Source organism: Pogoniulus pusillus, chromosome 11 (assembly GCF_015220805.1).
Source record: "Pogoniulus pusillus isolate bPogPus1 chromosome 11, bPogPus1.pri, whole genome shotgun sequence".
In the NCBI taxonomy this organism is placed as follows: Eukaryota; Metazoa; Chordata; class Aves; order Piciformes; family Lybiidae; genus Pogoniulus; species Pogoniulus pusillus.
The window spans coordinates 28411671-28533566 of record NC_087274.1 but is presented as its reverse complement, the minus strand read 5'-3'; the positions used below and the strand labels follow the sequence as shown (position 1 = coordinate 28533566).

The 121896-nt window shown below is 47.7% G+C and overlaps 2 protein-coding genes and 1 long non-coding RNA gene across 6 annotated transcripts; 2 read left to right on the top strand and 1 right to left on the bottom strand.

Annotated features, from left to right (window-relative positions):
* Positions 1 to 1128: 1128 nt before the first annotated feature.
* On the bottom strand, positions 1129 to 34272 carry ACOX3 (acyl-CoA oxidase 3, pristanoyl). Of its 3 annotated transcripts, XM_064151623.1 has the most exons (18): positions 34210 to 34272; positions 31075 to 31254; positions 29857 to 30090; positions 28930 to 29001; positions 24667 to 24756; positions 24048 to 24191; positions 23052 to 23140; positions 14997 to 15093; positions 14448 to 14630; positions 12645 to 12767; positions 11016 to 11136; positions 10447 to 10566; positions 9657 to 9770; positions 6717 to 6832; positions 5193 to 5367; positions 4225 to 4292; positions 2923 to 3009; positions 1129 to 1911 (listed from the first exon to the last, which is right to left on the bottom strand). In XM_064151623.1, exons 2-18 carry the CDS (start codon positions 31240 to 31242, stop codon positions 1792 to 1794), a joined length of 2121 nt encoding a protein of 706 aa, XP_064007693.1. In that variant the 5' UTR covers positions 31243 to 31254; positions 34210 to 34272; the 3' UTR covers positions 1129 to 1791. The 3 variants fall into 3 exon arrangements, with proteins under 3 accessions (XP_064007693.1, XP_064007694.1, XP_064007695.1); XM_064151624.1 differs by lacking the exon at positions 28930 to 29001; XM_064151625.1 differs by lacking the exon at positions 34210 to 34272 and having other exon boundaries at positions 29857 to 30085; positions 31075 to 31172.
* LOC135179615 (uncharacterized) lies at positions 13880 to 15917 on the top strand. 2 transcript variants are annotated; one of them, XR_010304054.1, is made up of 4 exons: positions 13880 to 13993; positions 14693 to 14844; positions 15136 to 15237; positions 15365 to 15917. It is a non-coding gene; the product is annotated as an uncharacterized LOC135179615 (long non-coding RNA). The 2 variants fall into 2 exon arrangements; XR_010304053.1 differs by having other exon boundaries at positions 14693 to 15237.
* A 21-nt stretch (positions 34273 to 34293) lies between the features above and the next one.
* Positions 34294 to 54130, top strand: TRMT44 (tRNA methyltransferase 44 homolog). The gene is made up of 11 exons (XM_064151622.1): positions 34294 to 34708; positions 37767 to 37884; positions 39499 to 39718; positions 40517 to 40585; positions 43083 to 43190; positions 44104 to 44175; positions 44921 to 45027; positions 46454 to 46637; positions 48482 to 48857; positions 50607 to 50723; positions 53893 to 54130. Exons 1-11 carry the CDS (start codon positions 34294 to 34296, stop codon positions 54126 to 54128), a joined length of 2022 nt encoding a protein of 673 aa, XP_064007692.1. The 3' UTR covers positions 54129 to 54130.
* Positions 54131 to 121896: the final 67766 nt, after the last annotated feature.

Sequence of the window (121896 nt, the reverse complement as noted above, 5' to 3'; positions counted from 1 at the left end):
TTTATTGTTTCCTCTTTTAACTTCCAAATTGAAGGGAGACTATTTATTTGGGTGTGTTTTACCTCTTCCTCCCTGCATCTAATTCCTTTGCTTTGGAAGAAAGGGGGAAGAGGGAAAGGTATCCTATAAATTGTTATTGGTTGTATTAACTGTATTTGAGTCTCTGGAAAGTTCAAAACAGAACTGAGACACATGGGATGATGACACCTGTTGGGCAGTATTAAAGCAGCAAACCAGTTCAATCAAATACTTTATACTGGGTTTTTTTTCCAGCAAAGAAGGCTCAACTTTTGACTGTTTCCTACAGCCCAACAGCTTGGCAAGGAGCTTTTCTTGGAACATGCTGAATTCTGGTGTCTCATTAGGAAAGAAGAAAGAGGAGAGGCAGAAAGCACACAGGCACCATTGTCTGCCTCTGGCAAAGAATCACCTGTTTAATGCTGGCCTTTCAATACAGTCTCCAACCAATAAACATTTCCTGAGCTCTGTCACATTTAGATGGAACCAAAGAAACCTCTACAAAACCACTTGGTCACACTGGGGAAGTCTGTAAAGACCTGCACATGTTCATATACTAACACTGCACCAACAGCTGGGATCAGAGCACTCCACAGGGACAAGGCTCTGACTCTGCTCAAGCAGAATTGAGCACTCAAGTACTGAACTTGCACTTATTTCATAGCCCAAATCATAATTCAGCCCTGGGTAGCCATAAACACCACCCAGTTTTTAGTTTATAAAGGAATCTCTTTGGCTTGAGAGGACTGCTCCCAACAGCAGGGGCAGCAGGACATTTAACATTGCTTCATCTCATAGATACAATGGATGGAAAACAAATTTGTCTTCCACAGCATATGTGAATCATAAACAGCTCTGGATTGTCAAAACCTTGTCAGTGTCTCTTCCATTTGTGGATACAAACACTTGATAGTTCATACAGCAGAACTGTCCCTCTATGTTCAATAGCTCCTGCCACTGACATACATCCTTATAAGGCCACATTTGCAATAATTCACTTGAATAAACTCAGACTCAAACCACAGAACAGTTTCTGTGTCACTGCATCCCAGGCTTGGTGCTGGTTTTTGCAGGGCTGGAAATGTTATAAGCAACAAGGACACAGAGAAGTCTCGCACGTTTGCATTGCCATAAGTGTTTGAAAGGAGAGGCATAAACAAGTTGTCTTCAATTAATTTTATCTGCAGAATCAAGACACAATTTAGACAGATTATCTCTAATCCCAGCCCTCCTCAGGAGTTGAAGACAGAGGCATCTGAAGAAAATCAGACCAGCTTCACAGACTTCAAAGAAGCTGCTGGAAATGATTCCCATCCCTTAACACAGGTTTAGCGCTGTTGGTGTTCTTGGTGCTGGGTTTGGTTTCTTTTTTATCTCCTTCTTTCAAATTCTCTTTTATTTTGCTTTTGTTCAGCTTATTCATAATCCCTGGTGGGAAATGGTTTTGAAGCATTTCACTTCTGCAACAGGACAGCAAAGGCTGATTGAACGTTGCTTTGATAGGGCCTCTGCGAAGCAGCAATCACAATGGGTCTTCAGTTTTATGCATTGAGCTGAGTCAACGTGAACAGTGCACAGATGTGCTGCTCTTGCTCCTGTCATTGTTATGTTAACAGTCCCTGAGATCAGCTTGGACTTGATTTCAAAGTTGTCTTACAACTTGGCACTTCTCTACAGAAGTCTCTTTCATTTTCAGTGCTTGACATGTGTTCTGCTTTCTCCTGATGTCTGCATCCATCTCAGGCCCATCCAGCCTCCTACAAGTTGTTTGGTTTACAATCTTGACCTCAGCCTGCCTGCCACAGGCTTATTAATACAAAACTCTGCCCACCATGAAGGTCTGCTCAGAGCTTTGCTGCCCTGAAGGATCTCTGTCCACATATTTTTATATAACTGCAAAATAACCATAATAAAAGAAGGATTAATTCATGCAGAAAATAAAACAAGCTTCTGCAAGACAAATGACCTGGCTTATTGGTTGAAATGGGATTGTGATTGACTTCCTAGATAACAAATGTGAATAATTATGTCCAGGCAAGAATAAGCAGAAAGATCAAGCACAAAGTTTCAAAGCACTGTAAACATCACACATCTGTGTAAATCATTTAGACCATCCTTGGCTTAGAAGCAGGAAACCAACAACCTCCCTCATTCTTGTTTTCAACATGACATGAGTTGTTTTATCAAAGGTAGAGATTTGGGAACAAGGTTATGTGAAGCTAAGCTTTGTTCCATCCAAACCTGAAGGCTGGCTCTGAATGTATGTCTGGTTTTACCTTTAGTTCAATACATTTCTGGAAAGCAAAATAACTTCTCTTCCAGATGGGACCCAACTGAACAGAGCACAAGGAATTCCCCTCTCATAAGCAGATTGATAACTCATCATCATTGCAATATGCAATTTTATGTGGAATGGTTAAAGAAATAGTGCAGAAGAAGTGGAATACTGCAGAAGTGTCACTGAAGCAACATCTGGCAGCTCAGAATGAAGTGAAGCTTAAAGCTTCAGAAAGCATTAGAGAAGCTGTGGAAAGGCAGGCCAGGAAGGCCACATTCTCAGCAGCCAAGCAACATTAACGTGCTCTAAAAGCAGTCAGTGATGCCAAGTGAAAGAGTCCTTCTTCTGAACCAATAAAGGGCTTGGCCCTTTATCATAGAACCAGAGACTGGTTTGGGTTGGAAAAGACCTTCAAGATCATCCAACCATTCTCTAACTCTATCACAGCTGCTGCTAAACCACGTCGCTCAGCAGCACATCTCTGCCTCTCTGAAACACCTGCAGGGACAGGGCTTCAACCAGCTCCCTGGGGAGACTCTCCAAGACTGTATCAGTCTTTCAGAACTGGAATCCAACAAGCATCTCCCAATGAGTAAATCTGCAAACTTGAAAACAGGTTTTCTTACCTCTCCGTTAGCTTTACCGATGGGAGAGTTGAGAATGAAATCAGGAGGAGCAAAGACATCAACCAAGGCAACTGCATCATCTTTCAGCTGTTTGAAAACAAAAGACATGCATGTGGTTAAGTTCTGTAGCTGTCTGTGGCTGCCTGGGGAATGCAGAGCAGGAGCATGGAGGTTGTTTTGATAAAATGCCTTCAGAGAGGTGTCTAGATCTAGTTTGCTTTTTTCCCCCTCCCAGAGTTAACAGCATTTAAAATGGTTTTCTCCTTTGCTCATGGCTTTTTAACCACTTTTTAATCAAGATGCCCATAAGCCCATGCATTTCTGAACTTTAAAAACACAGCACCCAAAGTCTTCCTTGAAATGTTGCTAACCTGAGAAGAACATCAGCCAGATGGAAAAATATTAAGGAAGAACCAAAAGCCCATGAGTTAACCCAGTAATGAAATGAACAGGACTGGACTGCAGTATTTCACTGGTTTCCCAATGAGAAATGCAAGGCTACAAATGGCAGTGTTAGCTTTGGTGGTTTTTCTTGGGTTTTGGTAAATAAACCACGACAGACTCAGGGTCACAGAATCACAGAAACATTCTGGTTGGAAAAGGCCCCTAGGATCATCAAATCCAACCATCATCCCTACTCTACAGAGTTCACCCTTAAACCATATCCTCAAGCACCACATCCAAATGACTTTTAAACACAGGCTCACAGGATGTTAGGGGCTGGAAGGGACCCAAGGAGATCATCCAGTCCAACCCCCCTGCCAGAGCAGGACCATACTATCTAACACAGATCACACAGGAACACATCCAGACAGGCATTGAGAGGCTCCAGAGAAGGAGACCCCACAACCTCTCTAGGGAGCCTGTTCCAGTGCTCTGGGACCCTCACAGTAAAGAAGTTCCCCCTTGTGTTGAGGCAGAACCTCTCTTGCTGCAACTTACACCCATTGCTCCTTGTCCTATCCCAGGGAGCAGTGAGCAGAGCCTGTCCCACCCCTCCTGGCCATCAGTATTCGACTCATCCAGGGTTGGTGACTCCAGCACCTCCCTGGGCAGCCTGACCACTCCTGCTGGGAAAGAATGTTTCCTAATGTCCAGTCTAAACCCACCCAGTCACAGTCTGAGGCCATTGCCTCTTGTTCAATGAGCTACTAAACTTTATAGGACGTTATTCAGAAACCAGTAATGTAATACTCTGTTAACTGATCATCAACTCAGGTACAGAACAGTTGGGACAGCTCTTCCTTAGTGTTTCTAAACTATGTCATTATTTCCTCCCAGCAGATACCAGTGGAAGCTCACCCTGCAGCACAGCTCCAGAATGGCATTCTGAATAAACTTCCCAGCGTGTTCACCTGCAGCATAGCCACCTGCAAACACAACACAGAGAAGTTTACACCAGGTAAGATTACACTGATCCAAGGGCTGGAGCATCTCTCCTATGAGGACAGACTGAGGGAGCTGAGGGTGTTCAGCCTGGAGAGGAAAAGACTCCAGGGGGACTTCAGAGCTGCCTTCCAGTACCTGAAGGAATCCTACAGGAAGGCTGCAGAGGGACTTTCCAGAAGGGTGTCTGGAGGCTAAAGAAGGGAGAATGGTTTGAAGCTGAGGGAGAGCAGGATTATACTGGATCTCAGGAAGAAGTTCTTCAGTACAGGGGTGGTGAGACACTGGAACAGGCTGCTCCAGGGACACTGTAGCTGCTTCCTCCCTGAGGGTGTTCATGGCCAGGATGGATGAGGCCTTGAGCAGCTGAGTCTAGTTGAAAGGTGCCCATGGTGGGGAGGTTGGAGTAGTTGATCTCTGAAGTCACTTCTAACTTGAGCCATTCTAGGATTTTATGACACAATATATCTACAGAGGAGTTTATCATCTCAGTATTTAAGAGACTAGACAGGTGCTCCTGTGCAACTGAAGTCATTGCTTCATTAATGAGTTGACTTCAAACCAATTAATTGAAGGCACTGGGAGCTGTTTGCATTAATAGCTACACTACAGCATCTTGCTGCCTAGCCCTCCTCCTCTACCCCCAGCACTGGACCACAGCAAAACTTGTGAGCTGTCCATCACCTCTGGGTTAAGTGAGAGCATTGTGATTACTTTGTCCCTCCAGATTCCTGCTCCAAAAAATGCTGTCCAGGATGAGTGTTTTTGATCACACAGGAAACAACAAAATGCTCTAACCTAAATCCTCATTAGGATCTCCACTGCTGCCAGGTCAGGACTTCTACAATGTGTTGTGCACAAAATAGTCAGAGGGCTTATCTCACCTTGATAGAGCACAGCCAGATGTTTGCTTAAAGACCAGAGTCCATAGAGAGCACTGAGATTCTTCAGCACTGGCTGCAGAGCAGGTGAGATGCTGGGGTCATGAGTGTAGTCATGGTACCTCTGCAGGGCTGTTTGCTCAATAAAGGCAATGGCTAAGGACCGACAGTAATACACCTGAGGAACAGGAAGGAAGGACAGTAAGTGACAAAATGCAAGGAGCCAGCCCTCAGCTGATGCAAAATGGCACTTGCCTGGTGAAGTCAGTGTTATCTGACTACACTCACACCAAAATAATCCAAGGATAGGCGAGGAGCCTCTTCCAGTTCTCTCACAGCAAAGCCGAGTATTATGCATTAGTCAGCCATGGGGCTGACAGGAAAGTGCTGCTTCATGCCCAGAAAGTTTTAAATCACTAAGTACATGTCTTTAAAGCACAGCTGGGAAATCAGTTTCAGATGTTTTTGAGGCATGCCATTTAAAATAAAGCATCCTGCTGTCCTGAAGATGAATGTAGGTAGAAGACCTAAGGTATAGCCTAGCTCAAAACCAGTTCTGTGCCCAAGTACCTGTCAATTTTAGCAGACTGGAGCATAAAAGAGGACCTCTATATTTCTGAGCAAAACACCCCCTTTAACACACAGGCCCTGGCACCAGCCTCCCAAGAGCTGCCCAACTGAGAGCCAATCATATCTGAATTTCTGGCAAGTCCCATTCTGAATCTGATCCTGAAGAGTTTCTCTTAAAGCCTGCTTCTGTGGTAAGAGCAGGGAAGGTTTCCTCGGCTCTGGCAGTGGTTTCACACAGCCCATCCCCTGCTGAAGCTAAGCTTCCTAGCTGCAGAGTTGACTATGGTGACTTCCTGGTGTGTTTTAATGAGCTTTGCAGATGAGGTTAATGACAGTGGCCACCTTCAGGGAACAGATCTCTCTTGTGACAAATGACAAGCATCCTTTCCTCATCTGTCAGCCAGTTTTGCTCAGAGAGGTAAGGGAAGAATTTGGGGAGCTTGGGGATAAACACAGAAATCTGGAGTGAAGCCATTCCTAGCTGTTAAAGTCTCTGGTGGGAGTCAATCTGCTCTCTCTGGATTGTCAAGGTTTCCTTTTCAGGTTCCAGTGCTGTCAGTCTGGTATCTGTCATGAGTGCTTTGCGCTGTAGAAATTAGACATGGAAATGACCCATTAGGTCATCTAGTTTACCTGCCTGCCAGAGCAGGATTCTTTCCTACAGTATGTATTTGGCCAGGACAACAGATGGAGATGGAATAACCAGCCAGTAGACTTAACAGCAGTAGATTTAGTCTTCAGAAGTTGTACTATCAAAATCACAGGCATCATCCAGCACAGGCATCCTGCTGTCACTGTTCTGCTACCATGGTCAACACAAAGCACTTGGGAGAGATGTTAGATTCTACTTGTTACTTAACTTGTTGCTTTGTACTTGGGCAAATCATACTTCTTGACACAAGAAATCAAAACTAACAGGAGGAAGATCAGTAAATAAAAATACTGAGTAAGTATTACCTGACAATTGTTTTTTGCCTCAAAGTCACCTCTCCCAGACTGCTTCTCCTTGCTCAGCTTCAGGTCGCTTTCTCGGAGCAGGTAGCAAACCAGCCACTGATATGCTGCTAAAGGAACTGGGGAAAACAGAACCCCCAAATCTTTAATGTTCACATTTATAAGGCAAGAAGTGCCACGCAGACTCTGCTGCAGGCTGAGTTTTCATTAACCAGAGAAGAAGAGTGGAAGTGTGAATTAATCAAACCACTAAACTGCTGCTAGTGCAGATGCCTGTCACTGCAAATGCAACCAATATCATCTGGGCAAGTCACTCAGACTGTAACTGTGCAGTGAAGACATCCCAAGCCTGATCATACACTAGTCCAGACTGAGCCCAAGGGACAGCCACAGCACAATTTCTATCCTGTTCTTTTCTTCAAGATCAGAGAATCAGAGAATCAACCAGGTTGGAAGAGACCTCCAAGACTGTCCAGCCCAACCTAGCACCCAGCCCAATCCAATCAAATAGACCATGGCACTAAGTGCCTCAGCCAGGCTTGGCTTCAACACCTCCAGGCACGGTGACTCCACCATCTCCCTGGGCAGCCCATTCCAATGGGAAATCACTCTCTCTGCCAACAACTTCCTGCTAACACCCAGCCTAGACCTCCCCTGGCACAACTTGACACTGTGTCCCCTTGTGCTGTTGTGAGTTGTGTGACAGAAGAGACCAATGCCACCTGGCTACAGCCTCCCTTCAGGGAGTTGTAGACAGCAATGAGGTCAGCCCTGAGCCTCCTCTTCTGCAGGCTGCACACCCCCAGCTCCCTCAGCCTCTCCTCACAGGGCTCTGCTCCAGGCCCCTCACCAGCTTTGTCACCCTTCCCCCAACATGTTCCAGTATCTGAGGAGCCCAGAACTGGACGCAGCACTCAAGGTGTGGCCTGACCAGTGCTGAGTCCAGGGGCAGAATAACCTCCCTTGTCCTGCTGGCCACACTGCTCCTGATCCAGGCCAGGATGCCATTTGCTCTCTTGGCCACCTGGGCACACTGCTGGCTCATCTTCAGCTACTCTCTACCAGCACCCCCAGCTCCCTCTCTGCCTGGTTGCTTTCCAGGCACTCTGTCCCCAGCCTGTAGTGCTGCTTGGGGTTGTTGCAGCCAAAGTGCAGAACCCTGCACTTGGCCTTGTTAAATCTCATCCCATTGGCCTCTGCCTTTGAGGACCTTGTGGCAGCACACGGCTCCTGGCACTGCAAAGTTGCTGGATGCCAATAGCCTGCTTTGTACATAAGGGTGTCATATTTATAGAGCAGCCTGGAGCCATGAAGGTAAAAAATACTTGTTAGGAACAAGTTCTGCACCATGAAGGTGCTGGAACACTGCAACAGGTTACCCAGGGAGGTGGCCAAGACATTCAAGGTCAGGCTCGACAGAGCTCTCAGCAACCTGATTTAGTGGAGGATGTCCCCTGCTGACTGCAGGGGAGTTGGACTACATGACCTTCAGAGGTCCCTTCCAACCCAAACCATTCTATGAGTCTATGATTCTAGTTCAGCATAAAGTCCTTGGCTGGATCCTACTTGCTTAAGATTTAATGTAGAATACTATTTAGGCAACTAGAACAAGGGGACACAGTCTCAAGTTGTGCCAGGGTAGGTATAGGCTGGATATTAGGAAGAAGTTCTTCACAGAGAGAGTGATTGGCATTGGAATGGGCTGCCCAGGGAGGTGGTGGAGGCACCGTCCCTGGGGGTCTTCAAGAAAAGCCTGACTGAGGCACTTAGTGCCATGGTCTAGTTGACTGGCTAGGGCTGGGTGCTAGGTTGGACTGGCTGAGCTTGGAGGTCTCTTCCAACCTGTTTGATTCTATGATTCTATGATTCTATGATTCACATGGCCTAAATGCAGCACCACAGTTAGCAGTCCATTTTCTAACAGAACAGAGCAATAAACAGATTCAGGCATTTTTAACACTACAGTCTGGGTCAGAAGGTTTTCCAAGAGAGCAAAGAGAATGATTTTAGGGATCAGATTGTGTTCTTTTGGGTTTCACAAGCTGGAGACATACAACAAAGAAGCAAGCAAGCAGCTGTTCTGATCTGGTCTTTTTTCTTACGAGCCTTTGTGTTTTGAAGTTATTCAGTCTGTCCCATAGCTGTTTTGATGCTGTCTCACTGGGTACTGCACATTGCTAGACAAAGATCAGCCTTTCTGCAATTATTTGGGCACTTAATAAAGATTCCTGAATGTTTAGGACTGTACACAATTGCTCCTTGTATATTAAGGCTGGAGTTTCTTTCCCCAGCATGTTCTCAGTTTCACACACTCCCTCTTGCTCAATTCCCTGTCACTGTCTCATTATCTGCTCATTTCTTTGTTAATTTGTGCCTCCAAGGGCCACTCTGTGCTGATAGTGATACAAAAAATGGGAATGGCATCTAATGTCACTCTTGATTTGATTAGAGCAGAGTGAGCCAGAAAATCTGCAAGGAATTTTCTTTCACCATTACTCATTTTTCCCCACGCAACCAAAAGCAACTACCCAAAGCAGACACATTGAATCCCTCTCAACCTGCTTCTAAATCACTGGCATGCTGTGTTGAGATAGATATTTTAGTGATAAGAAGTAGGTGTTACAGTGAGCAGTGGCAATTGATGCTCCTTGCAACAGTTTCACTTGCAAACAACAGCCACTGACAAACCCTCCAGATCACAAATGCAGTTTTAGAGGAACAAAAATGGAAATGCAAAATCCAGTGCATGCCCCATGCCAGAACTGAGGCTGGGGACAACAGGACACATTCTGAAACACCAACAATGCATGGTGCTAGTAAATGCAAGTGCCTGCAACACAAGTAAAACCACCAAATAGTATCATGACAAATATCTAGCAGAGGCTGAATCTCAGATCTCTGATTAAAGACTGCAGAAGTAGTGTAACAACAGCAGAAGGCTACCTGAGGAGTCCATGCATTCTTCAGCACTGCTGGCTGTGAATTTCCAGCCAAGGATATGATGGTAGTCTTGCAAAAAGTTGATTGTTCCAAAAGGGGATTCAAAAGAAGCTTTATCTGAAATATCAAAGAAAAGAGGAACTGGTTTATGAGAAAAGCAATCAGAGCCTTTGGAACCAAAAGCCTGCTACAAAGCCAAGACACGCTAAACAGGCCAGCTGCAATTAGGACGTCAAATATACTCCATCATGGCCTCCTCCAGCCAAATGAGGATGGCTGAACAAGAGCTGGAAGACTTCAGATCACTGCCTGTAGGCCCTGTAAGAGTCAGCTCCTATTGCTGTGTGTTCCAGTTTTGTGAGATCCTGGTGAAGCACACAGAACCAGAATGGTCTTCCTAGAGAGCTACAAAAGGTCCTGCTGGATACTGCTGCCAAGCCTGCTGATGAAGGTTGTTTCAAGCACAATAAGCAGAGGGGATCCTGACTTAGAATGGCTTTAGGAGCAGTTTCACTGAACCAACTCGCACTTCTCAGGCAGCAAGATACTACTCAGCCTGCTTAGGAATGGCAAAGCATCCAGCTGGCTTCTGCCAGATAATAGGAGAGAGAAGCTTTCCTGCAGCAAATATCAGTTCACTGTGAGAGTATCATATGATGGAGCCTGCAGCACATTTTGTATGCTCCACAAACCCATTAAATGACCCTCAATTGCTTCCAGGATGAAATTACCTCCTAATTCCATTAGCCACACATGACTGGACGCAGCAGAGGACTCCACAATGGAAGCTTACCTCTTATGCAGCTCATCCAGCTGATTAAATAGTTGCTGGTTTGCTGGATCAGGACGTTGTTGTCTCCCTCATACGTGCAGTTGGGATCGTTGTCGTTGCGGATCTCGCCCAGGCGATTCACTTGGCAAGAACAAGGACACAGTTTCACACACTGCTGGGCCTTCATGGAAGCTAGGAGGGACTAAATAACCATCCTGTGACTAGATGCAAGGGTGTGCTTATTTATTGGTACCAATGAGCTAGAAAGGTCACTGTTAAGCTTAAGAAAGTGAATATATTTGGGCATTCACCTTACAAGGGCAATTTTCATCTCTAAAGTCTCCACCCTTACTTTTGGAACTGGGACAGAGTCACATGGACAGCCTGTCTAAATGCCAGTGCAGATGCTGCATGGGGTTAGCTCTTTGGGCTATCAAGCAGAAAATGAGCTTTAAAAAGAGAGTCAAGAGGAAAAGGCCCTTTCTAAACACACTGCTAACATTCAGACACTGTGATGCAACAACACTCAAAGAACACCTCAATACAACCATTCCTCTTCTGACCAGTGTGTGCAGCTCTCTGTGACTTACTGGCAAGGTAACCATGTCCTCCACAAGCTTCTCTGCACTCCTGGGCTGCCTGCTGAGCAGTCCAAGATGACAGTGGTTTGCTGGCAGCAGATAAGGCATGAATCTCACGTCCCATATCAGCCTTTGTGGAAAACAAGTTACAAGTCACTAGCAACTTGAACACGAAGCAAGTCTGCAACCAGCCAAAGCCATAGCTGTGTACTGCTTTATAATGGAGAGAGGAGTAACTGGTAATACATAGAGGACATTTTCTGTGCAAGGGCAAAGCATGGGTTTTGCTGCCACAAAAAAAACACCCTGCCACAAAAAAAATACCCTGTCACAAATGAAAAGCCTCCCAAAAAACCCCACTTTTCTTATATGGGGCAAAAATGATTTATCTGAGACAATGGACATATCTTAGCTGTGCCAGCAGACATGGCGCAGTCACAGTTTTGCCTAAGACTGGTGACTGCACTGGAGACACCCAGAGATCAAAAACACCAGATTGAAAAAGTCAAACAGATTTTCATGTGGTTTGTGCAAAGAAGAGAAGCTGGGATCCCCAGCCATTAGTACACAAATCTTTCAGGAGCTATATTTGAGCTGAAAAAAGCTCTAAGCAAGAGCTGAGCAATATCCAGCCCATGTGTAGGTTCTAACAATTAATACTGTCAACATTTTGCAAGGTAAATAAAATGTCTGTGTCCTGGAGCTCTTTTGGTTGAGAATCAGCTCTTGCACAGACAGATCAGGTGAAAGGCCTGGAACACAGACCCTATGAGGAGAGGCTGAGGGAGCTGGGGGTGTGCAGCCTGCAGAAGAGGAGGCTCAGGGCAGACCTCATTGCTCTCTACAGCTACCTGAAGGGAGGCTGTAGCCAGGTGGGAGTTGGTCTCTTCTGCCAGGCAAGCAGCAATAGAACAAGTGGACACAGTGTCAAGTTGTGCCAGGGAAGGTCTAGGCTGGATGTGAGGAGGAAGTTGTTGTCAGAGAGAGTGATTGGCATTGGAATGGGCTGCCCAGGGAGGTGGTGGAGTCACCGTGCCTGGAGGTGTTGAAGCAAAGCCTGGCTGAGGCACTTAGTGCCATGGTCTAGATGACTGGCTAGGGCTGGGTGCTAGGTTGGACTGGCTGATCTTGGAGTTCTCTTCCCACCTGGTTGATTCTATGACTATTTGCTCTGTGGAGGGCTGATTTCCAGTGGTCTGTAGGTCAGAAATTCAGCACTAAAAGTCTTCACTTTGATTTTCCTCCAAACATATTTACCCTAGTGCATGAATATGAATTGCAAACACAAAGCTGACCCACAGAGTCTGTGCAGGAATTAAGAACAGCACCATGGCAGCAAGCCTTTGATACCTGTCCCCTGCAGAAGCTGAATTTGCATTATCATCATATATTTATGATAAAGAATCCTGCAAGGGCCCATAACTAAATCCCACAGCAATCAAGAAGTCTTCAACCACTCCACCAAAATTAATTTGGATGCTTTTCTGACTTCAGCTTCCATCAGTATCTCCCATAATTCTGAGACTTTGCTCTTGTATCCTTGTCAGATGCCCTAGAATTTCTAAGTGGGACCTTCATGCACCACTTCCCAGCCTACAATAGTTAAGAACCCCGTGAAGAACTGTGTGCACATCTCACCTGCCTCTGACTCCTTTGCTTTGTCAATAAGCCTGCATAAAATTCCACAAAGTTCTCAAAGAGGGATTTGGAGAAGTGATCTAAGGCATATGCAGCAGCTAGGTAAGGCAGCAGGCGCCATTGCTGGAATGGAAGGGAGAGGGAGTTTACTGCACATTTATTCTTTCATTATTTATTATTCTTTCTATTCCCTTTCTCCCCCATCTTCCTCATTTCCTCTCCATCTCCTTCCTTCCTTTTCCCCCATCTTCCTCTTTTCATCTCCATCCTTTTCCCACTTTCAGCACCACCTCCCCTTTCCCACCTTATCTGCCCCTTTCCCACCCCCATACTGCATTTGTCCCCAAACTCAGAGCACCTGTGTGCTGTTGGAGTCTCCTCCCACCCCAGGTGTGACCACTTTGCCCTCCCTGTCCACTCCCCTTTATAAGCAGCTCCAGGAAGGGCAGCAGCCCAAGTTTGCCCATCTGGGCAGAGGGATCCTCCTCCCGTCACCACAGGTAAGTCCCTGTGGTGTGCACCGGGTGTGTGGGAGTGGGATCCAAAAAGGCCGGGGGGCCTCGGTGGCCCCCCGGCTCGTTAGGCTAGGGACTCATGACTCATTCATTGATCCTCTGCAGCATTGCTCACGGGTGCTGGTTAGAGTTTAAGAATGTTGTGGTTTCAGTTGCTTCAGTTTCAGTTGCTTTCTTTTGGAACAACGTGGAGCCCACTGAATTTCTCATTCGGAGGAGACAGATCTCATCCAGCTGTAGCTCACCTGAACCATGGGAGACCCCAGGAGGAACAAACCTACCCAGGTTGGTATGAACTCTTCAGGGCAGGGTAGAACAATCATTAGACAGAAGCTTTTCTTACTTCAAGCAAACAACAAAAAGCCTAAGATAAATTCTGTGGTAAAAATGGCTTTAACTTAACCTTATCTCATACTTTATCAGATGTTACAGATATTGAGGGTGGCATTTTCTCCCTAGTTACAAGTGGTAGGACAAGAGGAAGTAGCCTCAAGTTGTGTTGGGGAGGTTTAGGTTGGAGCTTAGAAACAGAAAGGGTTCTCAAAGTCTGGGAACAGGTTCCCCAGGGAAGTGGGTGAATCCTCAGCCCTGGAGGTGTTTTAAAGAGGCAGAGATGTGGTGCTGAGGGACATGGTTTAGCACCAACCCTGGCAGAGTTACAGAATGGTTGGATGTCATCTTAAAGGTGATTCTATGATTCTGTGTTTTTTCTTATAGTGACCTACGTGGAGCTGTCTTACAACACTGAACCATCCCACTTGATCTACTGTCTTCAAACTGGAAGACTGAGACCCATGGAGAAGAGGACTCAACCATCTATAAACATAACACCTTGTAACTATACACAAGTCACAGTGGTTTTAGTTCCTGCTCATGATGAATGTGTGATAAACATTCTGTGAAAGCAGTGCAAAAGTTACCTGAAGCTCTGGGGCCAAACACCAGTGACACTTTTAAACCAGCCCAGTACTTTCCTGGAAGAACAGCAGGCAGCCTTGCTCTGAAGAGCTTACTGGTTTAGAAACAAATGTTTCTAGGCACTCAGAGAATTATGAACGTTTTGAGTTTTGCTATTCCAAGAACTTAGGTCAAAAGCTTGATCATGCCAGGAGAAGGTCCTGAGTTGGCATGAACCCCCCCCCACCCTCAGCTGCACTCTAATGACACTACAGGTGACACTGGTAACTTTAATTTCACTACCTTCAGTGTTGCTGTTTTGATCTGCAGTAGCTCTGAATCTGAGTTTTATTACATACAAGCCTGTAGATTTGAATTCTGAAGCATTCACCTGTGTTTGGTACTCCAGAACTGGGATTTCCTCATCCTCAGTTGGCCCAAATTGACGGCGGGCTGCTGAGAAGCGAATGGCTATGGACAAGGCAAGCTTTAAATTGGTGATGGAAATGGTTGTGATCATAATTCTGCCTGTGGACAGGGATCCCAGAGCTGCACTGAAACGCTCTTTGGCATCCTGAAAGCATAAAAGGCACAGACTGGATGATGAGGCTAACACTTTGTTTTCATCCCCTGCAGGGACACACCTCTGGTTGCATGAGCAGAAGCCTAGAGGACTGGCCAGTTTAATTTCTTATCAAGCATTCAGGCAAGACTCAAAGCAGGTTCTCCAAACCACTTTGGGGTCAGTGGGCTAGTGCAAAGAACAAGAAATCAGTAAAATCAGCAAGGTGAGTTGAGACACCTGAGAGACAATTAAAATCCCATCAAACTGACTGAATTCATCAACAGCCTTACTGAAGTCCAGGTTATCTGGTACTTCCCAGGCTCTATTCCTTGCACCTTTGTATCTTTATTAATGAATCAAAAACCTAATTCCTACCTGGACTGCACTTGAGTACTTCCCCTCAGCTGTGACATCTCCAGCTACATTCAGTATGTTCTCTTTTGGTATCCTGACCTTGTGGAACATGGCAAATCTGTTCAAACAAACACACAAGCAATGTCAAATCTACCCCCAGCACACAGGCTGAAGTTTCTACAGCACAAAAAAGAGGTCAGAGAAAAGGCACAGCAGTACATTGATCACATCAATGACCTGAAGGCAGAGCCTATCAAGCCAGGTAGGTATTCACTGGAGTATGCAAAGTTTTCAGACTCAATTTCCCACCTTGAACTCCATCTACTTCCTTATTTGGTGTGACTCTTTAGTTTGGTGTGTTTAAACACTATCTTTTCTTTTTCTTACAGACCTAAAACATATCACTGAATCTAGAAGACCATTTCAGCTTCCTAAGGGAAGTCATAGAATGGATGCATTCTGTTTGAGGAGAGAGACAGGCAAAGTTACTTAATGGAGACCTTATCCAGAGGCAGTTTGATGTTTGCAAAAACAGCCCAGCAACCTGAGCTGAACCCTCAATTATGCATGAGTTCAGCTAAGCTACTTAGCCTGAGATCTCAGCTACTGAAAAGCTTGGGAAGGTGAAGAGGAGGTGTTCAAGTACAGGCCATGCTCTTTTCAGTGGTGTCCTGTGATAGGATAAGGAGAAATGGATAGAAACTGGAACACAGGAGACTTCACCCTAATATGAGGAGAAACTTCTGTGAGGGTGCTGGAGCCCTGGAGCAGGCTGCCCAGAGTGGTTCTGGAATTGCTTTCTCTGGAGGCTTTCAAGACTCATCTGGACACATTCCTGTGTGACCTGCCCTGAGTGATCCTGCTCTGGTAGAGAAGTTTGACTCTATGATCTCTGCAAGTCCCTTCCAACTCATAACATTCTGTGACTCTACAAACAACTTCTTCCTGCTTAGAACCTAGCTGGGCTGTTGTGACTCCCACAGTTCTGCTGAGCCATGTGCTTTACTGAAGTGTTGCTCACTCCAGTCTGTAGACTGCTTTGGAACAGAGATGCTGCAGATTTTCATGAGTCTAAACCACAAATCTGTGAGTGTCACTCATGTTACTGCACTACAAGCAAGCACAGAGCTAAAACAGTGCCCTGAGAAGGGACTGAATGGTGAATTTCTTGTAGTTTAAACTCAGGCAGGGGTTTCCTGTTCCCTGCAATGTGGCATATTAGAAGAGCCAGGTAATATTTTCTAACTCATGGTGCTCTAGCCCCAGTAAAGAGAGAGGTTGTTACAACAGGCAGAATGTCCTGAGGATTCCTGTCCTTCAGAAGAAAAAGCTCTGAACTGCCTTACCCTAATGGGCAACAGAGCCTGGCCCAAGAGCAGTTACCATCAGCTCCACTCCCCAATATCTCAGTATCTAATAGCACTTGAAAAGCTGCATTTGTAATCAAACCAAATTCCATTTCCCTGCCAATGCAGCCTGATCTATTTAATAAGGCTCAGGAGAGCCAGGGCTTTCCCATTAATAAATTACATAAGGGCTGCATAGCTGCACGTGCTTTAGAACTGAGAGCTGTTTCCAGGGAAACAGAGCTGCATGCTGGATTTATCCAGCCTTAGAGATGCACAGTGTCTTCAGCCAGCCACAAAGCAGCTACTCACTGCAATTAACAGTGCTCATCAGTGCAGTAGGGAGTGCCACCTCCAGTGACACAACCACTTTGCTACAGGGGTTAATTCAGAATTCACAAAATCCTGCTTGCCATCTTTTTCATATCACTGAAAATGAAATAATCTCATGCAAAAGAAGATCTTTAGGTTCACTTTGCTTTCTCTGCTCCCTAAGTGAAATCTCATTCAAAAGAAGACCTTTTGGTTAAGTTTACTTTCTCTGCTCCCTAAGTGAAATAATCTCATTCAAAAGAAGATCTTTGGTTAAATTTACTTTTTCTACTCCTTACATGAAATAATCTCATTCAAAAGAAGACCTTTTGGTTAAATTTGCTTTCTCTGCTCCCTAAATGAAATAATCTCATTCAAAAAAAGACATTTTGGTTCAATTTACTTTCTCTGCTCCCTAAGTGAAATAATCTCATTCAAAAGAAGACCCTTTGGTTAAATTTACTTGCTCTGCTCCCTAAGTGAAATAATCTCATTCAAAAAAGGAATTTTGGTTCAATTTACTTTCTCTGCTCCCTAAATGAAATAATCTCATTCAAAAGAAGACCCTTTGGTTAAATTTACTTTCTCTGCTCCCTAAGTGAAATAATCTCATGCAAAAGAAGATCTTTTGGTTCAATTTACTTTCTCTGCTCCCTAAATGAAATAATCTCATTCAAAAGAAGACATTTTGGTTCAATTTACTTTCTCTGCTCCCTAAATGAAATAATCTCATTCAAAAGAAGACCCTTTGGTTAAATTTACTTTCTCTGCTCCCTAAGTGAAATAATCTCATTCAAAAGAAGACCCTTTGGTTAAATTTGCTTTCTCTGCTCCCTAAGTGAAATAATCTCATTCAAAAGAAGATCTTTGGTTAAATTTACTTTTTCTACTCCTTACATGAAATAATCTCATTCAAAAGAAGACCTTTTGGTTAAATTTACTTTCTCTGCTCCCTAAGTGAAATAATCTCATTCAAAAGAAGATCTTTGGTTAAATTTACTTTTTCTACTCCTTACATGAAATAATCTCATTCAAAAGAAGACCCTTTGGTTAAATTTGCTTTCTCTGCTCCCTAAGTGAAATAATCTCATTCAAAAGAAGATCTTTGGTTAAATTTACTTTTTCTACTCCTTACATGAAATAATCTCATTCAAAAGAAGACATTTTGGTTCAATTTACCTTTTCTGCTCCCTAAATGAAATAATCTCATTCAAAAGAAGACCTTTTGGTTAAATTTACTTTTTCTGCTCCCTAAGTGAAATAATCTCATGCAAAGGAAGATCTTCTGGTTCAATTTACTTTTTCTGCTCCCTAAATGAAATAATCTCATTCAAAAGAAGATCTTTTGGTTCAATTTACTTTCTCTGCTCCCTAAGTGAAATAATCTCATTCAAAAGAAGACCTTTGGGTTAAATTCACTTTCTCTGCTCCCTATCTCCCAAACAAACCCCACCACAAGTAAACATGTACAGTAAACCCCCGGTGGTATTGAGCAACAGCAGGTATCTTAGAAACAGCTTCAGCTTTTACATCAGAGTCACAAGGGGTTGGGCTGGCAGGGACCTTAAAGATCATTTCATTACAATGTCCATATCAGGGGTAGGGACACCCCTCACTACAGAGGTCCCTGCTCAACGATCTCTCTAACCTGGCTTTGAGCACTTCACAGGGCTGGTGCCTCCAGGACTTCTCAGGGAATCATCACCACATGGGGAAGAAGCTCCTGCTAATGTCTAATCAATCAGGTTTCTTCCTGCTTGAAGGCATCACCCCTCATCCTGTCACTCCAAGCCTCTGTAAAAACTCCCTCCTCAGCTCTCCTGTAGCCCTCTCCAGGCTGCTCTAAGGTCTCCCTGGAGCCTTCTTTTCTCCAGGCTGAGCAGTCTGAAGACTCAGGCTCTGCTCATAGGAGAGGGGGCTCCATTTTTTGTGATATGGCCCTGAACAGACAAATGTAGAGGAAGTTTTTGGCTGGCAAGAGTGAAACATCTTGTTGAAAGTTTCATCAGACTCTTTCTAACATTAAATATGTGGCTAATTCTTTACCCCATTTAAAAACTACTTAGAATTATTTTGATTAAAACCCACATTCCTCTCCTTGTGGTATCATTTCTTCACAATCAGTGAACCAGAACACAGGACTTAACAATCATTATATAACAACCTAGTTTCTTAAAAGCCAAATGAGTTCAAAGAACAGTTTAGATCCTTCCCTGATATTGTCTATTACAGATTTCCTTCATTTTCTGGACTACCACTACCAAAATAAACTCACTTAAGATGGCAAAACCTTGAAGAAGCAAAAGAGAGAGACAGAACTGGCAATTAAAAATCAGACATCTGCATAAAGTAGTAAGTTACAGGCCTATGAGCAGCATAAAAGCAGAACCTTACAAGACCTGGGAGTCAGACACCCTGGTGAGATCACTGCCAACTGCTGTTATGCTCCTTCTCTAACTGCTTTGCTGTTGGCAGTTGATAACCACACTGGCCAAGATGAACTTGAACCTATTAAAGAGAAATGCTCAGGTTTCGTGAAGTCACTGAGCACGTTATTAGCCCAGAAAGCAGAGTGGATAGCCATGAACCACATCTGGCAATGCATTCAGGGGGAAAGCTCCTTAAAGAATCACAGAAATCTCTTCCAGCAGTGGAGCTATAAAGACAGTCAGGGGGATATCAGGTACCAGCAGGGCTGGAAAATGGCTGCATTTCACTTGGTGATGACAAGACCATAGGGTTGAAAGCTACCCTGCGAGGGCCTCTTCTGTATAGCTAATGTGTGACTGAGATCAGGACCTCTCAGACAGAAAGACAGAGCTGTGACTTCAAATACACAGCACAGGGCTCTCCCAGCAATGTGCAAGTCTGCCTCATGAAGCTCACAGCTAAACCAACCCTATCCCACAGAGTTCTACCTCTATGAGCTCAGCAGACTGAAGCCTTTGCCTGCAGCAGCATTCTTAGAACCATTGCATTGTTTTGCTTGAAAAAGCCCTTTAAGCTCATCTAGTTCAACCCCTCTCTAACACTGCCAAGGCTGGGGCTAAACCATGTCCCTCAGCACCACAACTCAGCCTCTTTGAAACACCTCCAGGGATGGAAATTCAACCAGCTCCCTGGGCAGCCTGTTTCAGGCATTGAGAAGCCTTTCAATGAAGAAGCTTCTTCTAATATCCAGCCCTCGATGATCTCCTTGGGTCCCTTCCAACTCCTAACATCCTGTGAGCCCTACTCTTACAGCTGCCATGCATTTCAACTCAACCAGAGCTTTTGCAGTGGGTGGGTTTTTGCTTCAGTTACTTCTCTTCTGAGAGCTCAGCCCACAGCACATCTCAAAGCACTAGCAACAGGTGGACATTTTTATTTGTGCAAGTGAAGACTGAAGCACTTGCATCCCCTGCTGGAAGTCTGATTTATGCTCTGTCAACAAGACACAAACCCAGTTTAAACTCTCCATAAATAAAAGTGGAGTTCTGTTTTTAGCCACTGATGTACGATCACACAAATGGTTGTAAATGGCAGAGAGAAAGAAAAACACTTGAAAATGTTTTACTGTGATTTTGTCTGGGTAGCTGAAGTTACAAAGACCTGCAAACCCATGGGATTTTTGGACATTCCAATACAAAGCTCTGAGAATTATTTGGAAAGACAGCCCTAGAAGCAGCAGGACAGTCAACTGGATTTAGACTGCAAGAATTCCCACATCACTTCTGAAATTCCTTCTCTTACTGAAAACATCACACTCTGCACCAGCAGGAAATTAGCCTTCAGCCAAATGACCCAGGAGATTGATTCTTTTCCAGAGCCAGAAGAGACAGCCACCATCACCTACTCTGTTTCCTTACATAGCATAAGTCAATGTCATTTCCCAAGGGATCTCTGGAATTTCCTCCCTATGTCCTACATAAATGCTTAGGATCTCAACTCTCTGTACCCACACTGAAAATAGTAGCATTGACTTCCTGAAGTGCAGGCATAAAGCCTGACATCTGTGCCAGAGATGTCACATTCTGGTCTTCACTCTGACCATTTATCCTGACTTTCACTGCATGGAAACATTGCTGAATGACCAAAGTGTCTGTGACAGCTGAACCAGACTCCACAGAGGCATCCAACACCTGGCAAGGCATGCAGCAGAGAGTAGCGTCTGCAGATGCAGCTGAATGGAATGCTTCCTCACACAGCATGTTCCTGCACTGCAGGCTCTGCTTTCTCTGGGCTAAGATAGGATGTAAGATCACTCAACTACTACAGCTAAACTACTGCTACTGCTAAACTGCACAGGAGAAGACCCTGCTGAGGCAGTGGCTGCTGAAACACCTCCCTGTGAATCTTGGCAATTTGCAGATCATGCAACCAACAGCTCATACTCCAGAGTGGCACAGTTTGTTGGCACCACAAGCTATGAATCCTTTAAGTCTCCTGTGCCCATCCAGGCCTGCTGAGAAGCAAGGGGTACACAGCCTGACATTTTGGATGGCTCAGTGTAAGCATGAAGGTTGCAAGGTGAAAACCAGTTCTCTAGTTCTTGTGAACAGTGTTGGCATCTAGTCTGAGACCCTCCTGAAGAAACTTCCTGAGGTGTATATGGAACAGAGAACTTCCATTGCAGGAAGTCTATCTATTGGCATTGGGCTCCCTCATTCCTCCCTCTTAATTTGCAGCTGCTGTCTTAAACTTCAGCTTTCCTCATGCAGAAAATGTCTTAATCCACACTTAAGAGATGGAGATCCATGCCTGGAGCTCCTCAGGTACTGCTGTTAGCAGAAAATGGTACCTTTCTGAAGCAGCATATGCAAAGTAAGCAGAAAGGTTAAGATTAGGAAGTCCACACAGCTTTAAATGCTACGTGGTGGGACAGCTAAGATAAAGGACTCCACCTGACATGAAGATGGGAGGTCACTGGTATCTCTTCTTTCCAGTGTGTTATGTAGGTTCTCATTTCAGAGCTATTCACAGGAATGTGCAGCAATGTTATTTTAGGAAATGCCCCATTCCTCCCCCCCAACCAGATCAAAGGGCAAATGATTCCTTCAGTGCCATGGACTTGGATGTTCTGTGCCAAGCACAATCTTCTCCCTCCTCGTGTTCTGCACCAAAACATGCCGCAAATTGAGAATGAACAGCAGAGTATGAACGTTTCCACAGAAATATGGCTCATGCTGCTGTGCCATCTGGTGGCTACTAGACTGAAAAGGAGATACAGGCAAAAACCAGCCACCAAACTCCAAATATCTTTCATTTCCAGACCCCTTCTCACATTTCCCCTTAAAAACCTTCATTTTCTGTATTTCCTTTTTTTCTTTATTTTGTCTGTCTTCAGCTAACAAAGCATCCATAAGAATGAGCTATACAAACAAAAGCCAGTGCTATTTTTGGCACTACAAGCTATTTGTGACCTCACAGGCAACAAAACACAGCAGACCTCTGACCTTCTGGACAGCAAGTCCAGAACCCAAGATCCCTTAGGATGTCTGCACTTTGTTTACTGCAGTGGCATGGAACTGTCAGGAACTGAAGCAGCTGAAAAGGGTAGATTTGAGACAAAGAAGAGATTCTCCCTTACTATTTTAGGTCTCTGTCTTTACATAGAGCTACACCACCAATACAGGGGTGTGAATCATGATATAATTTTGAAAACATAGTTGTTTTAGTGCAGAATTCCACCTCAATTTCCTCACTGCCCCTCCTCCTCATCTATGAGACCCCACCCTGGAGTGTTTATTCCAAGTCTGGGGCCCCCTACACAAGAGAGACATGGACCTGGTGTAAAGTGTCTAAAAGAGGCCACTAAGGTGATCAGAGGTCTGGAGAACCTCTGCTGTGAAGACAGGCTTGGACAGCCTGGAGAAGAGAAGGCTCCACGGAGACCTTAGAGCTGCATTTCAATATCTGAAAAGGATCTACAGGAAGGCTGAGGAGAGACTATTTAGAAGGGCCTGTGGTGATAGGATGAGGGGCAATGGTTTGAAACTGGAGCAGGGCAGATTTAAGTTGGACATCAGCAGGAAGCTCTGCACAATGACAGTGGGGAAATACTGGAAGAGGCTGCTCAGAGAGGTCGTTGTGGTCTCATCTCTGGAGACATTCAAGATCATACTCAGTGTGTCTCTGGGCAGTCTGCTCTAGTGGGAGGTATCCCTGCTGCCTTTGAGGATCCTTTCCAACCCAGTGCACTCTGTGAATATTCAGAGGGCTATCAGTGACACCTCCTATTCCAAAAAGTGGGAGCAGCAGCAAGGTATAAAACTACTGCAATTCAAGATTTTCTAACCCGAGTTGCTGCTTGCTTTTTTAAATGTCAACTTAAACCCCCGAGTGAACAGCTCAGAAGCAACCCAGGAGTGACACAGATTGGCACCACTACAGTATGATATAGCCCCAAATGCCTCCTCCTCTAAGCAGATTCACTTACCCATTATCCAACCCATTCTGCCCAACTTTCTTCCCTATATCTCCTACCATCACACCTGGCATTGGCAGGAGAGTTTTTGTGTCTCGAATCTGCACGGAAAAGGAACAAAACAACATTTCAGTTGTGGAACACTGCAAGTTGTGGGTTGAACTTTTCAAAGAGTGACAATAAATATTCCCAACTTGTACTCTGTTCATAACAGTAAAAAAGCTCACTTCATTTAGATGTGACTTGCACTTGAGTATCCCTTTATGAGAAGTACTCTGGCAATGACACTAATTAGATGGCTCTATTAAATATGCCTTAACACTGATGACCGCTCTCATCAGACTAAACTGAGACCTTCCTCAGGTGCACACAGACATAGCAGGAAAAATCCTGAACTTTTATGTGCCAATCAGCTGAGAGATGTTCCCCAGTTTTATGACAAATCCTGTTCAGTTTGCACCTCGTTCAGTTTGCTGTGTACAACCTGCATTGCCAGGTTCTCTGATGCCTTTAAACTTCGAAACTGATCTCTGTGGTAGAAGCTTGCAGATGTCACGCAGCAGTTGGCACTGGGACTATTCAATTTACTCATCAACGACCTGGCTGAGGGCACAGAGAACACTGTCAGCCAGTTTGCTAAGGACATCAAACTGGGAGCACTGCTGACACACCCTCAGGCTGTGCTGACATTCAGCCAGACCTGGACGGCTGGAGGGTTGGGCAGGGAGAAACTGAATGAAATCCAACAAGGTTAAGGGTAGAGTCTGGCATCTGGAAAACAACCACCCCATGGATTAGGATAGGTTGGGGGCAGAGCTGGCTGGACCCTCACAAAATCAGTGAAGATTTAAAATCCAGTGCACTTTCTGCAACTGCAATGAATGCTGAAGGCATTAATTAATCTTCTGGTCAGATATAAGCGACAGCATAACAGAAAGTCTTTCATTTGAACCCACTCTCCCCTCACCCCTCAAAACAAGGAAAGATTAGCAGTATTTCTCCCCCTACCTGTACAATGAATGAATTCAACCCATGGCACTGGCCATCAGGGGTATAGAGCTGAGCATACACAACTGCATGTGTGGCATGCTTCCCCATGTTACCAGCCCAGACCTTCGCAGCTTCAAAGTCAGGAGTATGGATGATAAATTCCTGTAGCCAAGAGAGCAAACAGCACATTCTATAAATGATAAAAATCAGCACATGCCTATTTCCTTTTGTGTTTGTGCCCATGGAAGTGCTTTGCAAACATCCAGTGACTGCCAGGGTTTTATTCTGTACTCCACTCCCACAGCTGAGCTCCTTCTGTGTTCAACTTGGGAGAGAATATTTGTAGCCAGGACAAACTTAAGAGCTGCAAAAGCAGCAGGAATCCATTTGTTTGCCTTAGAAATAAATGAAAGGAAGAGAGAGTTGTCTGGGAACCAAGGCACTCAGGTTTCGTTTTCTTCAACCAGAGCTCCCCAAAAACATATTCCCCTCAAGGTATTTGACCTTTTCTTCTGCCTTTAAAGCTGAACTCAATTATTTTTTGATAATCAAAGAAATCCTTGAATCATTCTGTCCTGTTAGTAAGTAACCTGAGTCCAAGAGTGTCAGATACAATTCCTGTGCAGTGAGGACCAACCTGAGTGTTAGGATCAAAGGTGGCAGTAGTCCGGATGCCTTTGGTGTTGGTTCCATGGCTGAGTTCAGTCAGAGCAAAACATCCAAAAATCTAAGCAAGAAGATACAAGGCACAGTTCAAGACTTTGTTAGGGCAATTAAAACAGTTCAGATTTTCAAATGACTGCCAATGCAGCTAGTGGAAAGTCATTTGCAAGTGCAAGAAACCACAGTATCACAGTATCACAGTATCACCAAGGTTGGAAGAGACCTCACAGATCATCAAGTCCAACCCTTTACCACAGTGCCCAAGGCTAGACCATGGCACCAAGTGCCACATCCAACCTTGCCTTGAACTGCCCCAGGGACGACGACTCCACCACCTCCCCAGGCAGCCCATTCCAGTGCCTAATGACTCTCTCAGTGAAGAACTTTCTCCTCACCTCGAGCCGAAATTTCCCCTGGCGCAGCCTGAGGCTGTGTCCTCTTGTTCTGGAGCTGGCCACCTGAGAGAAGAGAGCAACCTCCTCCTGGCCACAACCACCCCTCAGGTAGTTGTAGACAGCAATAAGGTCACCCCTGAGCCTCCTCTTCTCCAGGCTAAACAACCCCAGCTCCCTAAGCCTCTCCTCGTAGGGCTTGTGCTCAAGGCCTCTCACCAGCCTCGTCGCCCTTCTCTGGACACGCTCAAGCATCTCAGTGTCCTTCCTAAACTGGGGGGCCCAGAACTGAACGCAGTACTCGAAGTGTGGTCTGACCAGTGCAGAGTACAGGGGCAGAATGACCTCCCTGCTCCTGCTGACCACACCACTCCTGATACAAGCCAGGATGCCACTGGCTCTCTTGGCCACCTGGGCACACTGCTGGCTCATGTTCAGGCGGGTATCAATCAGTACCCCCAGATCCCTCTCTGTCTGGCTGCTCTCCAGCCACTCCGACCCCAGCCTGTATCTCTGCATGGGGTTGTTGTGGCCAAAGTGCAGCACCCTGCACTTTGAGCTATTGAACCCCATCCCATTGGCCTCTGCCCATCTGTGCAGGCGGTCAAGGTCCCGCTGCAGAGCCCTTCTGCCCTCCAGCTCAGTCACATCTGCCCCCAGCTTAGTGTCATCTGCAAACTTGCTGATGACTGACTCGATGCCCTCATCCAGATCATCTATGAAGATGTTAAAGAGGATGGGGCCCAGCACTGATCCCTGAGGGACACCACTAGTGACTGGCCGCCAGCTGGATGTGGCACCATTCACCACCACTCTCTGGGTCCGGCCCTCCAGCCAGTTCCTAACCCAGCACAGAGTGTTACCATCCAAGCCGCGGGTTGACAGCTTAGCCAGCAGTTTGCTGTGGGGGACAGTGTCAAAGGCCTTGCTGAAGTCCAGGTAGACCACATCCACAGGCCTCCCCACATCCACCAAGCGGGTCACCTGATCATAGAAGGAGATCAGGTTAGAAAGGCAGGATCTGCCCTTCCTAAACCCATGCTGGCTGGACCTGAGATCTTTGCCATCCCTCAGGTGCGCAGTTATTGGCCCCAAGAGAACCTGCTCCATCAGTTTCCCTGGCACTGAGGTCAGGCTGACGGGTCTGTAGTTCCCAGGTTCCTCCATCCGACCCTTTTTGTGGATGGGGACCACGTTGGCCATTTTCCAGTCTCCTGGAACCTCTCCGGTGAGCCAGGACTGCTGGAAAATGATGGAGAGTGGCTTGGCCAGCTCAGCTGCCAGCTCTCTCAGCACCCTGGGATGGATCCCATCTGGTCCCATGGACTTGTGGGTGTCCAGATGGCTCAGCAGGTCCTGAACTAATTCCTCATGAATTTCCAGGGGAACACACTGCTCCCCGACCCCATCCCCCAGTTTAAGAGGCCATTTGCCTCCTCCTCCTCTCTCCTTACTGTTGAAAACTGAGGCAAAGAAGGCATTCAGGACCTCTGCCTTTGCTTCATCATCAGTTATAGTGTTCCCCTCCTGGTCCAGTAAGGAGTGGAGGGTCTTCTTGCCCTTCCTTTTAGCATTGATAAATTTATAAAAGTGTTTTTTGTTAAATTTCACGGAAGTGGCCAGCCTAAGTTCTAGCTGAGCCTTAGCCTCTCTAATTTTTCTCCTACATAGTCTGGCTACCTCCTTAAACACATCAGGAGAAGCCTTCCCCTCCTTCCAGAGGCGATACACCCTCTTTTTCTCCCCCACTTCCTTCAGGAGCTCTTTGCTCATCCAGGCTGGTCGCCTCCCCCTGCGGCTCATCTTTCGGCATGTGGGAACTGCCAGTTCCTGTGCCTTCAAGAGCTCCTGTTTAAAGTAAGTCCAACCATCCTGGACCCCTTTGTTCTCAAGAACTGCTGCCCAGGGGACATTGGAAATAAGTTCCTTGAGCAAATTGAAGTTTGCCCTCCTAAAGTCCAAGGTGTAGGTTTTGTTGAGGTGCCTCCCTACCTCCCTGTATATTGAAAACTCCACTAACTCGTGGTCGCTACACCCTAGGCAGCCTCCCACTATCACCAATCCAATAGGACCTTAAGGAGAGGACATCTTGCCTGCAGGAGGGTAACAGCTGCTATGTGACTTTGCTGATGTCTAATTCAGTCAGGCAGGTACAGATTGTTCCATCCACTGACCTATTTTTCAGCTCTATGGGTTGAAATAACCATTGGGTGGTGAAAATCAGCAAGTCTGCCTGCATTACAAGCAGTTCTGGGAACTCTTGAAGTTAGGAGGAAAACAAAATGAGGCTTTGTATCTTCAAAATTGCAAACAGCCTGCATTACTGAAGGGGATAAATTCTCCCTGCAACAGGCTGCCCAAGGCTGGGGTGGAATTCCCATTCCTGGAAGGGTTGCAAAGCCATGTAGATGTGGTGCTGCAGGACGTGCTTTAGTGGTGACCTGGCAGTGCTGGGCTAACAGTTGGACTTGGTGCCATGTTAGAGGTCTTTTCCAACCTAAACTATTCTGTCATCCTGTATCAGATCAACATATGCATACACCTGGCTTTCAGCAGCATTTGGGAACACCTCCTGCTTGAAGTCACACTGAAATGTGTGTGCTGGAATCCTTTACCCTAGACTTGTTTGGCAAACCTTTGAAAAGCAAGTGAGAAAAAAAAGAGACACATCGAAAAACCTCATCAGTGAGGCCTTATGCAGAATTATCCTGGCAAGCACTTGGCAAAAGCCTAATTCCCCTCAGGCTTTTGTGTAGATTAGGAGTCATTAAAATAATTTACCTGATATCTATCTTGGGCTATCAAATCAGAACCACATTCTTGTACTGCTGTCTACCAGCAGACAGATAAATGGTGTCAAAAACTCAATGATCAAGGGAGGTGGATGGCTGGCAAAGCAATGAAGAATAACAAAGAAAGCATGAAACTCAGTTTGTGTGTGTTCAGCACATTTCTCCTGCAAACAAAGAGGGAAAAGACCAGACTGTGAATGTTGTCTTAATGGCCAAGTGGCATTAACAGGAGGAACCGGCTGGAGTTGGTTCTTTCTGAATCAGACTGGCTGTGCTACTTCTTCAGGACACCTGGTCCTGAGTCCCTGCTGGACTCCAGGTGGTATTTCTGTGGCATTAAGGCATGATTAGTTCCTGTTTCATAGCACCAGAGTGGAATGTTACAGCATCAAGGCAAGAGCATGAGCGACACAGTGTATAAGACACGGTGTACATGTGGGAGCATCTGAGCATGCAAAACTTCACAGAATCACAGAATGTCAGGGGCTGGAAGGGACCTCAAAAGCTCATCCAGTCCAACCCCCCTGCCAGAGCAGCATCACCTATGCAAGATCACACAGGAATGCATCCAGACAGGTTCTGAATATCTCCAGAGAGAGAGACTCCACAACCCAACCCGCCCTGGTCATTCTGTTCCACTGTTCTGTTACCCTCAAACTGAAAAAAATCCTCCTCATGTTTCCATGGAACTTTCTATGCCTCAACTTCCACCTACTGCCCCTTGTCCTGTCATTGGGCATCAATGAGCAGAGCCTGGCTCCATCTTCCTGGCACTCACTCTACATATCTATAAATGCTGATGAGGTCACCTCTTAGTCTCCTCTTCTGCCAGCTAACTTGCTAGGATATACTTTTAAAGGCCTGTGAACAGAGACAAAACTGCTGTGGTGTCACCTACACTGCCTCTGGGGAGGAGTCCCCAAATTTTGCTGGCCTCTTAACTTGGGCAGTCTACAACAGATCCAGGAAGTGGCAGAATAGGTAGGAGTCAGGGCAGGCAGTGCCTGCAGGTAGTTTTGCCAGCTCTCTCAAGTTATCTACAAGTAACCTTACCTCCATGCTGTAAACCTTTTTAATGATGTCTGTGAATCTGTTAGAAGCACTCAGAATTGCACCTCCAAACACCTGTGAAAACAGAGAATTCTGAATGAAATCAGTGTTCCCATCAGAGAACTGACATTTTCACATCTTTGAGCTGTTAAAGACTTCACTGCAAACTCTTAAACTGCTTAATGAGCTCACTTTCAACTCTGTCTTAGTGATGTCCCTTTGCTTTGAGTAAAGCAAAACCTCAAGCCTATTCTACTTTGTTTTATTGCAGATGGACTGGGAACTGAAGATAGTTGCTTCAAGATCAGGCAAGAATACTGTTTGCAAAGGTACTTTCAGGTTTTCCAGATGGCTGTTCATGTAACAAACCTTTGATTCCCAGACCTTGCCCTGCCATGTGAATAGTACTGTTTCATTAGTTCAACTGATATTATTTAACCAGTGTTCTTTCTGAGACTCATCTAGGGAGCAGCTGATGAGCAGAATCCCAGCCACTGATGTCAGTAAGAAACTTCACACCAGTTTCTGTTCCTTCTGGATTCTGCCCTGACACAACACAGGGAAGTTTCTGATACCTCTATCTGTAGCAAAGACACAGGTACCAAATAAGACCCAACAATCAAGTTCTTTGAAAGGAGGCAGAGGGTTAGACAAAAGAGGGTGGAACTCTAACATGGAAATACTTTTCTGCAGCTCTGTCTGCATACTGTTCCACCTTGACTTTCCAAGTGGGATTCCAGTGGAGACAGGGCTTAAATGGCAAAGATCTCCTAACTACATCCCACTGCTCTGATTCTTATAAACAGAACAAAGGAATTTCAGTTTTGAAAAGAGAAGCTTGGAGATAGATCTTTAATTAAGCAGGCAGAGAGCAATGGAATTAACAGTACTGCAAGACATGTAAATTTCAATCTACCCTTTTGAACTTACCCCACAATGTAAGCAGTACTGGAGACATACAGACCAGTCATACATTCCTACACAGACTACCATAGTCAGTAACTTCAGTGGGTTCTCCATAGCCTCCTGTTGAGTAACAAAGTCATACTCAAAGAGCCTTTTCAAGCGCAGGAAAGTCAGCTCCTGGTATTTCTCACGGCACAGATCTTCTCCATGATGATGTGCAAAGAGGGGATCACTCTCCAGTGAAGAGAAGACTCTGTTCTTCAGGGAGAAATAAAGCTGCTATGAGAATGTTTATCTAAAAGCATTAACAGAGTTATGAGTATAGATCCAAATGGTTTGTTATCATATCTACAGTTCATGCAGCTACAACTGATGAAAGCTCTTCCATTACAAGGTAATAAATGACTCCATGTGAATGTAAGAGAACAGTGGGGTAATATTTGCCTGCTTTTGATAGCAGCTTCATTATTGCACTGTTATGAAGCTGCTGGCAGGATCTAAAAGGCAGTGGCCCTCAATCTGAGAATAAAGGTGAGGCTGCAGGGGATGCATTCACACAGAAATACACCATGGTGGTAAATCCATGGAGTACCACAACTGCTCTGTTCCCAGATGCAAGCAGAAATGTATTTCATGTAAGGAAAACATCTTTTGTAGCATTCAGTATGGGGATGTGTATCTCTTCATGCTTTCTTTTGGATCTTTTTTATATCAGGTGATATATTATGGCTTTTTTTTCTCACCCAGGACATCTGTGTCTTCACAATACCATTGATACATACATCGGTGAGGCTGAGGGGAAACCTCATTGACATCTGCAACTACCTGAAGGGACATTGTGGTGAGGCTGCTGCTGGTCTCTTCCACAGGTAGTTGGAGACAGAACAAAGGGGAATGGCCTTAAGCTGAGACTGGATAGGTTTACACTGGACATTAGGAAAAAGCAGGGAAAGAATGGTCAGGGACTGGAATGAGCTGCCCAGGGTGGTGGCTGAGTCCCCAACATTGGATGTATTTAAGAGTCATTTGGAAGTGGTGCTTGGGGATATGGTTTAAGGTGAATCTTGTGCAGTAGTGCTATAGGTTGGACTTTGTGGTTCTGAGGGGCTTTTCCCATCTGGATGTTTCTGTGATCTTCTTAATTGGCTTTCATGGAATTCCACGTAAATACTCTCCTTCTGGAAGTCATTTCCACTGGTGTCTCCCAAAGGAGAGTATGTTTACAGTCCTGGCAGGACTTACCTTAAGCTGAATGATATCTTCACCATCCAGTAGCACTGCCAGCTCTCTCCAGTCAAAGGAAGCCTTCTTACGATAGCTGCAAAGTGGCCCTTTAGGGAAATCTGGCAGCAAAGTTTCCCATGAGCTTTGGTTGCCAGGGGCTTCTTTCTGGTTCAGTGTCGATGCCATTGTCAACTAGAACTGCAGCAAACAAGCAAAGACACATCACAGATGTGCCATTAATAGGAAGAACTCAAAAGGGTTGCTAATTAAATCCATAGGCTTGTTCAAATGTATGAGTGCAGCAGTGCAAAGCCACCTAAAAGCTTACCCTTCCAGTCTTCTAATTCAGTTGGCTTCATGCAAGCTCAGGGTAAAAAAAAAAGCCTTTGGCCAAATGTAAATCAGTGACCTGATCTTGGTTATTAAAATATGAGCAAACCCTTTGGAAAGAAGCAAAATCTGAAATATCTGGGGATAGGGTTGGTTAATGTGTAATAAGAAAGGGGGAAGAGCTGAAAGACAGAAGCAAAATAACACCTTAAATAATAGAATGTGAATCACTGTTACCTCACTTCTAATAGAAATGAAATAAATATGTGTATAGAAGCACCCCAACATGCACACAAAGCCCTGTTCACTAGCAGGAGGTGCCTGTTTTATCTCCTAAGACTCATATTGCCACACTCAAGACTAAATTTTAAACAAAATAGAGTATGAACTTTGCAACCACACTTCATTTCCCCCTCCCTTAAGCTTCCATTTTCACTTCTGTTATTTGGTGGCTTATAACATTTTCAGTCTGTTTTCTCACTTAGCATTCTTTGCTGTGCTGAGCTGGCCTCAGTCTCTTGTGACCAAAAGCAGCAATGCCCCATCAAATCCGGTGGCATTTTGCTGTATGCACCTATGGGCCATGCAAGCACTCTGCAGAAGTTCACAGATCGAGCAGGATTTCAGGTTTGGGTCATCTCACTGTGTTACAGCCTGTCTCAAAGAGCAAAGCCCAGGTTGCTCCCCGCAGCAGGCATGGCAGTGCCCTCTGCTGCTGCCTGCTCACATCACACCCAGCAGCTTCTGTCACTTCAGGCAGGTGGCAGAGGCTTGGGTTACCCTTGTGAGGTGCCAAAGTGATAAGGGAAGGGCCGAGAAGCTGTCCACATTTTAACAACGGGACTGGAAGGAGCAGTCCTCAATGGCACTGTGAGGCCATCCCGGTCCAAGGGGTCAGTACTGGCTGTAAACATCATACATTTCAAGAGCTAACAGCTTCTCTTTCTACTGCTTTTGCCAATTCTTCTCACCATCTTGATAAATGTCACTGCTGTATTTCTTCTCCCTCCATTTAATCTTCTCGTGGAGGTAACTGGACAGAACAGACACAGCATAAGTGGACTGCAGGGTAGTGTTTGCCTGTGACTTCCAAATCTCTGCCAGGATGGGGCAGTTCCAGAATTGAGCAACAGGTTGGGAAAGAAAATAGAGGGGGTGAAAAAGGCATTGGGAAAGAAAATAGAGGGGGTGAAAAAGGCATTGAGAAAGAAAATAGAGGGGGTGAAAAAGGCATTGGGAAAGAAAATAGAGGGGGTGAAAAAGGCATTGAGAAAGAAAACAGAGGGGGTGAAAAAGGCATTGGGAAAGAAAATAGAGGGGGTGAAAAAGGCATTGAGAAAGAAAATAGAGGGGGTGAAAAAGGCATTGGGAAAGAAAATAGAGGGGGTGAAAAAGGCATTGGGAAAGAAAATAGAGGGGGTGAAAAAAGCATTGGGAAAGAAAATAGAGGGGGTGAAAAAGGCATTGAGAAAGAAAATAGAGGGGGTGAAAAAGGCATTGGGAAAGAAAATAGAGGGGGTGAAAAAGGCATTGAGAAAGAAAACAGAGGGGGTGAAAAAGGCATTGAGAAAGAATATTTCAACCTGAAGACAACCAAACAGATATTACTCTTCTAACTGGAGGGGAAAGAAGAGGTAATTCAGAGAGAAGTTCAAGGCTTCTGGCTCAGAACTGAGAGAACTGACATCAAAACACTGCAGCTGCTGCATCTGATTTTACTGACACTGCAGATCAGAAATGAGAAACCCTAAGGATCCTGTGCTTCCAAAACCGTTACAACTTCTGCCCTCACACAGTGCTCTGCTTCCGAGCAAAGAGATGCCAAACAAATCAGGAACTCAGCCCAGGCAGCCGCAGAAGTAAAGCAGCCAAGGATTGCCCTCAAGTATAACTCGGTGTCAGTTTCAGCCGCGGCAGTGTGCTAGCAGCCGCTGAAGGGTGACACTGCCCAGGCACTCGGTAGCTGTCAGGAACAACACCACCTTTATTCTGCCAGAAACACCCTAACGAGGAAGTGCAGAGCCTCGGGAAGAGGAAGCCAAGAGCTGGTGAGGGCTGTTGTCTGGAGAAAGAGAAGTTAAAGGCAGGGAACTAAACTGCTTGAGTCCTTGGAGGTTGAGAGAGATCTGACCTAGGGTAGGGCGCCCCTGCCCATGGCAGAGAGGTTGGAACTAGATGATCCTTGTGGTCCCTTCTGTCCTTGATTCTATGATTCTATGACCTTCTGGCTCTCCACAAGTCCCTGGAAGGAGGTTGGAGGAAGGGGATGTTAATCCCTGCTCCCCACTAGCAAGCGACAGGACGGGAGGTAATGGCCTTAAATTGCAGACAGGGAAGTTTAAGTTGGCTATTAGAAGAAGCTTCTTGACTGGAAAGGGTCTGAGATGCCAGGCTAGCCAGGGAGGTGCTGAATCCTCAACCCTGGAGATGCTTAAAGGGTGCTGTGGGACCCGGTTTAGCCCTACGCTTGGCGGAGTCAGGGAGCGCTTGGACTCTGATGCTGAAGGGCTTTTCCCACCAGAACAGCTCTATGATTCCGTCAGATTTCACTGCACCACGGCTACCTGAACGGCCAAAATGCAGCACGCCGCCGCCTTGCTGCCCAAGCACAGCACCCACGGCCACGCTTCCGCCGCCTCGGCAGCAGGTAGGCTCCGTTACTCTGCGGCTCCCGTTATTCAGCACCGCAGCAGCTCCTCCCCAGGCGGCAGCGGCCAGCTCTGCGGGGGAAGGCGCTGTCCCCCTGCCCCGCGGCGAGCCCCCGCGGCCGCCCAGCCGGGGGCTTCCCGAGCTCGATGCCGGCGGACGGGACGCGGTACGTACCTGCGGCCGCCGCCGTCCCCGCCTCAGGAACTGACGGGAGCAGCCTGCGACGCGCTCCGCCTCCTGTCCCTGCGCGGTGTCGGTATGGGGCCGGCGGGCACGGCTGCTGTCCGCGATGGCGGCGCCGCGCTGCCGCACGGCTTCTGGGCAGCGGTGCGCGTCTGGCTGGAGAAGCCGCAGGTGCTCAACAAGCGGCTGTGCGGCGCCGCTGTCGAAGCGGAGGGGACGGTGCTGCTCGGGGAGGACGGGGAAGCTGCTTCCTCTCTGGCCGCCGTCCCGGGAGGAGGGAGCGGTGAGGAGCGAGCGGTGTCTACCGAGCTGGACGGGCTCTGGAGGGAGGTGCAGAGCCAGCTGCCGGCGAGGGACGGGCGCCTGCCGCCCCCGCTCACACCCTGGAGTGGGCCGGGCCACGGCTCCGAGCTCCGCGCCGTGCTGAGGACGCTGCTGCCCCGGGGGCGGCCTGCCGGGTCCCCAGCCGCAAGGGAGCTGTCAGTGCAAGGTGAGAGGGAACCTGGCGCCGGGGCCGGGGGAGAGGGCGGGATGCCGACCCCTGCCTCTCCGGCAGGCCTGTCCCATCCGAGACTGCCTCGCCAATAAGTTAAACCCTCCTTTCTTTTGTCTTCCCCCTCCCTGCCTAGCTTGAGGGAGTGCTGGTGGATTTTTGTCTTATCTCACACTGATACTTTATCTTTCAGTTTTGCCTTTCATCTTTACCTTTCTTTGGTTTTCTGCAGGGAAGCATCAGTAGCTGAAATACAAATTCCAGAGGTCAAGCCGGTGTAGGACTCTGGTTTAAACAACTTCAGCAAAGTGTAGGTGAAGAAGAGCTGAAAGTGTTGTGTGAGGGGCTGCTGAGATAGGAAAAACACTTAGGGAAGCCAGGACCCTGCTCCCGAGGAAAAGCAATGTAGAAAAGGGATCACCTCTTCATCCTCCTTAAAAAGAAGGGGCAAGAAGGGCTGGCATCATGCAAGCTCCTGTCGTGGGTGAGATGCTCACACAAAAGCTGCTGCTTGTAGTGCAAACCTAGCTGCAGTCTTGTGTGGAGTGATGGAAGCCTTTGAAAAGAGCTCTGTACTGTCACTGGTGAGGCTGCGTTTTGGATGCTGGGATCAGTTTTGGGCCACTCACTCCAAGGACATTGAGCTGCTGGAGTGGGTCCAGAGAAGAGGAACAAAGCTGAACAGGGCTGGTGAGGAGCAGCTGAGGGACCTGGGGGTGTTTAGTCTGGAGAAGGGAAGCTGGAGAGGACATCTGATCAGTGTCTGTAAGTACCTGAGGGGTGGGTGTCAAGTGGCTGGGGCCAAGCTTTTTGTGGTGGTCAGCAGCAATAAGACAAGGAGCAGTGGATACAAACTGGAACATAGAAGGTTTCGCCTCAACATGAGGAGAAGCTTCTATACAGTGAGAGTGACAGAGCCCTGGAACAGGCTGCCCAGAGAGGTTGTGGAGTCTCCTTCTCTGGAGACTTTCAAATCCCACCTGGATGCATTCCTGTGTGGAATACTGTGCTAGTTTGGAGCTAGCTGGAATGTTTTGGTGAGAAGAACTAAGTTACAGGCTGTGAAAGGAAAACAGTGGTGATGTCTGCTTCCCTCATAGGCTTGCTGAGATGTATAAGAACAAGAGTCAAAACACAGATAAGGCACTCCTGCTGGGGAGCTCTGAGCTGCATCTCTCTCTCCAGCCTCACCCTCTGTTTCTCTGATTAATCCACTTTGCTTCCTAACCCCCTGGCCAAATCTCCATTCTTCCTTGGGACTGGGGTAAGGTTGAGAGGGGTAGGGGGAAGGTGGAAGGGTGGTTGGAAGCCCCTCCTGGGAACTCAGGTTTCTGGGAGGGCTGTTGTGTTCCTGTATTACCTTTTGCCTTGTCTATTTCTGTCTATAACTGTATATACTGTAACTATCTGCTTGGATATTGTGCTAGCTGTAAATAGAAGCTTCATTCAATTTCCAGAGCTGGCTGAGTCTAGTTTGGATGATTTCCAAAGTGTGGGGGGGCAGGGAACACCCAAACCATCACAACTACCTTGGGTGATCCTGCTTGGCAGTGGGGTTGGACTTGATGATCTCTGGAGATCACTTCCAGCCTCTAACATTCTGTGATTGTGTGACCTGAAGTTGTTCAGCCTGGAGAAGGGGAGGCTGATAGGAGACCTCATTGCTCACTACAACCAGAGAGCCAAGTGGAGCTTGGTCTCTCCTCCAAAGTAATAAGATGCTTGTTTTGATGGTATCTGAATGAGAACTTAATGCATTAGTCTGAAGAAATCATTGTCAGGGCTGGAAGGGGACCCCAAGGATCATCTATCTCCAACCCCCCTGCCATGGGCAGGGACACCTTACACTAGATCATGTTATTCAGAGCCTCATCCAACCTGGCCTTAAAAACTTCCAGGAATGGGACCTCCACCACCTCACTGGACAACCTGTCGCAGTGTCTCACCAACCTCATGGTGAAGAATTATTTCCTAACATCCAAATCAAAGAATAATTAAGAAGATTTTTGCATCTGATTTATGAGGTAGTAATGTATATGCCATGAAGAATGTCTTAGAGTCAATTTATTCCCTCTGTATTTCCTATAATGATGTTAACATTGAAAAAACAATCTTTTAACACATTGTGATAGTTTGAGCCTAGCTGAGATATTTTGGTGAGAAGAATTAGATGCTAGGCTGTGAAAAGGAAACAGTGGTGATGCCTGCTGCACTCATAGGCTTGCTGAGATGGATAAAAACAAGAACACTAACATAGATAACAGTCTCTGTGTGTCTCTGGGTGCCTGTACTTTTCTCCCTGGCCTGCTGTCTGTAACTAATCCTTCTGCTTTCTAACCCCCCTGGCCAATCCTCTGATCTCACCTTGCACATCAGGCAAAGCTTGGGATAAGGTAGAGGGGTGGAAAGAAGGTGTGTGGTAGCTTGAGCCTAGCTGAGATATTTTGGTGAGAAGAATTAGGTGCTAGGCTGTGAAAAGGAAACAATGGTGATGTCTGCTGCACTCATAGGCTTGCTGAGATGGATAAAAACAAGAACACAAATATAGATAAGGGAGTCACTTTCTGTCTCTTGGGGCTACATGAACTTCTCTCTAACCTAACCTGGCATTTGTGTGACTAATCCTTCTGCTTCCTGACCCCCCTGACCAACCCTCCAAACTCACCTTGAGCATAAGGCAAAGTCTGGGGTGAGGTAGAGGAGTGGGGAGAAGGTGGAAGGGTGGTTTGGAGCCCCTCCTGGGGACTCTGGTTTCTGGGAGGGCTGCTGTGTTTCTGCATTACCTTTTTAACTTGCCTGTTTCTGTCTATAGCTGCATAGATTGTAAATACCTGCTTGTAGCTTGTGCTAAGCTGTAAATATAAAGCTTCATTCTTCAATTTCCAGAGCTGGCTGAGTCTGGTCTGGGTGATTTCCCAAAGTGAAGGGGGGGGCAGGTAACACCCAAACCATCACACATGTGCTTACAAGGCTGTGTGCCATTTGTGTTTCACTGCAGTCACCTTGCTTTGCATGACGGAGTGATAAACCTGTCGCTGTTTGGATGTCTTTCCAGATGTTTCTAATGGAACTGTGACCTTTCTGCCTTTGGAAGAAAACAACGAAGGAAAGCACCTAATTAAAAAGTGCAACATGTATCAAATTCAACTTAAACACATAAAAGATGAGGAATGGTAAGTGGTGGGAGTGGGAGAGGAAGCAAACCCTGTGTTATTGCAAGGATGCTTGAGCGTTTGGGTTGGGTAATTTCCTGCTTAGTAATTGATGGTACTGATCTTAGTGAGGAGTGTTCATTAAAGGGAACATCTGTAATATCTAAACCAAAAAACCAAATCAGCTTCAATGTATACATTGGTTGTACAAAGTGTGTGGTCTAGAGGAAGGGTTTGGGTCACAGGAGCTAGCTTTGCCTGTGGGAAAGGTCAGCTTTTGTTAGTGAATGTAAGGGTGAAATTGGCATTCTGTGAACCCTCCTGAGCTTCAGTCACTGAAGTGTAGATCCTGAGCATCTGATGACACAGGTCTAATGAAATCTGAATAGAGATGATGAAATACTGAAGTGTGCCAACTGATGTATTTTCTGTCTCAATTTCCTAGGTATTTTAATGAAATCACTTTTCAAAGCCAGTGTTTGGACATCCTTATATTTATAAACATGTATTAAGACTGAGAGAGGATTTAATGAATGTTTATAAATATCTGAGGGCTGGGTATCAGGAGAAGGGGGGACAGGCTCTGCTCAATTGCTCTCTGGGATAGGACAAGGAGTAATGGATATAAGCTACAGCACAGGAGGTTCCACCTCAACACAAGGGGGAACTTCTTTACTGTAAGGCTCACAGAGCACTGGAGCAGACTGTGGAGTCTTCTTTTCTGGAGACTTTCAAGGTCTCTCTGGATGTGTTCCTGTGTGACCTGAGCTAGATTGTATTGTCCTGCTGTGGCAGGGGGTTTGGACTCGATGATCTCTTTGAGTCTCTTCCAATCCCTAACATTACAAGAGGGGTGTGGAGATGCTGGAGTTTGTCCAGAGAAGGGCCACTGGGATGCTCAGAGGGCTGGAGCAGCTCTCCTATGAGGACAGACTGAAAGAGTTAGGGCTGTGCAGTCTGGAGAAGAAGAGGCTCCCAGGTGACCTTCTTGTGACCTTCCAGGATCTGAAGGGGGGCTACAGAAAAGCTGGGAAGGGACTTTTCAGGCTCTCTTATAGTGACAGGACTGGGGGGAATGGAGAAAAGCTGGAGGTGGGGAGATTCAGAGTGGAGGTGAGGAGGAAGTTGTTGAGCATGAGAGTGGTGAGAGGCTGGAATGGGTTGCCCAGGGAGGTGGTTGAGGCCCCATCCCTGGAGGTGTTTAAGGCCAGGCTGGATGAGGCTGTGGTCAGTCTGCTCTAGGGTAGGGTATCCCTGCCCATGGTAGGGTGGGTTGGAACTAGGTGATCCTTGTGGTCCCTTCCAACCCTGACTGCTTCTATAATTCTATGATTCAAAACCAGGCTGTTCAGTGTGTGCAAGTCCCCAGTTAAGTGCAGCATGGGTTCCCATGCAGGGTATTTGAACTGGCAGATAATGAGCTGCTGAATGAAATTAAGGGGAGACTGAGCAATTTACTGAGTAAACTCAGTGTTTCCTTTCCCTTTTGTATATTATCCTCATTCTCCAATCTACCTTTTATACTTAGGCTGATTTTCTCCACTTCCTCATTGCCTTGTTTCTCTTTGAGGTAGCTGACACAGTGAAATACACTGTGTTTATAAAAAAGTTGATGTTTCTATTTTGTTTTTAAAGGTCTATCTCTATTGTAGCTCCATTTCCAGAAGACTGGTTTGCAGATGGAATTGCATACCCCCAACTAGCATGGCTTGGAAATAAGCTTTTGCCCAAACTGGTTAAATGGTCTGTGGAGCAGAAGAGCAATGAGTTTAAAAGTACACTCTCCCTCATTTCTGTAGCAAAGTACAGCCAAGTTTACCAAGAACTTAAAGAAAAATACAGAGATATGGTGAAGGTAAGTTTAGCAATAAATGCAGTGACAGAAACACAGAATGGCTCAGGCTGAAAGGGATCTCAGAGATCACCTGCTCCAACCTCTCCGTCGTGAGCAGGGACACCTCTCACCTGGACTTAGCTGTTCAAGGCCTCATCCAGCCTGGCCTTGAATGCCCCCAGGGAGGAGGCAGCCACAACCTTGCTGGGCAGCCTATTGCAGAGTCTCACCACCCTCGTACTGAAGAACTTCCTCAGGTCCAGTCTAACCCTGCTCTTCCTCAGCTTCAAACCATTCCCCTTTGTCCTGTCTTCAGAAACCCTTGTGAGATGTACCTCTGCAGCATTCCTGTAGGATCCCTTTAGGTACTGGAAGGCAGCTCTGAAGTCCCTCCTAAGGGAGCCCCCAGCTCCCTTAGCCTGTCTAATAGCAGAGATGCTTCAGCCTTTGGATCATCTTTGTAGGCTCCTCTGGACTTGCTTCAGCAGCTCCCTGCCCTTATGATGGGGGCCTCACCAGAGCAGAGAGATAATACTTCCATTTTCTATCTTCCTACTTCTCCTTTTGCTTCTGTGTGTTCTGTTGTGCCTGGATAATCCTGTGCTGCAAATAAAAACGTCCAGACTCTTAGGTTGTCAGTGTTGCCACAAAACAGGAGTCAAAGAATCGTTTTGCTTCTGAGTTAAGCACAAGGATACCTGCTCTGTTACAGAGCAGATGCAGCAGGAGCCTGCTGAAGTGTATCCAGATCACTGAGCATTTTGGAAGTAAGTCCAGATGGTGTTGAAACTAATTTTTCTCTGTTTTTTTTTTCTGAAGGTGTGGCCTGAAGTGACAGACCCTGAGAAATTTGTTTATGAAGATGTCGCCATTGCCACCTACTTGCTGGTAAGGAACTGCTTTGCCTAATCATAGCTAGAAGGTTCTGTTTCCTGTTAACAAAGCTGCTCTAAAGGCAATCAGCTTTTTCACTTTAGAGGTGTTTGGATGAGCCAAAGTTCTTACAGGCATATGAGGCAAAAGGAAGATGGGTAGATGTGGAAAAAGCTAGGTCTAATCTGTTCAGCAGTTGGTGAGGGATTTATGGGATACAGCCTGGAGTGCAAAAGTGCAATAATTGGTACATCCAAAAACATAAATGCAACCTGATAAACTGCAGGAAATCTGTGAGATTCTTAGCAATGTTGCAAATCCCATTTTTTCTCTGTGGATTTTTGTTATTCATCAACTGCACACTTAGCTTACTCTGAGTGTGTCCTCTCTAAATGCTCAATGAAGGAAGAAGACTTTGACAGTGATAGATTTATCCATGCACTGCTGACAAAATTATGAATCATAGAATCAACCAGGTTGGAAGAGACCTCCAAGCTCATCCAGTCCAACCTATCCCCCAGTCCTAGCCAGTCATCTAGACCATGGCACCAAGTGCCTCATCCATTTTTTTCTTGAACATAACTATGCAAAAGTAGCCCCTTGGGTACAGAGCAGGTTCTAGAACTGGGCTGAAAGCTTTGGGGTCCCTTTAGCTGAGGTAGAATTTGGCACAGCTGATGTTGCTAGGGAAGTTTTTTATGTTGCTGGGGAAGTTTTTGATGTTGTTAGGGTCGATTTAGGCTGGAGACTTGAAAGAAACTCTTGACAATGAGGTTGGTGAGACACTGGAATAGGTTGCCCAGGGAGGCTGTGGATGCCTCCTCCCTGGAGGTGTTCAAGGCCAGGTTCCATGAGGCCTTAAGCGACCTGGCCTGGTGGGATGTGTCCCTGCCCATGGCAGGGGTTTGGAACCTGGTGATTTTTAAGGTGCCTTCCAACCCAACCTGGTTTGTGACTATGAAGTTGCTGCTTGGTTCAGTAGGCAGAGATGTGAAGTGTCCCACTCTACGGCCACCTGATTGCAAAGGACATTTTGGGTTTCACTTGGAGCTCTGCTACCAGCTCTTTGTTTAGTGCAGTGGATAGAAACACTGCCATGGTGTGACTTGCAAGACTTCTTGAGTAAGTTTGCTTCCTACTTCCCTTGCTGCTTCTGCTCATCTTTTGCACCTTTGTTTTAGCAACTTAGTCTGCATTTCTGCAGGGTTCTGTAGCCTTGATTAATTTCAGCTTCCGGTGACTCAGAAGGGAGTGCAGGCTGTGCTTACCACTTAGAAAATTAGTTGTCTTATAGAATGGTCTAGGTAAAATCATAGAATGGTCTAGGTTGGAAGGGACCTCAAGGATCATCCAGCTCCACCCCCCTGCCACAGGCAGGGACACCTCCCACTAGAGCAGGTTGCTCAAGGCCTCATTCATCCAGCCTGGCCTTAAACACCTCCAGAGAGGAAGCAGCCTCAACCTCCCTGGGCAACCTGTGCCAGTGTCTCACCACCCTCACTGGAAAGAACTTCCTCCTAACATCCAGTCTAAATCTCCCCTCTGCCAGTTTGAACCCATTAGCCCTCATCTTGTCATTACAAGACCTTGTCAGTAGTCCCTCCCCAGCCTTCCTGTATGCCCCCTTCAGATACTGGAAGGCCACTGTAAGTGCTCCTGAAATCCTTCTCTTCTCCAGACTGAAGAGCCCCAACTCTCATAGTCTGTCCTCATAGCAGAGCTGCTGCAGCTCTCTGAGCATCTTCGTGGCCCTCTTCTGGACTGGCTCCAGCAGTTCCATGTCCCTCTTGTGTTGGGGGCTCCAGAACTGCTCGCAGTACTCCAGGTGGGGTCTGACAAGAGCAGAGCAAAGGGGAAGAGTCACCTCCCTTGCCCTGCTGGCCACACTGCTCGTGCTGCAGTCCAGAACACAGCAAGAACATGAGCTGCTGGCTCATGTTGAGCTTTCCATCAACCCAGACCCCCAAGTCCTTTTCCTCAGTGCTGCTCTCAGCCTGTATCTGTGCCTGGGATTGTGCTGACCCAGGTGCAGGACCTTACACTTGGCCTTGTTGAATGTCATGAGGTTGGCCTGGGCCCACCTCTTCAGCCTGTCCAGGTCCCTCAGCATGGCATCCCTGCCCTCTAACAAGTCAGCTGTGCCACACAGCTTGGTGTCACCTGCAAACTTGCTGAGGGTGCACTCGATTCCTCTGTCCATCTCACTGACAAAGATGTTACACAGCACTGGTCCCAGCACTGACCCCTGAGGGACACCACTTGTCACTGGCCTCCAGGTGGACATTGTGCCATTGATCACCACTCTCTGTCTTCTGCAGCTTGATTCCTGCCTCTCTCCATAAACACTTTCAGTCGGTTTTTATGGTTTTGTTTTTCTCCTCTCAGGTTTTCTCAGTGTACCTCCTCTGCATTCCTTCCCAGCCTTCTCCTCTCATTTCCAATAACCTTTGCTTCTTTCTTCCAGTGAAACTTGGGACCAGAAGTCTAAAATGTCTTTCTGTTCTTGTCTTAGGTTCTTTGGGAAGGTGAGAGAAAAGAAAAAGGCTTGACCAAGAAACAGTCATTTGTAGATCTTGGATGTGGAAATGGTCTCCTAGTGCATATTCTAAACAATGAAGGGGTAAATAGAATTGTTTTTTTAAAACAACAATTAGAAATAGTGTTCTTGTTATGTTTTCCTTTTATCTGTCATGCAGGTAGCCAAAATTCAGGTAGTTCATGCCACCTAAAATAAGATTTTTTTCATTCTAGTCCTCAGGAGAAAATGTAGCAACAGTGAAACTCAGTTTCTTGAGGCACAGTGTCTGAAACACCAACAAAGTAAGGGTCAGTGACTGAACTAAACTCATTGATGTTAGGCCTGCCTGTTCCACAGAATTTATCTTCCACTTTTGGGGAGGACATGATAAAATGTGTAGAGGGAATTAGCACTTTCTGTTTGATCAGTAGACATTGAGGCAGGTGGAGAAAGTCCCAAGTTCTCCTGACACAAGCTCTGTATCCTTGTGTGGCCAGAGGAATTCAATGTGATAGAAGATTCTGTTCCCCCTCTAGGTGTTTTTTGTACCCTGTTAGGCCATCACTGCTCTAACACTACCAGGCACTGACTGTCAGAAAGCTCTGTGAGAGCTTTGTGAAACTTCTGTAGCAATTGATTTTGATTTCTGTAGTTCTTGCTTTAGTTTCCAGTCCAATTTCTTCATCCCAGCAGTTCACACAGGAAAAAAGTGTTTGGACTCCAGCAGCCTCACTGACTTGGGTAGTTGAAAGGTGGTTCTCCAGCAAGGACAGCTTGGACTAGCACCCTTCTCTGAACCCCAAAATAGCAATTTTGCTTGTGTGGAGATGCAGATTTTCAAAAGCAGTCAAATTTCAAACCAGAGAGGTTCTTAATGAAGGGAAGAAGAATTTCTGCCTGTATTGGTGAAGTTGTGTTTCCTTAGTGTCTGAGTTTTATATGAAGGAATAATCAGTGTTTGGCAATTTCTGCTACAAGTGATACTTAAAAATGATACTTTTGTTCTTTATTTCAGCATCCAGGCAGAGGAATTGATGTGAGGAGGAGAAAAATATGGGACATGTATGGAGCAGGAACTCATTTAGAGGTATTAAGCAAATGTATGCCAATCTTACTGGTTTGTAGCTGTATCCTTATTTATTGCTTCAGGTTGTGTTGATGCAAGTGTGATCAGACTCAATGGGATACAGAGTTAGCTAAAGTTGCCTCTGGGTTTGGTTTAATGCCACCCATATATCTTGGGGGACTGTGAAGTCATTACAAGAGCAGTGCTGTGACATAGCCCTGCATGTCTGCAATATTCTTGCTCTTCAGTTGAGAAAACTGGGGTGTTGTAATGTGTTCTTTGGGGACCAGAGAATGCACACTCTCATGGGTACCCCACTCTGGGTACAGTTTCAACACTTTTATTATAGCTCAAATGCTAAATGCATAAAAATACTGGGAACTACAAAGCTTATAGCTGAAATGCTAAAATCACAGAGAGAAAGGTATGCCATAGAATCATAGCATCATCCAGTTCCAACCCCTGCCATAGGCAGGGACTTCCCTCACTAGAGCAGGTCACTCAAGGCCTCATCCAAGCTTTGAACACCTTCAGGGAGGGAGCAGCCACAGCCTCCCTGGGCAACCTGTGCCAGAGTCTCACCACTCTCACTAGAAAGAACCCTTTCCTAACATCTAGTTTGAATCTCCTCTCTTCCAGGAGAGGATGCCTGGATGCATTCCCATGCAAATTACCTCGGGTGATCCTGCTTTGACAGGGGGAGAGTTGGACTTGATCTCTGGAGATCCCTTACAGCCTCTAACATTCTGTGATTCTGTTTGTTTAGGAGTCCACAATCGTGCCAGGGGACACTCATCTCTTCCCAGAGACAGACTGGCTGATAGGGAACCATTCCGATGAGTTAACGCCGTGGATTCCTGTCATTGCAGCCAGGTATTGGTTGGAGGGGAGAGGAGTGGGAGGGAAGGAATTAAACAGAATCAGAATCACAGAATCAACCAGGTTGGAAGAGAACTCCAAGATCATCCAGTCCAACCTATCCCCCAGCCCTAGCCAGTCAACTAGACCATGGCACTAAGTGCCTCAGCCAGGCTTTCCTTGAACACCTCCAGGGACGGTGCCTCCACCACCTCCCTGGGCAGCCCATTCCAATGCCAGTCACTCTCCCTGTGAAGAACTTCCTCCTGACATCCAGCCTATACTTTCCCCAGCACAACTTGAGACTGTGTCCCCTTCTGTTGCTGCTTGCCTGGCAGAAGAGGCCAACCCCCACCTGGCTACAATGTCCCTTCAGGTAGTTGTAGACAGCAATGAGGTCTACCCTGAGCCTCCTCTTCTCCAGGCTAAACACCCCCAGCTCCCTCAGCCTCTCCTCATAGGCTTTGTGTTCCAGGCAACCAACCCAAAACATAGCTACCTGTGTGCACTTGGTGAAAACTTTTGCAGTCACACCTGGTGCCCTTGCAGGACTTGCTGCTTTTGAAGCCAGTGGATTGTTTTTACACTGTCCCAGCAAAGTACAGATGTTGTTGTTTACTTCCTCCTAGAATTCAGTAGAGCTTTTTTGTTTCTGAAGTTTGAAAAACTACATTGGTTTTTGCTGCTGAGATTTGAGTCTGTTGTTTGGAGGTTGTGGTGGGGTTTTGCTTGTTAGGGTGGGTTTTTTTCAAGTAAAACTGCTGCTGTATCTGCTTTTCCTTGAGCCATTGTGCTCTTCATAGCCAGTTGCAGTAGCCTGGCACAAGAATTTGCTGTAGTAAGTGCTTTATGAAACAGAGTTTTTGGACCCTTCAGTACAAGACATTGAGAGGCTGGAGCCGGTCCAGAGGAGGGCAGTGAAGCTGGTGAAGAATCCAGAGAACAGGCCTGGTGAGGAGTAGCTGAGAGAGCTGGGGTTGTTCAGCCTGAGGCTGAAGGGAGACCTCATTGCTCTCTACAACTCCCTGAAAGGAGGTTGGAGCCAGCTGGGAGTTGGTCTCCTCCGAAGTAACAAGACAAGATGAGAAGAAATAGTTTTGAGTTGCACCAGGGGAGATTTAGGTTGGAAATTTGGAAGGACTTCACCTAGAGGGCAGCCTATTCCATCCCTGAAGGTATTTAAAAGACATGCAGGTGTGGGGCTGGGGGATGTGGTTTAGTGGTGACTTGGCAGTGCTATGTTTATACTTGAGCTCGATGATCTTAAAGGTCTTTTCCAACCGAAGCTCTTCTGTGGTGATGCTGATGGGGGGAGATGCAAATGCCACTTAATGAAGTTCTGTCACTTAATAACCATTTCCATTGCTGCTTGTATCTGCTGGGTTGTTTTTTCAGTGTGTGCTGAACTTTGCACCCAGCAGGTTTTTAACCCTTCTTGTAGGTCTTCCTATTCATGTTGCTACTTCGTGCTGCCCTGTTGCTTCTTTGATTTCCATGGCAAGTACAGCCGAAGGCAGAGCAGGAAAACTCAGTACCGAGAGTATCTTGACTTTGTTGCTCAGGTGGGAGCTGTGTGTGGCTTTCAAGTGGAAGAAGATTGCCTTAGAATTCCATCAACTAAAAGGGTAATTTTGAGCTCCATAAAGCTTTGTCCTTTTTTGTGTTGTGGTTGGTTGGTTTTGTGCCTTTTTTAAAAGTTGCTACTTCTAAAGTTGCTATGTCTGAAACATAGAACTGTAGAACCCTGGGGTTGGAAGAGACCTTGGAGACCATTGTTGTCCCACAGCTCACCTAGAGCTGCAATCTCACCACTACTACTAACCTACTGCCACTAAACCATGTCCCTCAGCACCACATCCATGTGTCTTTTCAACACCTCCAGGGATGGGGGCTCCACCACCTTCACCACTGTTGGAACAAGCAGCCTGTTCCAATGCCTGAGAACCTCTTCTGGGAAAAAAGTTTCCTATTATCCAAACTGAACCTTGCCTGGCACTTTTCCTCTTGTCCTGTCATTTGTTGCTTTTGAGAAGACTTCCACCTGGCTCCAACAGTATTTCAGGGAGATGTAGAGTGCAATGAGGTCTCCCCTCAGTCTCTTCCTCCCCAGACCAAGTAATCCCAGTTCCCTCAGCTGCTCCTCACAAGACCAGAGAAGGGTGGCAAAGCTGGAGAAGGTTCTGGAGAACAGGTCTGGTGAGGAACAGCTGAGGGAACTGGGATTGTTTAGCCTGGAGAAGAGGAGGCTGAGAGAAGACCTCATTGCTCTCTACAACTCCCTGAAAGGAAGTTGGAGTGAGGTGGAGGTTGGTCTCCTCTCCATTGTAACAAGGGAGAGAACAAGAAGGAATAGCCTCAAGTTGCCCCAGGAGAGGTTTATGTTGGACATGAGAAAAAACACCACTGAAAGGGTCCTGAAAGCCTGGAACAGGCTGCCCAGAGGAGGTTGGATCCCCATCTCTGGAAAGTGTTGAAAAGGCACAGAGCTGTAGTGCTGAGGGACATGGTTTAGCCCAGCTTAGGCAGAGTCAGGCAGTGGCTGGACTCAAGGATCCTGAAGGTATTTTTCTAGCCAAAACCATCCTGTAATTCTGAAATTGGGGGGTTTTGGGGTGTTCTGCTCCTGATGTCAGAGGCAGAATCCAAAAGAGAAGAAAGAATAGAGGGGTTTATGGTTATTTCTTATGCCATCCTGTAGGACTGAAGACTTAGAAAACCAAGGGTTTGCCTTCATTTTTCCAGCTATTTAATTTGGCAGTTTTTCATGTGCCCTGAAATGTTAAGTGAAATGTTCTCAGGGGAGAAAGATATGTCCAGCTTGTTAGTTTTGTGTGTAATTCTGAGGGTCAGAAACAATCCAGAGAGGAAAAGGCTCTGAGGAGACCTTATTGTGGCCTTCTGATATCTAAAAGGGGCTAGAAGAAAGCTGATGAGGGACTTCTTAGAGTGTCAGGAAGTGATAGGGCAGGGGGGAATGGAGCAAACTAGAAGTGGGGAGATTCAGATTGCATGTTAGGAAGAAGTTCTTCGCTGTAATGGTGGTGAGACACTGAAACAGGTTGCCCAGGGAAGTGGTGGAAGCCTCATCCCTGGAAGTTTTTAAGGCCAGGCTGGATGTGGCTCTGAGCAACCTGATCTAGTGTGAAGTGTCCTTGCCCATGTCAAGAGGGTTGGAGCTGGATGATCCTTGAGATCTCTTCCAGCCCTGACAATTGTCTGATTCTAATCTCTGTGGTCTCTGCTGGTATGGCCTGATGGGTTATGGTTTGATGGTTGCATTTCTTCTGTGGCACCAATATGCAAAAACTAAACTGAAAAAGCCCTCTGAGATGTTGATGAGAATTGAGTTGGAATGGATACCTTCTCTCAGTAAATTCAGAGGCCTGCTCAGGACATGTGCTGGTTTGGGGCCTGTGTGTAAGCCTGAGGCTCTGTGTAAGCAGTGATTTACCTGTTTCTCCTAAAATAGGTGAGCTTTGTTGGAAAAACCAGGACCTATCCTCCTCCAGAACACGCTCTGGTTGACAAGCAGATAACACAGTACATCAATACACGTCAGCCCCATGACAGAAGAGTTGGAGTTAATTACAGTGATCACTCTGATGGTCTGTGCAAAGAAGCAGCTTCAGAACTTCCTGAAACCCAGGCTGAGTCTGCTGGCACAGTTTGGATGCCTGGATTTCAACCTCGAGGGAAAGTAGAACGAGTCAGAAACTGTGCTTCCCTCCCTCGGGATTTTGTTGATGGTGTGGTTCTCAGCGTGGCAAACTTGCTGCTGAATGCAGCCCCTCAGAACTCCTCTTCTGGTGTGCATGGTGGCAGCACAGGCAGCTGGAATCAAGGAGGTGAATCTGTCTTTGTTTTCCGTTGTCTGGTGGTGGCAGAGGATGTCTTTTCCCAATGACTTTCCATGGCTGTAAATTTATGAAGTAAAACAGGTTTTAGGAGATACAAAGAACAGAAAAGAGCAATCAGAAGCACATTTGTTTATTTTTCCATTACAGATAAGGATGCATCTAAGAATAGTTGGGAACTGGTGTGGGCCCAGTTCTGGGCCCCTCAATTCAAGAGAGATGTTGAGGTCCTGGTACAAAGCTGCTCAGGGGTCTGGAGCACAAATGCTATGAAGAGAGGCTGAGGGAGCTGGGGGTGTGCAGCCTGCACAAGAGGAGGCTCAGGGCAGACCTCATTGCTGTCTACAACTCCCTGAAGGGAGGCTGTAGCCAGGTGGGGTTGGTCTCTTCTGCCAGGCAACCAGCAACAGAACAAGGGGACACAGTCTCAAGTTGTGCTGAGGGAGGTCTAGTCTGGATGTTAGGAGGAAGTTGTTGGCAGAGAGAGTGATTGGCATTGGAATGGGCTGCACAGGGAGGTGGTGGAGTTGCTGTCCCTGGAGGTGTTGAAGCAAAGCCTGGCTGAGTCTCTTAGTGCCATGGTTTAGATGACTGGCCAGGGCTGGGTGCTAGGTTGGGCTGGCTGATCTTGGAGGTCTCTTCCAACCTGCTTGATTCTATGATTATGACAATTTTCAGTTTTCAAACCATGCCCAGAACTCCCAATTTACGAAACCCTCTACATCTATCTGGGGACAATATTAAACTTCATTTTTAATAGTCATATAGCTACCTCTAATTCTATATGAGAAATGCTTTGAAATGCCTTTAGGTTACAGCATGATTCATAATACTTAGTTTGGCCTTAGGAAGATTAAGACCAGAAGCTTCTGATGCTTCTCCAAGCATTCAGTTTGTTCTCATCACCTTTCCCTTTTCCTCCCCATCTTGGTTTGAGCTAGAACAGAAGCTCAACATGAGCTAGCAGTGTGCATGTGCAGCCCAGACAGCCAACTGTGTGCTGGGCTGCATCAAGAGAAGTGTGGCCAGCAGGGCAAGGGAGGGGATCCTCCCCCTTTGCTCTCATCAGACCCCAACTGGAGTACTGTGTGGAGCTCCCAACACAAGAAGGACATTGAACTGTTGGAGCGAGTCCAGAATGATCAGAGGGCTGCAGCAGCTCTGCTATGAGGACAGGCTACAGGAGTTGGGGCTCTTCAGCCTGGAGAGGAGAAGGAGACCTTATAGTAACCTTCCAGTATCTGGAGGGGCCCTACAGGAAGGCTGGGGAGGGACTATTGACAGGATCTTGTAATGACAGGACAAGGAGTAATGTGTTTAAACTGGCAGAGGGCAGATTGAATCTAGATGTTAGAAAAGGGTTCTTTCCAGTGAGGGTGGTGAGGCACTGGCACAGGTTGCCCAGGGAGGTTGTGGGGCACAGAATCACCCAATGTGATCAAAGATCACATTGGGTGATTCTGTGCCCCACAACCTCCCTGGAGGTGTTCAAGGCCAGGTTGGATGAGACCTTCAGCAACCTGTTCTCGTGGGAGGTGTCCCTGCCTACGGCAGGGGGTTGGAACTGGATGATCTTTAATATCACTTCCAACCTAAACCATTCTGTGATTCCTACTTGGTGTGGTACTAGGAGAGAATTCATAGATTCTACTCACAATCATTTACTTGGATAGAAGTTAACCTTCCTTGGGATTTTATGTGCATGCATTTTTCATAGCTACACCCACCTGTTTCTTACAGAAAGCCTTTCCTTGAAAGAAGTAGCAGAACACTTGACTAAGGAGACTTTGAAAAGGCTAAAGAATGAATATGGAGGCCTGCAAACACTACTCAAGAACAATCATCAAGTATTTGAAGGTAAAGAAGGGAGATTTGTTTTTCTTTACTCATCTATTTTACCTCCTCCATCTGCAGTTAAAAGTCAACTGAAAAACTTCTGTGATGCAGGGTATTTTAAACTGCTTTCTGTACCTGTGTGGGAAACTGAATGTTCTTTTTTGTGCTCATTGCCCCAGGGTGCTGTTGCTAAAATCTCTTTTGAAGGAGACCTGTAAGGTCTGTCAGCAAAGCTGTTCTGGACTGGCTGTGTCTAAAATGACAGCCTTGTAGTTAAAGTTTTGATACCATTGTTTGACTGGAGAGGTGTTGGGTTTTTTCCCCTTTAAAGAGTGGGTGATTTTGAGGCCATCAAATGCAGAACCTTTCACTGGGGCTTGCTCTGGCCTTACCAAGCTGCACAGGTTTGATTTTTGTTGACATTCACACATTTTCCATAGGAACCTGTCCCTGTGAGGCTTGATGTATAACTTGTGTAGCATGACAGAAGGAACTCAGGACCAAGTTCCTGTGGATGGATGTTTGTTGTTCACTATCTGGTGTTTTTTTTTCCCTGTGGTAATGTGGTTAGTGGTGCGTTTTGTCTAGCTAGTTTTTGTTGTAGGGGTTTTGATCAGTGTGGAGTTTGGCACAGTCCAGCTGAGCAGTAATACAGCTGCCTGTACAGCTACCAAAGTCTAGCCTTGAATAATACAAAGTGTCCAGAAAAGGGCAGCAAGGCTGGTGAAGGGCCTGGAACACAAACCCTATGAGGAGAGGCTGAGGGAGCTGGGGGTGTGCAGCCTGCAGAAGAGGAGGCTCAGGGCAGACCTCATTGCTGTATACAGCTACCTGAAGGGAGGCTGTAGCCAGGTGGGGTTGGTCTCTTCTGCCAGGCAAGCAGCAACAGAAGAAGGGGACACAGTCTCAAGTTGTGCCAGGGAAGGTCTAGGCTGGATGTTAGGAGGAAGTTGTTGGCAGAGAGAGTGATTGGCATTGGGATGGGCTGCCCAGGGAGGTGGTGGAGTCATCATCCGTGGGAGTGTTGAAGCAAAGAAGCAAAGCCTGGCTGAGGCACTTAGTGCCATGGTCTGGTTGACTGGATAGGGCTGGGTGCTAGGTTGGCCTGGCTGATCTTGGAGGTCTCTTCCAACCTGGTTGACTCTATGATTCTATGAAAGTCTCCAAGGTTTTGTCAGTATTAAAGGCTGCTCCAGGTGTGGATGTGTGTTAACTTCTTGTGTCCCAGCAGTTGTATGTCAGCTGTAAAATGTTGATCAAATAAACCCTTGGCCAATATTCCTGAGTGTGCAACCAACCTAGCTGCTGCAGGTGCTTAGCTTACCCCATCCTCAATGGATTTGTGTAACCTTGGCAGTGCTAAAAGCTGAAACCTCTTTGAAACTCTGTCTATTTACCATCCCCTGCAAGGAACTGACATGTTCACAATTCTCTCTGATTAGGGGGAGGTGGAGTAGATTTACAACCTGTTACACAGAAGGAGCAGTTGAATTTGGCATGGGTGCTGTGTGGACATTACCTCTAAGGAAAGACTAGGATTAAGGCTGGGTTTTCCTTAGTAGTTTACATCACATGGAAACTCCCTGAGGCTTCAGTAGGGATCATTTGATGCTTGCCTTAGAATCAACCAGGTTGGAAGAGACCTCCAAGCTCATCCAGTCCAACCTATCCCCCAGCCCTATCCAGTCAACTAGACCATGGCACTAAGTGCCTCATCCAGTCTTTTCTTGAACACCTCCAGGGATGGTGCCTCCACCACCTCCCTGGGTAGCCCATTCCAATGGCAAATCACTCTCTCTGTGAAGAACTTCTTGAGTCTGTGTCCCCTTGTTCTATTGGTGGTTGCCTGGGAGAAGAGACCAACCCCCACCTGGCTACAACCTCCAGTAGCACACCATCTTAACAAGGGCATTGTGTCAGCAGGTGGTCTGGAAGGACACTGCTCACACCAAAATGGGTAGAGAAGAGCAGGGCTACAGCTTTTGTCACCTTTGCTGAGGTCTTTTTCTCTGGAAGATGTGGAAAACAGAGGAGTGCACACACGTGCACACAAAAGGAGTTGGTAGTAGCTGATCTGTGGCAGTGTCTTTTGATCAGGCCCCTTGTCCAACACAGGAGTGATCTTCTAAGAGAAGAGCTACTAGATCATAAATAGCTCTGTCTCTCTTCAGTTTTCTTTATCTTTGGAGGCAGGTATTTGAAGCTGTGCTGAACCCATTTCTGTCCTGGCTTTGTATGAGTTCAGATCTGTTTGTGGGTCACAGGGAAACCTTGGAGGGATGAATTTGTCCTGGCTTGAGTATGTGATAGTGAGCTTCCACTGCATTCCACTGGAGTGGGTGCAGAGAAGGGCAACGAGGCTGGGGAGAGGTCTGGCAAACATGACCTGTGAGGAGCAGCTGAGTGAGCTGGGAGTGTTTAGTCTGGAGAAGAGGAGGCTGAGAGGGGACCTTATTGCCCTCTACAACTACCTAAAAGGAGGTTGTAGTGAGGCTGGAGATGGTCTCTTCTCCCAGATTACTAATGATAGGACAAGAGGAAATGGCTTCAAGTTGCATCAGGGAAGGTTTAGGTTGGCTGTTGGGAGGAAGTTCTTTCCTGAGCAGGTGGTCAGGCACTGGAACAGGCTGCCTAGGGAGCTGGTGGAGTCACCATCCCTGGAGGTGTTTAAGGAAAGAGTGGATGTGGTGCTTGAGGCTGTGGTCTAGTGATGAAGGCTGCTGGGATGAAGGTTGGACTGGATGATCATAGAATCAGTCAGGGTTGGAAGGGAACACAAGACTCTTGCTAGATTTTTGCTGCTGATTGCATTGTAGTTATAGAGCAATGAAGTTCTGAACGCGGGAAAGACAGCAGGCCTTGAAACCTCTTGGTCAGGACTTGCAGTCTAATAGTCTAAATGGTCCTAACTGCTAGATATAAACCAGGCAAACACAACCTCTATGAAGATTATGATTCAAACTACTCAGCATCACAGTGAAACATCTCATAGGAGATCAGTCAGTTCTTCTCTGGACCGTGCCTGGCTGACCTTGGTCTGCTGCACGCTTCTCTTTCTGTATAGACAGCACATTTGGCTTTGCCTGAGTGATCCATTTGTGGAGTATCTGCTTTAGTCACAGAATGCCACTGTGCTTTTTTTCCATGGCTGCCTATTAACAGCTGCACTGGCTTGTGTTTTGTCTCTTAGTTCTAAATGGGAGAGTTCACATTCGTGACTGGAGGAAGGAGAAGCCAGCCGGGAGAGCTCAGCCTGAAGTGAAACGTCGCCTCTCAGCTGGAGCACTGAAAACACGTCTCTGCTGGTTTTTCATTCACCATCCTGATGGTTGTTCTTTGCCTTCTGAATCTTGCCCCTATGCTCATGGGTCTGAGGAGCTAAGGCAGTCTCAAACTATTAAAAAGATAAAACACTTGCAGTGGTAAAATGCTGCTGGTTAAGCGTGTGTACCTAAGTGAGGCTGTGCCTGACTTCAGGGCTGTCAGGTGTGTGGAGACCTGGACAGCATGGAGGGCATTTCCCTTTTCCTATGCATCTTATTTTGCAGCTGGTTTACAAGTTCTCCTGCATTTGTAGTTCTTCATTTTTTTATTGACCTGGAAAAGGTATAGTAAAGTCTGTACATACTCTTGGGTTCCATCAGGACTTCTCTACATGCACGTGTCTAAGTAGAACAGTTTAAAAACTCCATTTTTAGGACTCTCTTCCTGATCTTCCATCAGACCAAATGGATATGATGCAGCATTTTTAAGCCCTGGAAATCACCTGCCTTGGGCCAGATTTTCCAAGAGAATTTTATGGGTTCTTGTGACTCACAATGGCTCTTGGGAGACAGAAATTTCAGACTGGATGCAAGGAAGAAGTTGTTGAGCATGAGAGTGGTGAGAGGATGGAATGGGTTGCCCAGGGAGGTGGTTGAGGCCCCATCCCTGGAGATGTTTAAGGCCAGGCTGGATGAGGCTGTGGGCAGTCTGCTCTAGGGTAGAGTGTCCCTGCCCATGGCAGGGGAAGTTGGAACTAGATGATCCTTGTGGTCCCTTCCAACCCTGACTGATTCTATGAAATTGGAGGGATTTCCTCTTTCTTGACCTCACAGTTTTCTCTCCCTCTTACTAGGAGAGAAATGATGCACATTAGTGTGGAGAAGAGAGACTGAGAGGGGATTTATTAAATGTTTATGAATGTCTGAGGGGTGGGGGTCAGGAGGTGGGGGGGACAGGCTCTGCTCATTTGCTCCAAGCTATAGGACAAGTAGCAATGACTATAAGCTGCAGCACAGGAAGTTCCATCTCAACACAAGGGGGAACTTCTTTACTGTAAGGGTCATAGGAGACTGGAACAGGCTCTGCAGAGAGTCTCCGTGTCTGGAGACTTTCAGGGCCTGTCTGGATGCTTTCCTCTGTGACCTGAGCTAGATTGTATGGTCCTGCTCTGGCAGGGAGGACGGCCTTGATGACCTCCTTGACTCCCTTCCAACTCTTAACATCCTGTGATTCTGCAGTCACACTTCCCTGTCTTGGTTAAGTCTTAGTCCTCCTGAATTCAGATTTTTTAGATAATTGGAAATTGGATAATTGCTTCACTGTGGTGGCAGTAAGGAAAACTGTCCTCACTGCTATTTGTCATTGAGTGGGGTGTGCACAGAGGTAAAACAGCTGTGAAATAAGAGCCTTTTGGCTTTGCGTTAGTGGGTTTTAATTCAAGCAATAAACACAGAAGTGAGAGAGGGAGAGGAAGTTGTTTGCCCTTTCCTCAGGTACAAATTATTGAGAGCATAGAGTTTTCAAGTTGCCTGTTGGTTTGTTTTCTTTGACTGTGTGACCTTCCCAGGGCAATGCTGTGACTGCAGCAGTGTGGTATCTTCACTGGTGTTTGGTTCATTGTGAGGACTTCCATCCAGTGCAGACATTGCTGTCCTCTCCACGACACTGGAACAGCAGAGATCTAATCATGTTGGTCTCTTCTTTTGTCTTCTCTTTAATGTTTGTTTTGTCAGGTTGTTTCAGAGACTTTAAATCCCAGAGTGAACACATCACCTGTCAGCAACGATCTACTAATGCTGTGAACATAAATACTGAGTTTGGCCCAGCAGTGCTCTTCTGTCTCATGTGTGGAATCTAAGCAAGCACAAAGGGAATGCCTTCAAGGGAAAGAAATCTTCAGAGATGCTTCATCACAGATGTTGACCTCACTTTAACAGTAAAAAAGAAATGCAGAGAAACTTCATTAATGACCTGTGGAAGTACCTCGGTGTGAGGGTAGCACGACTTGAGCTGAAGATCTTCATATTACCCTGTCCTGGTGCTGTGCTGCTCTGCAGCATCGCCAGCAGATGGAGAAAGTGAAAAGGCTGCAGGAAGGCAGCATGAAGGTGGCGCTTCGGCAGCATCTGTGGTGCTGAGGGCCATCGTTTAGTGGCAGTGCCTTAGCAGCAGTGGTGGGATTGTGAGCTCTAGGCAAGCAATTGAACCTGATGATCTTAAAGGTCTCCTCCAATCTCGACAGTTCTGTGATTCTATGTGCACTGAGCCCTGAGGCTGCTCTCGAGTGCTGGAGAAATTGGGCTGATGGCTGCCTTGCTGTTAGATGTTGCAGACAACTGATTCTTGCAGCACTCTTCCAGGGTATTCCTGGATTTTAACCCCTTCTGGCTAGGGTTTTCCTCCTGTGTAAATACATCTGAGTAACTGAAGCATATCAGAAGTGGTGTTATGATAATTTGGTCTCTTTCATCTACTCAGGGCAATTATTTCAAGTAATTTCTTGTCAACCTGAAATGCAAATTATTACTAAGAAACTGAGTATTTCAGTAATGCTGCAGCTTTTAGGTTTAGGGTTTTTTTTTGCCTCTGAAATGCTCCTTTGTTCTAGAAATGCCTGTGGTGCTCTAGGCCTTGCAGTAGATAGCAAAAGAAGTAGATAGCAAAAGAACTGCTTTGCAGTTTTTTTTGTCACCTCTTCTCTCCTGGGAAGTTGGAAGGTCCTAAATTGTCCTGCTCAGTCGAATGTAGCAATCTTCCCTCTTCAATGAGATGTAGCAGTCTTCCCTCTTCAAAGGCTTCTAGGAATCTTTGTTCCTGTAGTGGTCAAAACATCAAAGCAGGAAAACGCTGCCCAGTGGTACAGATGAGTGTCTCCTAGGACTCCTTGTGTGAAGTGTTTTTCTGGCATAGTTAAGTGTCTTTGAACTCTTGTTTTTTGACTCGCTCAGTTAATGTCTGGAGGTAAAGTGACCCCTGTGATAGGAAAATGTAGCTCAAGGGTATTTAAGGGCTTCATGCTCACAAAAGACTGATAGAAAAGTACAGGAGTAGCTCACTGCTAAACTCCCAAAAGCCTAGAGAAGAGAAGGTGCCAAGGGGGCACTTCAGAGCTGCCTGCCAGTACCTGAAAGGATCCTACAGGAAGGCTGCAGAGGGACTTTTCCATAAGGCTGTCTAGAGACAGGACAAGGGGAATGGTTTGAAGCTGAGGGAGAGCAGAGCTAGACTGGATCTTAGGAAGGAGCTCTCCAGTATGAAGGTGGTGAGACTCTGGAATAGGCTGCCCCGGGAGGTTGCGGCTGCCTCCTCCCTGAGGGTGTTCAAGGTCATGCTGGATGAGAGCTTGAGCAGCCAAGTATAGTTGAGAGGTGCCCCTGCCCATGGCAGGGAGGTTGGAGTAGATCATCTGTGAAGTCCTTTCCAACCTGAGCCATTCTAGGATTGTGAGTGTCTCAGAGAAGTGATGCACATATTGGGCTGCTGCTGCATGCAGCAGCGAAGGGTGATCAGCAAAATGCTGCCTGAGCACAGCCAAAGTTACCTTGTTAAAATAGATCTCAGGCATGTAATTACTGGTGGCTCAGTGTACTGCAGGAGACAGCTTGTCAGCTTTCTTGGGATTTGCCACCAGATCTTTAACATCAATCTGCATCTGACACAGAGCTTGTGGAGCTGATTCCTGCGGTGTGTCTGTCACCGAAGCCCTCCCTCTTTTTCGATGTTGATGCTTTCCCTCCCCCCAAAAAAATATCTTTGTGCTTTCCTAGGGAGTTCCTTCAGTTTGCATTACCATGGATGGTTGTTTCTCTGATGCAGATTCATGTTGGATTGCTGCCAAGGCTTTGGAAAGGGTCAGAAAGAGATTGGGAAGCGTTAATGTGATGAGAGGGAAAGAAAGAGGTGATGTTTGGGTACTGTAAGAGTAGCCACCCAAGCAGTAGCAGTCCTTCTGTGCAGGTGGAGTAGGAACTTCCACAGGGAATAATTTAGCAAAAGAGTGACATTTGGGTGGAGGAGTTCTAACATCAGTCATAAAAATAACTGCCTCGAGTCAGCATAGATGACCTTCAGGACTTGAAAGTCATGAAAGTTCCAGTGCTGATCTGTCATGTCACTGTCAACCTGGAGACAGGTCCATGGAGCTCTACTTCAGTGCATCATGACTATAGAATCAGTCAAGGTTGGAAGGGACCACAAGGATCATCTAGTTCCAACCCACCCTGCTATGGGCAGTGACACCCTACCCTAGATCAGGCTGCCCACAGCTTCATCCAGCCTGGCCTTAAACACCTCCGGGGATGGGGCCTCAACCACCTCCCTGGGCAACCCATTCCAGCCTCTCACCACTCTCATGCTCAACAACTTCCTCCTCACATCCAGTCTGAATTTGCCCCTAAGTCATCACTGCCATGGGGCAGGGGTACCTCTGCAGCTGGATGGTAAGCCCCACTGCCCCCATGCCTTGTTTTATTTACAGGCAGATCCTGGTGTTATGGAAAAAGGGAAAATCACCTCTGCTCTCTTCTGGGTCCAGAAGAGGACCTTTTGTTAAGGCTCTACAAAGGCAATGAGCTATTTCCTGTAAACTTGAGGCACAGGATCAAACCCTGATAGAGGCTCAGGTTCCTTTAACCAACTTTGCTGCCTTTACTCATCTTTAACAGCACTCCACCCCTGCACTTCAGCAGATTATGGGCTTAATTTTATAAACTCCAGGCAGATTTTGTGATTTTTGTCAACAGGCAATCAGCTTTGGCTGGCAATGCTGTTCCTCAGTCTGTGCATTTCATGGGAGATGGCTCTTTGTGTGTTGTTTCCTCCCCAAGTGATGATTGTCAGAGTTTAATCAGCGATGAAAAAGAACCCGGCAGCTCCACACCATTTTGATGAGTAGGGGACTGATGTTTCTGATGAAAGAAGCAGGTTATGCCCCAGCTAGATCTTTGAAGTGCTTTGTGAGTCATTGTCAGACCTTCTGTAGGGTCAGGGTAAGTTTGCTGCTCTTTGCACAGGAAGTAACTTCTGGCAAGCATTGGGACGTTTTGCAGGCAGCACTGCCTGTATCTGTGGAGCATAACCCAGGGCTGTAGGCTCTTGGCAGAGAAACCTAGAGGCTGTGTTTCCTCCTCCAGGTGAATGTTGAAGAGCAGTGGAGATAAGCACAGCCAAAGGTTTTTTGAAGAGGATGAAAAGCAGCATTGCACTCCTATTCCCTGGATCTTTCTAAAGAAACCCTGTCTACGTGGCATTTATGGCCACAGGAGTGCTGCTGGCACTGAGAATTGAGTGCCCTCTTTGTAAGTGGATATGCTGAGGTTTCCAGCATTTTCCCTCACCAAATGGAAGGTGTGCAGGCAGGGATGAGATCTGTGTGTGCTCAGTGCTTTTTAAGACTTACACTAAAAAAAAAAAAGTGGAGCAGCTTTGAACAGTTTTCCTTTGACTCTCACTGACTGTCAAAAGCAAATGTAGATGGGAGGCATAAAACTGTTTTTCAGAACAGAAGAGCTGCATTGAAGTCTTCCTCCACGTGGAAGCATCCTCCACATGAATCCAGGTTCACACACAACCAAGCTCTGCTGTATTGCCTGACAGATCAGAAGACAGGGAAATGGATAAAGAACAATTGCCTGATTGTGGCTGCATTTAAACTATGGAGGTCCCTTCCAACCTCTAACATCCTGTGATCCTGTGGGAGGTGGCTGTCTCACATCTGTCTGTCTGCCCAGGTCTCCAGCTTCCAGCTGTCTCTTCCATCCACAAGAAGGGTCAGAAGGAGGATCCAGGGAATTACAAACCTGTCAGCCTGACCTCAGTGCCATGCAAGATAATGGAGCAGATCATAGAATCATAGAATCAAGCAGGTTGGAAGAGACCCCCAAGATCATCCATTCCAACCTAGCACCCAGCCCTGTCCAATCAACCAGACCATGGCACTGAGTGCCTCAGCCAAGCTTTTTGTGAACACCTCCAGGGACAGCGACTCCACCACCTCCCTGGGCAGCCCATTCCAATGCCAATCACTCTCTCTGCCAACAACTTCCTCCTAACATCCAGCCTAGACCTCCCCTGGCACAACTTGAGACTGTGTCCCCTTGTTCTGTTGCTGGTTGCCTGGGTGATCACAACACCTACAGGATAGCCAGGGGGTCAGACCCAGCCAACATGGGCTTATGGGAGGCAAGTCCTGTTTGACCAACCTCATCTCTTTTTATGACCAGGTGACCTGCCTTGTGGACATGGGGCAGGCTGTGGATGTAGTCTGCCTGGACTTCAGCAAGGCCTTTGACACTGTCTGCTGTAGCAAACTCCTGGCCAAGCTGGCAGCCCTTGGCTTGGACAGGGTCACTCTGTGCTGGGTTAAGAACTGGCTGGATGGCCAGGCTCAGAGATTGGTGCTGAATGGTGCCACAGCCAGTTGGCAGCAGGCACTAGTGGTGTCTCCCAGGGATCAGTGCTGGGCACAGATGTTCACAGGGCTGCAGCAGCTCTGCTATGAGGACAGGCTGAGAGAGTTGGGGCTCTTCAGTCTGGAGAAGAGAAGGATTTGAGGAGATCTTATCATGGCCTTCCAGTATCTGAAGGGAGCTACAGGAAGGCTGGGGAGGGACTACTGACAAGGTCTTGTAATAACAGGATGAGGGGCAATGGGTTTAGACTGGCAGAGGGGAGATTTAGACTGGATGTTAGGAGGAAGTTCTTTCCAGTGAGGGTGGTGAGACCCTGGCACAGGCTGCCCAGGAAGGTTGTGGCTGCTCCCTCCCTGGAGGTGTTTAAGGCCAGGTTGCATGAGGCCTTGAGCAACCTGCTCTAGTGGGAGGTGTCCCTGCCTGTGGCAGGGGGTTGGAGCTGGATGATCCTTGAGGTCCCTTCCAACCTAGCCCATTCTATGATTCTATTCTATGATATTTAAGGATCCCAGGACATGCTCTTCAGGTGATGTGAAATCAACTTCAGGCTTGGTACCTACTGAAGAAATGAGCTGCTTCAGCTGAGGAGCTGATTAAAAGAGTTATTTTTCACATTCTTTCTAATCTAAACCTTAACAGTGGCCATTTACATTAAATTCTCAGTGCCATCACATTTCCCCCCACTGCTTACAGGAAAGAGTTATTTGAATGTCATAATTTAACTCTCTTTTCTTTAATTTTTATTTGAAACTGAGCTAGACTTGTGCTGTGGAGTTTTTTTTCCTCCTTCAGTTTCTATTTTAGCACTATTTAAAACTGAACACAGTTGAGATGGGAAAAGGGAAATACCCTTTAAATACAAGGCACAATTAACCTCTGAACCCTATTGTCTCATGATGATATTGCCAGAAGCTTAATAGGATCAAAAAAGGGAAATAGATAAAGAGAAAATCTCCTGACATATTAGAGGAGATTAAAATGAAAAAGAGCTTAGAGGGGAGGAAAAGAGGAAGGAGGAAAAGCTACATGTTTCAGGATGGAAGACAGCCTCTGTATACCTGACTGGAGGAAATCAGAATCAGTCAAGGTTGGAAGGGACCACAAGAATCATCTAGTTCCAACCTCCCTGCCATGGGCAGGGACACCCTACCCTAGAGCAGGCTGCCCACAGCCTCAGCCAGCCTGGCCTTAAACACCTCCAGGGCTTCAAGCACCTCCCTGGGCAACCCATTCCAGGCTCTCACCACTCTCATGCTGAACAGCTTCCTCCTCACAGAACCCAGGAAGCTGGGTTCTCAGAGTGTGATGTCTTGGAGTTGTCCTTAATGGCCTTGTCATACTTAAAAACATCTCCTTGTCAGATGAAGGATGCTGAAGCAGATGGACACAGCTCTGAAGGAGTTTGGACATGGCACTTGGAGGGCAAAATCCTGTGCTCCTGCAGCTAACCTCACAGTGGTGTGTGAAGGTGGCTGGAAAGGGCTGCCTGAAAAGCCAGCAAGGTAAGCTGCTTCTGTCAGTTGTGGGCTCATGTCTGCAGGTTTGTATCAGATTCATCCTCACCACCATGCTGCCTCAGACCCTGGGAAGAGCACTGATGAACTCAAGATCTTTTCCATAGGGAAACTTGCTCCTAGACTTCTGCAGGGTCCGCTGCAGTTTGGGAAAGGGATGGCAACCAACATGGGGAGCAGCAGGTTAGATACTACCTCAGCTGGGCTGCTTTTCTTCAAATCTGCAGGAGTGGTTGGGATTCACCTGAGGGTGCTGGTGTGGTCACTCTGAGGGTGCTGGTGTGGTCACTCTGAGGCTGCTGTCTGTCGTTTATCAGAAGTCAGGACATGTAGGGAAGCAAGGTTGAGTTCTGCCACCCTGTGCCGATAATGGATGGCTTTCTCAGCAAGTTAATCATAGAATCAGCCCGGTTAGAAGAGTCTTCTAAGCTCATCCAGTCCAACCTAGCACCCAGCCCTGTCCAGTCAACCAGACCATGGCACTAAGTGCCCCATCCAGGCTTTGCTTGAACACCTTCAGGGATGGTGCCTCCACCACCTCCCTGGGCAGCCCATTCCAATGCCAATCACTCTCTCTGCCAACAACTTCCTCCTAACATCCAGCCTAGACCTACCCTGGCACAACTTGAGACTGTGTCCCCTTCTTCTGTTGCTGCTTGCCTGGGAGAAGAGACCAACCCCACCTGGCTACAATGTCCCTTCAGGTAGTTGTAGACAGCAATGAGCTCTGCCCTGAGCCTCCTCTTCTGCAGGCTGCACACCCCCAGCTCCCTCAGCCTCTCCTCACAGGGCTGTGCTCCAGGCCCCTCACCAGCTTTGTCACCCTTCTCTGGACACCTTCCAGCACCTCAACATCTCTCTTGAATGGAAGAGCCCAGAACTGGACACAGCACTCAAGGTGTGGCCTGAGCAGTGCTGAGTCCAGGGGCAGAATAACCTCCCTTGTCCTGTTGGCCACACTGCTCCTGATGCAGGCCAGGATGCCACTGGCTCTCTTGGCCACCTGGGCACACTGCTGGCTCATCTTCAGCTTACTATCCACCATAACCCCCAGGTCCCTTTCTTCCTGGCTACTTTCTCTTTGGCTGCTCTCCAGCCACTCTGTCTCCAGTCTGTAGCGCTGCTTGGGGTTGTTGTGGCCAAAGTGCAGAAGCCTGCACTTGGCCTTGTTAAATCTCATCCCATTGGCCTCTGAAGTGTACCAGCCTCTTTCTCCTTCATCAAACTTCAAACTTCATCTGCTTGATAATCTTTATTGGCAATTTTAACATGCAGGACTCCTTTTTTTTTTGGCAAGTCAAATCACAATCCCAGTATCTTATTCCACTCAGTGCTGCAGGTAATTTGATGACAGATAACAGCACTGTTTCAGAACTGACATGTACCTACTCCTCCTTCAAAGAGAAGAATCCCTGTCAACTCTGCAAAGTTGCTAGGACAACACAAGGGACCTTCTGAATGCTTCTCCTGGAGGAGCAGCACTGTTCTTGCTGCTGCATTAATTATATCACTCTATATTTATAGCTGTTCAGGAGAGAAGTGACAATTAAGCTGTGACACTTCTGTGGAGAATTGCCATGATTTGGGGTGGGGGTGGGGCAGAGAATCAGAATCAAACAGAGCCCCTTGCCATGCTCTGCTATCAGTTGCACTTCAGACAGACGTTTCTCCATCAGTGCTCGCTTCAGCAGCGAATGCAGCTTTCACTTCAGAAAGGGCAGAAGAAAGGTTGGCAGCCAAAGTTTGGGTTTAAATGATGTGAGAGAAGCAGAAGTAAAGAGTTGCCTGAGCTGTGTGCTTGTGCAGGGAAGTGTAGGATAAGGTCCTGCTGCTTGGAAATGTTCTTTGAGCTTCGAGCTTGCCTGTCACAGTGTCAGGACATCAAAAGTGTGGGACCTTCTTCAAGAGAATACTGTGTCCAGATCTGGGTTCCCCAGTTCAAGAGGGAGATCTACTGGAGATAGTCCAGTTGAGAGCTTTGAGGATGATTGGGGGACTTGAACATCTCTGCTATGAAGAAAGACTGAGGGAGTTTGGGGCTGTTTAACCTGGAGAGCAGAAGGATGACAGGAGACCTTATCAACGTCTATAAGTATATGAGAGGTGGTTGTCGAGATGAAGGTGCCAGGCTCTTTTTGGTGGTGCCCAGCCAGTAATCTGCTGCTTCTCACCAAAACATTCTAGCCTGCTCCAAGCTAGCACACCCAGTGTTAGGACAAGGAATAAGTACAAGCTGGAACATAGGAGTTTCCACCCCAATGCAAGGAGACACTTCTTTATGGTGAGGGTGAAGGAGCCCTGTAGCAGGCTGCCCAGAGAGATTGTGGAGGCTCCTTCTCTGGTGACTTTCCAGACCCCTCTGGATGTGTTTCTGTGTGGCCTGCCCCAGGGAATCTTGCTCTGGTTGGAGGGGTTGGACTCGATCTCTGGAGGTCCCTTCTAACCTTTAACATTCTGTGATTGAAGAAAACCTTTTCCAGCTTGGAGAATCCATACCCACTTCCATGGTTTATGAAATGCCCTGTTACACTGAGATGATTCCTGAAATCAACTCCTTAAATTATTTTCCTTTTCTTTTTTTTGGCAAAGGGATGATTCCTTTCACCTTGGACATCTTTATGGTGATGCTATTGAGCAGACCAAATGTATCCAGAGAAGGGTGACGAAGCTGGTGAAAGGCCTGGGACACAAACCCTATGAGGACAGGCTGAAGGAGTTGGGGGTGTGCAGTCTGCAGAAGAGGAGGCTCAGGGCAGACCTCATTACTATCTACAACTCCATGAAAGGAGGTTGTAGCCAGGTAGGGTTGATCTCTTCTGCCATGCAAGCAGCAACAGAACAAGGGGACACAGTCCCAAGCTGTGCCAGGGGAGGTCTAGGCTGGATGTTAGGAGGAAGTTGTTGGCAGAGTGATTGGCATTGGAATGGGCTGCCCAGGGAGATGGTGGAGTCACTGTGTCTGGAGGTGTTGAAGCAAAGCCTGGCTGAGGCACTTAGTGCCATGGCCTGGTTGACTGGACAGGACTAGGGGATAGGTTGGACTGGCTGAGCTTGGAGGTCTCTTCCAACCTGCTTGATTCTATGATTCTAAGAAGTTCTTGAGTATGAGGGTGATGAGACTCTGGAATAGGCTGCCCAGACTGGTTATGGCTGCCTCCTCCCTGGGGGCCTTCAAGGCCAGGCTTGCTAAGGGCTTGAACAGCCAAGAGTGGTTTCAAGGCATCCCCACCCATGGCAAGGAGGTTGGAGTAGATGATCTCTGAGGTCCCTTCCAACCTGAGCCATTCCATGGCTGCTTTGTTCAGGAGCTGGGGTGATTCAGCCCTTTCCCAATTACCATTTAAAATGTGCAGTTACTTTTCAGTGTCTTTTAGCACTGAGGAATTAATAAGGAACTCAGCTGCTGCTCTTTTTAACTCCCAGGGAAAAAAAAAATGGATTTCATTTGCTCTATTTTAGACCTACTTGTAAGAAGGCTCACAGGAGTATTTAAAACTTGCTTAAAAAAAAAAAAGAGCTCTTTTTGCTGATTAATTTTCATTCCCACTTGTCTTCTCTTGCTGTCACCCTTTTGTCACTGTAGAGGACAGGATCTACTACTCCATCTGACGTGCCGTGCCCTCTCTTGCTGCCTCCTCTTTCCCTGCAGTGCTTCCCATGGAGATCAACAAGGACATTGAGCTGGAGTTGAGCTCATGGCTTAGGACGAGGCTATGAGGGGCAATGCCTGCCAGTGGTGTGCAGAACAACTTGTGAAACAAGGGCAACTTTGTGTTCTCAGCAAGAAAAGTTGCTCTGTCCTTGAAATTGCCCACACCTGGCCCACCTCTGGTTTCTCACCTTTCAAAACCTAGAGGAGGAGAGTCCTGAGTGATTGTCCTGAGATACTCAAAATTCCTCTCTTCTTCCTCTCACTCCTTGGAGCCTGGAGCACAGCCCTGTGAGGAGAGGCTGAGGGAGCTGGGGGTGTGCAGCCTGCAGAAGAGGAGGCTCAGGGCAGACCTCATTGCTGACTGCAACTCCATGAAGGGAGGTTGTAGCCAGGTGGGGTTGGTCTCTTCTGCCAGGCAAGCAGCAACAGAACAAGGGGACACAGCCTCAAGTTGTGCCAGGGGAGGTCTAGGCTGGATGTTAGGAGGAAGTTGTTGGCAGTGAGAGTGATTGGCATTGGAATGGGCTGCCCAGGGAGGTGTGGAGTTGCCATCCCTGGAGGTGTTGAAGCAAAGCCTGGCTGAGGCACTTAGTGCCATGGTCTGGTTGATTGGCCAGGGCTGGGTGCTAGGTTGGACTGGATGATCTTGGAGGTCTCTTCCAACCTGGTTGATTCTATGATTCTATGACTCATCTTTTGTTGCTTTAAAGAAAGGCATAGGAATAGGGTAAAAATTCTTCACAGATGGCAACCTCACAGATGAGAAGGTGCAGCCTCTTCTCACTTGGTGAGTTGTTGAAAGCTTCCTACTCTTTTGCTGCTTTAATTTCAGCTTGTTGCCATCTCCCCTGTGAACCTGTTTTCCCCATATGTGAATATTCCCTTTTTTCTAAACCAAGGTAACACTGTTGACAAACATCCCTGGATGTAAAGGGCTTGTTTCTTTATCTGTCATGATCACTATGACTTGTTTTTACCTATCAAACCTATTTTTATCTGCAGTGCCTCAAAAGGCCAACCTAAAAGCAGCAGGTAACTTGACCACCTTGTTCTTCAGTACAAATAGCTGCTCATCAGGACCTTTACTTGTATCTCAGGCACAAGCTCCCATCTCTTCTCTTTCCAAGGCTTCACTGCATGTATTCCCAGATGCCTGAGATGAATTTGTCATCTGGTTTTGTGTGTAACCAGGCTGTTGCCAGATGATGGCTGTGCATCACAGTGTACAGTTACTTATTTATACAAAGGAAGGGGAAAAAAGAGTTGAAGGTTGTCCCATTGATGATGGAAAGAGGGAAGACAGAGAAAGCAAACACTTTGTTTGTCTTTCACAGAATCATAGAACTGTTTTGGTGAGAAAAGCCTTTTAAGATCATCCAGTCTGACCATTCTCTAACTCTACTAAGGCCGGTGCTAAGCACCTCATCTCTATCTCTTTGAGACATCTCCAGGGATGGAAATTCAGCCACTTCCCTGGGGAGCCTGTTCCAGTGGGAACCCTTTCAGGGAAGAAGCTTCTTCAGGTGTCCAAACTAAACCTTCCCTGGAGCAACTTGAGGCCATTTCTTCTTGTCCTATCCCTTGTTACTAGGGAGAAGGGACCAACCCCACCTCTCTCCAACCTCCTTTCAGAGAGCTGTAGAGGTCTTTTGCAGGACTGACCTCCTAGATCTCCTGTTGCATGACAAAGAGGGTCTGACAGTGTGGAATACCTAGGGAAAGACAAACTGGCTATTCTAGGGCTTGAGTTGTGGGTTTGATGGCAAGGGCATGGCACTGTTTGCATCTGGCTTTTCCCCTTCCCCAGAGCACCCTTACAGTATCCGAAGGAGGCCTGCAAAAAAGCTGGGGAGGGACTTTTTTAGTCCTGTCAGAGACTGGCAGGACTAGGGGGAACGGAGCAAAGCTGGAGGTGAGGAGGTTCAGGCTGGAGGTGAGGAGGAAGTTGTTGAGCATGAGAGTGGTGAGAGGCTGCACTGGATTGCCCAGGGAGGTGGTTGAAGCCTCATGCCTGGAGGTATTTAAGGCCAGGCTGGATGAGGCTGTGGGCAGCCTGATCTAGGGTAGAGTGTTCCTGCCCATGGCAGGAGGGTTGGAACTAGATAATCCTTGTGGTCCTTTCCAACCCTGACTGATTCTATGAAACAACCTTCACAGATGTTTAAAGCACTGAAAATAAAAGAGTTGGGAGAGATATTTTGTTTTCCTCTCTCTAGTTCTGTTAGACACAGAATGACCACAGAGTCATTAACACATTGATTTAGAGTAAATATAAATCAGCTTCATCATGCCTTAGGTGAAAGCTTGGGGGAATAAAAGCTTGATAACAGTGCTAGAGACATGTTCTGCTTTCCCGTGGGTATAAATGGTATGGTCAGGGAATGGGAGTGTGCAGGAGGGTCATCCATCAAGCACTGACATCTAACAGGTTTCATCTTTCTCTTTTCCAACAGCAAGAGCTGAGGACAGCCTCTAATGACCACGATTAAGATGTGCCCTCTTACATCAGGGCTGAAAGTTGTCATTTGAAGAGAGGGTAATAAACCCCCCACAAACTGTGTTTCTCTTAGCTCCAGCTCTCCTTGCGTTAACCAAGGTGCTGCAGGAAAATTATGGGGTAATGAAATTTCATCTGAGGGCTTTTAAACATAAAATGAGTGTAAATTGCTGAAAATTTATGAGTCATTTATTCAGCTACCACAGTGTTATTCTGGCCAGATCAAACGTTTGGCTAGTGGGCTGGGTCTTACACTTCTTATTTCTTACTTATTTATTTCTTAGAGGATGAAAGAAATCAATAAGAAAGAGTGTTAGTCTCAGGACTGTAGTCAGCATGACCTCTGTCTGGTGTAGATGGTTCTCTTCAGCTGTGAAAGAATTCTGCTCCTGCTGGAAATCTACTTGCTTCAGCTAGAAGAAAGGAGCAGTAATGACCAGTACCAGTAAGTACCAGGGTATTCAAGCACCTCTTCTTTATTAAAATCAGACTTAAAGAGTCTTCTACCTGGAAAAAAAAAGCCATAGAGTCTAATCTCTAAGTACTTGAATATTTAAACCATCTCACTGACAGCAGCAACCCTGTACTCAGCACTGCTCAGGGCACACCTTGAGTCCTGCGTCCAGTTCTGGGCTCCTCAATTCAAGAGAGATGTTGAGGTGCTGGAAGGTGTCCAGAGAAGGGCAATGAAGCTGGTGAGGGGCCTGGAGCACAGCCCTGTGAGGAGAGGCTGAGGGAGCTGGGGGTGTGCAGCCTGCAGAAGAGGAGGCTCAGGGCAGACCTCATTGCTGACTGCAGCTCCCTGAAGGGAGGTTGTAGCCAGGTGAGGTTAGGCTCTTCTGCCAGGCAGCCATCAACAGAAGAAGGGGAGACAGTCTGAAGTTGTGCCAGGGGAGGTCTAGGCTGGATGTGAGGAGGAAGTTGTTGTCAGAGAGAGTGATTGGCATTGGAATGGGCTGCCCAGGGAGGTGGTGGAGTCACCATCCCTGGAGGTGTTCAAGCAAAGCCTGGCTGAGGCACTTAGTACCATGGTCTGTTTGACTGGCTAGGGCTGGGTGCTAGGTTGGACTGGCTGATCTTGGAGGTCTCTTCCAAGCTGGTTGATTCTATGATTCTATGAATTAGGAGGGGATTCTCTTGGGAAAGACATGCTCACCTTTGCTCCTTGGTGATTCCAGGATCTAAGCTTATCTTTCCAAAATGTGATCTGAGAACATAACAGTGTTAATTAGGAAACCTTTTGATTAGAATTTAAGAGGAACAAAGTGAGCTTTAGACTCAGGAAGCTCAGCCTGTGATCCTAATGGGTGCTTGGAAGAGGAGAGCAGTAAATAAGGCAGGTATGTCCCTGTTCCATCTTGCACACATCTTGATCAGCCCTAAAGCCATGGATTTCTACCAGTAGATTTATCTACTAACTACAGTGGATGCAGAGCTTATGCAGATTACAAGTCCCTTTCTGTGGCTTTAAAGCAAAATCCATCACAAGTCTTCATTTCCATTTTCTTTCCTTCAAGGACAGATCCTGTATTTTCTCCTCTTGCTTCTCTCTCTCAGCACCTGCCACCTCCCTCATTAGACATGCAGGTGAAGCGGTGGGGATGGTTTTGGCTTAGCTGTTCCTGCTTCTTCCTGCCAGGAAGATGTTCACTGCTCACTGAGTCACATCCTAGATTGGGTCAAATTTGAATATCACCCCTAAGAGGCAGATGCATGAAGCATTGTTGCAGTATGTGCTCCTGCCTGCAGTGCTGATGGGGTGGTAGGACTGTGACAGTCGCTCCTCTGGGACTGCATCGTCTGGGTGCACATCAGCCGTGTAGCCCCAGAGCTTCAGTGTGATGGAAAGGAAGCTCCAGAGGGAATCTGCATTGCAGGTTGTGTGAACTGGCAATTCTGAGGCCAAAAAACATAAACTTACCTGTGGTACAGCACTTCTGAGCCTATCCCCTCTGCAACCTGTCGTGTGCCTCTGAGGGTCAACAAAGGGACTGTGCCTGACTGTGGTGCCACTTAGATCTTTGCCTCATACCTTACAGTCCAAGCTGAAGCTGTCTATCTAAAACAAGGGACAGTGCCTGACTGGTGCCACTTAGATCTTTGCCTCATACACAGCACTGCAGCCCTACAGTCCAAGCTGAAGCTGTCTATCTAAAACAAGGGACAGTGCCTGCCTGGTGCCACTTAGATCCTTGCCTGACACACAGCACTGCAGCCCTACAGTCCAAGCTGAAGCTGTCTATCTAAAACAAGGGACAGTGCCTGCCTGGTGCCACTTAGATCCTTGCCTGACACACAGCACTGCAGCCCTACAGTCCAAGCTGAAGCTGTCTATCTAAAACAAGGGACAGTGCCTGCCTGGTGCCACTTAGATCCTTGCCTGACACACAGCACTGCAGCCCTACAGTCCAAGCTGAAGCTGTCTATCTAAAACAAGGGACAGTGCCTGCCTGGTGCCACTTAGATCTTTGCCTCATACACAGCACTGCAGCCCTACAGTCCAAGCTGAAGCTGTCTATCTAAAACAAGGGACAGTGCCTGCCTGGTGCCACTTAGATCTTTGCCTCATACACAGCACTGCAGCCCTACAGTCCAAGCTGAAGCTGTCTATCTAAAACAAGGGACAGTGCCTGCCTGGTGCCACTTAGATCTTTGCCTCACACACAGCACTGCAGCCCTACAGTCCAAGCTGAAGCTGTCTATCTAAAACAAGGGACAGTGCCTGCCTGGTACCACTTAGATCTTTGCCTGACACACAGCATTGCAGCCCTACAGTCCAAGCTGAAGCTGTCTATCTAAAATAAGGGAAGGAGCTCTTCCTGTCCTGCTGCTGTGCCCCCTCCCCTTGGCTGAAGGCAAATGCAGCTCTGCAGCCAAAGGAAATAAGTTCTGGCGAGCATGGATGAGGATGGATGGAGAAGAAAAATGTTTTCATTTGTCTACTCGAGGCGTCTGTAAGCTCCTCTGAATATTGAGTTTGCTGAAATGTCAAGGCCAGTTCACATGGGACCAGGAGCTCTGTGTTGTGAAGGAAGTTCATGCTAGGACAAACCTGCTTCCCAAATGCTGTTACAAACCTAAACCAAAGGTTCAAGTTGATTCCCCTTCTCCTGGACTCGTGCTGGCTTGCCTGGGTGAGACCTGGTGGCTGCTCTCTAAGTATCCCCAGCCAATCCTTCCCAGCAGGGCAGCACTTCTGAAATGTCACAGGTAGTCTTAACATTTGAAACTGCTGGCACTGTTAAACATGTGGCATTATTAGGGCACATTAATGAGCACCAACAAATGGCTTCTGTGCAGCTTGAAACCTGGCTGTACCAGGGACAAAACGTTTAGCACAGCATCAAGAGATTGCAGTGCCTGAATGTGTGCTAGAAGTAAAGCTGCCTTCATGTAAACAGTTCCATGGCCAGGTATGAACTGGGGCTGACCTTGGGTCTGTTGTTGGAGGTTAAGTGGCCCTCAGTGTTTCTCTGCCTTTTCCTCCCTCCTCAGACACTAATCAAAAACATCTTTGTGAGTTCTGCCAGAGGAGCTCTCCTCTGTGTGCCTGTGAAAGGCCTTTTGTACATCTTTTCTGCTGGAGTCATCCCCAGACACTAATGCAATGAAAATATTGTGCGTGCCATGTTGTGTAACAGCGGCTCTCAAAGCCTGGCCTGTGCAGCTCTCTGGTGAGCTGGCTGCCCAGATGGTGCTGGCTCCTCCTCCTCCTCCTCCTCAGTCCTGCTCACTACTGAGCTCCTGGAAAGCAGCTTGGATTGTATTGCTCAGGGGAAGTTTCATCTTGCTTCACAGGAGCCTAAGGAGAATGGGTAACCAGGTTCACTGAGGTGTAGTGGGGTGCTTGGCATTCACTGTGGTTAGCTGTTGGCTGGAAGGATGAGGGATGTATGAGCAGGCTGCCCTGAAGTCCTTTTGTAATGGATGAGGAGCTGAGCACACGTTCAAGTGGGGCTCCTGTCTGCTGTGGGATGAAAGGAAATGGATAGCAAAAGAGCCTCATTTTCTCCATCAACTCTAGCTGCAGTGTGTGATGTCTGGCTCAGGTGTCTCTGTCCATATCACAGGGGATACCAGCCCCTGTCTCTATGGCTTCTTTGGAGGAGCCACTAACAAACATTGCTCCTCTGAAGATATTCTTCAGAAATAGGAAAAGAAGCTAAAAGTCACTTAGGACAAAGGTGAGCAAAGTGCTAATGTGCTGAAAATACTTGCAAGGCCTTGCTGGAGAGTCATAGAGTGGTTTTGGTTGGAAAAGATCATTTAAGATCATCCAGTCCAACCAGTCTCTAACTCTACCAAGGCTGGTGCTAAACCATGGCACTCAGCACCACATCTCTGCCTCTGTGGAACACTTCCAGAGATGGGGATTCAACCATCTCTTTGGGCAGCCTGTTCCAGTGTCTGAGAACCCTTTCAGGGAAGAAGTCTCTTCTAATACCTGAAGGGAGGCTGTAGCCAGGTGGGAGTTGGTCTCTTCTGCCAGGCAACCAGCAGTAGAACAAGGGGACACAGCCTCAAGTTGTGCCAGGGGAGGTCTAGGCTGGATGTTAGGATGAAGTTGTTGTCAGAGAGAGTGATGCTGCCCAGGGAGGTGGTGGAGTCACTGTCCCTGGAGGTGTTGGAGCAAAGCCTGGCTGGGGCACTTAGTGCCATGGTCTGGTTGACTGGCTGGGGCTGGGTGCTAGGTTGGACTGGCTGATCTTGGAGGTCTCTTCCAACCTGCTTGATTCTATGATTCTAAACCTCCCCTGGTGCATCTTGAATCTGTGTGGAATGTCCTCTGCAAGCTTACTTGCATTCAGACCTCGTCTGTTCAGGTTAGGCTGAGTCATCCAAAAGGACTAAGTGTAACCAAAGAAAACCTCTCAAAACCCAAACAAGTCAAAGCTCTGTCCAATTCTTTCTCCTGCAGCAGAAGGTTCTGACAGGTGATTGCTGTGCTTCACTGGTGTGTGGTGATGAACCAACAGGATCAAAAATGTCCTTGGGCAGCGTGAGGCTGCAATTGCCTCTCACAGCAGAGAGCACTGTCCACAGAGAGAAGCTGGGAGCACCGTGGGCATGCTGCTAAAGCAGTCTGAAGAGAGAAAAGCCAGCTGAAAAGACAGCCTTTTATCAGCTGCAGACTGCTGAGTGACAGAAGCAAGCATGGCTGGCTGCTGTGTCTGGCTGCTAGCAGCAGTGCTGCTGCCCAACAGAAGCATTAAGAGCTGCTGATGCCTGCAGCGTGGCAAGGATGTGGCTGGCATTGATGAATCATAGAATCATAGAATCATAGAATCAAGCAGGTTGGAAGAGACCTCCAAGATCATCCAGTCTAACCTAGCACCCAGCCCTATCCAATCAACCAGACCATGGCACTAAGTGCCTCAGCCAGGCTTTTCTTGAAGACCCCCAGGGACAGTGCCTCCACCACCTCCCTGGGCAGCCCATTCCAATGCCAATCACTCTCTCTGTGAAGAACTTCTTCCTAATATCCAGCCTAGACCTCCCCTGGCACAACTTGAGACTGTGTCCCCTTGTTCTATTGCTGGTTACCTGGGAGAAGAGGCCACCCCCCACCTGGCTACAGCCTCCCTTCAGGTAGTTGTAGACAGTAATAAGATCACCCCTGAGCCTCCTCTTCTCCAGGCTAAACAGGCCCAGCTCCCTCAACCTCTCCTCATAGGATTTGTGCTCCAGGCCCCTCACCAGCTTCGTTGCCCTTCTCTGGACATGTTCCAGCACCTCAACATCCTTCTCGAATTGAGGAGCCCAGAACTGGACACAGGACTCAAGGTGTGGCCTGACCAGTGCTGAGTACAGGGGAAGAATAACCTCCCTTGTCCTGCTGGCCACACTGCTCCTGATGCAGGCCATGGTACCCCTGAGATAAAGGCAGAAAGACTAACACCTAGACCCTAGATTTTACACAGCCTCTAGAATGAACTGGGAGCTGGAGCCTGAGGGGGTCCTGCAAGTTCCACGCAGTGCTGGCAGGAGCTCAGAGCATGGCTGTGTTACAGCAGAGAGAAAATGAAAGTTTTGCATGTTCAGGGAGAAAACTCTTCCTCTGCCTGCAAAAATCCACTGAGGAGGGGAGACTGAACCAGGCACCCAGCGGTGCTGGCGGGGGGAGCCCTGGCTTGCCATTCCATTCTCATCTTCTCCGTCCTACAGCACTGAGAAATGTGAGCTGACAGCACAATACAGAACCCTCTGAGGCTTCATGTGTTACTGTCAACTGAAACAAAACCTGAGATTAGCTTTTTAAAGGATTTTCTCTGCTACAGATAAGAACTGAAAGGCTTTTATAGATCAGCTCTGTTGAGTATGATGTTGGGGAAGGAAAGGGAGAGATGAACATCAAGGAGGAGCAGGGATGGAGCAATCAGATGGATTAATGGCTGGTAAGCATCGAGTGCTGTATTTGCCTACATAATTAGTACCTGCCTGGGTTACAGAAACTCAAGGTGAGGCTGCAGATCATGCCTTAACCTGAGATGCATTAAAAATAGATTCCTGATGCCTGCAAAAACTGGAGATTGTTATAATAATTACTAAATTCTGGGTTTGCTGGTCCCTTGTTTCAACTTTTTCAGTTGCTTCACTTTGTATTACCTAACTAATATCCATTTTGCCTGAAAAAGGGCTTTGCCACATAGAAAAACCTTCCAGTCAGAGTGAAGGAGTGGGCCACTGACTGTGCCAGAAAGTAAAACAGTTCCTGCAGCAGAGCTTGGCAGGAGGCCCCTGCAGAGCTGGTGCTGAAGTTGGATCCTTCAACACAGGAGGTGGCAGCTGTGTTTCAGGCTGGGCTAGAGGTATTAGTTGTTGCCAGCAACCTACAGTGGTGCCTGAGGTCTCCAGCCCAAATTTGTGCAGTTGCTGCCTTTTAACTTTAATGAAAAAGAGGAATGCTGTTTGAACAGCAGCTAGATTGGAGTGACCACATCATAGAATCATACTATCAGTCCAGTTGGAAGAGACCTCCAAGCTCAGCCAGTCCAACCTAGCACCCAGCCCTAGCCAGTCAACCAGACCATGGCATTAAGTGCCTCAGCCAGGCTTTGCTTGAACACCTCCAGGGATGGTGACTCCACCACCTCCCTGGGCAGCCCATTCCAATGCCAATCACTCTCTCTGACAACAACTTCCTCCTAACATCCAGCCTATACCTCCCCTGGCACAACTTGACACTGTGTCCCCTTCTTCTGTTGCTGCTTGCCTGGCAGAAGAGATCAACCCCACCTGGCTACAGCCTCCCTTCAGATAGTTGCAGACAGCAATGAGGTCTGCCCTAAGCCTCCTCTTCTGCAGGCTGCACACCCCCAGCTCCCTCAGCCTCTCCTCACAGGGCTGTGCTCCAGGCCCCTCCCCAGCTTTGTTGTCCTTCTCTGGACACCTTCCAGCACCTCAACATCTCTCTTGAATTGAGGAGCCCAGAACTGGACACAGCACTCAAGGTGTGGCCTGACCAATGCTGACTCCAGGGGCAGAATAACCTCCCTTGTCCTACTGGCCACACTGTTCCTGATCCAGGCCAGGCTGCCATTGGCTCTCTTGGCCACCTGGGCACACTGCTGGCTCATGTGGACAATGTGGACACATTCCAGTACCTCAACATCTCTCTCAAATTGCTCAGCTGGCAGAGGTGAGCAAGCAGCTTCCTTGAGTGGCAGGTCAGCACCCAGCACTCTGGGGCAGGAATCTCCATCCAGCAGTGCTGGAGCAAGGAGAAAAGCTGTTGGTGGACACCCTGCTGTGAATCAAGGCAGGACCCACAAGAGCAGGGAGAAGGTTTGTGCAGGTCTGAGATGAGCACTCATGTCACAGGGCTGTTTATGAGCCGTGCTAGAGTGAAGGTAGCATTTCTTGGCAGGGCCACTCTTTAAATTGGTGCTTACTTTCAGCAGGCAGCTTGGCTTTTGACAAGCAGGCTTCTCCCAAGCCCAGCCTGCTTTGTCACAAGATTGCCCAGGCAGTGATGATAATGACAGCACACACCAAATTGCTTCCCCTGGGTATCTTCTGCACTGTGCCACAGCAACCTTCTGGGGAGCAGCTGGAGGTTTCACCAGGGCCTGTGTACAGCCTGGCACAGGCTTAACAAGTCACCCCGTGGGGAAATTGCAGTTTCAGAAAGGCTTCTGCATCTTGGAGCTAGATTACACGTGCTGCAAGCCTGTGCTGAGCAGATGGCTCCCCAGACATCCCTGACCTGCAGAACTCTGAGGCTGTCTATCTGGAGGCTGGATTTTCCAGGGGTGTTTGTATGGCTTAAGAAGCCACCAGGGAAAGCATTTTCAATTACACCATTGCTTCTAAAGTACTCATGTGCTTCCAAACCTGCCAGCTGCACTGAAGATCCACACCTCAGCCCATTTCCCTGGCTGTGTGCAGGTAAGGACAGGATGCTTCTGCCCAAGCCTGTGAGAAGAGTTTCATTTGGTTCTGGTATTGCTTCGTTCTGGCAAAACTGGGCTGTTTTGTAGGGGTTGCTCTCTGGCTTAAGCAGTTAACAGCTGATGCCATTTAGAAAGCTCATAAAGGCATAACCTGGGAAAATACCACAATGAATAAAAAAGAACTTTTTATTGCATTTAATTTTAATTTGATATTTACTTTTCTTTCTTTAACCTTTAGTTATCCAGAAGTCCAGAAGTTCATAGCTACTTTACACTTGATTCAGTGCCTAAGCAGAATTCAGTGTGAGGCTGCATGCAGCACGAGGCTGTCTCACAAGTTTAGTTCTGACATAAATTGGTTAGCTACTGAACAAGGTAAAATGTTTTAATAGGACACCATAACATAGAAGCATAGAATCAGCCAGGTTGGAAAAGACCTCCAAGATCAGCCAGTCCAACCTAGCACCCAGCCCTGGCCAGTCAACCAGACCATGGCACTAAGTGCCTCAGCCAGGCTTGGCTTCAACACCTCCAGGGATGGGGACTCCACCACCTCCCTGGGCAGCCCATTCCAATGCCAATCACTCTCTCTGTGCAGAACTTCCTCCTAACATCCAGCCTAGACTTCCAGAGCTTGAAGAACTTCTGGAAGTTGGCATTTCTGTCCAGGATGTCCTTAGAGAGGCAAGAGTCCAGCAAGCAGTGGTGGATGAGGCATGGGACACAACTCAGCAAGAAACAGCAACTTTCCCAACGTACAGCAGCAGCTCTGCTGTCTCTGCCAGACTCAGAGAGCCACAGCACCACCAAAGCATCTTTAGGGCCCAGCCACATGAGCTAAAATGAGCTGGTTGGTGTTAAAGACCCAGCCACACAGTCATAGTCAAGTGAGTTTTTAATTACACCTCCAACCTATGAATGGATCATTTAATTGCTCTCCACCTCTCGCAGCACACAGGCAGCTGAGCTAATTGACAGCATTCAAGGGGTATTTTAGCACAGCTCTCTTTGCACAGTCCAAGGGTGTGCATAGAATCATAGAATCAAGCAGGTTGGAAGAGACCTCCAAGATCAGCCAAGTCCAACCTAGCACCCAGCCCTAGCCAGTCAACCAGACCATGGCACTAAGTGCCTCAGCCAGGCTTTGCTTGAACACCTCCAGGGACAGTGACTCTACCACCTCCCTGGGCAGCCCATTCCAATGCCAATCACTCTCTCTGCCAACAGCTTCCTCTTAACATCCAGCCTAGGCCTCCCCTGGCACAAATTGAGACTGTGTCCTCCTGTTCTGTTGCAGGACAAGAGGCAACAGCCTCAAGTTGTGCCAAAGGTTCATGTGGGACAACAAGAAAAATTTCTTCCTGGAAAGGGTTCTCAGCATTGAAACAGGCTGCCCAAGGAGGTGGTGGAGTCCCCATCCCTGGAGGTGTTGGAAAGATTGGAATCATAGAATTAACCAGGTTGGAAGAGACCTCCAAGCTCATCCATTCCAACCTAGCACCCAGCCCTGTACAGTCACCTAGACCATGGCAGTCAGTGCTTCATCCAGGCTTTTCTTGTGCTGGAAGATGTGGTTTAATGGTAGTGGCTTAGCAGCAGTGGTGGGATTGTGATCTCCAGGTGAGTGGTTGGGCTTGTGATCTCCAAGGCCTCATCCAACCTCACCAGTTCTATGGTTCTAACATTTAGCAGGTGAGATAAGGGAGTTAAGCTGCCATGCACAGTTTAGTTCTGCGCACTTGGAGGCGATGGCTTCTGCATCCCTGATTCCTGCAGGCTGCTCTGCAGCAGACCTCCAGTTTCACTCAGCATTTAGTGCTGCTTTCATTAGAAAGGATTTACTCCTCCTGTGAGCACTTAAGGCCAGAATTGCAGTGGCCTTTGCTCACTTCACCATGGATGATAATTATGCTACGTTGTGCTAACATTTTAACCCAAATGAGGAGACAGAGTTTCTGCCACAGTTCAGTGTGTGACCACTTTGCTGCCAGAGATGTTGCTGCATCCAGCATATGGCAGAAGCACCAATTAATTACTGTGGCATGAGGAAGACTGAGAATGCAGAGCAGCATGAAGCAGACCTGTGTGCACAGCCTCAGAACTAAGCAGCAGCTAAGAGGGGTGGCAGGAGGCTGCACAAACACAGCTGCAAGAGCTGTTCAGGTTCTAAATTCACAGCCTCACCATGTACCTCACCTGTGAGTTGATAGCCTTCACTAATTTAGACTGATTTTCTTCACTGCTCCCACGAGATGAACTTTCAGTCTTGTCACTCTCTGTGTCTGTTGATTTGTTTGTTTTCTTGGTAGGAAGATGTTATTTCGAATACTTCATGTTGGTTATTTCCCCTAACAAGCAACTGTCAGTCAGATGCTAGCTGAAAGGGACAGACTGTGCCAGGCAAACACAGCTCCCCTTAAATTTCTGCATCCAAACTTATTGGTGTCACTAAGGGAGGCTGGAATTGCTTGGGAGATGGATTTGGAGAGGTGCAATCCCAAAACAGACCAGGGGAGCTGGCACCCAGCTCTACTGTCAACACTTAAAGCTACCAGCTCCTTTTTTTAGCGTGGCAGAAGCCCTCATCTGCTTCCAAAATTGAAGTCTACACATGTAAAATGCTGCAAACTGAGTTGTAAGGGTGGTGCTGCAGTCACAGACTCACAGGGTGGGGGAAGGTTAGAATCATAGAATATCAGGGTTGGAAAGGACCACAAGGATAGTCTAGTTCCAACCCCCCCTGCCATGGGCAGGAACACTCTACCCTAGAGCAGGCTGCCCACAGCCTCATCCAGCCTGGCCTTAAACACCTCCAGGGATGTGGTTTTAGCCACCTCCCTGGGCAACCCATTCCAGCCTCTCACCGCTCTCATGCTCAACAACTTCCTCCTTGTGTCCAGCCTGAATCTCTCCATCTCCAGCTTTGCTCCATTCCCCCCAGTCCTGTCACTCCCTGAGACCCTAAAAATTCCCTCCCCAGCTTTTTTGTAGCCCCCTTCAGATCCTGGAAGGCCACAAGAAGGTCACCTGGGAGCTTCCTCTTCTGCAGACTGCACAGCCCCAACTCTTTCAGTCTGTCCTCATAGCAGAGCTGCTGCAGCCCTCTGAGCATCCTCATGGCCCTCTCTGGACACACTCCAGCGTCTTCTTCTTGTAATGGGGGCTCCAGAACTGGATGCAGTTGCAAGCAACCTCTGGAGACTGTAGAATCATAGAATGGTCTGGGTTGGAAGGGGCCTCCAAAGGTCATCTAGCCCAACCTCCCCCCCACCAGAGCAGGTTCCCCCTGCTGTGCAATGCCAATTCCATCTGCAAACATGCAGTTCTTTAGCAACAGTTACAAAAGCTGTCTTTTGAATTACAAGCACAAGCACTGGAGCTCGGTGCTGCTGTGTGTCATGGCCACTTTTTGTTTGATTCCCCTTTTGTCTCATGATAGCTGTGAAATGAGGAGGCACCTGATTCTTCCAAGGCTGACACATTAGTTGATGCAGGAAAACCTTTCCAGCCTCTTTAGTAAATAGACTTTTTTGAAAGGGCATCTGTGTAAATTGTGTCTTTTCCTACCAAACATCTGTGGTGGCATGGAAGGGGTAACTGCAGCTGGCTTGTAATGCCACCACTGCAAAGAAAGATCAATGGCAACATCTTCTGCTAAAACTAGAGACCAGAAACCACAGTTCCTCCTCTTCCATGCAGGATAAATCAGCTCTACCTTAAAGGTAATGGAACTCCAGTGGCAGGAAATAATTTTAAAGGAGTGATGGTGGAGGGAAATCAAAGCCAAAAAGTAGATTTCTTGCTTCATTTGAGAGATGCAGTGGAGAAGGAAGATAATCTATCCACTTGTCCTGTCCATCCATAACTGGAGGCTGTTTCCATGAACCATCCAATTTGGATGTTTCATCTTACACAGTCTTTTGATGCATCAAGCTTCTCATATTTTACCCTTGACCAGAGGGACTGTCTGCTTTGAGCTTCCCAGGTACATCTGTGGAAGCAACTCAACTATTTTTCACAAGATTTATATGGTCACAGAATCACAGAAACATTCAGGTTGGAAAAAACCCCCAGGATAGAATCATAGAATCATAGAATCATAGAAACAAACAGGTTGGAAGAGACCTCCAAGATCATCCAGTCCAACCTAGCACCCAGCCCCATCCAGTCAACCAGACCATGGCACTAAGTGCCTCAGCCAGGCTTTGCTTGAACACCTCCAGGGATGGTGACTCCACCACCTCCCTGGGCAGCCCATTCCAATGCCAATCACTCTCTCTGTGAAGAACTTCCTCCTAACATCCAGCCTAGACCTACCCCGGCACAACTTGAGACTGTGATACTGTGATACTGTGATAGGATCACCAACATGAATCAATATCCCTACTCTACCCCAAACCATATCCCCAAGCACCACATCCAAACGACCTTTAAACACATCCAGGGTTGGTGACTCCACCACCTCCCTGGGCAGCTCATTCCAATGCCTGACCTGGCTTGCACCGGGCAGCTGGTCAGAAATACACAGAGCATTGGGAAATGGCAACAGCTATGCTAGAAATAGAATGAGCCAGCAGAAGCCAAGCAGTTAAAGGAACAAGAGATTCATAAAGAAACGGATGTGAAGCCAAAACATCTCCGAAACAAAGCTGGAGAAACAGATTGAATGTTAGCAGAGTTATTCATGGCTCCAAAATTGGGCTGAATTTTAGGCCTGTGGTTGTAAAGAAGATTTAGCAGTCTGATCTTGTCTTCCCTTTCTTTCTTCAGAAACACTTCCCCAAGCTGCCTTGTCCTTCCCAGGTGATGTATTTACAGAGGCACTGGTCAAAGTTTGGCAGCTGCTGGTGTCCCTGCTCTGCCTGTTACTGGGACTGCACAGGCAGTGAACCAGTGAGTGCTAGAGCTGCCTTCCCTCCCCTTGGTTTGCACCAGTGAGTGCTAGAGTTGCCTTCCCCTTGGTTTGCACCAGTGAGTGCTGGAGCTGCCTTCTCTCCCCTTGGTTTGCACCAGTGAGTGCTGGAGCTGCCTTCTCTCCCCTTGGTTTGCACCAGTGAGTGCTAGAGCTGCCTTCCCTCCCCTTGGTTTGCACCAGTGAGTGCTAGAGCTGCCTTCCCTCCCCTTGGTTTGCATCAGTGAGTGCTAGAGCTGCCTTGCCCTTGGTTTGCACCAGTGAGTGCTGGAGCTGCCTTGCCCTTGGTTTGCATCAGTGAGTGCTAGAGCTGCCTTGCCCTTGTTTTGCATCAGTGAGTGCTAGAGCTGCCTTGCCCTTGGTTTGCACCAGTGAGTGCTGGAGCTGCCTTGCCCTTGGTTTGCACCAGTGAGTGCTGGAGCTGCCTTGCCCTTGGTTTGCATCAGTGAGTGCTAGAGCTGCCTTGCCCTTGGTTTGCACCAGTGAGTGCTGGAGCTGCCTTGCCCTTGGTTTGCACCAGTGAGTGCTGGAGCTGCCTTGCCCTTGGTTTGCACCAGTGAGTGCTGGAGCTGCCTTCCCTCCCCTTGGTTTGCACCAGTGAGTGCTGGAGCTGCCTTCCCTCCCCCTGGTTTGCACCAGTGAGTGCTGGAGCTGCCTTCCCTCCCCTTGGTTTGCACCAGTGAGTGCTGGAGCTGCCTTCCCTCCCCTTGGTTTGCACCAGTGAGTGCTAGAGCTGCCTTGCCCTTGGTTTGCACCAGTGAGTGCTGGAGCTGCCTTGCCCTTGGTTTGAAGCAGTGAGTGCTAGATCTGCCTTCCCCTTGGTTTGAAGCAGTGAGTGCTGGAGCTGCCTTCCCCTTGGTTTTATTCTCTTCACTACTCCTGCTTGGGATGGCTTCACCTCAGATCTCTTCATTGGCATTGTTTTGGGATGTCCAGGCTGGTTTAGAGCTGGTGAGACTCTGGCTGGGGAAAGCAAGATCTGGGATTTCTCTTCATCCTGGAGGCAAAGGTGAACAAGCAGCACTGGGGTGATCTGATTTTCCTGGTCAGATGTGGGGGCCACTGCCTTCTAGAAATCAGTCCCAGGAACTGCTCCATGACACTAAACCTCTGGTTTAATCTCCAGCAATATATATTTCCTTTTCTCCCAATCCCATGTCTCAGTCCTGTGTATCTGAGTCTCACAGTACAAGAAACACCACGGACTTTCTGGTGTGTTGGAGCATAATGAAAAGGACTATTATGGGCTGCTGCTGTTGTTTCTCTGCAAAAGGGGGAAAAAAACCCCAACCCCCAAATCCCAACATTAGCTATTTGAAGCAAAGGCCTTTGTATGGAGTTCCACTGTGCCATGAAGTTATCAAGGAGGAATAATGTAGCAGACAGTGATTATTTCATAACTTGGACAGGAGGCTCTGATTAAATCTCCTGCTATGATTTATTGAATTCTGAGAAGAGAAGGGAAAAATCCCAACGACTAGAATAAGAAAAACTGAATGGGCAATGATTTATGGACAATAAGAAACTGCATCTGTGCTCCTGCCTCAGGTGTCAGGCTTGGGCATCTTACAGACAGGCACTTTTCAGGATCATTAAAGAGAAAATTAAAAGTCATTTCCAGCTTTTGCAGTACAGTGGCATTGCATTTAAAGAAGCTTATGACTCACCCCGTGTTTGCTTCATCAGGGAGCCTGACATTTAGAAGGATCTATTTAGTAAGAGTGGCTGTACAGAGGAAGAAAAGCCATTTCTCTGAACTACACTTACCTTATATGTTAAGCAGCAGCAATACATTTGGATCCATGCTAAAGCTCTTCTCAGACACACCTGTGCTCATTAGAAGCAATTCCAGTGCAGCAGCAAAGTGACTTGGGAAAGTGGAGCTTTCCTTTCTTGTGTTGCTGCCAGTGGCAAGAGCCAGGCTAGGGTAGAGTGTCACTGCCCATAGCAGAGGGGTTGGAACTAGATGGTTTCTTGTGGTCCCTTCCAACCTGACTGATTCTATGATTCTATTTCCATTAAACAGGGCCCTACCACACTCCACTGAGCATAGAATCATAGAATTCAACCAAGTTGGAAGAGACCTCCAAGCTCATCCAGTCCAACCTAGCACCCAGCCCTGTCCAGTCAACTAGACCATGGCACTAAATGCCTCAGCCAGGCTTTGCTTGAACACCTCCAGGGATGGTGACACTACAGAACTAGAGCTTCTGCCCTGGCTTTTCATTTAGGAGGAAGTTGTTGGCAGAGAGAGTGATTGGCATTGGAATGGGCTGCCCAGGGAGGTGGTGGAGTCAGCATCCCTGGAGGTGTTGAAGCAAAGCCTGGCTGAGGCACTTAGTGCCATGGTCTGGCTGATTGGACAGGGCTGGGTTGGACTGGATGATCTTGGAGGTCTCTTTCAACCTCATTGATTCTGTGATTCTGTGATTAATTTGCCCCAGTTTTTCTCAAGCCTGAGCAAATGTCCATGGAGATGTGAGCTACAAATCCCAGTTTGAGCCATGTTCCTGGCTTGGCAATTAGTGTTGTTAGCCTTCACTCCCTGTTGCACACCAGGCTGACATTCTGCTCCAGCAGCAGGCACATTTCTTTCTGCTCTTAACAGATCCAGCTGGTAGGGGAGGAATTATGTGGTTTATTGTTACAACATCAGTGAGGGCTGCAGGACCAATTTGGTTTAGAAACTTAAAAATTCCCTGTTTATGCACCAGTGAGATCTTTCCTGCACCAGTGTCAAAGCAGAACCAAAGCCTACTCCTCCAGGACTACTCCTCCTCTTTTCTTGCTTGTCACTGACTGCAGGAGGAAACAAACATTTGCCCCTTGGCTTAGCTGTGTCATTTATTACATTTTCAGCTCCTGTAGCAGTTTTCTAGCTGCTGTTTTTAGTGATTCTGAGGAGGTCTTTACTGATCCAGGGGAAGGAAATCTCTGGAATGTCTGGAAGCAAAACCAATCAGTCAATCAGAAGAGCTGCATTTATCAGATCTCAAAATGCAAATTCAGGTTTTGATGCCACAGTGAAAACCAGGGCAGAGCAGTCTTCAGGGGGTCACAGAACTGTTTGGGTTGGAAGGAACCCACCCAGGGAAGTGGTGGAGTTGCCATCCCTGGAGGTGTTGAAGCAAAGCCTGGCTGAGGCACTTAGTGCCATGGTCTGGTTGACTGGATGGGGCTGGGTGCTAGGTTGGGCTGGATGATCTTGGAGGTCTCTTCCAACCTGGTTGATTAAATGATTCTATGAACCTTAAAGATCCTCTCGTTCTAACCCCTGCCATGGGCAGGTCACAACATACAATGTCCAGTGCTGGCCTGTGTCCATTCCACTGTCACCTCCTCATGTCACATTCCTCTACACAGCATCACTGTACTGGGGTTATGCTGTAGGTCACTCTGCACCAGGGAGTAAGTTATTACTCCTAGTTATAGAAAGCCTGCAGTGATACTCAGTGAGTACCACAGAATCACAGAATGCCAGGGGGCTGAAATAGACCTCAAAAGCTCATCCAGTCCAACTCCCCTGCCAGAGCAAGGTCACCTATGCGAGATCACACAGGAACGTGTCCAGACAGGTCATGAATATCTCCTGAGAGGAAGACTCCACAACCCCCCTGGGTGACCTGTTCCAGTGTTCTGTCACCCTTACAGTAAAAAAAAATATTCCTCCTCATGTTTACATGGAGCTTCCTCTGCCTCAGCTTCCACCCACTGCCCCTTGTCCTGTCCTTGGGCATCACTGAGCAGAGCCTGGCCCCAGCCTCCTGGCACTCACCTTTACATCTTTGTGAACATTGATGAGGTCGCCTCTGAGGCTCTTCTGCAAGCTAAAGAACTCCATTTCATTTACATATAGAAGCTCACTGCTTGCTGCTAGCCTGACAGTTTGGGTTTAATAGCTACCTGAAGGGAGTCTGTAGCCAGGTGGGGTTGGTCTCTTCTGCCAGGCAACCGCCAACTGAACAAGGGGACACAGTCTCAAGCTGTGGCAGGGCAAGTATAGGCTGGATGTGAGGAGGAAGTTCTGCACAGAGAGAGTGATTGGCATTGGAATGGGCTGCCCAGGGAGGTGGTGGAGTCTCTGTGCCTGGAGGTGTTGAAGCAAAGCCTGGCTGAGGCACTTAGTGCCATGGTCTGGTTGACTGGCTAGAGCTGGGTGCTAGGTTGGACTGGCTGAGCTTGGAGGTCTCTTCCAACCTGCTTGATTCTATGATTCTGTGAATTAAGGAATGAGAGATAATCATAGAGCCCATGGGCACAACTTCTGGGATGCCCAACAGCATGCTCTTTCCCCCCACCCCAATATCACACTCTAGTTGGCTTTGTGGCTGTGGGCTTTTAATTATGAGGTTATCTAACATGTAGGGGATTTTAGGAGCACAAAATAATATGAGTTGCACCCCCAGCAAGCTGAACTTGTAATACATTTAATACATTATCTTGCCTTTTTTCCCTCCTGACTGCAGTTCTGCAGTGTTATCTCAGCAGGCCAATGCCTGAGTCAGGCTTCTTTGGGCTTTTTTTTTTTGCTTCCTTTCATTTTCTTTTTTTTTTTTTTTTTCCCTTTTTCTGATACTGGGAAAAATGTTGAACTGATAAAAGAAATTGTTTCCAGATGAGCCTGCTTTACCTGAGCAAACAAAAATGACTTTGTGAGCTTGAGGAAGGGTTTTGGAGGGGGTTTAGTTCCTGAAAAGTAGATTCAAAACAAATTAGGAATCACTACATTAAGCATAAATTACTGCAAGAGAAATGGGACCTGCTCTGTGTTATGATAAAATCCAGCTTTTCATTAGCAGCAGCTGTTGATGAATCATTCAGAGCCAAGTAGTTTGACCAAGGGGTTTGGTGTGTTGCTAATCAGGATGGCATAACACAGGTCTGCATTGCTTGGCACAGCTCCAGCTTGCCTGTCTCAGTCTCTTGCCTGTGTAGCTTCCCAAATCTTCCTTTCCCAGCCAGATGTGGGAACAAAATTATTTAACAAGCAGAATTCCTGTGAGGTGAATTGTAGCCAGGTGGGAGGTGATCTTCTCCCAGGCAAGCAGCAACAGAACAAGGGGACACAGTCTCAGGTTGTGCCAGGGGAAGTCTAGGCTGGATGTTAGGAGGAAGTTCTTCCCAGAGAGAGGGATTGGCATTGGAATGGGCTGCCCAGGGAGGTGGTGGAGTCACCTGGAGGTGTTCAAGAAGGGACTGGATGGGGCACTTGGTGCCATGGTCTAGTTGTCTGGCTAGGGCTGGGTGCTAGGTTGGACTGGATAATCTTGGAGGTCTCTTCCAACCTGCTGGATTCTATGATTCTATGATTCAGCTACATCGAGGTTCCCAATCCATCTGCTAGTCCAGAGCACTTTAAAGAAAACTGTCACAGAAGCAGAGAATTGTTTGGGTTGGGAAAGCCCTCCAAGATCTTGAGTCCACTGCTGAACCTAACTGTTGAATATGCTGGGTTGTTTAGCCTGGAGAAGAGGAGGCTCAGGCCAGAGCTCATTGCTGTCTGCAACTACCTGAAGGGAGGTTGTAGCCAGGTGGGGTTGGTCTCTTCTGCCAGACAATGAGCAACAGAAGAAGGGGATGCAGTCTGAAGTTGTGCTGGGGGAGGTCTAGGCTGGATGTTAGGAGGAAGTTGTTGTCAGAGAGAGTGATTGGCATTGGAATGGGCTGCCCAGGGAGGTGGTGGAGGCACTGTCCCTGGAGGTGTTGGGGCAAAGCTTGGATGAGACACTTGGTGCCATGGTCTGGTTGACTGGCTAGGACTGGGTGCTAGGTTGGCCTGGCTGAGCTTGGAGTTCTCTTCCAACCTCCTTGATTCTATGATTCTAAGACTGCAGGCAATCATGATTTCTGCTGTGAGTAACATCATCAGGAGAATCCTAAGTAGTCAGAGGGACTGGCACCATGTCTGCTGCCTCCTCTGTCTCTTCAGTTACTCCAGGACAGCATGCCAGACCCAGCTGTGCATCACAGAAGTGTTCTGATTGCCAAAGACCTCTAAGATCATCAACTCCAGCCATCAAACTGAGACCATTGTGGCCATTAAACCATGTCCCAAGGTATCATGTCCACATGTTTCTTGACCACCTCCAGGGTTGGAGAACTTAACTGTTATGCTCTGGAGGTAACTCTCTGGAGGCAGAGCCACATGGGTAAGTCAGATATTTCCCCCTCTCCTACTTCTGTAGGACAGCAAAGAGAGCTGTGCTAGAGCACCCCTGAAATGCTGTCCATTAGCTCAGCTGCCTGTGTGCTGCGAGAAGTGGAGAGCAATTAAATGATCCATTCATAGGTTGGAGGTGTAATTAAAAACTCACTTGACTATGACTGTGTGGCTGGGTCTTTAACACCAACCAGCTCATTTTAGCTCATGTGGCTGGGCCCTAAAGATGCTTTGGTGGTGCTGTGGCTCTCTGAGTCTGGCAGAGACAGCAGAGCTGCTGCTGTACGTTGGGAAAGTTGCTGTTTCTTGCTGAGTTGTGTCCCATGCCTCATCCACCACTGCTTGCTGGACTCTTGCCTCTCTAAGGACATCCTGGACAGAAATGCCAACTTCCAGAGGTTCTTCAAGCTCTGGAAGTCTAGGCTGGATGTTAGGAGGAAGTTGTTGGCAGAGAGAGTGATTGGCATTGGAATGGGCTGCCCAGGGAGGTGGTGGAGTCGCTGTCCCTGGAGGTGTTGAAGCAAAGCCTGGCTGAGGCACTTAGTGCCATGGTCTGGTTGACTGGCCAGGGCTGGGTGCTAGGTTGGACTGGCTGATCTTGGAGGTCTCTTCCAACCTGGTTGATTCTATGATTCTTGCACCATCTTTGTGGGGCAGTGAGAAGCTCACATAGGATCACAGGATGTTAGGGGTTGGAAGGGTCCCAAAGAGATCATTGAGTCCGACCCCCCTGCCAGAGCAGGACCATACAGTCTAGCTTAAGTCACAGAGGAACACATCCAGACAGGCCTTGAAAGGCTCCAGAGAAGGAGACTCCACAACTTCTCTGGGCAGTCTGTTCTAGTGCTCTGTGACCCTCACAGTAAAGAAGTTCCCTAAGTGTTGAGGTGGAACCTCCTGTGCAGCAGCTTACATCCATTGCTCCTTGTCCTATCCCAGGGAGCAGTGAGCAGAGCCTGCCCCTCTCCTGACCATCAGCCCTCAGGTATTTATAGACATTTATGAAATCCCCTCTCAGTCTTCTCTTCTCCAGACTAAGCATCCCCAGGTCCCTCAGCCTCTCCTTCCCAGGCAGTGTTCTGGTCCCCTAATCATCCTCATAGCCTTCTGCTGGACCCTCTCCAGCAGATCCCTGTCCCTCTTAAACTAGGGAGCTCAAAACTGAGCACAGTGTTCAACATGAGGTCTCACCAGGGCAGAGTAGAAGGGGAGGAGAACCTCCCTTGCTCTGCTGTGAGTACACCAAACACAGACAGAACCCAACCTGCTATACTCAACATGAGGTCTCACCAGGGCAGAGTAGAAGGGGAGGAGAACCTCCCTTGCTCTGCTGTGAGTACACCAAACACAGACAGAACCCAACCTGCTATACTCAACATGAGGTCTCACCAGGGCAGAGTAGAAGGGGAGGAGAACCTCCCTTGCTCTGCTGTGAGTACACCAAACATAGACAGAACCCAACCTGCTATACTCAACATGAGGTCTCACCAGGGCAGAGTAGAAGGGGAGGAGAACCTCCCTTGCTCTGCTGTGAGTACACCAAACACAGACAGAACCCAACCTGCTATACTCAACTTGAGGTCTCACTAGGGCAGAGTAGAGGCAGACTCTGTTTCTTTGGACCTGTGTCTGTAGAGCATAACAGACATGCTCAGAGCTGGAAGAAACATTGCCTCTGAGGATGCACTGATGCTTGTGTGTTAGAAGCAGCATCTCTTCCAGCCCTGTTTCCTAACCCATGGCTTCCCAGGACAAAGACACACCACCCTGTGTTTAGGAGGTGGCAGCAGCAGCAGCTCCCAGCATTTCAAAGCTCGGTGACTTCTTGCTTTCACTTGATCTGCTGCTTTGTAGTTCTGGAGCTCTCCAGGGACTGGTGTCAGTCTCAGCAAAGGCTGCCTTCCTGCTTGTCAGTGTTCTGTTGCATGAAATGTCAGTGTGGGAGAAGCTCTGCTTCACAGGGGCTGTTGTGCAGCTGAACAGTGCTCTAAAGCAAGGAGCTTGCTGCAGGCTGGAGTGACTTATCAAAGGACCATCCCCCACCATGGCTGCTTCTAGGGTGCTAAACCCCTCTCTATTCCATTCCAAAAGTCATGGCAGCCTGGTGCAGATCCCACTGACTGCAAAAGGGGAAACATAACTCCCATTTTCAAAACAGGTAGGAAGGAGGAGCTGGGAAACTCCAGGCCAGTCAGTGTCACCTCTGTGCCCATTAAGATCATGGAGCAGGTCCTCCTGGAGGCACTACTGAGACAGGAGAATAGAGAAGAGGTGATTGGGTACAATCAGCATGGCTTCACCAAGGGCAAATCCTGCCTGACAAACCTGGTGGCCTTCTATAAACAGGTCACAACGTGAATAGATGAGGGGAGAGCAACTGATGGCATTTACCTGGACCTGAGCAAGGCCTTTGACACTGTCCTGCAGCACATCCTGGTCTCCAAGCTGGTGACACAAGGGTTTGATGAGTGGACCACAAGATGGATAAAGAACTGGCTTGATGGCTGCACCCAAAGAGTGGCTGTCAATGGATCCATGTCCAAATGGAGGCCAGTGACAAGCAGAGTCCCTCAGGGATCAGTCCTGGGACCAGTCTTGTTCAACATCTTTGTGAGTGCCATGGACAGAGGCACTGAGTGCAGCCTCGGCAGGTTTGCTGATGGCACCAAGCTGTGTGGTGCAGCAGACAGGCTGGAGGGCAGGGATCCAGCCAGAGGGACCTGCACAGGATAGAGAGCTGGGCACAAGCCAACCTCAGAAGGTTCAACAAGAGCAAGTGCAGGGTCCTGCATCTGGGTCGAGGCAATCTCAAGCATAGATACAGGCTGGGCAGTGAGTGGCTGGAGAGCAGCCCTGAGGAGAGGGACTTGGGGGTGCTGGTGGACAAGAAGCTCAACAGGAGCCAGCAGTGTGCACTTGCAGCCCAGAAAGCCAAGCAGAGCCTGGGCTGCAGCAGGAGAAGTGTGGCCAGCAGGGCGAGGGAGGTGATTCTCTCCCTCTACTGTGCTCTAGTGAAAATACACCTGGAGTACTGCATCCAGCTCTGGAGCCCCCATTACAAGAGGGATGTGGATGTGCTAGAGTGTGTCCAGAGAAGGGCCACTGGGATGCTCAGAGGGCTGCAGCAGCTCTGCTGTGAGGACAGACTGAAAGAGTTGGGGCTGCTCAGTCTGGAGAAGAGGAGGCTCTGAGGTGACCTTCTTGTGGCCTTCCAGGATCTGAAGGGAGCCTACAAAAAAGCTGGGGAGGGACTTCTTAGGCTGTCAGGGAGTGCCAGGACTGGGGGGAATGGAGCAAAGCTGGAGGTGGGCAGGTTCAGACTGGCTGTGAAAAGCATGAGAGCAGTGAGAGGCTGGAATGGGTTGCCCAGGGAGGTGGTTGAGGCCCCATGGCTTTAGGTGTTTAAGGCCAGGCTGGATGAGGCTGTGGCCAGGCTGATCTAGGGTAGGGTGTCCCTGCCCATGGCAGGGGGAGCTGGAACTAGATGATCTTTGTGGTCCCTTCCAACTCTGACTGATTCTATGATTCTGTGACACACATTGTTTCACCCAAGGCACAGCAGAATTATTTCTGTTTCCTTTGGTTGATTTATTCTAGAGATTCAATCCATACAAAAGGAAAGAAAGAAATAAGAGGAATTCCTTTGAAGCTAACCAATAGCATTCAAGGTTGAATAGAAAATGAGTGCTTGGTGGACTGCTGACAGCAAATAATTTATTCATTGACTTTAGCTCTTTTATGTTTTCTAGTTGCTAGCAAACTGCTGATGACAATAAACCCCCAAATGGATGTGTCACTCATGTGCAGATCAGTACAAGAGTGCTGGAGAAACAGCTCTGGGATGGACCTGACCATGACCCATGCATGTTTATAATTCTCAGTCATAGTAATCACAGGATCACAAGAAGGTAGGAGTTGGATCCAAGGAGATCATTGAGTCCAACCCCCCCCTGCCAGAGCAGGATCACACAATCTAGCTCAGGTCACAGAGGAACACATCCAGATGGGCCTTGAAAGGCTCCAGAGAAGGAGACTCCACAACCTCTCTGGGCAGTCTGTTCCAGTGCTCTGGGACCCTTACAATAAAGAAGTTCCCCCTTGTGTTGAGGCAGAACCTCCTGTGCTGCAGCCTACATCCATTGCTCCTTGTCCTATCCCAGGGAGCAGTGAGCAGAGCCTGTCCCCCCAGTCCTCAGATATTTATAGTCATTTATGAAATCCTCTCTCAGTCTTCTCTTCTCCAGACTTAAACAGCCCCAGGTCCCTCAGCCTCTCCTCATCAGGCAGTGCTCTAGACCCCTCATCATCCTCATAGCCCTCCACTGGACCTTCTCCAGCAGATCTCTGTCCCTTCTCCAGCAGATCTCTGTCCCTTCTCCAGCAAATCTCTGTCCCTTCTCCAGCAGATCCCCGTCTCTCTTAAACTGAGGAGCCCAAAACTGAACACAGTACTCAAGATGAAGTCTCACCAGGGCAGAGTAGAGGGGGAGGAGAACCTCCCTTGGTCTGCTGGACACACTCTTCTTAATACCCCCCAGGATGCCATTGGCTTTCCTGGCCACGAGGGCACATTGCTGATCCATCATGCAATGAAATCTGCAGAGGGCCACTAAATATGTTGGCTGGGATTTCTCTAAAGAACAATTTTCTCTCGAGTCCTTCCCCCCCAAAAAAAAAAGCCAGGCTGAAATAATTTTGCTGCTGCTGGCTTGGAAGAAGGGCCAGACTTGTTATTTCATGGAAGATTAATGTGTAGTCAGGAGGAAGAGAGTGCTTCTATTTGGCTCATTCTTCACCAGCAAAAGGCTGCCTTTGTTTTGCCTTCGTCTGATAAATAGATGCTGGTTGCAATGGAATCCCTAAATATTTAGGGACAGAAATAACTCAGCCCTGGCAGTGACTTGTAGACAATGATATATCAATGCCACTATGGAAATTGGTGTTCAGCATAACAAACAAAAGCTACACTGCCTGACAGGGTGGCTTGGGATTTCTGCATAAGGATTGCAGGAAGCTGAAATGTCTCTGTGCCAGCTGCACCTTAGCCCACGTTTCCCAAAGTGAGGTGCTGTGGAGGAGACTGCTTCTGGAGATAGGTGAGCTCCAATCTGCCCACACCTGCCCTGGGCTGTGCCTTAGTGTGCTAGTTTGAAGCAGGCTAGGATGTGTTGGTGAGAAGAACTAGACTGCAGGCTGTGGAAAGAAAACAGTGGTGATGTCTACTTCACTCAAAGGCTTGCTGAGATGTGTAGGAACAAGCAATAACAACATTAGATAAGGCACTGGGCACACCACTCTCACTGGGGCTGCTGGCTGAGCTGCATCTCTCTAACCTCACCCTTCATTTTTGGGACTAATCCACTTTGCTTCCTAACCCCCTGGCCAAACCTCCATTCTTCCTTGGGACTGGGGTAAGGTTGAGAGGGGTAGGGGGAAGGTGCAGGGGTGGTTGGGAGCCCCTCCTGGGGACTCAGGTTTCTGGGAGGGCTGCTGTGTTTCTGTATTACCTTTTGCCTTCTCTATTTCTGCCTGTAACTGTATATACTGTAACTATCTGCTTGGACTTAGTGCCATGGTCTAGTTGACTGGCTAGGGCTGGGTGCTAGGTTGGACTGGATGATCTTGGAGGTCTCTTCCAACCTGGTTGATTCTATGCTTCTATGATATTGTGCCAGCTGTAAAGATAAGCTTCATTCATATTTCCAGAGCTGGCTGGGTCTAGTCTGGGTGATTTCTAAAGTGTGGGGGGACAGGGAACACCCAAACCATCACACCTAGCTACTTCAGTCCTCTTCTGCAGAGCTGCTTTCCAAGTGGCTGGCCTCCAGCTGGTGCAGGTGGATGGGATGGAGCCATTTCTCCCCAGGTAGAGTATTTTGCATATCTCCTCATGAAGCTTCACAGAAGTTTAATGGCTCTTCTGGCAGAGAGCTCAAGAGAGGAGTTTTCTTCCTGGTGTCATTGTGTTTGCTTTCAAACATGATGCTTCTCACTGTCTTGTCTTTTTTTTCTTTCAGGTAACTGCCAAACAATGCTGTGTCTGAAGAACTTCTGATGCATGGAGTGAAGTCTGACATCAGAACAGGGCAACAACCTGCTTTAGTCGAGGATGTCCCTGCTGACTGCAGTGGGGGTAGGTCTAGATGACCTTTGGAGGTCCCTTCCAACCTGGACCTTATAAGAAGAGGCTGAAGGAGCTGGGGTTGTTTAGCCTGGAGAAGAGGAGGCTCAGGGCAGAGCTCATTGCTGTCTACAACTACCTGAAGGGAGGCTGTAGCCAGGTGGGGGTTGGTCTCTTCTGCCAGGCAAGCAGCAACAGAACAAGGGGACACAGTCTCAAGTTGTGCCAGGGGAGGTCTAGGCTGGATGTTAGGGGGAAGTTCTTCACAGAGAGAGTGATTGGCATTGGAATGGGCTGCCCAGGGAGGTGGTGGAGGCACCGTCCCTGGAGGTGTTGAAGCAAAGCCTGGCTGAGGCACTCAGTGCCATGGTCTGGTTGACTGGCTAGGGCTGGGTGCTAGGTTGGCCTGGCTGATCTTGGAGGTCTCTTCCAACCTGCTTGATTCTGTGATTCTATTCTATGATTCTATGCCAAATTGGGCAGAGCCTTAACTAGGAGTCTGTGGATGTTATCTCCTCCTGCAGGAAAAGTGGAATCACAAAATAGGAAAATGAGCTTAATGAAAATTGACATTGCTATGTCTAGGCAGAGGCAGGTCACAGGACAAAACAACTGAACACTTGGGCTAAGTCCATTTCCAAATCATGTTTGTTTTGATTTGTCCCTGCAATAAATGAAAAGAAGAATAAGGTTGGAGTAAATGAAATGAAAACATTTTGGTTTAGTCTCCATGAGATGTTTTAGTTGACTGACAAAGAATTTATAGCTCTTTTGCTGGGAAGAAAGTATTATTATTATTGATATTATTATTATTATTATTATTATTATTATTATTATTATTATTATTATTATTAACTTATTTCATTCTTTCTGTTTAGTGATCAAAAAATAATCAATTACACCTAAAATTTGCAACTTACTTCCAAAACTGGAAGTGGCTGAGAAAGAGAATTGGATGCTTCTCCCCTTTTACTCTGCTCTCATCAGACCCCACCTGCAGTACTGTGTGTAGTTCTGGAGCCCTCAACACAAGGAGGACATGGACCTGTAAAAGCCACTCCAGAGGAGGGCCATAAAGATGCTCACAGGGCTGCAGCAGCTCTGCTATGAAGATGGGCTACAAGAGTTGGGGCTCTTCAGCCTGGAGGACAGAAGGAATCGAGGAGACCTTGGAGTAGCCTTCTGGTGTCTGAAGGGAGCCTACAGGGAGGCTGGGGAGGGACTATCTAGGTCTTGTAATGACAGGATGAGGAGTAATGGGTTTAAACTGGCAGAGGGGATATTCAAACTGGATGTTAGGAAAGGGTTCTTTGCAGTGAGGGTGGTGAGACACTGGCACAGGTTGCCCAGGGAGGTTGTGGAGCACAGAATCACCAAATGTGATCAAAGACATTGCTGTGCCATGAGTAACTTGTTAACCACCAGGACCCCCAGGTCCCTCTCCACAGGACTGCTTTCCAGCCTGTACTAGTGGAGTTTATTATTCCTCCCCAGAAGCAGGACTCTGCACCTGTCCTTGATGAAGGACATAGTATCCCAGATATAGCTGTGATTATAGATCTGGGATTAGGTCACAGATATATTCTGTGTTCTATAAGCAGCCTCCCAGTACCTGAAGGGGGCTACAGGAAGGCTGCAGAAGGACTGTTGGCAGAGGCCTGCAGTGACAGGATGAGGGGCAATGGTTTGAAATGAGAGAGGAGCAGATTTAGATTGGATATTAGGAACAAGTTCTGCACCATAAGGGTGCTGCAACACAGCAACAAATTGTCCAGGGAGGTAGCTGAGGCCTGAACCCTGGAGATATTCAAGGTGAGGCTCAGCTGGGCTCTGAGCAGCATGGTGTAGTGAATCATAGATTCAACCAGGTTGGAAGAGACCTCCAAGCTCAGCCAGTCCAACCTAGCACCCAGCCCTATTCAGTCAACCAGACCATGGCACTAAGTGCCTCAGCCAGGCTTTGCTTCAACACCCCCAGGGATGGTGACTCCACCACCTCCCTGGGCAGCCCATTCCAATGCCAATCACTCTCTCTGCCAACAACTTCCTCCTAACATCCAGCCTAGACCTCCCCTGGCACAACTTCAGACTATGTCCCTTTGTTCTGTTGCTGGTTGCTTGGCAGAAGAGACCAACCCCACCTGGCTACAGCCTCCCTTCAGGTAGTTGTAGACAGCAATGAGCTCTGCCCTGAGCCTTCTCTTCTGCAGGCTGCACACCCCCAGCTCCCTCAGCCTCTCCTCACAGGGTTTGTGTTCCAGGCCCCTCACCAGCTTTGTTGCCCTTCTCTGGACACCTTCCAGCACCTCAACATCTCTCTTGAATTGGGGAGCCCAGAACTGGACACAGTGGAGGGTGTTCCTGGGGACTGCAGGGTGGTTGGACCAGACGAGCTCTGGAGATCCCTTCCAACCCAAACCATTTTATGATTCTGTGGTGTATTTTACAGTCTAATTTTTCCTGACTCTTCTTTTGTCTCCTGTGGAAGACTGACAGCCTGACTAATCTCCATGACTTCTTTTTCTGGGAAGTCATCTCTGCCTTTCCTTTCTGCTGTTCCTTGTGGATGTATCATCCATGATTCATCTCCTTCGGTTAAGTCGCCTAAGTCTGTGCTACTAAATTTGCAGAGCCATTTCTTTAGGGGGCTGTGCTTTATCAAACAGAGTTAGTGCTTGTACAGTAAGCAATCCCTTTCAGTGCTGTAGTGAGCCAAATCTCTCAGATTTCATCTCACCCAAGCTCAACTTGAGTGTTTTCCTTCCTTAGCACTGTTAGATTCCTTTTCAAGCAGCTCGTTTTGAGGGAGAGGTTGAAGCTCAGCATTTCTCTGGGTGTGTATGAGAGGCATCATCTGGCCAGCCAGCAGCCCCATGACAACTTGGCTCTTGCAAACCAGAAGACTTAGTGTCAGATGCAGAATTTGTGCTCTTTGCATCTCCTTTCTGATGCCAGATTAAAGTTTTCCTTTTGGAGGAGCAGTTTTCTATGGATACTGAGTATTTGTTTATGCAGAGGGCTGCTATCAGCTATTTAGCCTTCCCCCCCCCCACCTCAAAAAGAAATTTCTCAGAAGGTCCTTATTGAGTGAAATGATTGAATGACCTCTATGAGAAAGTAGTGCTCAAAACTCTGCACCATTCTGCAGCTAACCCCCTAATGTTCTGATGTTTCTCATTGATCCAGGACCAGCAGTGTCTTTGGCAGCACACAAGGAGCATAAACCAAGCACTTCATGTACCTGCAGGTTACTGCCTGAACCCAGCCAGCCACAGTGTGCCTGTGACTAGTGAAAAAGCCCAAGCAAAGAGCAACAGGCAGGTCTTTGGCTGCCATAAGGCAGTGCCATTTCATCAAACTATCACTTTTTCTCTGAGAACCTGACTCATTTTTACTCCCAGCCAGTGTCAAGGAGTGAAGCAAAGCCAATATCCTAGCCTGATACACTTTGCTTCCTAATCAGTAGGATCACAGGATCACAGAATGTCTGGGTCTGGAAGGGACCTTGAAAGATCATCCAGTCTGGGCTTCCCAGTTCAAGAGGGACAAGGATATACTGGAGAGAATCCAGTGAAGGCTACAGAGATGCTGAGGAGACAGGAACATCTCTCTTACAAGGAGAGGTGAGAGACCTGGGGTGGCTTAGCCTTGGAGAATCATAGAATCAAGCAGGTTGGAAGAGACCTCCAAGCTCATCCAGTCCAACCTAGCACCCAGCCCTAGCCAGTCAACCAGACCATGGCACTAAGTGCCTCAGCCAGGCTTTGCTTGTACACCTTCAGGGACAGCGACTTCACCACCTCCCTGGGCAGCCCATTCCAATGCCAATCACTCTCTCTGCCAACAACTTCCTCCTAACATCCAGCCTAGACCTGCCCTGGCACAACTTGAGACTCTGTCCCCTTGTTCTGTTGCTCATTGTCTGGCAGAAGAGACCAACCCCACCTGGCTACAGCCTCCCTTCAGGTAGTTGTAGTCAGCAATGAGCTCTGCCCTGAGCCTCCTCTTGTGCAGGCTGCACACCCCCAGCTCCCTCAGCCTCTCCTCACAGGGCTGTGCTCCAGGCCCCTCACCAGCTTGGTTGCTGCCCTTCTCTGGACACCTCCCAGCACCTCAACATCTCTCTTCAATTGACTTGAGAAGAGCAGCCTGAGAGGACATCTTGTCAACGCTGACCAATATCTAAAGGGTGGACACCATGAGGTTGGTTCTGAGCTCTTCCCACTGGTGCCCAGTGACAGGACTGGGGGCAATAGGTACAAGCTAAAACACAGGAGATTTCACTTGAAATGAAGGAGAAACTTCTGTACTTTGAGGCTGTTGGAGCCCTGGAGCAGGCTGCCCAATAGAGATTGTGAAGTCTGCTTCTCTGCAGACGTTCACAACCTATCTGGATGTGTTCCTGTGCACGCTGCTCTGGCTGACCATGGTTTAGCAGGGGGGTTGGACTGGAGGATTTCCAGAGGTTGCCTCCAGCCCCCACTATTCCGTGGTTCTGTGCAGGATCAAGCCTAGGCAACCACACAGAAATGGTACTTTGGCAAGTGGGCAGTGCTGAGTAATATATTGTGCTTGGCTTCCCTGGTGTGCATTGAGCTGATAAGGGGAAAACCTTAGTTGTGATTTTTTTTTATTCAGTTGCTCTGAGTCCCTTTTAGTTGTATCTTAGGAGTTATTCCTTGAAGAATGTTTCCCTCTGCTTTATAAATTTTGTTTATGGCAGGGGGGGATAGAGTGGATGATCTCCAGAAGTCACTTCCAACCTCTTGCAGCCCAGAGAGCCAACCAGATCCTGGGCTGCAGCAGGAGAAGTGTGGCCAGCAGGGTGAGGGAAGTGATTCTCCCCCTCTACTCTGCACTGGTGAGACCCCATCTGAAGTACTGCATCCAGCTCTGGAGCCCTCATTGCAAGAAGGATGTGGAGATGCTGGAGTGTGTCCAGAGAAGGGCCACTGGGATGCTCAGAGGGCTGCAGCAGCTCTGCTATGAGGACAGACTGAAAGAGTTGGGGCTGTACAGTCTGGAGAAGAGAGGGCTCTGAGCTGACCTTCTTGTGGTTTTTCAGTATCTGAAGGGGGCTACAAGAAAGCTGGGGAGGGACTTTTTAGGATGTCAGGTGGTGGTAGGACTGGGGGAAATGGAGCAAAGCTGGAGATGGGTAGATTCAGACTGGATGTTAGGACGTTGGTCAGCATGACAGGGCTGAGAGGCTGGACTGGGTTGCCCAGGGAATTGGCCAAAGCCTTATGCCTGGAGGTCATAGAATCATAGAATCAACCAGGTTGGAAGAGACCTCCAACCTCATCCAGTCCAACCTAGCATCCAGCCCTGAGGCTCTGGACAGCCTGATCTAGTGCGAGGTGTCCTTGCCTATGGCAGAGGGGTTTGGAAGTAGATGACCCTTGTGGTCCATTCCAACCCTGACTATTCTATGATTCTATAACCCTCACCATGCTGGGATTCTCTCATTCTGTGATTTTAAACCTGAATCTGTGCTGGATCTGTTTGCAGTCTGTAACATAGTGGCACCACCTCATAGAAAAGGGCTGGAACAGGGATGCTTGCTAACACCCCAAATTGCTCTTCAGACAGGGTTGGTTGAAAGCCTAGAATTAACATAACAACATACAGCTGACCTTCAATAAAGAGCAACAAAAAGGGGTTGTGGTTCAAAAGTAATTTGTGTCTGAAACTGTTGTCCTTGGCAACACACCTACAGGCTTTGTCTGGGGAATGTGTTACTGTTTTGCCTGCCAGAAGATGGGAAAGAGGCATATTTAAGGAAAATAAGAGATAAAAATACATTATTATAAAGGGGAGAGGAAAGACTCTTGTGTTACCACAGCAATTCTCTATGTTTGTAAATTCCAGTCAAAAGTTGTCAAAGAGTTAGAGAGGAGTAGGTTTAGACTGGATGTTGGGAGCAAGTTCTGCACCATAAGGGTGCTGGAATGCTGCAACAGGTTGTGCAGGGAGGTAGTTGAAGCCTCATCCCTGGAGATATTCAAGGCCAGGCTTGACAAATCTTTGAGCAACTTGATCTAGTGGATGATGTCCCTGCTGAACTGCAGGGGAGGGTTGGACTCGATGACCTTTGAAGGTCTCTCCCAATCCAGACCATTCTGTGATTCTAAAGTACTTGTTATGTTTTAACTCTGCTAGAGGATGTTCTATCTTGAGGATAAACAAATTGGGTCTTTAAATAGCATCCCCAAGGGACCATGTCTTGAAGTGTTTCTAGATCATAGAATCAAGCAGGTTGGAAGAGACCTCCAAGAGGTCTTCAAGAAAAGACTGGGTGAGGCACTTGTTGCCATGGTCTAGTTGACTGGATAGGGCTGGGTGATAGGTTGGAGTGGATGATCTTGGAGGTCTCTTCCAACCTGGTTGATTCTATGATTCTATGATTCCACATCACACCATTTCTCTTTTCTCCCATCCCATCAGTTCCAGAGGTCTGAGGCTCACAGTTCTGACTGGCTTTAAACAGATAGTTGTTTCTGTGTGTGCAACATGCAGTGAACACAGGAATCCTGAGCATTTCACACAGTATCACAGTATCATCAGGGTTGGAAGAGACCTCATAGATCATCAAGTCCAACCCTTTACCACAGAGCTCAAGGCTAGACCATGGCATCAAGTGCCACGTCCAGTCCTGCCTTGAACAGCCCCAGGGATGGCGACTCCACCACCTCCCCGGGCAGCCCATTCCAGTGTCCAATGACTCTCTCAGGGAAGAACTTTCTCCTCACCTCCAGCCTAAATTTCCCCTGGCATAGCTTGAGGCTGTGTCCTCTTGTTCTGGTGCTGGCCACCTGAGAGAAGAGAGCAACCTCCTCCTGGCCACAACCACCCCTCAGGTAGTTGTAGACAGCAATAAGGTCACCATGCACTATCCTGCATCAACAGAAGGATTTCCACATGCTTGGGAGACCAGGAGAGATTTGCTTTTTCTTACTGGACAAAACTTGGGAGCACAAAAGTTAAGGTTAGGGTGATTAGAGCTAGGGCTACGTGTTAGCAGTTGAGGTGAGGGTTAGAGTTCATTAGGGTTAGTGAGAGGCTGCAAGAGCTCAGGTAGCATTTTAACCAAGGGAAGGTTATTATGATCACAGCCTGGAATTATCCAGGGAGAAAAAAAAGAGCTATTTGGTACAATGAGGCTTTATTTTAGAAGAAAAGGTGTGACAGTATCTGCCAGCCTCATCTGGCTGAAGCTAAATCCACTCAGACTAGAAATAATGCCTGCATTTTCAATCAGGACAGCCGCTCAAGCTTTGAAGAAGCTCACCTATGGATTTGTCTCTCCCTATAACTTAATAACTGTCTGTTTTTAAAAGATATGATCCAGCTTGCAGGTAACCTCTGGATTTCACACAGCTGTCACTCAGTGGAAGCCATCAGACTGCTGTCTTCTCCAGTCTTTCTCCAAGAACCCTGCAGGCTATGGGGCAGAGTGTGGCTTCACAGCCCAGGTTACATCCTATCTGAGTTTCTCTTCAGGTCTATCCCTGCACTGCACCAGTGGACCTTGCATATCAAATTCCATTCATTTTCTTAGCTGGAATTCTAACCAACTCTTTTGACCCAGAATCCAACATCTTTCTTTGTTTCTTTTTTCTTTGATTCTTTTCTTTGTCTTTTTTTCTTTTGGGATCTTCACATGGTACATCTAAGCTTTTGTCCTAAATCTACTATTCAGCCACCTCAAATTCTCCACACTCCCCTGAGCTCTGTAGCTAATCTGCCTTCTCATTTTCTTGTTTCTCACTGCTGATAACTCTCAGAGTATAATTGGAACTTACTGACCCTAAGCAACTGCACCTGGGATCTCTCCTGGCCACATGATCATTGGTCCAGAAACCTTATTTAAGCTCAGGCCTGACCCAAGCTCTGACCTATGTCTCTAGTCCTGAATGTTGCCCTTATTTCCTTAGGTGGAGGTTGCAGCATTGTCTTAAGCTGCTCCCAAATATCCCATGGAGACTTTGATGCTACAGACAGAAATCCATGCTGGTTTCAGCCCTGTTTCAGCAAGGAAGACCCAGAAACCATGAGAAGCCAAATAACTGAGTGAGTACAGCTAAGGGGATGCAACCAAATGGCAGCAATGAGCCTGCAGTTGCTAAACCCCAACCCAGGTAGAAATAAAGCACCAAATTAGAGCTGGGATGCTCAGAGTGGAATCCATGATCAAATCCTCTGAGCACTTTGGTGTTGCCAGAATGAAATATCTTTAATTTAGTGGGCTCAGGCTAACAGGGACTTACTTGATCCAGCAATATGAAAGTGCTTAGATTTTGTTGCAAGAATTGGAACACCTCATGATAAGATGGCTCAGAGAAAGAACAGGCAGCAACTACCTTGTCTGTTGTGCCAGGGGAGGGATAGGTTTCATCTTAGGAGGAAGTTGTTGGCAGAGAGAGTGATTGGCATTGGAATGGGCTGCCCAGGGAGGTGGTGGAGTCATCATTCCTGGAAGTGTTCAAGCAAAGCCTGAATGAGGCACTTAGTGCCATGGTCTAGTTGATTGGCCAGGGCTGGGTGCTAGGTTGGACTGGATCATCCAGTCCAACCTAGCACCCAGCCCAATAAGACTATAGGTTTATTCTACAATTCTGGTGGCAAATCATTTCTGTGATCAGCACAAAGCTGTCTGAGTTGATCTGTATGATTGTCACCTTTTGAATCAGCTCACTTGTCAGCCTCAAGTGTTTTTCTGCCTAGGGTCAGTCACTGGGGGTTTAGGTTGAATTTATTTTCGACTAGCCTGAGCCACAGGATTGGGAACAGACATAGGGAAACTGAAAACTAAGAAATCCATTTTGAGGAAATGGAGTGTTGTGTTGTACAGAGGAGTGACAATGATATGTAACCTGGCATGTTGGAGTGGACAGCTCTGGAATGGAGTGGGTTATGATTTCTGTCTGATTAGCAAGTCCTTTCTTCAAGTGATAGTGTCCTGACAGCTGCTGTTTTAGAGTGAAGTGAAGCAGTGGAGGAAGAGGCTTCAAGTAGAAGGCTGGGGTTACACAAAAGGCTTTTCTTAGCTACAGGATTTGATTCTCTCTACAACTGCCCTCTACAACTGCCTAAAATGAGGTTGTAGTGAGGCTGGAGATGATCTCTTCTCCCCACTTACTAATGATAGGACAAGAGGAAATGGCCTCAAGTTGCACCAGGGGAGGTTTAGGTTGGCTGTTGGGAGGAAGTTCTTTCCTGAGCAGGTGGTCAGGCACTGGAACAGGCTGCCCAGGGAGGTGGTGGAGTAGCCAGCCCTGGAGGTGTTTAAAATGAGAGTGGATTTAGGCCTGAGGTGAGAAGAAAGTTCTTCACTGAGAGAGTCATTGGACACTGGAATGGGCTGCCCGGGGAGGTGGTGGAGTCGCCGTCCCTGGAGCTGTTCAAGGCAGGACTGGACGTGGCACTTGGTGCCATGGTCTGGCCTTGAGCTCTGTGGTAAAGGGTTGGACTTGATGATCTATGAGGTCTCTTCCAACCTTGGTGATACTGTGATACTCTCTTTCAATTTTAACTACTTAATTGCCACACCTTTGCTTTTTAACCTGTTTCTCTGAAAGCTAACTAATAATTTCCACTGCTTCATCACATCAGTTGTGCCAGGGGAGGTCTAGGCTGGATGTTAGGAGGAAGTTGTTGGCAGAGAGAGTGATTGGCATTGGAATGGGCTGCCCAGGGAGGTGGTGGAGTCACCGTGTCTGGAGGTGTTCAAAAGAAGCCTGAAGGAGGCACTTAGTGCCATGGTCTAGTTGATTGGCTAGGGCTGGGTGCTAGGTTGGACTGGCTGAGCTTGGAGGTCTCTTCCAACCTGCTTGATTCTACGATTCTATGATCAGTGTTTCCTGTGTGCTCAGTTCCATTCATGGGAAATTCAAGTTTCATTTAAGGTCTTCAGCCAGTTCCAAACCCTCTGCAGATAGATGAGAAAGCTAATAAACCACCCCAAAGTCACCCCTGAAATCAGTGATAAAGCCTAAGACAGACCTTAAGGTGTTTGTCCCACCTCCAACTCGACACCACCTTCCACCTGTTATTCAGCAATGCGTCTAATGACACAGGAATGGCTTTTGTTAACAAAGACTTTCATCCATGTACCACTGTCTGGAGCACTGCACTGCTTGGGGCTTGGCTGAGACCAGCAGTGTGATGCTCTTCAAGTTCTAAAGAAGGACTTTGAGATAATTCTTGTGGGTTTAACAGGGCTGGGTGCTAGGTTGGACTGACTGAGCTTGGAGGTCTCTTCCAGCCTGGTTGATTCTATGATTCTATGACTCTGATGTAGTAGACTTTGTAGTGGCCACAGAACTTGTGAATCATGTTCTTTGCTGCAAGAGTGGTCAGGCATTGCAACAGGCTGCCCAGGGAGGTGGTGGAGTCCCCATCCCTGGAGGTGTTTAAGAGGAGGCTGGATGAGGCACTTAGTGCCATGGTTTAGTTAATTAGAAGGATTAGGTGATAGGTTGGACTTGATGATCATAGAGGTCTTTTCCAACCTGGTTGATTCTGTGATTCTGTGGTGCTGAACAGCATTTTGTATCCCCCTGGTGCATGTACTAAGACTCTAGTCCAACAGGCATCAAAAAGTATGTTTGTAGGATTGATAGCAGTTGGGGAGATGGATTTGGCAGCTGGAGGATTGCTTTGGTTTCTTTGGTGCTAAACTCACTACACCCCTGAACACATCAGGGTTTTCTTGAAGCCAGAATTATTCCATTAGGCTGTGAGTCACCTGAACCCCATTGCCTGGCAAGACTGCAGGGTGTGAGTGGTGGTTGGAGGCTGCATGGGAACAGGCAAGAGCCTGCATGTAGCTGGGGTGGGCATGGGAACGGCCAAATGCAAACAAAATCACCTCTTCAGGACAGCACAGTTTTTACCTTAGGAGGAGCAGGTTATTAAAGCCAGAGGACTGGGGAGCACAGCACACCATGCTCTTCAGCTTCTTAAGTTCTCTCTGTGCTGAGGTCTAGAAGCCAAAGTGAAAATTCAGAGATTGGTGGAATCTATTTAGTTTGGAAGGGACCTTAAAAATCGTCCGGTTCCAAATCCTTGTATGAGGACACTTGCCCAGGTTGCTCAAGGCTTTATCCAACCCAGCCTTGAACACATTCAGGGAGGGAGCAGGCACAGTCTCTCTGGGCAACCTGTTTCAGTGCCTCACCACCCTCACTGGAAGGAATTTCTTCCTAATCTCCTATCTTCTAGCTTTAAACCATTGCCCCTCTTCTTATCAGTACAGAAGGAAAAGGCAAAAAGGCCAAGAAGAGGGTCCCTGGCTTTGGTGATGCCAGACAACCATTAGGTTAGGGAAGGGAAGTATGTAAGTAGAGGTTCACCTAAGACTACAGCTGCAAATCAGCCTTTTGGAGGGGATAGTGAAGAGTTCAGTCTGCAGGACATGATTAGCTGAATCGGAGAAGATGGGGATTCATATGTACAAAGAGGATAAATCAGCTAAGCAGAGACAAGAATGCACTGATCTGAGGAGAAATGCCCACAGATATTCAACAGGATGAGAGAGCACAGAAAAAAAGGGCTTTGTGGTGCAGCTTCAACCTCAGTTGTGCTTGCTTGAGACCAATCTCCTTGCAAATAAATGGTTTGGGTTTTGGGTTCGTGACAACATCCTTGTAAAGTGCCTTCCCCTACAAGACACCCTGCAGATTTTTCCCTGCAGGGTAAAAGGCAAAGATGGAATTTAGGCTGCCTGATGATGGATTATTTGTCTTGCTTGAGGGCCTGGCTGTGCCAATAAGTTCTATGCTTCTGCCACTTGCCATGGGAACAGCACGGAACTTAAACATCAGCAAAGGAATGGTTGGACTCTGTGAGCTCAAAGGTCTTCTCCAACCAGAATGCTTCTAGGGTTACTTTGGTTGCTGCATGCCTGTTTAAAACCAGTTTTTACTCCTTACAGCACTTTTTCAGGGCTAATTTGTTTTCTCTTTGCTGGAGCTCTGAGGCATCAAATACTTCTTGATGCAACGGAGCAACTTCCAGGGCAGAGCTGAGTCCCACTCCCCTTAGCTTCTGCTGGCTTATCCAGGTGTCCAAGACAGTGCCCTGAAGGTCTGAATGCTCTTCCATTAGGAAGGTGCAGTAATTAATTAATGTTTTGAGAGGAGAAAGAAACAGTAGGAGGTTGAAGTCACTTCCAGTTGGCAAGAGGCTCGCATATAAATCACCTTCTCTCTTCAGGAGCTATTACATGAAATCAGTTATATTTGCATATAAAATAGCTTATCCTTTCCCTCATCTGGTATGAGACTCTTCTCATTCCCTGCCCCCAAGAATTCACATGGAGGGAGATTATTTAATTGGAAAGCTTAGATCTGTTCTTTTCAAAACCAAACAGAAGAGGAAATACATATATATATATATATATTAATATGCATTTTTCAGTAATACTCACAAATGAGAACTTGAATAGCTTGGCAATCTGCAGAGGAGCTGTGTTTCATGCTTTATAATGTTTCATGAATTTATAATGCTTCCTGAACTTGTTTGCACTCATTGATCTAAAATTTAGGTTTAGATATTTTAAAGGAATCTTAGTAATTAGCTGTCCTGGTGTCCTGGATACCCCAAATTCCTCTCACTCTGTGGTTTGAATGGGAAAGGCATGAAAAACCTGTTTCCCCCCCTTGCCCCGCAGACTTGAAGGGGAGGGGGAAGCAGAGGGTCCTTCTGGCAGGAGAGATGACCCATAAAGATGCCCACACTGAAATCAGACTGATTAGCTGTGTTCTGCATGCCTAGGAAATGATAAATCGACTCTTTGTGTATCACAGTATCACAGTATCATCAGGGTTGGAAGAGACCTCACAGATCATCAAGTCCAACCCTTTACCACAGAGCTCAAGGCCAGACCATGGCACCAAGTGCCACGTCCAGTCCTGCCTTGAACAGCTCCAGGGACGGCGACTCCACCACCTCCCCGGGCAGCCCATTCCAGTGTCCAATGACTCTCTCAGGGAAGAACTTTCTCCTCACCTCCAGCCTAAATCTCCCCTGGCACAGCCTGAGGCTGTGTCCTCTCGTTCTGGTGCTGGCCACCTGAGAGAAGAGAGCAACCTCCTCCTGGCCACAACCACCCCTCAGGTAGTTGTAGACAGCAATAAGGTCTCCCCTGAGCCTCCTCTTCTCCAGGCTAACCAATCCCAGCTCCCTCAGCCTCTCCTCGTAGGGCTGTGCTCAAGGCCTCTCCCCAGCCTCGTTGCCCTTCTCTGGACACGCTCAAGCATCTCAATGTCCCTCCTAAACTGGGGGGCCCAGAACTGCACACAGCACTCAAGGTGTGGTCTAACCAGTGCAGAGTACAGGGGCAGAATGACCTCCCTGCTCCTGCTGGCCACACCATTCCTGATGCAGGCCAGGATGCCACTGGCTCTCTTGGCCACCTGGGCACATTGCTGGCTCATGTTCAGGTGGGTATCAATCAGTACCCCCAGATCCCTCTCTGTCTGGCTGCTCTCCAGCCACTCCAACCCCAGCCTGTATCTCTGCATGGGGGTGTAGGAACAAGTATAAATATTGGAGTGCTTCCCACCTCGGGTGCTTCCCACCGTGGGGGTTTTCCTGCCTTGATAGTTCCTGCAGAGAGAGTCACCTGGCACTGCGAAGGACAAGCTCCTGCCACGACTGCACTGTCCCTGCTGGGGATGATTTCCCCACTGTAAGCACTCTTTTGTGCAAGCTTAACAGGCTTAACAAGCCTTGGATATCCTTTTGAAAGAGAGAGAGACAGCAAGCACCTAGACTGCTCTTTCTCTCAGATCCTACTCAGTAACTAATTGCAGACTGCCTCTCGTTGTGAGGGCAGCCTGGTCCTGTGGCCATCCCACTCAGGAAGGAGTGCTAGAGACATTTCTGAGTTTGGCAGCTCTGTGACTGGTCTCAGACTTCAGTGGTGCACATCTCTGTTGGATGTCGCTGGTAATGTGTCACAGCCTAGCTCAGCAGTGGCTGGAGAGCAGCCAGGAAGAAAGGGACCTGGGGATACTGGTAGATAGTGGCTAACCAGTGTGCCCAGGTGGTCAGGAAAGCCAGTGGCATCCTGACCTGCATCAGGAACAGTGTGGCCAGCAGGCCAAGGGAGATTATTCCACCCCTGTACTCAGCACTGGTCAGGCCACACCTTGAGTGCTGTGTCCAGTTCTGGGCCCCTCAATTCGGGAGAGATGTTGAGGTACTGGAAGGTGTCCAGAGAAGAGTGACAAAGCTGGTGAGGGGCCTGGAGCACAAATCCTATGAGGAGAGGCTGAGGGAGCTGGGGGTGTGCAGCCTGCAGAGGAGGAGGCTCAGGGCAGACCTCATTGCTGCCTACAACTACTTGAAGGGAGGCTGTAGCCAGGTGGGGTTGGTCTCTTCTGCCAGGCAAGCAGCAATAGAACAAGAGGACACAGTCTCAAGTTGTGCTAGGGGAGGTCTAGGCTGGATATAGAATCATAGAATCAACCAGGTTGGAAGAGAACTCCAACATGACCCAGCCCAACCTAGCACCCAGCCCTAGCCAGTCAACCAGACCATGGCACTAAGTGCCTCAGCCAGGCTTTGCCTGAACATCTCCAGGGATGGTGACTCCACCACCTCCCTGGGCAGCCCATTCCAATGCCAATCACTCTCTCTGCCAACAACTTCCTCCTAACATCCAGCCTAGACCTCCCCCAGCATAACTTGAGACTGTGAAAAGCTCTAGTCCATATGTCAGCTGTGAAAGAGTTTGTGCATGCAGCCAGCTGCTTTTTCCTCCCATGTCTGAAGCTGGGTGGTTCTTCTACCTTTTTCTGTTGTAAAAACAGAGGAGAAGCTTTCATCTCCATCTCGTAATGAGTCTGACTTGTTGGGTAAGCACTGGCTGCCTCTTCTCAAAGAATTCTTCAGTATACAGTCAATCCACTGCCTGCAGAGGGTTTTGATGCCTCTTAGCCCTGTGTGAGTGACCTGCTGAAACACATGTTTTCCAAATCTAAGCAAGAATCCAACACTCGCAGAGCAGCTTGTGTAGAACTCAGTAACGCCAAGACAGACCTGTAAGCTCTTTGCTAGAAATGACTATTGCAGAGGCAGAATGAGGTGGAGGAGCAGAGCAGCAGCACTGCCAGGTTGAGGCTTGAACTGCCCAAATGCTACACAGATATCCCAGTCCTTCCAAAAGCCTGGCTTCTCACTCAGGTTTTGCATAATGTTGATTGTTTTCCCCTCCTGGACTTTTATAAGGAAAGAAAAGTTAACCCAGGCTCAGGAATGCTTTTCTTGCAGCACTAATCATTCTCAGCCATCAACTGCCTGCAAATCTGATAGAAAAGTGAGAAAATTTCTGAGTCCTAGGTCTGCTTGGTAACCCCTCCCCATGCAGACCCGTGGCTGTTGTCTTCATGCTCACCAGTGATGCCAGCAGTGGGCAGCTGGCTGCTCAGCACAGCTCCAGCAGAACATGGCTTGTGCCTTAACTTTCCCTGCAGAGGCAGCTGAGGACATGGAGGGGAGCTGAGGTTACTGCAGGAGAAGAGGGAGGGATGAGTGTGGAGTTGGGGAATTGCACTTGAGCTGCAAGCAATCAGTCTTCATTAGTCTTCCTGCAAAGAGCTGGAATCATTCTTCTCTATCTTTCCAGAGACCATTTTAATCATCTGGGACAGGGCAGTTCAGGGGCTTTGTCCTGATTGTGCCTCCAGAGGCTGCTCCTTTGGTTGGCTAATCCACTGCACAGTGTAGGGACCCCAGGAACTTGCTAGGGATCATTAGGAGAGTGCATCAGCTGTAGCCCCTGTCCTCCCTGGACCAGTGAATACTGAAATGCTTTAGAACCAGTCCCAAAAGGAAAAGAGAAACTTCTTAGAGGGTTAGAAGCATGGAGGGGAGAATAGCTCCTGTCTCTTGATGCTCTTGCTGTCCCTGCAATGAGTCACATGGGTTGAAAATAAAAGGAGAAACAAAATCCTGAAAGTTTTAGGACAGGGAGAGATTTGGGGGGGAGGGAAATCTTTTTCCCCTTCCACCCCATAACAAAGTCTGAAACAACCCAACCACATCAATGAGATACTTTGGATCAGTGATGCAGGAGAGCTGTCTTAGACCCTTTGCTTTGGCAAAATGAGTCATAGAATCATAGAATCAACCAGGTTGGAAGAGACCTCCAAGATCAGCCATGCCAACCTAACACCCAGCCCTATCCAGTCATCTAGACCATGGCACTAAGTGCCTCAGCCAGGCTTGGCTTGAACACCTCCAGACACAGCGACTCCACCACCTTCCTGGGCAGCCCATTCCAATGCCAATCACTCTCTCTGCCAACAACTTCCTCCTAACATCCAGCCTAGACCTGCCCTGCCACAACCTGAGACTGTGTCCCCTTCTTCTGTTGCTGCTTGCCTGGCAAAAGAGACCAACCCCACCTGGCTACAGCCTCCCTTCAGGTAGTTGTAGACAGCAATGAGCTCTGCCCTGAGCCTCTTCTTCTGCAGGCTGCAAACTCCCAGCTCCCTCAGCCTCTCCTCATAGAGTTTGTGCTCCAGGCCCCTCACCAGCTTTGTTGCCCTTCTCTGGACACCTTCCAGCACCTCAACATCTCTCTTGAATTGAGGGGCCCAGAACTGGACACAGCACTCAAGGTGTGGCCTGACCAGTGCTGAATTCAGGGGCAGAATAACCTCCCTTGTCCTACTGGCCACACTGTTCCAGTACTAAGTGATTGGAGAAGAGGAAATGGCCTCAGGTTGCACCAGGAGGTTGGAGATGAGGAAAAAATTCTTTGCTGCAAAAATGGTCAGAGATTGGAACAGGCTGCCCAGGGAGGTGGTGGAGTCACCAGGGAAGTGGTGGAGTCACCAAGGAGGTGGTGGAGTCAGCATCCCTGGAGGTGTTAAAAAGCAGAAGTGTAGACATGGGACTCTGGGGCATGGTTCAGTGGGCATGGTAGTGTTGGGTAAACAGCTGAACTTAGTGACCTTCAAAGACTTTTTTCACTCAAAACATTCTATGCCTCTATTTGGGCACCCTGAGAAATGCTCTACACATCCTGAAGAGTGAGTTCAGTGGGGACTGTCTGCCAGAAGCTACTCAACTTTCTGCTGGTGGAGTTTTTTTCCCCTTTGGTTTTGCCCAAGCTGGGCTTTCTTGGAGTGATAATTTGATCCTTCCAAACTGAAGTGATCCCCACTGCAGCAGTGTGTTGTTAGCACACTATCAGTCACCTTCAGATTGCTGCAAGATGCTCTTGTCAAGCCTGACAGGCTTTTCGCTCTCGTTTGGAAACTAATTAGAGGCTCTGCCTTACTTTGAGTTTTGTAGAAGGCTGTGGCTGGGAAAAAATCAGTTACTGCTACAGCCCTGTCCCTGCAGAAACATCTCTGGATGGTATGGTAGACACCAAGATGTAAAATAGGTGTGTTTGCATAATGTTTATACCCAACAGAGTGAGGCATTTGCCAGTTTGAAGCTCCAGCCAAGCGCTTGCAGTGCTTCCTTGTGTGCAGATGAACTCGTACTGGTTCCAAGAGAATAGAACAGAATTAATATTCTGCTAATGATCTATTTCCAATTAAAATACTACTGTGCAATGAATAATAATTTAAAAAGAGCCAAGGCTTTCAAATGTTTGAGGTTGAGTGCCTTCAATTAATATTTATGAACCAGAATCAAATGTCCTGACTTGGTGAGGATGCTGTGCACTCAGCAGCAGCATCTTCTGCAGGCAGCATAGCTTAGCTTGGCTGTCTGCTGTGTTTTAGTTAAGGATAGGGCTTGCTACTTTAGGTGCAACAAGGCTGCAAGACCTGGGCCAGGTGTAAGGGAGTGGAGTTTCATAAAATCATGGAATCATAGAATGGTCTCTGTTGGAAGGGACCTCTGAAGGTCATCTGGCCCAGCCTCCTCTGCAGTCAGCAGTGACATCCTCCACTAGATCAGGTTGTCCATAGCCCTGTTGAGCCTCACTTTGAGTATCTCCAGGGATGAGGCCATAACCATCTTCTTGGGCAACCTCTTCCAGGGTTCTGCCACCCTCACAGTAAAGAACCTGTTTCTAATACCCAGATGTCCTGACTTGGTGAGGGTGCTGTGTGCTGAGCAGCATCTTCTGCAGGCAGCAAAACTGTGGATGCAGCATAGCTTAGCTTGGCTGTCTCCTGTGTTTTAGTTAAGGATAGGGCTTGCTACTTTAGGTGCAACAAAGCTGCAAGACCTGGGCCAGGTGTAAGGGAGCTGAGTTTCATAAAATCTTGGAATCATAGAATGGTCTCTGTTGGAAGGGACCTCTGAAGGTCATCTGGCCCAGCCTCCTCTGCAGTCAGCAGTGACATCCTCCACTAGATCAGGTTGTCCAGAGCCCTGTTGAGCCTCACTTTGAGTATCTCCAGGGATTGGAGATTTCCAGGGATGGGTTCTTTGCTGGTTGCCTGGCAGAAGAGCCCAACCCCACCTGGCTACAGCCTCCCTTCAGGTAGTTGTAGACAGCAATGAGGTCTGCCCTGAGCCTCCTCTTCTGCAGGCTGCACACCCCCAGCTCCCTCAGCCTCTCCTCACAGGGCTGTGTTCCAGGCCCCTCACCAGCTTTGTCACCCTTCTCTGGACAGGTTCCAGCATCTCAACATCTCTCTTGAATTGAGGGGCCCAGAGCTGAACACAGTATCTGAAAATAGTCTGAAATAGTAATTTAAGTAACATATGTCTGACATAGTAAGTTCAAAAAGGTGGAGAACAGCCTCTTGCACCCACCCAGCTGCCAGGAGTCAGCACAAATCAGGCCTTGGCATCCACGATGTTGCCAGGGGAAGTTTTGGGAAAACTGGGGAAGTTCAGCACTCCCAACAGTGGTGAAAATAACTTTTTCAGCTTCACTGTGCTTCTTGGTGCCAATTTTCAGGAAGAGAGATTTCCCTGCTGATTGCAGGAACAGGTTTTTGGTTGACTGGAGGGAAATATTCTTTCTAAGTCTCCTGAAAGATTGCCATGTTTCAAGTCTGAAAAACTTGATCTACTCTATTTAACTGCTTCCCAGCACTGGGTTTTCTTTCAGAGATTCTCTCCTCCCTCCTCTCTCTGTCCCTGCTCTTCCTCAGCCTTTCAGACGTGGCTCTGGCTTACAGAAGCCACCTGAAACTCTCATACACCATAGGAGCTTGCAATCTGCTTGGTGAACTTCTCCATCCCATTCTGCATGAGCATCTGCTGTTTGCAGGTGGGGTTGGTGCACAGCATTGCCTGCAGGTACCTGCAGTCAGCTGGTACTTGGCAAATGAGCAGCAGACAGCTGCTTAAATCAGGCTGTCAGAAGTGAAATGGGTAATGGAGCCTTAAAGCTTCCAAGGCTGCTGTTGACTTGGAGTGTAGTCTGCACAGCATAGTGATAGGAAGAGCACTGCTTACTCTGTGGGTCGTGCTGGAGCCTGGATCTTTCTACTCAGGAATTGGGTAACATTAAGTGGAAATAAACTCCAGCTTAGCTTGTGCAGTTGTGGTGGAAAAGTGAAGAAGGCTTGGTGAGGGGGTTGGAGCACAGCCCTGCAATGAGAAGCTGAGGGAGCTGGGGGTGTGCAGCCTGCAGAAGAGGAGGCTCAGGGCAGAGCTCATTGCTGTCTGCAACTACCTGAAGGGAGGCTGTAGCCAGGTGGGGATTGATCTCCTCTCCCAGGCAACCAGTGACAGAAGAAGGGGACACAGTCTCAAGCTGTGCCAGGGCAGGTTTAGACTGGATGTTAGGAAGACATTCTTAACAGAAAGAGAGATTGGCTATGGAATGGGCTGCCCAGGGAGGTGGTGGAGTCACTATCCCTGGAGGTGTTTAAGAGGATGCTGGATGAGACACTTTGTTCCATGGTTTAGCTAACTGGAAGAGCTAGGTGATGGCTTGGACTCAGTGATGCTAGAGGTCTTTTCCAACCCAGCTGATTCAGTGATTCTAATAGACCTTCCCTGCCAGGGATGCAGGTTTATCACCTTTTCTTCTGAGGAAAATGGATGCTTAGCCTGGAGATGTGCAGACTGAAAAGCATCTAAGACCTTAATCTGGAAGCACAGTGTGCTGCTGATATTCCTGCACAAAGACTCTGCCTATACCCAAGCCTACAGAGCTGCACTGGTTTCCCTGTTCACCAGTGACAGCAACAGGCTTGGTGTTTGTGTAACTAGTGGGGTTTATGATGTCTATGTCCCTATGACTAACATAGACCTCAGCTAGAGACTGCTTGAAGTTGTCCTACTTTCTTCTTCTCAGTGGGAAATTTATCTTCTAGGGGGAAAAAAAAGAGCTACAAAATAAAAGAGGTAATAAATCTCATGTATTAATATTTGAGAGGAGGGGAAATTGAAGAACTCTCAGTGTTAATTGGCTAGAGGCAGAAGGGGAATGTTCTGGGCACCCATAGAAAGCTTATCTTGTATTGACAGAGATAAGGTGAGCTGGAGCCCCTATAAGCATTGATAAAACCTGCCTTGGTTCTGAGTATTCAGGCTTTCTGAGAACATAGTTTTGCTCCAGGTATTGCTTGAAATTAAAACCCTTCACAGAGCAAACCATTATCTCTTTAAAAAAACCACCCCAACCAACCAGAAAACCCAACCCTAAAGCCATAAGCCATTTTCTCTTCCATACAAGAAATGAAATATCAGGCATGATTGAGTATTTTCCACTGAAACTAGTTTAGCTTAGTTTTTCTCCAGGGTGTAAAATTGTTATCCTCTGAGTGCTGTCTCCTTGCAGCCCATCACCAGGCTTTAGTCATAGAATCAACCAGGTTGGAAGAGACCTCCAAGATCAGCCAGTCCAACCTAGCACCCAGCCCTGGCCAGTCAACCAGACCATGGCACTAAGTGCCTCAGCCAGTCTTGTTTTAAACACCTCCGGGGACGGTGCCTCCACCACCTCCCTGGGCCGCCCATTCCAATGCCAATCACTCTCTCTGACAACAACTTCCTCACAACATCCAGCCTAGACCTGCCCTGGCACAACTTGAGACTCTGTCCCCTTGTTCTATTGCTGCTTGCCTGGCAGAAGAGACCAACACCACCTGGCTACAGCCTCCCTTCAGGGAGGTTATTCTGCCCCTGTGCTCAGCACAGATCAGGCCACACCTTGAGTGCTGTGTCCAATTCTGGGCTCCTCAATTCAAGAGAGATGTTGAGGTGCTGGAAGGTGTCCAGAGAAGGGTGACAAGGCTGGTGAGGGGCCTGGAGCACAGCCCTGTGAGGAGAGGCTGAGGGAGCTGGGGGTGTGCAGCCTGCAGAAGAGGAGGCTCAGGGCAGAGCTCATTGCTGTCTACAACTCCCTGAAGGGAGGCTGTAGCCAGGTGGGGTTGGTCTCTTCTGCCAGGCAAGCAGCAACAGAAGAAGGGGACACAGTCTCAAGTTGTGCCAGGGGAGGTCTAGGCTGGATGTTAGGAGGAAGTTCTTCAGAGAGAGTGATTGGCATTGGAATGGGCTGCCCAGGGAGGTGGTGGAGTCCCTGTCCCTGAAGGTGTAGAAGCAAAGCCTGGCTGAGGCACTTAGTGCCATGGTCTGGTTGGCTGGCCAGGGCTGGGTGCTAGGTTGGACTGGCTGATCTTGGAGGTCTCTTCCAACCTGGCTGATTCTATGATGATAATCACCTATGATAAAGGGGAGCATGGTTTCACCTCTGCAGGCAGAGAAGGTCAGAGCTTAGGAGGACAGGAAGGTAAACCTGAACTCACACTGAGATTGGTGGCAGAATGCTGATTGAAATTTTGCTAACTGGCCAATTCTGAACCTTCCTAGGAAAGGTCAAGATAGTTCAGCAAGGAAAAAAAAATAAAGCTACATCCAAATCCTGATGACTTTTTTTCCCATTTGGGAATAACTCTAAACTGCCTGAATAAGTTTCACTCAGTTCACTGCCAACAACTTACCAAAGTTACCCAAGGACAAGCCCATCCTTGGTGCAAGAGTTCATGGAGCTGCTTTGGCCTTCCTGTAGGTTGTGTTTCTGATCTCTAACAAGCTCTTCTCTGAGACATCTGAATAAAACAACAAATTCAAAGCAAAACCATTAATGAAGTCAATATTTCAGATACTTCACTTGCAAATAATTCACTGCACTGAATTAGTTTTCTCTGATCAATCAGGAGTCTGCCAGGTACTAGCAAAAGGTAATTTAACAGCAGGAGCAATTTTGTGTATTTTTAGAGAGGATGAGAGAGCAGAACCCATTCCTTTCAAATTGCTTCTCCAACCCACAGGGCTGCAGCTGAACCTTCCAGTGACACAAGAGTTTTTTTTTTGTTCACCAGTCTTCTCATGTGGAACCAGGATATGTTGGCTCAGGGCTACTCTAAGCCTGGATGTGTTGCCTGCAGAGCACTGTGAGTATTCAGTCTTGTGGGCAAAACAGAAGCCTGTGTCTGGAGGATCTGATGATCTTGAAGGTATTTTCCAACCTGATTGATTCTGTGACTGATCCAAGATCTGCAGAGGCAAATAGGGAGTGCCTACAGTTTCCACACCCAGAGCTGACACCTGCTTTAACAGAGTCACAGCATTTCTTAGGTTGGCAAAGCCCTTCAAGCTCCTCCAGTCCAATCCTTAGTTTCACACTGACAAGCCCTTGACTAAACCAAATCCCTCACCACAACAGCTCATCACTATCAATTGCTATGGTTGGAAAGGACCAGCAGCATCATCCAGTCCAACCTGCACCCCAGCAGCCTTCATCACTAGACCACAGCCTCAAGCACCACAGCCACTCTCCTTTTAAACACCTCCAGGGATGGTGACTCCACCAGCTCCCTGGGCAGCCTGTTCCAGTGCCTGACCACCTGCTCAGGAAAGAACTTCCTCCCAACAGCCAACCTAAACCTCCCCTGATGCAATTTGAGGCCATTTCCTCTTGTCCTATCATTAGTAATTCAGGAGCAGAGACCAGCTCCAGCCTCACTACAAGCTCCTTTTAGGTAGCTGTAGAGGGCAATAAGGTCCCCTCTCAGCCTCCTCTTCTCCAGACTAAACACCCCCAGCTCCCTCAGCAGCTCTTCATAGGTGATGTTTGTCAGACCTCTCCCCAGCCTCGTTGCCCTTCTCTGCACCCACTCCAGCACCTCAATGTCCCTCCTATACTGTGTTGACCAGAGGATGGTGCAGCCCCCTTTTACAAGCAGGACTTACAGAGAGAGCACCAAAGTGACCTGGAGTACCCACGGAGTGACCTGACCCCTGTTGTTTATGCAGTTCTTGATAGATGCTGCTGTTAGCCTTCAGTGGATGACTCTTTGGTCTAAGCCAGTTTGTTCTCCTGAGCTCAGGTCTGTGGACAGCTGGCTGACACAACAGGTACAAATGTTGTTTGAGTTCTCACCTCTCTCTGAAATGTGGGGGTTTGATGTTATATTCTCACCTGCACAGCACCAGTGGCAGCAATGCCTTGCCAGTCCATATCATTGCTGATGATGGCGTTAGTGATGGTCACCTTTCACATGATGGATTTGGAGTCCAAAAGCCATTCCTTAAGAGGAAGATGACAGCTCTGGCTGTGCAGCCAGCTGCAAGCTGGGTCTCTGCAGTGACATCCACCTTCAGCCTCTGTTGCTAGACCAGTAATACACTTAGGAATGGAGAGGGGAGCAGCAGCAGGAGCCTGCTTGCAGTGCTAGGTAGCAGGACGGTCACTTTTGACTTAGCCCAAGCTTCTGAAAGCTTCTGCAGCCAAATCCATAGCCAGGATGTCTGGGGGTGGGGTGTTTTGTCATGTGAAGAGCCTTGCTTTTATAACAAATCCTATTTTCAACCTGCCAGAACTTTCTCAGACTCCTATCTGTACTCATTTATTTTTCCAAACCAGTCTCATTTTTTCCCACTGGTGCTTGGGGTATTAAACTGTACAATATTTTGTGTCTACGTTTTGAGATCCTGTGAGAAGCAAAAAAAAACCAAAGCCACCCCTCAAAACTCCCAACAACCCACTTGTGTTCAAAAAAGAAATGAGAATAATTGTCAGGGTTGTTGAAATTCCAGCTTTCAGTAACTCCAGCTCCAATTACAATAATTAGTGTGCAATTTGCTTAATGAAAATGTGCAACAGAAATGCTGAATGTTGAACCCCAGAAGTGCTGAACACCAAATGAAAATGGCTGTGGGTTAGGATTAGAAGGCTTTCATCAGCATCTTAAAGGCCTTTTCTAGTCCCACTATGTTTTGAACAAACGTTTTACATAGTCCTGCCAGACTTCTGGGCATTTGCCACCTGAAATATTAGGGTTTGGTACAAACTGATGAAAATCTCTGCAGGTAAAATACACCTGAAGAAAACCTGCTCTTGATAGCCCTGAAGAAAGAGACTGGGGACAGAGTGGCTGGAGAGCAGCCAGGCAGACAGGGACCTGGGAGTGCTGGTGGATAGTAGCTGAAGATGAGCCAGCAGTGTGCCCAGGTGGGCAGGAGAGCCAATGGCATCCTGGGCTGGATCAGGAGCAGTGTGGCCAGCAGGACAAGGGAGGTTATTCTGCCCCTGTACTCAGTACTGCTCAGGCCACACCTTAAGAACTGTGTGCAATTCTGGGCTCCTCAATTCAAGAGAGATGTTGAGATGCTGGAAGGTGTCCAGAGAAGGGCAATGAAGTTGGTGAAGGGCCTGGAGCACAGTCCTGTGAGGAGAGGCTGAGGGAGCTGGGGGTGTGCAGCCTGCAGAAGAGGAGGCTCAGGGCAGAGCTCATTGCTGTCTGCAACTACCTGAAGGGACATTGTGGCCAAGTAGGAGTCATTTTCTTCTGCCAGGCAAGCAGCAACAGAACAAGGGGACACAGCCTCAAGTTGTGGCAGGGGAGGTCTAGGCTGGATGTTAGGAGGAAGTTGTTGGCAGAGAGAGTGATTGGCATTGGAATGGGCTGCCCAGGGAGGTGGTGGAGTTGCCGTCCCTGGAGGTGTTGAAGCAAAGCCTGGCTGAGGCACTTAGTGCCATGGTCTGGTTGATTGGCTAGGGCTGGGTGCTAGGTTGGACTGGCTGAGCTGAGAGGTCTCTTCTAACCTGGTTGATTCCATAATTCTATGATTTGGGGGTGTTGGTTTCTCACTATGAGCAGTGCCCTCATGCAGCCCAGAAGGCAGCCATGTGTTGGGCTGCATCCAGAGGAGTGTAGCCAGCAGGGCTAGAGAGGGGAATCTGCTCCTTGACTCTGCTCTTAATCCTTAAAAGATGTGGCTTCACCAATTATTCATTTTATTTCAAGCCATAAAGCAGAGAGCCATGACTGCCTGATACTCGTGTTTCTGCCTGTGTATGCAGAAGAGTGCTGACCCAGGGAGGAAAGGTTTTGGGCTCTGGAATCAATACTGAGCACTGAAGTAGCTTTTAGATGATCTGCTCTTGCTGTGCTTGGTCTAATTTGCTGCTTGTTGAAATCCCTTTATAAATGCTGCTGGAGGAGTCTGCTTTATCTCAGCAAGAAACCTAGGGAAGCTGGTAGCTGCAAATAATGGAGCATCAGGAAATAAATGTAGGGATGATGCATGCAGGGGAAGCTTCAGCCATGAAGCTTGTTTTGGAGGAGGGAGAGCCCACATCTCTGCTGATTTTTTACTGTTAGAAGCAAAATCACCCAACCAGTGTGGGGAATGATTTGGTGTAGTGGTTACACTTGAATCTTATGGCTGTAACCCCTCAAATAGTTGATTAATTTGACCTAGCACACAGAGATAAACATTCATGCTTGAGCTTTCAGAAGTGGCCCTCTGGGAGACAGTCCCCCTGCTCCTAAGCTCCCCTCACACACTGGGTTATACTTCTGTGCAGTTTTGAGAAGGGTCTCCACAAAGCCAGCCTGTCTGAGCACTACACACTCCAGTTGTGAAGCATCCCCAGTCCTTCCCAGAAAACCACAGCAGTCAGTGTGTAGCTTTGGCAAACTGCTGCATGCAGCAAACAACATGTGAATGCTGAGCAGGAATGCCAGAGGGTGAGAGAGAAAGAGCCCCTGACCTTTGGAGAGGAGGATGTTTTGGTCAGTGACAGTTCTTACCTTGCTCTTTGGCAGCCTCCTTTTGAAGTTCAGCTGGCATCAGCCAGTTAAACTGAGAGCTTTGAAAGCTCCTGCTGCCTGCCTCCTTCCCTTGCTGTAGCAATAATTCCCTGTGTAAGTAGTGCAAAGAAATATTTGAGCTGATGATGCTCATTTTGAATGCAACACTGCTAGCAACCCCCCTCTGGTTTGTGAAGTCCTTTCATGACATTGATAAGGCTCTTTGCCTTCTTGAGAGGGTTCTCAAGTGTCTGGGAATGAATTTAGCAACTCCTAGCTTCCAGTTATGGGCAAGAATCTTGATGTGCAAGTGCTTAAACAATGGGTGATTTAAGCACTGGCTGTGCCTTGATACAAGTGAGTCCTCTGCCTTCCCTCTCTTCAGAGCTCCTTGGAGTGGTTAAAGATGCAAACTCAACTGCAGGTCACTGGTATCATCATTTGGGAGTCAGTTCCCTTTGATGCTTTTGAAAGTCCATAGCCATGTGTTAAGGTAAGAGAAACACTCCCAAGAGGTTCATTCCATTCACAGCAGCCATCTGTCAGGGCAGGGTAGAAAAGAGGGGTTTCCAGGAAAGCATTTTTGGCTGCCCACAGGGTAGCAATTCCCTCATCCACCTTTTTATTTCTCTGTGAAGAGAGGATTGAAGAGCTCTTCCCTGCTACAGGCTGTGAAGTTGTTCTGGTCTTACTGAGACAGAATCCCAGACCACCTATGGTCTGCAGGCCATTAGCAGTTTGGAGACAGCTGGGGCAGCTAATCCAAGGTGAATACAGAATAAGGTTGTGGTTACAGGATAAAGTCATGGATAAGGTGGATAAAAGTCATTTTAAAGAGTGAAGTTTGCTCAGACTCCTCTTTCTCCTGCTCCCAAGGGCTGCCTTCTTGTTAATGGTGACCACCATGCATGTGGCTTGGTCTAACTTATATTGGGATTATTTTGGCTGTTTCATAGAATCATATTGGAGTCTGAAACAATTTATGGAGCATAGCATCATGGCTACCAAAAAGACAAATCAAAGTTCATTGCTTATTTTACAGATGCCTCTCAGGTTTTCAAATCATAGAATGGCTTAGGTTGGAAGGGACCTCAAAGCTCATCCAGTTCCAATGCCCAGCCACAGGCAGGGACACCTCCCACTAGAACAGATCACTCAAGGCCTCATCAAAGCTGTTTTCATTTCAACCTGTAGCTCTTCTATCCTTTTCCCAGACCCCCACCCTGGCTGGAAAGGATTCACAGAGTGACAGGACAACTGCTAGAGTTTAGCCCTGGATATGAGCTAACTGTAGACAGAAGCCTCTATGTATGGCACAGACTGAGGAGGAAGAGCAGAAGCTCTGCTGGAATACTTCCCTCTGATCCATCCATAGAATCATAGAATAAACCAAATAGGAAGAGACCTCCAAGCTCATCCAGTCCAACCTAGCACCCAGCCCTATCCAGTCAACCAGACCATGGCACTGATTGCCTCAGCCGGGCTTTGCTTCAACACCTCCAGGGATGGTGCCTCCACCACCTCCCTGGGCAGCCCATTCCAATGCCAATCACTCTCTCTGCCAACAACTTCCTCCTAACATCCATCCTAGACCTCCTCTGCCACAACTTGAGACTCTGTCCCCTTGTTTTATTGCTGGTTCCTGGGAGAAGAGACCAACCCCAGCTGGCTACAGCCCAGCCATCCAGCCTGGCAAGGTCCCTCTGCAGGGCTCTCCTACCCTTCAACAGATCCACACCTGCTCCTAGCTTGGTGTCATCTGCAAACTTACTGATGCTGGACTCAGTTCCCTCATCCAGTTCATCAATAAAGATATTGCACAGGACTGTGCCCAGCACTGATCCCTGGGGCACACCACTAGTGCCTGTTGCCAACTGGATGTGGCCAGTTCCTGACCCATATCAGAGTGAATCTGTCCAAGCCAGGAGCTGCCAGCTGTGCCAGGAGCTTGTTGTGGCAGATGGTGTCAAAGGCTTTGCTGCAGTCCAGGCAGACTCCATCCACAGCCTGCCCCACATTCACCAGGCAGGAAGCTGATCATAAAAGGAGCTCAGGTTGGTCAGGCAGGACCTGCCCTTCCTGAAGCCCTGCTGGCTGGGTAGGAAGAGGCTCAGCCAGGGCTGCCTGTCTCTGCCTTGCATCTGCAAGGTTGTGGTTCTTCCACACATTCAATTTTTGTTCTACACACAGGGAAACCAGTTGGTTATGTGGCTTGTAAGCACTCTTCATTGAGGTGTTCACCACACCTCCTGTGCTCAGGTGCCTGGCAGCTAGCAGTATTGTTCTAAT

Bases quoted from the DNA above. Each gene is read 5' to 3' on its own strand.
- TRMT44 (XM_064151622.1), top strand. From the start codon at position 34,294: ATGGGGCCGGCGGGCACGGCTGCTGTCCGCGATGGCGGCGCCGCGCTG. The intron at 40,586-43,082 runs GTAAGGAACTGC...TTCTTGTCTTAG, and splicing joins CCATTGCCACCTACTTGCTG to GTTCTTTGGGAAGGTGAGAG. The intron at 45,028-46,453 runs GTATTGGTTGGA...CCCTTCTTGTAG, and splicing joins ATTCCTGTCATTGCAGCCAG to GTCTTCCTATTCATGTTGCT.
- ACOX3 (XM_064151623.1), bottom strand. From the start codon at position 31,242: ATGGCATCGACACTGAACCAGAAAGAAGCCCCTGGCAACCAAAGCTCA. The intron at 23,141-24,047 runs GTAGGGGGAGAA...TTTTCCGTGCAG, and splicing joins TGAATTCATTCATTGTACAG to ATTCGAGACACAAAAACTCT. The intron at 11,137-12,644 runs GTGAGATGTGCA...TTTTCCACAAAG, and splicing joins AGCAAAGGAGTCAGAGGCAG to GCTGATATGGGACGTGAGAT.